Below are 144,179 nucleotides of genomic sequence, written 5' to 3' on the forward strand. Positions count from 1 at the left end.
TTTCCTTTTTTTCCCCTTTATTTTCTATTATTTTACCTTATTTTCCCCATTTTCTCTTATCTTCCCCTTCCCTATTTTTCTCATTTTCCCTCACTTCCCCTATTTTCTTCCCTTTTCACTTATTTTCCCCCTTTTCCCCTAGTTTTCCCTCATTTTCACTTTTAACCCCTTTTCTCTTATTTTCCCCTTTTACTTTATTTTTCTTAACATTTTTCCCTTGTATATTTTTTCTTATTTTCTTCTTTCTTTCTTTTTAGATTTTTTTTCTTTTTGCTTTTGTTGTTTTTGATGGTTGTTTTTTTTCCCCCTCCTTCTCTCATTTATTTCTCAGTCCCTAAAGCAGCACCTTGCAAGGCCATTAACCCTTGCAGCACGTGCACACAAGGACCAGCCAGAAGAACATCCTTCACTCATTACCAGCCCAGTTTTTAACCTCTGTGCAAGTATCTGCTGTTGGACATAAGTGGGCACACATATGAGCATCTAAGCAAAGGATATAAAAGTGGGGAAGGGTCTGGAGGGCCCTTCCAACTTGTGATGTCCTGTGATTTGATGCAAGAGAGCAGCCTTCTGACCCCACGTTTAGAAACATCAACTCCCAGTTCAGTGTTTCAGTGTTCCTGAGCTCTCCCTCATGCACACAGCTCTTTGCTCCAGTCTTCCCTAATGAATTTGTATCCTCTTATCTGGCTGAGGCCCAAACCAGCCGCACCAATTAGTCAAAATTCCTGAGCTCTCTCTGCTCAGGTTTCTCCTACGCAAATTATGTGGCTCCTCGTGCCTTCCTCCAGCTCTGTTAATCACACAGATGTGTTTACCCTTGCCAGACTCACTGATGCTCCTGGGGAGGAGCAAATCCAGCGAGCAGCATTCACCTGCCCTGTTCCCAAGGGCAGGGTCCTGCACACCAGGCACAGCTCTTTCCTTGCATTTGTGACACTGAACTCCTCTCATCTTAGCTTGATGTCGAGATATTCTGAAGAAATCTCTGAAGGTGGAAGATGGCAGGAATCACTTGAAGGCCACAGGAGGCTTCAAAGACCAATGGAAACGTGAGAGTGACTGGGAGGCTTGGAAATGAGAGAAAATGAAGCAGGATCCAGATGTATGACTGATGCAATGCTGACACTGCAGCACAGTCATATCACATCTTGTGGTCCCAAAGGCCAACTCCCAGCTCCCACTGTGTCTGAAAGCCTCTGCCTCCAGGCAGAAAGCATGGAAGCTCTGTTCTGCTGGGCTGACAGCAGGTTTTCCACTGCAAACTTTACAGCATCCAGCTTGAAGGTGTGTTTCAGTGGGTCAATTAGTCTCAATAAAGCTGGGAAAAAAATAACTATTTCTTTTATTTAAGAGCACCAGGAGTTCCTTGTGCTGCTCCACTCCTCCTGCAGGCCAAGAAACAGCTCTGTGCCTTCTTCTTAAATAAACCAGGCACCCCTCCTAGTGCCATGATGTCATCTCAGGACAGCAGGATAACAACTGTGAAATAAATTGGGCCTCATCAAGATGCTCACTTTCAGAGCAACCTTTGTTAGAGCTCCACTAATGACTGCATGGCAAACTCCAACTGATGAGGCTGCTCTGGGGGTAGGCAGAGGATAATGATCCCGCAGGCAGGAATGCATCCATCATTGCTCAGTGCAAAGGGATGGAAAACCAGTTCTATGCATCTCACAGTAATCAGGTGTCACACAAACCTGTGTCAAAAACTCATGGGTCAGTGGTGACAGGTGATCACATTCCCTCCCACATAAGCCAGAGCACGAAATGATGTCTTTCCTCATCTGACCACTCCAGTCATTAACCTTCCTGCTTTTCCAAACAACCAAGGGCACACATTAGGAGAGGTTTGAATTCCTATGCCAAAAGGGGCCAATGAGAGGAAGCAAGCATTGCAGCACTTGGCAAGGAGCAGCAAGAAGCAGGTGTGCAATTTCTGTCAGTAGCAGAATGGTGCCTGTGGGAATTAGGGCTCCCTGAAGGACAAGGAGAGCAGGAGCATGCAAGGATTAAAGTACAATAAAATAAAACATGCAGAGGAGATGAATTTGGGCATTGCAAAAGATGAACGAATTAAATTAAACTTGTGGTTACATGCAATGTCATAGAAGCAGCAGGAAAATGGTTGGGCATTGGGAAGTCTTTTGTTGGTTTTCTAGTTGGAGAGAGAAGGCATACAATGGGAAGTCAGATACAGTGCTGCACACAGCTCAGTGACGTGCACAGCTCGGATGTTTGTCCAGGCTGCCCAGGAAACTGCAGTGTGCAAATTAGCTCTGCATCTGTGCCCACAAATTTACAAACATGTCTGTAAGGGTAATAGTTCTGCCCTCCCTTCCCTCTCCCCCCCCCATGGAACTGTCAAGTTTCACATCAGCAAGAGAGACCAAATACCTTCCAAAATTCTTCTTCACCAAAGAAAGTGAGAAGTAATACCAAAGCTGGCACATTGACCACTTTTCACCCAGAAAAGATATTTGTTTTTCACTTCATGCTCTGCAGGGAGCTGCCTGCAAGCCCACACAAGGGAGACGTAAGCAGCCTAATAAGAGTGGGACATTGTGGGGAAGCCCCTGTGCCTGCCATCAGCTACTCAGTCACTACTGGGTGACATTTCAGCAACGGTGCTGGAAGGACTTTGGTGGGGGCTGAAATCAGTGAAAGTCTCACATGGCACCAAGCTTGCTATATTCTCCTCTGAACAACTGCTAGAAATCACCTTTTGATTTTCACTTTCCTCATCCTTTGCTGGTTAAAAAAAAAAAAAAGCTAATCTGGTGCTATCATTTCTGCCAGCCTTGATTCCCAAGGTCAAGATGCAAGGGACACATACATCCTCAAATCTCTTATTTCAAGCCTTGATTTTATATACACAAGTTTACATCCAGAAAGCATTGGTATGTACTCAACAAAACAGATTTTGCATGTGCAGGAGCTAGTGCAGTCTCAGCAGCCCTACATAAAGATGACAAGCGAGGTAGGAAGACATGCTCTCAGAAATGCAAGAGCTATGGTCACCTATGCAAATTTCCTCAAAATAAACCAGATATATTTACCATCTCAGACTTTCCGGGGTAACTCATATCAATAACATTTCCCAAAGAACAGGTAGTAGTTCTTATTAAGTCAAATGATGTGAACTGAGAGGAGGGAGAGGGAGAAAAAGGAATGACAGCATGAACGTTGGTACTGCTGGCAGACAGGTTTGAAACCACCCAGCCTTGTTTATGACCACGATGCCCAAAGAAATACATGTAGAAGCTGCATTCAATTTAGACTCACTGACAATTGCTGATTGAAGTAGAAAGTAATGTGCAAAATTCAGAAACACGAATGAGCACTCATTCCCATACAGCAATTTTTGGCCACAAGAAAGGATCCTTGCAAAAGTCCTTGATACAGGTAGGATTCAGCATCCTCAGCCCAGCACCTGCAATGAAATAGATGATCAGAGGCAATTCATTCCTCCTCAGTCACACCAGGAGCTGCCAAGCCCACGTCAGTCCCTACAGCAGCCTGTGAGTTTGCTGTTTGGTGGCTGCAGTATATTCTAGAGGACACAGTGCCTCACAAACAGCTGCCCAGAATGTGCCAGGGCTTTCTGAGGACAACTCGGGATACGCTTGCTCTGCAGAGACACAGAACCTGCAGCACAGCTGCCTTGGTGGTTTCCCCAGGGTTGCCATGTACTGATTTATCATCTCAGTTACCGCACCCACAAGTGGCTGTTCTCTAGTATCCCATAGCTGACAGAGGGGACTAAGCCCTAGAAAGCCAGCTCCTGCTCCGAACCACTCTAAATCTTCCTCCTGTGGCCAAGGATGACTAGCTTCTTGTAAAGGCACCCCACAGCATCATTCACTTGGCACTCTGTGTCCTTGCTGAGTTCTGAGGCGCTGCTCATACATCATCCAGGATGGCCTGCAGAAGGTAGATCAGATCAGAGAAGGATCAAGCTTAGGGTAAATCTGGTGCTATAACCAGGTCATCCCAAATCATGCTACTTCAGCATGCTGTCCTGGCTCAGCCAAATAACCACCTGTCAGGAGGGATCTGGTTTGGAGAAGGTATTCCAGCTCAGGATTAAGAAGCAGAGGTGCAAATGGCATGATTCCCCCATTCCCTGCTTTTCTCCCAAGTTTTTGCATTCCTGCACTGCTTTTTCACCCCTCACTCCAGGAGAACACTTTGGAGCTAGCTTGTCCTCTAAGAAGCCAAATCATCTCCTGACAGCCCTCCGAATGGATGTGAAAGCCAGACAGGCAGGAAGCCCAGCTGCACTCTGTATTCTTCTCTGCCTTAACCACGAGGTGCTGCTTCTCTTTAGTGTGATTCCCACCTGATAAGAGCTAATGATGCTTCCATCTGTACCCTGCCTCTCCTGGCTGCAGGGAGGTGACAAGTGAAGCCATTTTACGCCCTGCTTGGGACCTTTCCCTCCTCCTTCACTACGCAAGGAGACAGTTAAACTACAGCATCTAATTTTATGGCAGTAACAGGCCAAGCAACAGCTGAGTCCCAAAGACAGGCACGTAGAAGGGGGAACAAATTGCATGAGTCAGACTAAAAGCTTCATAAATATTGACTGGTTTTAACAGTCCCCTGAGGAACAGAGAATCTCATTTTATAACTACATCTCCCTCCCCGTTATGTACTCCCTCCTCTCAGGGAGCTGCACATTATTTTAATTCCTTTCTGCAGTGAAGCTGTGCTGTTCTGTTGGGGACTTTGCATCAGTCCACAGCAGAATAGCCGAGCGCCTTCCAGTGGTGCTTTATATAACAGGACCAGAGCAGGTTTTGTTTTCTGGCTCACTCCAGGGTAGAAATGACATAGGCAGAGGAGAATTCAGAGAACAAATATGTGAAGGACACAGAGGACAGGGTAGTTTTCAGTGCTTTGTACTTCAATTCCTACCAGGTGAAACACCTGGAGAGACAGAAGGACAGACAGAACTGGAACACAGAGAAGACACACCAATGCTGTCAGGCCTACAGTGGTTGTGCAGGGAAGAACAGATGCTACAGGACAGCAGGGACTGGACTACCAAGGAGGAAAATTGTTTTGTGGTCAGAGGGAATAGGGTTCTGTGAGCCACTGCTTGGGATGGGGAGCAAAGTGACTCCTGCCTTTCTGAAATTGTGTACAAAACTCACCTCACCCCTGCTGAGAGAGCAGCTCTCCCTCCTCATGCTGAAAGGCTCCTAGCTCCTCCCTGCTTTTCATGGTCTCTTTAGCATCCTGCCTGCTTTCCTCTCTACAGTTTGTCCCCTCCTCTTTCCCATGCCTGTCATAGCCTTAGAAACACTCTAAGCAAGGAAGCAGTCAGACAAGTCTCCTCCTACATATGGGGCAGGATAAAAAAAAAATCCCATCTCCACCAGCTGAGAGCACATGGTTTCAGCCAAGTCCCCTTCTTGGTGCACAGACTGCAGGACAGTTAATACACCCTTCCTCCCAACCTTAAGTAAGGGCTCTTTTCTCCCGGGTCCTGCCACAGCAGGCTGGTTGCCTTGTGACCAAGCAAACAAAGTTTAAGCAGAGACAGAAAGACCACAGCAAATGAATGCTGCTGAGGCTTACCTGAAATACACAGTGCACGTGAAGTTTTCATATGCTCTCAAGAAGTGCTGGAAAAGACAAGAAATCGTCCCCCTATTCAAATGCTAAATGTGCAGCACACAAAGTGTCCTGGAAACATGCCACTCCAAGCAAGGTTCAAGTTCTGCTTTCAGTAGCTCTACGCTACCTCCTGCATCTTGCAAGTGGCCCAAGAAACCCGTTCAACTCCTATTGTCTGACAATTACTTTGAAATAAGACATATTACTGCTTTGGGGTTAAACTAGGCTATTTGGAGACTCCATCTGTTCTAGAGAGACCAATTAAAGTTAGCAACAAAGCTGAAAGTGACTTTACAGAAATTGGAATTTCATACAGAATACCTGAAGGCTGCTCCAAGTCAGGCTGACCTGCATAGCAGAGAAAAGAACGCGCACAGCAGAAGGCTCAGTATATTGAGGAAAACAGTGGGTGAGTGAGCATTCAGATCAACCAAGAGTCTGGATCACTAAAGAAGACTGTGAGGGTGAGGAAGGTTCAAAGTCAAGCTAGAATTCAATCCACCAGTCAGAATCAGGCCCAGTGATGACAACGAGGGTCAAACACAACCCAGTGAGCAACAAACACATCCATACTGACAGAACAGGTCTGAGGTTAAGCTAGTAATTCAGCTTCTAGTTCAACAACCAGATCAATAGGAGCCATGGCCAAGGATATAACTAACCAGCATTCCTCACCCAGGAAAACAGAGTTCCTCAGCCTGTGGGAAGAGAGGGCAGGTGAAGGCCACAGCTGGTGCTAATCAAGCCCACTAAAGTCTATTAATGCCTCATCTCTAGCATACAGAGCTGGTACAGCTGAGCTTATCAGCATCCAATCTGCTTGGGCAAGGTCTTTCCATCCCTATCCTCTGGGCTGGTTGTTTTGGTCAGTTTTCCAAATTGGTTGTATTAAATTACCTGACAATTGCATAGCTTTCTGTAAAGAGAAGCTTCTATATGAAGAGATTCAGGTAGATGGAAGTTAGGGACAGAGCTCCCATCTTTGGGCTGTTGATGTGTTTTAGCTGTAGACACATGCTCAGTGGATGTAGTAGATGTTACTGCTGAGTGAAGTAATTGAGAGAATATGGAGACTGTGTTGTTTTTCTACTGGGAATAAAATATATAAGAACAATTAAATGCAGTAATACTTTCAGTACTCAGACAAATGGGCTAAAAGCAAAGATATTAACTAGGTGAGAGTGTTAATTAAACCTAATGCCTCAAGTCAATCCTCCCACAACTGCAACAAATGCAAAACGTCACTAGCGTCTGGCAGTGGCTGTCAGGCATCTTTCTACCCACTCATTGAGAGCATCCACCTCTCACCCCTCTTACTGTGTAAATGGAGAATGACAGTCCACTACTTTCACCACAGCACTCTCTTGGAAGGACTGGCACACTGCATTTGCAAGTTGATTTGGGATCTGAACAGTTGCAGTGACCCAGAACTGCATTTTCTCTACAGTGAAAGGGAAAATCCCAGAGCTCTTCCAACTCCAACTTCCTGAAAGATCCTGTCAATAAACAATGATGTAGGAAAGTAGGAAAAAAAACAGCCAGAGATATGTGGATTCTGCAAAGGCTTAGGTGTGATGGAGAAATCCATCAGTACATCAAGGCAAAATCAATGTCACAGCCAGTCTCAACACAGACTGGTAGAAATGTGGACACCATTTAGTATCAAGCAAAACGACACTTAACTTTCCTTAAGAATATGGTTTTGAGTCAGAACTACTACAGCCCACCTTGCACTCCCATGCAAGATGGACCTCACCAGGTTATGGCCTCTGCTTCTTGGGGGCTGCCCACCGCCAACCAGTTTGCCATGGATAGCTTAGGGAGAGCGGTGTCTGGAAATGTGCTCCCTGTAGGAGGTGGGCATCCTTCGGTGCAAAGAGAACTTTATGAAGAAAGAAGAGTAGTACTTCAAGATACAGTGTTGGTTCACAAGACTGAGAGGAAAGACAGGATGGTTTTACTTGTCTCTATAGAAGAAAAAATGGGACCGTTTCTTCAGTAGAAAAGCATTTTTTAATGGAAGGATCACATTCAGCTTCATAGGCACTTGCAAAAAATCTAAGCTTCGACTCCCCATTTTTTAGTAAAAAATAAATATTAAAAGGAATATTAAAGGGCAAGTCATCCTATAACCATCTAAGCTGCACAACAAGTTTAAAGGAAAGTTAGGGATCAGAAGCCAAAAGCCCAAACAAGGAAAAGACATTATTTTTTACTTAAGATGAAGTGTAGGTACCATCAGATGAAGCTGTATTGGGTGATCTGGCATGATGTGGAGTCCAAAAAGCACAAGAGGTGAGTCACTGGGAGTGCATGTACAAGTCAGAGCTTGGCCAAAGTATAGTACAAATGATTCAGTGCTGCAGATGATGATTGGCAGAAGGAGCAGAAGTGCAGAAGAAAGGCTAGCGCTGTTACTGTGATAGCATTTTTCTTGTCAAGGTTGTAATATAAAACTTGTAGCAGGTCCCTGCTCAATTGTGATGGACAAGCAGCAAAGAGAAGCCAAGCCAAGACATGGTGATGTCCTGAGAAAATATGGGATGCGTGCAATGTGCCTCACGACTCTGCTCTAAACTAATAAAACATAGCTGTGTGGACAGAACTGGCATCTGGCCTTCCGCTTCTTTTCCCCAGAAAAAAGAAGACAGTTGCCCATCCTTGATGTATTCCATGTCTGCTGCCAAATTTGCACTCCCCCACTCAGACACAATCCCAAAATAGGATGTGATGCCTTTCCCGTTGACAAAGCCATAAGTCACTGTGAGCGAGACACACTCAATATCTTCCAATCACTTAAATGGAAAGAGCTCTCCCCCTCTGTTTCCCAGCATTTCAGCACTCATTATACCTCACATTAATTAATACAGGCAGTAAAAAGTGTGATGATAAATTACAAAAACCCATTAACCTGATTCTGTCCAAACTGGTGACATATGGCAACTTGTATGTTAGACAGATCTTCCCTGCTAATGTGGAAGTCCTCATGCCTGAACTCCATTAAAGCTACAGCCATGAAAGAATATTCTTAATGTATGTACGTATGGATGTACATACGGAATGTACATCAATGTGCATGGACAGGGCATGCCTGTGGGAACATCAAAATTCATTAGATCAATCTGATATGAGATATATTGAACAGGTTCCATCTGACGTCTGTTACTGGGTTGTTCTGTCCACTCCCAAAGGAGTGAATCATATTGACAGGTTGAATTATATCTCAAGAGATATTTTTCTCCCCTCCTCCAAAGGCCATTTGCAATCGCGGCACATCCACTGCCTCTTAAAAGTGAGCTCATCTGGCACTGGGTTGCATTGAAGTCCTCCACCGCGCTTGAAGAAAGAATGCTTTTGGGTGGTGGGTACGTGGAGAAGATGCGGTCCATCCAGCTGTCCCTCGGAATGCTAGCCATCTTGGCCATGACTGTGTATGTCCCATCTACACATGGAGTGCCTTTTTTCCTACTAGGTAAGCTGGAATACAGGCTAGATGACACAGGTAGGTCGTTATCTTTTTGCTTTGCTTTGCTGCTTGTCATGGCCATGCAACACTTGCTTATCCGTGCAAGAAAATTAAAGCAACCATGAGCTATACTAAATAATCAGTCAACATGGCTAGTACCCAGGGACTTGATCATATCAGCACATACTTCTGGTCTGCGGCTGGTCGCATATTCATATATCACACTGCTAAACAATGAAAATAGCAGATCTGGTGAAATCTGGTAGTGGTATTTTCTTCTTTCTTCCTGAGAGAAAATTTCCAAGGATATTACATTAAAATACCAGAGAGCAGCAATCCAAATATGTAGCATATGAGATGTGACAGCTCCTAAATGTCAGGAGTAGGGTGCTGCTGAACTTTTTTTAATCACAAAACTTCTGTTTATATGTTCTTCTCCCATAATTTAAATTAATCTTAGCTTGAACTTATTCCACAGGAAAATGTCAATCATTAATCTTCTTTCTTAGAGAGACTTGGCAGCAGGAAAAAAATTAAAGCGGCTAAATATAGGCTAGGAAACAACATTGCTTTTCAAATGATTTTTCCTCTTATATCACCTATTTATTTTTGTAATGACAACCAAAACATTCCTGAGGCCACCTTCTCTAAATACAGCTTCTGTTTAGTTTTTACTAGAGTGTTTATATACATATATGTATTTTTTTTTTCTGTATCCAATCCCTCAGATGACTAAAAGCGGCTCTTTGAACACTGTAACTGTCTTTCAGGCTTAGGTTTATAGCACACAAACTGCAGGTCTTTCAGAGTGCATAGCCCTGCTCAGCTCCTCGGGTTTGTTTCCTGAAATCACACTCGGTTTCAGCTGCACCATTAGGTGGGGGCAAACCTAGCCACACATATACTGGAGGCATCACCTTGGGGTGCATTCTCACACACTCTTGAGCATCTCAGGGACTCATCTGTCACATTGCTTTGTTTTGTCTGTATCAAAATTATTTGCATTCATCTCATCACAGCTATGTAGGTCTGATGGCTGTCCGAGACCCATTGCTCCCTTCTAATCTCCTTGAAGGGGTTGAGGTGAAGTCCTGAAGATCCCAGGAGAAGAGAAAAAATGTCTTTCTGCATCATTTCTTTGCATTTTATGTGGATTTTGTGGGCATATTCTAGGGTTTGGCAAGGTCTGGGTGTGGGAGTTAGACAAAAGATTTGGGGGAATGGTCACTCTGCGATTTTATGCTCCTTCCAAAAATGAATGCACCACACAAGTTCCAGATGCCCCTCGAAAGAGGCAGAGCTAGAGGCATCCCAGAGCCTTGTCCAGTCTGCTCATTCGATCCTTGTGTCCATCAGATGCTGCTGAAGCCCTGACCTTCACAACCACTCATTTGAGGGTATAGCCACAACCACTAGAGAAAAACCACTGAGAAAGCTCCCGAAATGGGCCTCATACAGAAGCCCAAATTGCTACAGGAAAGCAGTTTGGGGAGGATTTTTCCTGGAAAACAGGGAAGGAAATTAGGCATGGCTGACAGCAACCGTTAAGAGGATTCCTTGGAGAAAAAGAGGCTCGCTTTAAACTCCTCCACACTTTGCCTATGAGCAAAATGAATCGTTTAATACCACAGGCAGCCAGGGAGCCCAGCCCCAGCGCTGGGTGAGCACAGGGCTAGATGGAATGCTGCACGGCTCTTCAGCTACATGCACACATAAGGAATATCTCCCACCTCCACCAGCCCTGGGGAGATGGACGGGGTGATGGGGCAATAAGGGGAGTGCTTGCAGAAGAGGTCTTAGCCTTAATTTTTGTCTTAATGTTGGGGGATGGAGGGTGCATCCGTTTTGGCACTAGAGACTGAGAATGACATGTTTTATGTGCTGCAGATAACCGAGTGCTTCCGGAGAGAGAAGATACAAATCACAAGGACACACTGCTTCCTCTGCTTAATAAGAAGTTTGCATGGAGGACACCAGGAAATTTTGGTAAGCAAAGGGGATGGGAGATCAAGCTTCATTCCTGTATGAATGCTTTGGATGTAAGGAATCAACTCAGATTTTTTGCAGAGAGGAGGTCAAGATTTTTCTCTGTGTTACATGTACAGACACCAAATTTAAGCCCATCCTGTGTGTTGGGACAGGCTCCAAACTCAGGCTCTCTAAAGAGAAACTTGGGCATTCCACGACACTGCACACAGCAATTGCAAACACCAAATGGATTAACGAGGTCAGAACTTCCCACGGCTACTGCAGTGTGGGAAGGGGCTGGGCCATGGGTGGTGGTCTGAGGGCAGGAAGCTGATTTTCCCTGCAAAAACAACAGAGAATGAAGCTCAGAAAATTTTTTACCATGGAAATCCATTAATCAAAATCACTCAGTGCTCCTCCCCAGCCCCTTGTTAATGCAGTGAGGCAGTAGTTAAACAATCCAGGGACAAATAGATAAATACAAATAAATCAAGTCCTTACACTAACAAAGGCATTCTTCTTGCAAAGGGGACGCATTCAAAAAATAACATTTTTATGATTGCTTTATGGATTATTGCACTTATTACTCCTGGAGGAAAGGCTGCGTTTTATGCCAGACAATTGAATATAATGAATCTCCGAGCAGAGCACAGACAGAGGATTTACAGCAGGCAGTTTCTCAAAGCATCCTCCATAAATTAACTTCCTTCCCTCTGCTTGAGATAATCCGTTCCAAATTTCGACCGCTGCTCATTTTCTATTCATAGCAGCCATTGGCCAAGCTTACTCTTTGTGGGAAGTTGAGCCAAAATCAGCACTTGAAATTCTGAAAGAGGCAAAAATGTGTAGAATAATAATAATAAAATCAATTATAACGATAAGCTCTTAAGGAGCACTTTTTACTTATGGATGCATAAAGACACATTTAAGAGGAATCTGCCTGTGGATGTTGCTGGCAAAGCAAGGGAAGGAGCTGAGCCCCCCTACCTGCCCATAGCCCCAACACTCTGGTGTGATGGGTTTACTTAAGAACTGCTGATTTTTCTGTTTTATATCTATCAGAAAATATTCAGTAGTTTTCAAGTAAACTGTTCCTTTCTTGGAGGAGAAACTGAGAACGGAGGCAGTTCTTTTTTTGGCACCTTTCTCCTTAGTTTCAAACGTTAAAAAAAAGCCTGAGTCTGGCAATGTGTGCTGAAGCCTTATCTGAGGTCAGGGGAATGAGCTTCTAAATCCCCCAGGAGATGCAGACCAACACCCACTGCCCTGCCAGGAGCAGACAGCACGGACAGCCCAGGGCTGGTGTTCAGTTCCTGGGCTGAACAGAGACATTCTTGAGCAATTTCCTGTCTCTTCTGCTTATTTTAGTGCATATTTTCACAAACTGGCACTGCAAAGTAGCTGACGGCTTTGTGTTCTCCTTTCAAAACTGTTTCAGCTATCTTATTCAAAATCATTAACTGCTTTTAACCTCAGCTTGGCCCTGGAATAGCGTCCCTCACCCTTCAAGAGGAGTGAGATGGGAAACCCACAATCTCTCCTGCAGCTTTCCTATTGCTAACCCATTTCAGCTGGAGCCTCAGATTCTGTCCACAGAACCTGACTCTCTCCCTGACATCTCATGGCATCTCACTTTGCCCATCTGTGTGCACGGGCTTTAGACAGCCTGGTGCAGAACTCAGCCTGATGATCCGTGAAGATGGTGCCTGGCATCCAGATGCTGAGCAGAGAAGGGCACAGCAGAGGCTGGGCAGGAATTAAAGGGTAAATGGGTCTTTCCTTGTCAACCTATAGACAGGAGATATCATAGAATCAATAAGGCTGGAAAAGACTGCTCAGATCATCTGGTCCAACCATCAACTCATCACCACCATACATGAAGAAGCTACATCAGATCTGAGCTTTAGGAATTACCAGTGTGACTCTCTTCCTTTGCAGACTGGGAGCTGGCAAAGAAATTTGACGACTTTGAACAGGTGAGAGAAGCAAATGCACAGACACATACACGTCTACTGTTGCATAAATAATACCCTAGCTAAGTTGGAAAAAAAAGAAAGCAAGAAAAACCAGATGCTAAAAGAAATCCCCGTGGAAGACAGAAGGAGAAGGGCAAGTCTTGGTGTCTGCCTGTGCATTGCATCAGCTTCCTCTATCCATGCTGGGCTCCAGCACCCATGGCCCCTGCATGCCTTCCCCCGCCTGGCACTTCTCTGTGTTCCCTACCAGCGAGGCAGATGCAGCCCATGCCCTGAGCCTCCCCAGTTTGCTAGAAAAGAGAAGCTGCAGGTGGAGGCAAAACACTTTGGGCTTTCACATAGTAAGCAAGTCAGCAAAAGCTGTGGATAGGAGGACACAAGGAGGTGCTCCAAGAGCAGATCCTCCTGAAACAGTCCTGCTCCTGTGGGTGCTGCCTGCAGGGCTGCCTACAGCCTGCCTCTACCACATTGTGTTGATGTGTTGAGTCCCGTCCTCCTGACAGAGCAGTTGCTCACTGCTGCATTTGTTTCTCAACAGCTGTTGAAGTTTAAGGATCAGCTCTCAGCTGAGGAAGGGTCAGAGGTGGCCGATGCCTTGGAAAGTCTCTCAGCATCCCAGCCCAAAAAACGTGGTAAGTGTTGGGTTAGAGGCCTGCCTATGGGTCTGGCTGGCAGCAATCATCCCATCCAGTTCCCTGTTCCAGCATTTCCTATCTGTAGCAGAACAGTGACAATAAGCATGCCCCCAGCACGCTCTGAATAGAGTATATTGGCACTCAGGACCTCACCAGAAGCAGTTAGAGCAGCAGCCTGAGAATAACTATGGAGCTATTCAGAGGGCAGTTTAGTAGGAACATATCCCCACAGGGCACCCCTCACTCTCCTGCAGGGCACAAAGCTTGTGCTGGAGGCATAATGAGGCATGTGGCCTGCATGCGTCCACATCCACCAAGGTCACTGCTTCCCTGCAGAGAAAAAAGCAGCAATTGTTTGAGCTGCTGAAAAGAAGCAAAGAAAAGGATGAGGAAATCAAGCAGGAATGCAGGGAGCTAAGAGCTACTGTGTCCCCAGTCAGCCCCTCTGTTCTCTGCAGCACATCCTGGGAGCTTTGCACTCCTGCAGGGCTGCCCAAGAGCACAAGGACATGCTGCTCACGTTGGCAGCAGAGGACTCCTTCACAAAGCAGGGACAGTGTAGAACAGTAGTCATTAGTTGCAAATCTGGCCTCACCCCAAAAGAGCTCCTTCTGCCCTTACCCCACATGCTCTGTGCTCATGCAGGCTGACAATCTGCCAGACAGGCAAGGGAACATCCCCCTCCGTGCAAGGCTGGCTTATGTGCTTAGGTGATGCTTAGACAATCTGTAATTTGTAAGCAACCTTGGAGACTGTCATTAATTTGGCTTATCTCATTCGTGCTCCCACCAGTCTGGGAGAATCAACTATACATAAAACTGCTTCTCCCAGTCAGGTTTAAATCAGATTCTGCCAGAAAACAGAGCAGAGAGCCTTTGTCTTGTCTATCCATTTTGGGAGGAGCCTGTGTCTCAGCCTGAGCACTGCTGATTTAGTAGAAGTTTTCTCCTACAAAAAAACAAGTTGAAATTCTTTCTCACACTTGATACCTGTACAAAGTTCAAAGAACCAGGCAGACTGGCGATACACTTACTTTTTTCCAACACCAAAATCCACATAATTCCCTAATTTTTCTTCTTGTAAGATCCCACAGTGGTAAGTGCTCTTTGGAAGACAGCTGGAAGCAGAATGCTATAGTGATTGAGCTTTTAAAAGTAATTGTAGGGTCCACATCAGGTGTTTCCAGGTCAGTATCCTGCTTTTCCCATCAGCCATGGGTGAGAAGCCCTGCCCACAAGTCAGAGGCTGCAGAACTGATGTGTAGTACCAGTACACAAGAAAGAAAAAGCTGATTCCTGACATTAGTGAAATAGAGCAAAAGGAACAGCAAACCATTATAAATCATGACCCCTTCTTTACACTTTAAGAAACTGAAAGGATCACCTTCTAGAAGTGTTATACGAACTCTTAACACTCCAACTCTCTCAGGATACTGGGCTTTTGAAACCAACTCCAGGAAGCTATGGGAAGTTGGAAAAAAAAGTCTCTCGGATGCTAAAACTCTTCTCTTGTATTCCTCTCCAGCCTGCTTTTGGAAATACTGCATCTGAAGGCCTGCTAGGACTTGAAGAAGAAGATGGGTCCTTCCCCAAACTGCGTGCTGGGTGTTAATGTGTTAAGAGTTTGTTCTGTTCTCTCATCTCGTTGCTAACTTAGATGCCACCCTCTGTGACTGCACCACAGCCAAGTCTAAGAGGCACCACAATAGGTGCAGGAAGCTCCCTGCCACCTCTGCTGCTCCTTCCTTCCAGGCCTCACCATCCAAGGTCTTCTGCTTGGAAGATGTTCCCCAACTTCACGTGCTGTACCATTCAGACTGCTGCCACCATACATTCTTGCCCTTCTCACCAGGTCTCCAAAGGCACCAAACACCAACCCAGCCCCCTGAGCTCGGCCCTCTGTCCACTTGCAGACGTTGCTCACGGTGGGGCCTGGGTTTTCTGTTGTGTCCCATGAGCAGGTCTCAGAAGCCCCAGCACCCTCTGACAGGAAAGGAAGGCAGTTTGGGTGCAATGGGAGGGCTCAGGGCTGCCTGCCTTGGCTTGCTGAGCCAGAGCTGTTGTTCCTTGTCATGTCCCACCAACATATGCAGTAGGTTTGGGGGAGGACGGGCACAGAAGTCTGGATCTTTTGGATGTCACTCCAATAAAGATTTTCTGTTGCACAGAAGCACACGCTGTTTTCTTTCTCATTCCCGCCAGTGGCCTAAAGGGGGAGTACACTTCCATGGATGTGGGCTCTGGTTACATCATGGATCATAAAGCTCCCATTAAACACCTTGTTAGAGCAAGGCAGGTTTGTTTTAATATGCCTCAGGAGCATGTCCTTTCTTTAGCCACAACATGGGCATGTGTGAGGACTGCTTACTCATGGGACTGGACCATCCCTACTCACTTCTACCTGCTTTACCCCAAAAAGATCTAGACGGTTTTTCCTACTGCAGAATTGACTGAATCATAAGGTTTGAAACAGACCATTAAGAACATCTGATCTGATCCAACTGTCAAACTGTCAGTTCTCTGCACCTGTCCTATAGGAAGTGATCACAATCCACCAATCACAATCACATTATCTAAGTTCACTTGCAAAGCAGAAGGATCATGTTCCCACAGGTCTAAGTTCAGAATAAATCTTGAAGCCACTGATGTTTGCTTTGAGATTTCCAGTAGTATAGATGACAGCAGAATTCAGTAGGCACTGTGAAAGCATGGACTGATTTTCACTAGAATTGAACTGACTCTCCAGTCCTATGTAGTCATGTCATTTAACTGCAGCTTGCATGCTACGTATTATCCAGAACTTTACTTTTCCCAAAGTACCAATTACCACGTTACACTAAAAAAAAAAAAAGCAGTGATTCAGAAGAAATTTCCCCTTTTGGGTTGCATTTGTGAACCTGAAAAAGCTAAGTGGAAACACACTTTCACATACCCTCACAACAGCAACAAATGCAGGAAAAAGTATGGCCTATTGCTAAGAGAAGGGCATGTCTTCCCTTTAAGCTCACAGTACCCAGACTACTCGAATGTTCCCTACATGCTGCTATGTTGGCTGCTTCTGCTGGAGTGCTGAACATCAATGCTGAAAGCAATTCATTTGCAAGTTCAGAGAGTCTGTAGGGACGTCTTCACTAGACTCACCATCAGCAAGGACTCCTGTCTTTCCTTCTAAATGCAGAACAGAACTTCTCCTCAGGTGCCACCTCTACATTATGGCTGTTTGCACCTCACCCATGCTTGGGCAGTCAAACTTACTGAAGTTAATGACCCACAGGCAATAATTAAAGGATTTTCCTCAGGCATTCTACTTGAGCATGTTGAATTGTTAACAAAAAATCATCACAATGAATTTGCAAGCAGGCAATACGGGGCTGCAGTATATCCTCATGTTGACCTCCATACTACACATGATAACTGAATCTACCTTGTATTATTTGAAAGCAAATCATGGTACCCAACCCTTCAGACATCACCATACTCTAAACAGCACCTGTCAATTTATGGATGTTAAAGGAGACTGCAGTGTGTTTGGATGGGCAGATGAACGGGAAGGCCATAGCTTTCTCCCCATGCAGTGATTTGAAGCTTCCAGGTCCCAGTTTCAGGCAGCACCACCACAGAGACCTCTGTCCTGACTTGCTTTCATGTTTTCCTTCAGATGGAGAACATTTCTGCATCCAACTACAAGCTTTAAAAACCTTCTTTATTTAAAGCCCACACTAATACCAGCTGACTGCTGAAATACTTTAATTATCCAACAGTATCTTTGCAGATCAGATGTGTCACCATTGGATCCCTCTGATGCAAGCCTTCCAAAATATGCCCTACAATAAGTCTGTCCATGCTGCTTTTGAAAGACAACTATATGAGAGGTCAGGAGTACATGACTTACATAATCTGCCCCTAGCCCATACATATGGCTGCTTGGCAATCAGATTATCTGCAGACTGTCTGGGTGAGCTCAGTGCAATAAGACAACTGTTTACTGAACTACAGGGCAGGCTCAGGATAGGTGGCTTCAGTAGACTCCAGAGGACAGGGAGCTGAGCTTGTGCTGGAGTCCATTTGTGGATTTGCTTCTAGCATAGACAGAAAATCCTCATCTCAGATCAGCACTCAGTCCCAAATCCTTTATCTGCAAACTTAAAGGTAAAGTGAACAGTGGGACTCAGGGATATGCACTGGATTCTGCCTGCCCTTCTGAATGGGAGCCTCATTGCCCACTATAGCCTAAGCAGAGGCAATTGCCCAAGTTCCAAACCATAGAACAGCTTTAATCTCAAGGACTCATTCAGTTAGCTGACAGACAGGTGCCTCACATTAGATCAGGAAATTAACACTTATTTCTCTCTCGCCTTATTGCAATTCTCTGCCTAACACAGGGTAAGTATGTCGTAAGATAGAGAAGCAAACTGTATTCCTAAATAATCCTTTTTCTGTGGATCATCTTTTGCAATTCTAAGGATTATTTATACCCAGGAATAGCAATCCAAGGCATTTAGCTGATGTAGACTATAGTCTAACAAGGAGGTTTAGAAGAGATCAGTTTGGAATCTGAGCACTGAGATGTCAGCCAACAGCTCTTTTCAGCTGTATTTCATGATCTGGAAAGAAGTGAAAAGCAATGAAGCAGAATTCAAGATAACCTGTTTTACTCTGAATTGAAAGAGAGAGAACAGGCACATGTTTACACGTTATCAGACTAAGAAATGCTTGAACTTTTACAGTTGCATATGAGATTATGCCCTATGCACACATCAAGAGACTAAAATAAGGCATACAATGCAGATGGCCTAGGAAGTAGATGACTTCATATTTGGACACTATCCTATGTTATGCATAGGGAGGACTGAAATGCATTTGTTAGCTTACAGGAGGAAGCTGACAGTCTCGCCACATGTCAGGATATGCTGTACAATGAAAACATTTCTAAATTTGGTGCAAGGAAGACTGTTAAAAGCATCAGAGCAAATCCTAAGATTTTTTTCTTTCTTCTTATTCAGATCAACTCCTAATGATATCAGTAAATGTCTTCTCCCAAACAGCAGTTCAAATACAATATGGATTTGTCCCATAGCTATTAAATCCTCCCTTCATCTAACAGAAAAACACCTTCTTGAAATACATGCACAAAGCAAACTGCCTGCATTTCATGGACTGCTGTTGGCTTTTCAGAGAGTTTTATTTTAAATCCAAAAATTCGAACAGTCTTTGCTAGGAGAAGGGATTTCTGCAGGTTTAAGACATAAATGCCATATGATTAAACCATGCATTTTTTTCTGTCTCCTCCTATCAGTGGCACTGTGCTCAGCTGTGAGAGCATTCTGATCTGATGAACTGAATTAGTTACTATTTGTAAATGCAATGTTTGTAAAACACAACGTGAAGAAGGTTTTGCAGGAGGTCAATTCCTTGAGTGTTGAATCATTAGTCAATGACAAGATGTGCTCTGATGCATCTTCCGCATTTCTGTGATGTTTCCTGTATGGCATCAATCATTCAGAACAGAAGAACCTATAGGCAGAAAAGCAGTAAACATTATGCCTTCTCAAATCAGAACTGCAAGGATTAGACAAAGACAACATAAGGAGAAGAAAAAGCTAATAAATACTTCTTGAACGGGAGCAGTACTGATTTAGAGGATTCAAACTAAACTGTGTCACAATCCATGTTATAGAAGAAGCCCTCCTTCCTCAAGGCTCCCTTTTCAAACCTACTGGCATGACCTGAGCATTTCCACGTGATTAAGAGCAGGGGGGGCTCTCCAACCTGCCCACACCCGGACACTTTGGCTTACTTGCAGGAACTGCTAACCCTTGGTGTTGCCAAGACGACTCACTCCGATCCGATCAAGAGGAACTCCAAACCGTCTCTTAGGCAGCTCAACTACTTTCCTGCAAGGGGAAAATGGGAAAGAAGGAGGGAAAGAATTATGGAAAGACATCATAGGAATAACCAAAATCGTTACTACATCTTTGATTCCTCCATTCATCCCACTCACAATTTTACCATTCAGACAGAACAGCTGTGCAGCAGCAGCTGAAGATGTGAGAGCTTAAAAATAAAACACTTCTCTTAAAAATTAATGGATAAGAGTGGCACCTGCTTTACAGACTAGCACTGAAGCACTACCCCGTTTTAATCCTGCAGAACCCTTTCCCCAAAATCCTATCTATCAAACACTTTTACACAGTTCATCACCCCGCAGGCAGTACTCTTTCCAACACAGATTAGGCATAAGGTGATGCAAGTGGGACCGAAGCTGCTGAAGTCATACTGAGCCTGATCTGATAAAAAGAGGCATTGAACCACTTGAGTTGGAAGGGACCCCTCAAAAGACATCTGGTTCAACTCCCTCCACTGAACAGGGACACCCACAGCTCCATCCCCAGTTCAGAACCCCACCCAACCTGACCTTGAGTGTCTCCAGGGATGGGGTACCATCACCTCTCCGGGCAACCTGTGCCAGTGTCTCCCCACCCTCAGTGTAAAACAAACCAACCCCTTTTTCCTTACATCCAATCTAAATCTCCCCTCTTAGCAGGAAACCATTCCCCGTTGTTCTATCTCAACAGATCCTGCTAAAGAGTTTGTCCCCTTCCTTCTTACAGCCCCCCTGTAACAACACAGGCTGGTTTACAAGAGATGCATTCTGCATATGCATTGGTTGCAGTATTGCTGTGGTCTGTAGTTAAACAGTAAAATTGTAAAATCACATCAACAAGAAAGGCTGAGCAGCCTGAGAGAGGTTCTGTGGCTGAGCTTCCCCTCTGGTGGCCATCTGTAGCCATAGCAGGACAATCCACTTACACTGTCTTGTCTGCTGCTCCCTTTCTGCCTTCCAAATGAGACTGTACCAACTTCAGCACTTACGAAGGGTAAAGTGATGTATTCCATTTCAAGTGCCCTCTCTTAACAATAATATATACATAAATTAAAAATTCCAGGGTATCTTTCCACATGCCAGCCACGTGCCAAAAAGTAATCAAAACTGATTTTGTTGTCTCAAAGTGATACACAGATAAATAGTTCTACTTAAGGACTTCAAAATTTTATACTTTACCATTTTTAGTTATATTCAAAAAAATTCTACTAGCAGGCTGGATGAATAAGTAGAAAAATAACAAGAAACACAAGAGAAGAAAAAAGCACAACAAAAAAATAACTGATACGTTGACTGGCTTTTGGGAGTACTTCCCATTTCCAGATTAAGCTTTAAGCATGTTATTAAATACATTACAGATGGGGGGATTTCATCCAGCAGCAGAAGGAGGGAATAAGACAATTCAGCTCTTTCAGGCATAGTGAACATCACCGCCTGCTTTACCTCAGACTTTCACCACCTGTACCAAGTTGTTCTTCAGCCCTCAGTTAAAAGCATACTCATCTCTTAACTTGTACTGTAGAGGTAATGGTGTACTGCTGTATTGATTAAAGCCTGGCTTGTCATAAGTTGACAAAGATCTTGAAGCTTTTCTCCTTGGAAGACCATTCTGTATCCTGACTATCCATTTTTACAATATGTTCTTCATCTCAATATTCCAGATGTGCACCACCAAACCTTCTCTTCACCTCTGCCTCATTTGCTTTTGAACTTCAGGCATACATTGGCTTTAAATAATTTCAGGACCAAGAAACTAGCTTTAAACTGCTTTTTTTTTTTTTTTGGTACATTTCTTTCTGTTGCTGTGAGCAAATACTCATGTCTTTGAATGTTCTTTGTTATCCAGATGACACTTTAAGGATAAATGAACTACTGTGTATACTATCCATCACAGCTGAAGAACTATATGTCATGCAGCCAGAATGATCTCTGAAGAGTTTCTGATACCCTGATCAGACGTATCTCACAACTGCAATAAAATTGTTAGTGGCTAAAGCTACATTATTTGCATCCAGGATGACATATCAACAGCTTTCTCCCACCTTTATCACTGGTAGGGCCCAGTTCTTTACCTCTGTTTGCCTTTAGCGTCCACAGATGTCGCAGAAATTCTGTCGATTGGGGAACCAAATCCTGGAAAACTCCTTTTCTTCTTTGTCTCAGTCACATCGTTCTCCAGAGACACCAGTTCATCAAGAAGGAGCAGTTTGGCTGCCAGGCTGGAGGCTGACTTCTCCTCACTGGCAGTAGGATGCACTGCCATGTCCAGAGCAGCAGAAGGGTCCAAAGACTGCAGAAGAAAACAGCAATTTAGTTTGTTGCTGAAGAAAAATGATTTCAGGCACATTCTAATCAAAGGAGTAATATGATGTAATATGCTTGTGGACAGTAGTAGTGGTCCATGCCATGGTTGTGGTGGTGGCACTTCCTACTGCTGATGAGTATAACCAGGGATAGATCATATAAAACTCTGACTTTATATGAGGAGGAGCAATGATGCAACAATACTTTCATGAAGGTTCTCAAACTGCCCTCTGATTTTCCCTTCTTTCAATTGCAAGGGCTACTAAACGGTTATTTCTGTTCCTTTTCAGGGTTATAAAACTTTTATAAAGGTCTGAAACAGAACTGTACCTTCAAAAAAAACCAACAACAAAAAAACCCTCACCCTTACAATTAGGGGCAATAAATATCTACAATAATGCAATAATGCTTGAAAGTGGATGGCAAAATACATCCTCTGCTCTTGAGTACTAAGTGTGCTTCTACTCATTTAATCTTTGAAAGGGTATTATGAAATTGCAAAAAGTAAAGAGACTGTTAAATGGTAATCAGAAGTAGACAAAGGTTTTCTTATGGTGAGTCACTGGACAAAGCACAACTTCATAGACGAGCAAAGAAATGAGTGTTGGGGTGAGGGTAAAACAGAGGGTTGAAAAACTGAAGAACAGCAAAGAGTCAAGTAAGGACTAGCAAAATTAGCAATTTCTTAAAACAAAAAACAAAAAACCCACCAACAGTTCCCCCTTTCTTTAGCTGAATTCACTAGATTTAAAATAAATGAGTTACTTTTTTAAAACATAAAATGAAGTAGAATGCATTGTCTAAGGATGTCACAGATAGCAAGATTTTAAACCACTTTAAAGACATTCCGGCTCCATCAGCAGCTAAAAGAACACCCTGATCCAATGCAGAATCTGGATCAAGAAGCCTCTGAAGATATTGTGCTCTTACACTCACTTCACAAACATTTGTCATCGACAGAGACAAGATATCAGGTCTCTGTGGCATCAGAATAGCAGCTGGTACAAGGAATGGATCCCTCCAAGCCCTATTTTCTATAACCAGTATTATTTTGTATAATCAAAGCATACTCACTTGAAGACAGTGTGCAAGGCAGAAGAGAAGTATTTGTCAGTATGCATCTAACTCCTAAACTGAACCATAAAACACCACACAAACAGTGCTACTCCATTTAAACTTTTAGACCTTTGATTTTTATGACATGCAACCATTACACAAACATCTTTGCTGCCACATCTGTTTTAGGGCAAGGTGACTTAAAAGAGAGTGGACTAGAAGCATTTTCAGATGCAATCCCTGCACATCCTACCAGATGAAGCTAGAGACAGGAGCTCTCCCACTGTTTTCCTTTGCCAAATTAGGCAAGTTTCTCTGGCCCTTCTCTTTTCTGGCTCTTGTACTTCCTTTAACTGTGAAGTTTTATGCAGGCAGTGTTCTATCAGAGCTCTCCTTGTGGCTCCAATTCACATTATTATTTGTCTTTAGGGAAACTTTCAGTCTTAGCTTATTACCCCCCTCCCAGCATCCCATTTCCCCCTGCTAAGAGTTCTCTCTCTAAAGTCATCAGAAAGTGTTTTAACACATGGAAATCCTGTGTTTCAGGAGAGTCTGCATGAACCAGAGTGAGGCTTCATTTGGTCTGTCCTCTGAGAGCCATGCAATTTACATTGCTCTTTTCACTGGGGAAGCCATCTTGCTCCCGATTTGTCCCTTGCAGAATCAATACACATTATTTCCCTTTCAGTACTGTTTGGATATCACAGTATCTTGCACACATAGCAGCCAGGAGCAACCTACAAGGAGCAGCGTTATGTGACAATGACCAGAAATGACCTACCTCTGGAGCTGCCTCTGCAAGGAGCACTGAGTTAGAATGCCACTGCAGCAGGGTGATGACAAGGGCCAGATGGACCACAACAAGCTGGAACTGCAGCATCTGCAACAGAGAACAGTTAATGGCTGTATAATCAATGAATGCACAGATGCTATAATTATGAAATATACCAGAGAGTTTGGCTAAGCAGGTTGTTATATCAAAAGAGAATAGATAGAATGCTTACCCGTGTCCTGGGCTTGCTGTAAAACTCCAAAGGAGGGATCTCCAGAAGAGATCCTTCTCCACTGGTAGTCGGCTCTTAAATGGGTCTAGGAGAGGCACAGCCAGGCTCCACTCCTTCCAGCAGCACAGGTGAATTGCCTTCACCTGTGCTCCTGTGGCTGATTCACTGCTCACCTCAGGTGATCAATCAGAGGTTCAGGCTGTGATTCAGCAGTTCCCTTACAACGGCTCCATAGCCACATCCCCAGAGAGAGACAGCAGGTAGCAAACAGTCGTGAAAATTTATACAGATTGACGGTGAAAAGACAAGAAGAGAACACCTTCCTCAAAAGACCCTTAAGAAGTGAAAGGAAAAATCTGTGCCATAGTTGTTAATATATTACACCTTACAAGGCCACGGTGTAAAAAACAGTAACCAGATAGCACTGAGCGTCCTTCATTGATGGGTACAAAATCAGATTTCTGCTCTGTTAGGACCCTGAAAAGCTTTTAATTTCTTTCTGCACAATCGTGCCATCCTTGCAGTGGAGGGAGTAATGAATGCAAACTTGTGTTAAAACCAGGTGAGTTGGAAAGCAGAGGTGGCCATGAGCCACTCCAAACTCAGGACAGCTTCCTAAAGCTGTTACAGAAATCACAGATCTCCCCAGCAGCATTTTGATGCCTGCAGAGCATCAAAGTAAGGTGAAAAGGTTCAAATTTTGGCAGAATCAGGAAGATGCAGGCATTTCTTCAGCTGTGGATTTAGGCTAATGTTGTTTCAGTCCTTGACTGGATCTAGCATTTAAAACTTGACATGCCTCCAACGTGACCAGGTGGGAATCTTTCAGCTGATGTTAGTAAGAGCTAGGCTAAGGCCTCTAGAGCCAAGATACCTGCTAATTTGCTGATTTGTTACCAGGTTCAGCCCCAGAGAAGAATTCAAGTCTGCTTCTACTGCTCTTTGCTGATCTTTCTCTTGGCAAAAGCAAGAAAAGAAAGGATGTATGAATGCATTTCTATGATATACAGTGTTTGTTTTATCATTTGCTTAGCAAATCTCTCATAAGCTCATTTAGAGAACACATGGTAAAAAGTATTTGGCTTTCTACTTTTTTCCCACACTACAAAAGAGAGAAGCTACAAAAGTGCTTGGAATCCAGTTTTAACAAGATATAACATTTATGCTTTTTCTCAAAGCTCTGTTTCTTGCTTGTTTTTCTTTCTAGTAAGTTTTTGTGTGTGCTTCTGTTATCTGGTTAGCCCATTACACGTATCTTCTTTATACTGTTCATGAGGGGCTGTTGTAGCCAGGAAGAAAGCAGCTGATTCATCTGTATGGAGCAAATCTCTCCAGTGAGCAGACTAAGCTTACTGGAATCAAAGGACAAAGCCAAAGCAGCAAACCAGGTGGTAACACCATCCTTCAGTTTGATATGAAAAGCCATTAAAGCCAGACAAGGGTTTGGCTAGGTGTTTTTAAAGCTCTGGCCCTCTACAATGTATATTTTTGTACGTGGGCGTGCATTGAAATTCTAAGTAGTAGTCTACTACCTTCACAGGTAACCACATCCTGATTATTTGGATACAGAGACATAAAAATAAATGGCAAGGTTAAAAACACATGTTTATCATGGTTTAAAGTCTGTGCTGGTATTCATTCATCCCTAGGACCAAAGAGCTAAAAATAGCAGCTAGTACACTAATCAAAATAAACATTAAGGCACCTGCAACACAAAAGACATTTGATTAACTGGTCAGAACTCGACGCCAGTGAAATTAGAAGCAGAGGAAATTGTAAGGACTTGAAACTTGGCTTTAGCTCCAATGGAAATCAGTAGCTGAGAAGCAATATCACTGGTTTAAAAGGGAGCAAAACTAAGTCCAATAAAGTCCAGTTGTGCTGGATTGCCGTGTAGCAGTGTGACCATAGTAGGAAAAAGGAGCAATTCAGCCTCATTCTCTTCCATCATTTTTCCACTGGTTTTGCACAGATACATCATGGGATTGGGGTGTTGTTCTGTGTCTTCAGTATTTCAGGGTCTGGCCTGGTGTTATCTGACATAAAATAGGGTTTAACCTTCACTAAATGTAATTGCAAGTCTGAAATTCAGACATATTTATGTGCTTTAGTGATAACGATGCTTTAGCTTGAAATGTGTCAAAACTCAAATTCCTTATACAAATAAGTATCTTTGTTGCAGGTCCAATTAAAATACAATTAAAGATAAAAGAGACAATGTTATTTTACCTTATCAAAGCAGGATAAACCTTCAAACCTTTTTTTTTTTTAAGGAATCTGTGTAGAACCTTTTTCCAAGATCACAAAAAAGCAAAATTCTTTACCAAACAGAAACTTTATGTCTCCAACCTCAAAACAAAGGACTTAACAAAAAAAAAAAAAAGACAACACCCCCTTCAAAAATAAAAAATAAAAAAATATGACATCCTGAAGATAAGTGGGTTGAACAAAGCCCAGACAGCGTGCAATTTGTCACCAAGCTCCAAGCCCATTGCCTGTCAAAAACAATAACAGCTGTCATTGTTCTTACCCATTTGAACTATCATATTTCACATTACTACAGAGATTATCCTGCAAGAATAAATCACAAGAGCTTTATGTTTCTTGCTGGCTTGTTAGCAAGAGAGCCGAGGCAAGACATCATGCCTTGCACTGTAATCTTTCACTTCAGCTGCCACCATATATTGATGACTATGCTCTGCTTGCTGTCACAACACCAACATGGGACACATCCAAGCTCACCTGCAAATGAGGACCTTGCTCTTGCAAGGAGCATGATGTGGCTGAGCCCAGGAGACGTGAGGCTTTGTGCTGTACATACGCACAGAGCCAAGCCCCAACTGTCCCCTGGGCACAGGAGAACTCCTGGCAGTAGCACTCATTAGAACTGCAGTCATTCTCCTGTGTGAGCACTGGAATGGTGTTGGGAAACCTTCACCACCCAATAGCTGGGAAGGTCTGTGATGCTATGCAGGTTCCATCATCATCAAGTCTTAAGACCGGTCTCCTCAGCCTCAGACCGGACCCCTCATGGCAATCTCCCTTATAAATAAAATCACGATGGTGAGTATTTTGCCATAAGAACAATTTATTAATAGCCTCTGTGAAACTCTGAGAATAAGCCTGTTCCTGCTGAAACCAATTTGCCCTACTTTTAAAAGCTGTACGATGGATCCTCTGAGCATTTTCATTACCACAAAGCCAAAAATATGTGCATAGCAGCAATCCTAGCGCTTCCAGAAACTCCTAAGGGACAGTGTTTATCTCAAGCATAATTTTCTAGTCACGTGAATATCAAAGAAAAGTGAGAAAAATCAAAATATATCCCACCCTCAGAAAAACAGCAGAGTCCAAAGATAGGTTAGAGTGTTGTTTTTGTTCTCATCCCACAGATGAGATACAGAGCACTTCTTACATACTGCTTTCTAAAAAGATACTGAAGCAAGACACTGAGGCAAGGGACATGGGACTTTGTCACATAATGAAATGCAGGCAGTCAGTCAGGCTCGTCATGTTATTAGTAATGTGTTTCCTGGAGTAGGTTTAGATTTTTAAGCAATTCTATACAATTTATTAGATATATAGCACAGACACTTGCCAACTTCTACAATGTCAATCCCCCTCTATTCTCAGTTTCCCAACTACGTAGATAAATAGTTGCAGGCAGATTTCATCTGATGCAAACACAGAGAATTTAAAATTCCTGAACTTGTGCAAGAGGTTTAAGACTAGTGATTCTTAGAAGCTATTTGGGTATAACCTGTGCCCCAAACAAAACATTTGGTCTGACAATATTTTGGGGACAAGAATGCTCCACTTTCTGAAAATGAAATTCTATAAAGATTTCTCAAGAAGGCATTTGGGATCAGCCATTATTTTTCAAAACCTTCATTTTAACAATTATTTCCATCTTAATGATACAATTTTCAGTGTTGGGCCCAAACTACCAGAGTTTTCATACCAACACAAATTATCCCAGCCTTCATTCTACTGAAGTTTCCATCAAAAATGCAGATGCACTTACTGACAGTTGTTCTTCTGGGAGAAGCAGATGCTGTTGGTGGATGCTCACATAAACAGCTGTTTCTGTCACCTTTACAGTTTCTGAGGTGGTTGGGTCCCTGCCCACAGCAGGCTCAGTGTATCGGACAGCACATGAATCACACCACTCAGAAGAAGAAAGGCTGAAGATGTGGCACCTTGGTTTCCACACAGAGTATGGAAAGTGAACAAATGCTTGTGCCGCAAAATGAATACTGCCCTGTCAGGAGAAATTTAACTGACACAGGTGGAAAAACACTAGTGGAAAAAGTCAGTTGTGATCCTCACCTCCTTGTTTGCAGAAAGAGAATGAAATCCAATGCAACAAGCAGGGACAAATTTCCTTGGAATGGGTGGGAAGGAGACAAGTTGGACATCTTACAAAACTGACTACATTTCCATTTCTAGCAGCATTATAGCAATTAAAAACCTCCCAGCTCATTTCAAGTCCATAAAAGTAGGAGACCAGGAAGCAGTAGGCACAATTAGAGTGACAGAACACATCTAGGAGCCCAGAGACTATCAGATAAGAAGGACACTTGAATTATAAGAAAACATCTGTTAATGAGAAGAGTCTATTTCCACCTTTCCTAAGTGAGATGGTTGAGTGAGTATTCTTGGTATGCACAATGGAAAACAAAACATTGTTAGATTATTCTTCATTGCCAACAAACTCTCAGCCCTAAATCATTTATATATTTACTGACTGAACTCACCAACTTCTCCTAATGTTTCCAGTAACTTCACATTTAGTTTTCTTCCTTCATCTTTAGCATGAGAACTAAAAACTTTGTTGTTGGAGTGCCATTATCAGCAATTAAAATAAAAATAAGTACTGTATCAATAAAAATTGAGAGAAATATATTGTTGTTTTTCTACTTTTGGAAAAAGCATTTTTTTTCCCTAACGGCATTGGAGTCATAAACGGATCTTTATACCTGGTATGAAGAGCATATTATCAGAATATATTATCAATACAAAGACATAGGCCACTTCAAGGCCAGTAAAAATAACCTTCAAGATGTGCCTTTGAGATAATGTCTTAAGAGACAAGAACGGCATTGGAATTTGCTAACAAGAGAATCAAACCCTGACACTGATTTACTGGATAAAAGCTTTTAAATGTTCTGATCAAGGGTATTCACGTAAGAAGAAAATTCAATTACTTGATGAAGATGAATTGCAAAGGGAAATTAGAGATTAATCTGTTTCTTTGGGTTGACCAACAAGAAAAGGGAAGCTGCAACCACTTGCAATTTTGGCAGGGTCCATCAAGAGAGTTCTTACAACTCTCATCTGGTTCAAATTTTTAAATGTACACCTTAAAAAGCCCAGAGAGGTACTCCTGTCATTCATTTGAAAAGTGAAAACCAAGCCCCAGCCTGCTGAAAGCAGCATGGTAGGTATTCATAAATACTAAAGAATACCTGGTTTTGAAGCTTTCCAATCATTACACTGTTTTGTTTGTTTGCTTGCCTTCTACTCCTCAGGATGCTTGAAGTGTTTTACAAGGAAAGTAAGCCAAGCTGCAATTTGGATACAGGTGAGCAGAGACAGGTAAGCATAATCATCTGTCCCTGGCTTCCTAAGTGAATCAATGGGCAGGGGCACAAAATGTCCTCACAGTTTCTCAGCTTTCAGCTCTGCACTCCCCATGAGGACAGTCACTCCAGACTGAAAAGCCAAGTAAGGAAAGCTGAAGGCAGCGTGTGTTTGTGCTTCAAAAATTAGTGGGATCTGAACTTCACAGTAGCCTCTGGACATCTAAACCAAAGATTATGCACATGTATTTACTTGCATGACTCCAGTCTGGGAGGCAAAAAGAAGTGGTGAAATAGTTTTGAACCCAGAATGGAGAAATTACAATGACTATCACTGAATCAGAGTCTGACTTCACTTACAGTGGTACGAAGCTGAAGTAATCAGATCACTGGATAATGATAACTACTCTGTCAGTGTAGGAATGTTTTTGCAGGATTATTCTGTTACTGCAGAAATGTGGCAGAATCTGGCTCGTTTATCTCATAGGGGACATAACAAAAACCTTTTGGCAGATTCATAAATTAAAGAAAAAATATTTCCCTAAATCAATGGTATACATTGTATTTTGCAACATACTGCACACTGCTAACTTATCTACTGTGTATGACATACACTAATGCAAAGGAATTATTCTGTCATAGCTTTTCAGTATATTTTAAGAAGTAATATGTATTTGACAATAACATACACAAGCAAATCCATAACAATAAAACCAGACAGCAGTTTGCTGCAGAAGCACTGCAAAAGGCATGAAAGCAACTAGTCGGTGTTGTAAAACGCAGACACATCTTGTTTAAATATTGGCTGATTAACTGAAAGAAATAAGTTTCCACAGGATATTATTAGTTCAGTTCTAGTACCAAAAATACTAGGTGATAGGCATCTTGTTACCCTAATCTCAAACTGGAAAAAGAAGCTGCACTTCTCCCATCTGACATGGGCATGTGTGTACTTTGTGCATGCCTGTTAGTATGAAAAAATAGGAGAAAAAGTAAAAAGAAGAAAGCATAGAAAGCAAGAAAGTAGAGAAGTAAACAGAGCACAGAGACACAGAAAATATCCCAAACCTCTCTGTCCTCACTCATCTTACCTTGCATTGGATACAAGCAATCCCAACCTTAATGGTCCTGCTATGTTCTTCTCCCTAACTTATCCCTAATGTTCAGCTTTCTTTCAGAGTTTTTATAGTCTCTGCTGTAGGCTACAAACTCCAATCCCTGCCTTTGCTTTCTCTTACATCATTTCTAAAGATTTTCCACTGATCCTTGCCCTAAACCTTTCTCTGTCTTGCACTCTCACACACATACTTGCCTCACATTTGTTATATTTATTGCTCTGATTAAGATGATTAGGTTATAATTAAAGGTCTCAACTTTTGTTGTGTGTAGTTTTGTGTGTTTTTTCTTTCTTTCAGAGTATGAGACAGCCATGAAAGTGGCAATATTTTCCGCAGCATCACCATTCCTCTAACCCCTCCTTTCTACAAACTGCAGTAGAGAAACCTAATGACTTTAAATATACATATATTTTAACTGTACTCCCTGGGCACAACAGAAATAACTTTACAGAAAGAATACCTAGTTCAGGAAGAAATTAAGTAGCATGAGATAAGCAGTAGAAAAGGAGTGTGCTTTTGTAAAGCAGCTTACTAGAACTGAAGTCTTTCAGACACATTATTTCAGCTATTGAAATCACTGTTGTGTGAGCTACGGAAGAATCTTCCCTAGGCAGCAGCAGAGGACCTTTTATTTTCTTCTTTGCCTGTACACTAGGAATGAGTTTATCTCATTTCTTAACTAATGCACATGGAAATTATGGACTAATGTGGGGGACTACAATTCCAAGCTGTGCGGACTCCTTATTAGTTTGTTCACAATGACTTTATTCTCTCAACAGGTAGGCGCAGTACTTTTAAAGTAGTTTGACTTTCCAAAAGCACTTGCTATAACCAACAGAGAGTAAAAGGAAATTTCAAACGTTGCTTTGCATTACATGGCAAAAAAATACCAGCCAGGGAGCTACACCTTTGATTTCATCATCTGTCTTGATTGGAGTGATTAGAAAAAAATAAAAGGTTTGGTTTTGGGGGTTTTTTTGTTTGTTTGGTTGGTTGGTTGGTTTTTTTCAATACAGCTCATTTTTCCAGACAAAGATGGCAGCAGAATTTTGCAGAGCTGCCATAAAGTGCCAAATCAGGATTCTTCACTGCAGAGAATGTTTCCACCACACCCCGACTGAGGAATCAAGGGGAAAAAAAAAAAAAAAAAAAAAAGGAAAAAGTAAACACAGAAAGAGAGCCTTGTTTAGATCATGAAGACAATACAAATTGCAGCCCCAGAAGACAAAGGAATTATTTTTACAGCATTTCTCAGAACAGGCAGATCTTTGAGTATGAGTGAGTCAAGTGCTACAAAATATGCACAGCCATAGGAGCATCCACACCATGCTGGAGCATGTAGGCTGGGACTGTTTTCCATTGTGGGGTATAACAAAATAATAATAGCCACCACAGAAGTCTAAATGGGTCCCTGTGGTTACTAGAACTGCAGCAGAATGGTAAGCACAGAGCAAAACACCAAAGTGATGAAACAGCCCAAAACGCTGCCATTGGGAAAGAACTGGACCTGTCTCAGTTTTATACAGCTACCTACATTGAGATGCTGGAGCCTAAAAACATGGCAGTACTTGATTGATCTGCATAAAACACATGGGCAGGATCTCAGAAAAAAAGGTAACCATGGTGTAATAACAAGTTATTATTAGATCAATGGGGTAATTTTGCTATATATGATTGTGAGGTTTTGCCAAGCAGCAACTGCAGTCCTATGCACTCAGCTTCTTTCTTCTCTTTCTCATGTTGGACAAACACAAGGCAGCACTTGCCAGCATTTACTTCTGAGGGAGATTTTACAGGTTCCATCTCAAGTTAGGTCTCTGCAGGGCTCCGTTCTGCTTAGTATGGGTAGGGCTGATAAGAGACACAGGCTGTGCCAACATGAGTAAACTGAGAACAGACCATTGAATGCCTGCAACTTATGCATTTCAGTATTTCACAACAAATCACAGAATTGTAGAATGGCTTGGGTGCGAAGCGACCCCAAGGATCATCAAGTTCCAAACCCCCTACCACAGGCAGAGCCACCAACCTCCAGATCTGATTTAAATCAGGTTGCTCGGGGGAAACCTGGAGAATGGCTGAGGCTCAGTGCCTCACAAGACAGGAGGATGCTGGGCTCAGGAAAGAGCAGGAGAAATGCAGCCACGTTGCCAGTTGCTTTGACTCCAAGAGCATGAGAAGTCCAAGATCAGGTATTAAGATTTTCTTTCAGGCTCTCTGCTAATTGATAATCTGGTAATAAAGCTTCAATTACTTTTTTACTACTTGGAACTACCACGAGGTTGTGGGTCTTCCTTTTTGGTAAGTGATATACACTTCCTCTAATTCAACATGAATTGATCGCTCTTCTCTTCCTACAAAAGCACACAGTCTAAAAGATTTCTGAAATGGATGCTGATACACATAACTATCACCAGCTCTGACCAGGAGGTGAAAGAGACTCAGATGTGAGTAATCAGCCATCTTCATGGGCTGCTGATGACCTCAGAATAGGACACGTTACCTGCACTCACCATTTGTGGTTTTTTTTCTAGGGGGAAAAAGAAAGTATAGAGCGTTAACAGTCATGAAATAGCAAGTGACTTCAATTTAGCAACAACTTACAGATATCTTTTTGACACCTTCTGGAGAAAGCTGATAAAGAAGCTTCCCAGATAATGAAAAATGTGTATGGTGGTTACTTAGCTGGCAGAGTGCCCAAGGAACAGATGTCCTCAACTTTGCTGAGGTTTAATTATACTTCCAACACACTTAGCTAAGTTAGGGCAACCAGGAGTTTGGTAGGAATTTTATGATCTTAAATTCAAGTGAACAAATGAAATTAGATTTTCTCTATGAAGAAAATAAAAATAAATTGGAGGAGGGAAGGCAAATCAACTGAAAAGACTCAAAAATTCCCTAATTTCTTCAGTAGACAAGGTCTTATTTAACTCAAGAACTGGCGTTAGTAAGGGTTCACTTATATAAGCGTTGCGCAATCTTGCCCTTGCTTTCATCAGCCTTGCCAATGGAAACTATATTTGGGTTTGTCAGTCCTTGTCTTTAAAGCTTTAGGAATGATATGCAAATGTGGTGACATATGCTTGCTGGTTTTGCTGTATTGCATCTTTAAACTTCTCCTTCTCCCACTAAAACATGCACCAGTAATGTCAGACCATGCTGGTCCAAGTTGCAGAAGTGCTCTTAGTGTCTCATGGGCACCCTACCCGCCAGCCTCTCCAAGTCATGTCATCCTCTCATTGGTCACAGGTTACTCTCATAAGGTCACATATCTGTCATTTATAGATCAACACAAATAGTGCTGGATCTAGAAGGTGTTATGGCCAAAGCGACAGATTTGTCCTTACTGATTTTTTACTGAATTTCCATGAAGCAAAAGCATGGGACTCACTACGTGGATTGTTGAGACTATTTCAGGGAATGATGCATCTGTTATTAGAAGTACAGTCTTGTATTAGAAATATAATTCTGGTTTTTGTCTGGGAAATAAGAACAACACGAAAGTTAGAAAAATGGATTTTTTATCCAGTTTTGACAGGTTTGTCCCAAAAACCTAAGAAATAATCAAATATTCCTTTTCTTTTCAAATGAAAACTACAAGTGCTTTTCCTTAGAACTGATCTTTGCAAGCTAGGTATTCGCCAGTACTGATTCATGTGGTTCCATTTAAACAACTGAGATATTCCTATTTTTGATGTCTTCAGCCTATTTTTATTTTCTGAAACAAACAATTCTGATAAAATTGGCTGAATTCTGACCAGTCTTAAAGTTGAATAACATTCAACTATGGGATTAACCAAACACCCAGCATTTCTGGTTTGGGAAAAATATCCAAGATCATTTTTGTTGTTCATAGCTTGATGAGAGAAGGAGAAACATTCTAAAATACCTGTGACGTATTCTCAGTGAATACATAAGAGGAATTTTCAAAAAGCAAGGTGATTCCCACCTGCTTTCATGTAGATATACAGAGCCTGAGAGCAGATGATTCATCAAAATAGAACTATGGGAAAGGGAATCTACATTAACAATGTACATGCATGCTTTTCAATTAAAGGTATGTTTCTTCAGAAGGAAAAACTATCTTAAAACAGCTATTCTGAAATCTGTAAGCTACCCAAGTAGCTCTTGTTGTGTCACTTCCTTTTAAGCTGAATCCTTGCAGCTAATGAAGTAAAACCCACAAGGTGAAGGTAGTGCATAAAAATCAAGCCAGTCACATTTTCAGGAACACTAGGCTTCCTACAAGCAGTCTCTGCATATACTTTTAAGCCCTTGGTGCTTGTGACAGACTCTGTGTCATGACAACTATGCATCCATAAAAAGTACTGGCAAAATGAAGCAAAAATCCCAAAGACAGCTAATTGGAATGCATGCTTCTTTTGTAACAGTCATGGTATGATGCAGAAGGATGCATTTGGAAATGAAAAATACATTTTATTTTTCATGCATATGCCACTGACTCATGGCCCAAGATGGTTAGGAAGAGCGATGAGGCCTTTTTTGCTATGGAAGAAGTGGTCCACAGGACAAAAAGCCATGCAAAGAGGCCTCAAACTACTACACAAATGATAAACTCTGAGCCATCACCAACCTGGTACTAATTCAAACTGGCAAGATAGAAATGAAAGTCAGTAGATTGAGTTGCCACCCCCTGTAGCCATGGTGTGTGGAGTCAATGCTAAATATAAAGATGACACATAGAGAGCAGCCCATCTTTCTGCACTAAGGAAGAGGGAAAAGGAGTGGTTCTGATGATGTGCATGCTGATGTCACTTGTCACTGAAATAAACCATTTGACCCATGAATCCCTGTGGTATGGTGCACTGGAAGTGTGCATCCTGGCTCCAGGGCACGTACTTCAGCTCAGAGCTAATTACAAACCTGGCAATGTACAGCAGCAGGCTAAATTCAAAGACATGCTCACAAGAAGAAAAAATACATCTGTCTTGAATTCTGTCCCAACTTCACACTTTCTTTTACACAACTCTTAACAATTTTCTGACCAGAGCTGAGAAATAAGATGGAGGAGAAAGGATACAGAAGAATTAAAGAAAGTAGTTAAGTAGCAAAATGACAATGGTCTTCGTTGGAAAAGAGTGGTTGTGAGTGGTTGGTGAGTGATGTTCTTCAAACATAAAGAGCGGTCTGGAACTGGGCAAGGCCACAGGAGGACTGCATACAACAGGATGCTGCAGGAAACATGAACAGTCATTTCTTACCTGGCAAGCAGGTAGAAGAAGATGCAGCCATGCAAAGCTGGGGCTGGGCACCTGCTTCTCCCGAGAAGCAACGGTGCCAAATGATGTTAATAAGGTACTGTGCTCTCATTGCTGGTACGTCTCACACAGTGGGACCATTCTGTGCTGGAGGCTAACCAGAACAAGCTATTAACATGATCCTAGAAGTTCAGAGCAATTGAGGACTGATTTTATTTCCTTCCCTATTTTGCTCTTAAATGTCCTTATGGTTTGGTTCCTGCAAGGAACCTCACAAGCAAATGCTGTTCTAGTAATGAAAGCTTCTGGTACTACTGATAATTAAAGATCTCACAACAGTTTGTAAATCCATCCTAATGTTCTGGCCAAACTCTGCTATGCTTCTTGGCTGCATTTCCTCTATCATTTCAACTGGACAGAGATACTTTTTTGTTAGACTCACTGCAGCTTTCTGCGGTGAAGCTGTAATTTGCTAAATGGCTGCAAGATCGCAACTGGATTAATCCAGGATAAGCCAGTAATCATTTTCAATCACAGCACAAACATTAATCAGTCAATCATCGCCCTCTAGAGGTAGCTGCAGTTCTGGTTACCGATATTTGGGTTTGCTGCGAGCAATGGACCAAGCACTTCTGTATAGAGGAAGATACTTGCTGATTAGGGTAGACCCACGTACCATTACAGGAACAAATTACTGAGTGCTGATCATCAGCTCCTCGATTATTCCTGCCCTTCTCTTGCCTGGGAGGTCACCCAACTTGCAGCATATTGCATTAAAGTATTTGTCATGGCTCTGTGGATAGCAGTGAAACACATAGACAGCTATATGCCATAGATGTCATAAAAAGCAGTGAACATAAATCCCATACCAGATTCTCATTACAGCTTATTTTTCTCGAGCAATGTGCACAAAGTAAACCAGTGGCACAACTGAACCAACTTCACAAAAGCAGCAAATCTTTATACATAAACAGAACTATGCACTCTCCTTTCTTTCCCTTGTCTGAAATTGTCCAAGAGTTTTAAAGGGAAAAATACAAAGAGCAATAAGTAACAAGCAACCCAGCACTGTAACTGAGTGATGAATATACTGTTTCTGGGGTGTGAAGATGTTGTTTGACAGGCTGAGTATTTATTCAAGGAGACACTGCTCCGTGCAGAGACTCAGCAAAAGATCCTGGAGGCACAAATAGCTCATGTCCAGGTTTTCCCAGACACATCCTCTCTCTTTTTTTTCTTTCTTTTTTTTTTTTTTTTCCCAGCTGGAAATTCTGTCTAGGTGGAATTCAGCAACTTTTTACATCTATGTTTTTTTTTTCTGGCAGGCTGGCCAGAAGCTCTGGCTCGCCTCCCTGTGTAGGGATTCTCCAGGTATCCACACATGCACAGACCATCTGTGCACGTGTAGTCCCATACCTGAACACATATTTCTGTTGGCAATGTTTAACCAAAAAAGAACAGATGTCCAGGACCACAGTAACCATTTCATTGTAATCATTACTCTGGCATTCAGGAGAGTTTATTCTATTAAGTTTATTCAGGAGAGGATTCACTGTTCAATCAACATCACAAAAAAGAAAACAAAAAAAAAACACTTATTTTTCAGTGTAATTTCCCTATATTCATCCAGTTCATGCCTGTTGTCTTTTGTATGTTTGCTGAGCACCACTGAAAAGAGTCTGGCACTGTCTTCTATGCTCCCCCATCAGGTGTTTATATGCATTGATAAGATCACCCCTGCTATACAGTCCCAGCTCTCTTACCCTCTTCCTCATCTACCAGATCATCCAAGCCCATAATTATCTCTGTGGTCCTTCCAGCATGCTCACATCCCCCTCATATGGGGGAACACAACACTTCAGACCTGTGCATGCACTAGCATTTTGGGTTCCTTTGCTGCAGGACTACTGCTGGCTCACAGTCAACTTCTTCACCACAACCCTCAGATCCTTTTTAAAAGCTGCTTTCCAGAAAGTCAGTCCTCAGACCCTGTTGGTGCACAGGACTGTTCTCTCTTTCACTTCTGCCTTGATTAGATGTCCTTAGATTAAGCTTTCTGACACTCGCTGTCCACAGGTGTAAGACAGTGTTGATGATACTTTGCCTTTTTTTTCCCAAACTCTTGTTGCCTAAAGCAGCTCCCACTTCTCTTTGATCTTCGTAGGTAACTATCTTACCATGTTCTGTAAATGTATGGCTTTTCATCTTGACAGCATTCATTTCTACATGGGGCCTTATAGCAGTCATTATCCTGCCTAGGTGCTTTGCATACTTTAATTATTTTCTTTACTGTTATGTCCTTTCTTTAGGAGCTTACACACACACTCACACACACACATATTATTCTGCTATGTACACTTAATGTCTACAAACTGAGACAGAATACTGAGCAATGTATTTTGGAGGCCAGGGCCTCCAAAGCCCTCTTTAGAACATAATGATGAAGAAAATGCCCTTGGATCTTATCATGCTTTTTCTTCTGCTGCTGCTATACTCTAGCCTAGCCAAGAAGAAGAACTTATTTTATTCTCATACAGAGTACAGGACAGCAAACATCCAGTCCCTTCTGCATGGAACTGAACAATTTGTGCCTGATTAAAGCAGAGGGATTGCCAACTTCAGAAAATCAGGGTCCTAAAACTGCCTGCTTATTCTTGCTGTGTGCTTCTCCATCCTTCCCTGCACTGTATCAGCCACACAGCCAGATCCTTCCCCTCTGCAGGCCTACATTTGTCTTCCACGAGAATTTTCATGAGTATCTCAGCTCTGAAGCAAACTAAATCCCTTTGTGAGTTATTCTCTCCCATGTAAAGTTCTGGTGTCCAAGATCTTTGGGAATAAACAGTGATTCATATATTTTCACTACACCTTCAGGGGCAAAAAAATACAATTATCCCATGCCAAATTTCAAAGCCTAGCTCTAAAAGCACAGGTTTGTCACAGCTCCTCAACATAATTCTTCCCCTAGGCATACACAGCTGAAAGTAGGCTTGTAGCCTGCACAGCATTAAGCCACTACTACTACAGGTATTGCTGCTGGGATACTAACGAAGCTATATAAATCATTATTGATGCACTGGTGCTTTGGTTACTCACATCAAGCTGGTCTATGCCCCAAAACCACACAGTGCTCCCTTTGAAAAGCAGTGTTTCCCTGGAGCACTGAGCTCAGTGCCTCTCTTTACCTGTCCTCTTCATGTCCATCCCACAGAGACCCTCCAGCTCTCACACGCAGTTCTTAGCAGAAGGGACAAAACCGCCTCCCCACCACCCGGCCAGTCGCTCCATCCCAGGTGTGAAACGACTGGCTTGCAGGCGGGAGGGGATTGGCCCTTTGGCTCCGTAAGTGCAAGCACACTGAAGTCGTGCTTACTTTACAATTAGACTTGGAACCCAAGAGCAAGAACGTAACATAGTTTCTTATGTAACCATATATTTATTTTGGTTACGTGCGGCTTCAAGACGAATCTCAAATGGTGCTGGACCGTGCTGCTGCCCTCAAAAGAAGTTTGTCAGCAGAGTAACAATAATGTTCTGCTTCTGAAAATGATGTGCTGGGCTTTATGGTCAGCTTTTAGGTTTGAATGCTTTTTTTCCACTTTGATATTTGAGCCCTCTGCTCAAAGCAAATCCTTCGAGTGTGTACATGACTCTCCAAGCACTGGTCACGGGAGGACATGGACAAGCACTGAAAAAGCTGCTGACAGCATCTGAAAGTGATTTGCAATCTCTTAGCCACATGAGCTCAGCTGCATTAACATAGTGATTTAAATACTGTGGATGGCTTTTCTGATGTTCTTTTAGAAATTTCTTATTGGAATTATTAGGCATCCAAAATATATTTAAAACCAACCAACCAGAGGAATGAAACTGAGCAGATAATACTGACTAAGCACTCTGAGCCCAATCTTGCAGTCCCAAATCAAACACGTTGCCACCAAGCACACGACTAGATACTGTGACTAGATTCTACTGACTGCATCATATCACATGCATCACTGTCAAAGTAATTTGGGTGCTGAGTCACAAGCAGATCTTTCATAGGCCTGAAGCATCTGTACTGCCTGTTGCACAGCCTTGCTGCAGCAAAGCCCAGTTGTCACTGGGGAAAAAAAAATGATATAGTGAGGTTTTCAGGGCCTTGCATACTGTAAATAACACAAGGAGAATTCTAAGCACAAAGAATAGGTGGGCTGCTAAGGTTGCCACTGAAAAAGAACAGAGTATACACTCTCAGCTCTACTCATCCAACAGGGAAAAACCCATGCCCCTGGGTGTGATGCCATGGCTCCGCAGCTCCATGGGAATGCCTGGCTGCTGAGCTGTATGGCACTGCTTGCACACAGACGTTGCTGAATGCATAGTAATACTATTGATGTAAGCCCCACTCCTTCAAAATGTTTGGAGACACCCAATGCTGTCAGGAGCAGGGAGTGACCACTTCACTGAGAGATAAATTTGGTTGTCAGTGGATCAAGCAGAGAGTCAATAAGTGGAAAATACAGCCAGCTGCCAGCCAGACCCTGTCTTCCCATCCCATACACAGGATTAGTTTCTATGCAGTCAGGTTACAAACAGAGTAACCACTCTGGAGTCAAAAGCCCTGATAACAGAGTGCTGGCATTATGCTGCAGTCAGTGGAGCTATCTGTGCTCACAAGTATGACCAAATCAAAGCCTGGCTTCCTTGAGTGAATGGAGTGAAAAATCAGACCCTCCTGAGGCACTTATCACACAAAACCATGAAGTGAAGCATCTTATCCCTGTCCTTCTTTCATCCCTTCTTCTACCCAGTGTTGTAAGTTTTGCAAAGCAATGGCTGTCTTCTTATTCAGTTGTTTTTTTTTCCACTCCCCTCCATCTCTAGCAGGTCCCTTGTTCTACAGCTATACAAATAATGCAATGTAACAAGCATTGCCCTGGGGCACAGCCAGGTTTAATGAACAGTGTGATATTTGCACAGGTTCTGGGGCTTCAGACAGCTGAGCACACCAACCAGATACATCCTGGGTTGTTTCTGGGGGGCTCTGTCGAATCCTCAGTGCTAGAAAAGGAGTTCAGGCTCAGCGTACTTAGTTAGAAAGCAGAGAAACCTCAGCCTGGAGCTGACTGTGACTGATGACTGGAGGTGCGGTGAGTGTTCACCACTCCTCATGTTACCAAAATGCCAGGGTTTTAAAGTGATGTTATTAAAGCACCACAGGAGTGCAAAGATCTGTGTAAACTGAGAGCATAATCACCATGCAAGCGGAGCACGAACTGTTTGACTGTGTTGAAATTATGTTATTTGGTATCCCTCTAGTTTGTCACATGACTTGATACACTGAAAAAAAAAATAAAAAACATATAGAGCTTTTATATTCTGAGTCTATGACAATTCCCATTCCTATAGCAGACAACGACTTGTAAAGTGACTTTTCTTACACCCAAATAATCCAAATATATACAAAATGGTTTCCATGAATTAAAAGTGTTTTGCATACAACCTTGGCTCAGGGACTAACTCTGCTATGTGGTTTTCATTGCCACGACAGCTAGTTGAGGAAAGACAGTCACTTCTAAATTACTCTATTTTACATTAACATCTCTTCTAGGTGTTAATGTAAAAAAACAGCAGTATCAGCAGTATTATCTCCATGGCTTGCTCTGAAACAGGACTGCTTCCTAGGACCCACAACTGTATATCATCCTATCACAGGCGTCCGTGGTCACAGCATAGGAAAGTTTATCCTCTACCTCCCCAGTCTCAAGCCCTGGGCTCAGTGTGGGTGTGCAGGGAACACTTTCTCTCCACTCCACTAGCAGCTGCCAGCAGCAAGACATTACACTTTATGTCAGACAGCCCTGCATGAACAGAACTCAGCAGGCCAATCTCCCAGAAACCAACATGGCCTTTTTCACTATATTAACAGTGGTTCATAACAAGGTAAGGTGAAGATTTCTCATTTCCCAGGAACCCATCAGTAGGCTGTAAATCAGTGACAATTTCTGTTCTCCGTAGTTTGGGGCTGGTTTGAATCCACACTGCAGGACTTCAAATTAATATACTTGACTCACGTAAGCCAGGAGCACTGATATTCAAAACCACAGACGTTCAAGCCCAGAGAGGTTCAAGAGCATCCTTGTGTAAAACTCTACAATCCAGGTTAATCCAGAGATCTCCTGTCCTCTTCTGTTTGAGCCCCATTCTGTTTAGAAGAGTACAGAAAACCTCAACAGCAAACACTGTCTTCTCCATCAGTATCATGGTCCCTTTGCTCTTGGATCAAGAAGGATCAGATCTGACATTTTCAAATCTTTTCTTCTAGGACCCAGATGTGGTGAATCTCTGGGATGTGTCTTGCTCTTGGTCATTTCCCTGGGCTCTTCATGTGTCAGGAGATCAAATGTGCAATTCTAATGTTTTCAAAGAAATTGTAAAAATGACTTAATGCCTTGCTTCATTTTAAAATATTTATCATTACAAGGGGAATCCAGCAACTTACTGTGGGGAGCAGGAAGAGGGGAGGGGAAAAGGTAAACAAATCAAGAGAGGCACAATACCAAGCTGTATTCCAAGCACATACAATGGAAAATGCAGGCTGGTGCCAGCAGCCTGATAATCCAAATTCTCTTTCTATGCACCAACCTCTTCTGAGAAAAGGAAAGAATTTAAAGGAGCATAAATGATAACTGTACACATTCTGGAAGCAAAGCTAAAAGTGCTGCCAGGAAAAGTCCCCCTTCTACATACAGACCATTAACACATTCCCTTCCCCTTCCAATGCAGTAGAAGAGCACACACCTCCCAGAGGAAGGGCAGGGGGAGCACTTCTTGCCCAGCAATGTACAGCCTCAGTGCAGCAGAAGGATGGACATTAACTCTCTAAGTGACTGACATGGGTTACAGCACTGGCAAGATAGATGCATGTTCCTGGGAAAAGCCACCTGGTGTGGTGGCACCCAGGCGGTGACAGCAGCTTTCTGGAGCACACAAAAAGCATTCCGCCAATGGGAGTTCCCAGGAGAGAAGGTACAGATCACTTGCTCCTTCCCTTCCCACATCAGATGACAAGAACTGCTTTAGGTACTGACCTCCATAGAGCTGGGAATGAAGGGAATTGTCCCAACTGCTTTTTTGGAAACCACGAGCTGTGATTCATCCTTTTTGCATTCTACAGATGGCTGTAGTAGCAACAACTGATTCACCAGAACACTGCCAGCAAGATCCACAGATAACATTAATCTTTGTAGGATTGTGTTCTTTGTTGTGTTCTTTTCCTTTTTTTTTTCTTTTTCCCCTCAAACAGCTATATCCTTACACCCGTACTCTGCATTATCCTTCTTTCTTCTTGCCATGCCATACTTCCCCTTAGCCCCAGTGAAATGGAATTCATATTCATTTTGCATACTATTTTACGACACATTTCCTGGATGGCTTACATCCTGCACAGATAATAATCAGGACTTCAAAATCTGTCCCCAAAGTTACCAATAGAGGATATTCTTGCGGACCTCAACTTTGTATTTGGCCCATTTGCCACAGTCCTTACAGGGATGAGGCTAAGGCAGCATCAGCATTACAAGCAACAAACTAAATGTTCTTCAGTGCTGGTGAAAATCCAGAGAAACTCACTGAAATCAATGGAGATATTCCAGATGAGGGAGGTGTATGGCTTAATGAGAATAATGGAACAGAAAACACCCACAGATACAGAAGATGTTGTCCAGATGGTTAACCTCGCCTAGTGTCTGTCAAGAACACATCCCTTAACACCCAGGCAAAAACCTTTTGCACTGTGGCTTTAGCCCATGACACTCATCTCCCTGTCACTGACCCAGAACTGCTGACTTTGTTGGCTCATGCTGACTTTCACTAGATGAAAGCTTTACCACCGATATTAGATCAAAAATACAACCAGGGGGATGGTCTGCAGGGGTATCCTGGGCACCACTGCCAGTCCTAATGGCACTCAGAATGACTTCAGAGGAAGATGTGCGTCAGGAAATATTAGACAGTCCCACTGTGCTGAGGCAGGGTAAAGGATACACAAGGAAACAGCACAGGAGGGTGGATAAACTAGAAAGATAAGAAAATATCTCACAGTGTTAAAATGTTGAGATAGCTTCTCTGTCCTTAGTGGCATTTAGTTTGGTGCAACCTAAACGAAGTTGTGGTCCAGGAGAACTGGAGCGCTCTGAGACCAGCTGAGATCAAAGGAAACACCTCTGTACTCCATTAGCTTAAGCAAGTTTCCAGCGGGGCAAGTGAGCACAAATAATGTGACACCAAGTGGAAATAAATCACTGCACAGAGCCGTGCGGATTTTCACAATGACTTTGAATCAACTCAGCTTTCCAGCAGCTGAGAATTTGGCCAATAACCCGGACTGGAGCTGAACCACATCCTGCCTTACAATGAGTCCTCTGCGAATTCCAAACCTGGTGCAAGACCTACCTACACCATGTGTGGCAGGTGAGCTGCTGGTAGGATGGACGCTGAATTCAAGCCAGTATCCCCAAACAGAAAACAGAGCCACAAAAAGAAGCACACACAGGGTCGTTTAACTACACACCTGCTTCGGACAAATGAACCTGGACCAAAGAGTGGACCGGTGGAATTCCACACTTCCTTGGAGAACAAATGTCTGCACTTACTGTGCTTGTTCTACCCAGGTTTTGTCTATCAGAATGCTAATCTAGTACAACAAAAGTATGCAGTCACCACCTGTGGGGCTGCTGAAACCAAGCACTCCTGCTACTTCTGGGAGCTTACTAGGTATGTATAAATAAACTTGGAAGATTCCAATATTGGAGCAGTTTAACAAAGTGCTAGAATCCCTTCTGAAATGTTTATGAGGTGAAAATAAATAAACAACCTCTCATTTGCCTCTGCAAAACCAACTGACATTTTTCAATTTACGAGGCTTCCCATCTTGCAGCATCTATTATTTTACATGAAGATTTTAATTTAAAAACTGCCCTTCTGAGTTGCACTGGGATGGGAAGCTGCTGGGATTCTGGGCTGACATCCCAGGAACCGCAGTAGATTGCCTGGTATTCACAGTCAAGTTTTCTAATAAGGCGGTGCACATTTCCAAAATGTCACTGCACAAATGGCCATTGGTGGAGTTATTTTAAGGCACTGGTTCAGGAAGGCACTTAGACTTGTTGTGCCTGTTTCTGAATCTACAGACACGCATTCCTTGAACTTTCTTAAGACCCTGCTGTGAAGAGAGACTTTAATGGCAAAGACAGATCCAGGATTACTTACTGGAAGAGATTTTTATCACTTGATGTTCTCCTCTTTATACTAGTGTCAATTAGAAAAAAAAAAAAGCCAACACTGAAACCCAGGGAGCTAGTTCTGGTTAAAAGCAGGCTGAAGCCTGAATTCAGCCATATAAAGCAGCTTCTGTCTTACGGCAGTGGTATTTTCCACTGCTAATCCACACTAGGATAGAGAGCTAGAAAGAAACAACCAGGTGGACTGCTATCTGTGAAAGCTCCTTCCTCTGCCTGTAAAACATCCAGTACTCAGAGATGGCTTTGAGGCAGACCAATTCCAAGCACACACAGCCAGCTTGGTGAGAGGCATGAATATAATTTATCCTGCCAGGTAGCCATCTGAAAGGTCTTCCTGATAATCTCTTCCTTTCACTGAGGCTCTGAAAGGCACATACCTTCATTCCAGCCCTCATCAGCTCCTCTCTGCAAGAATTTGGCTCATTTTCTTGTTTGTTTGTTTTGGTTTTGCCTTCTTTTCTCTTTCCTGTTAAGTTGCTCATGGAAATTTATGCTGTGGGGGACTGATTCCCTTTTCTTACTGGAAAGATCCTTCATCCACTGCTGCAAAGAGGATGAAGGATCTGACAAAGCTCTTTGACCCTTTATGAAGGTCAAAATGTTTATTTTCCTTTAGTTTCCCTAAGGAACCTCCTTTTATCCTCACACCTTTGGCTTGGGAATTGTCACACTGCTGGTGCCTGCTCTTCTTTAATGCCCAACAGGGCCACTGATTCTGAGCAGAAAGGAGAATAACATCTGGATTAGCACCTTGGTCACACAATTTGACTGGGGGACTGAAGTGCCAGTTGTAATGAGAATATATCACCCAGGTCCTGGAGTCTGCAAGCAGGAGTCACATGCACTGAGGCAGGACTAAAGAGCAAAATTCCCCAATGGTCTTCTGAGACTCTTGTTATTGAGCAACTCAAGGGATCTTAGAACGATATTGCCCAACGAAGATCCTGTGCATGTTGGTACATCGTTAGAAACCACCTATGCAAAAATGAGGAATTTCTTTTTTTCTTCTAACTAAATCTTCCCCAGTTATTTCTGCTACCTATTCATTGCATCACCTTATTACTCCAGAGCCTTGTCCCTGAAATGAGACCCCTCTGAGATTAGTCACAGTTTTCCCCAGTCACGAATAACCCAGATAAAATAAAGCTACACCTGCAAAGTTTCCTATTTTTCCAGTTTTTCAATAAATTAGTTTACATTTTAATACTAAACCTTGTAGTACCTGCAGTTGTCCCTTCAGACATACTGAAACTAATTTGATTTCTTTTTTTTTTTGGTCCATTGCTCAGTATTTTATCTTTCCTTCTTGTCTACTCAACTTCTGCAAGAACATTTTAAGGCTGATTTTGTCAGAGGATTAGGACTGCTGTAAACAAGTGAGTTATGTCTCCTTTAACTACCGCTTTCCAACAAAGAAAGGGCAATTTACTGTCATTTGTGGAACAAAGTGCTTAAAAATGTGCTCTAATGCCTTTCTTATTTGTGTAAGTGTAAGCCTCGACTGTCCTCTATGATAGAAAATAAAAAGCAGTGAAACAAAATCAGTGAAACTGTCCCCATAGTGGTGGAAATGACTACTGGAGGTGCACTCATCGGAAAACAAAGACCTAAGTCAATCCTGTACTCAAAAACTAAGCATGAGTGGCTACAACTGGCACTGAAAGGATGCAGCAGAAGAGGAGCAGAACTCCTTTAAGATCACTCTCGCCCCTCTGTGCTCTGCTATCCTGCACATTTCTTTTGGAATGATTAATCTTCTCCTAATTTATCCCATATAAGCTGAACTTCCTGTCCCCGCTTACCCCCTGCTTTTACTGTAAGTCAGTGAAATTTGTTACTGCTCTGCTCTCCCAAAAAATGTAACAGAAAGAGTCTGGAGTTTCATGGTTGGACTCGATGATCTTTAAGGTCTTTTCCAACCTGAGTGATTCTATGATTCTACAGAGAGTGGACCGTTTCACACTGCAAAAATGACACAGTGAAGGAGGAAACACTAACTTCAGACTGGGTAAAGGGAGATATTGGGAATATTTTCATTCCTTTCCTACCAGACTCTTCCCTACTTCCATTATTTTTTCTCCTTTTATGTTGGGGAAAAAGTGTCATGTAAAGGAATAATGGTAGTTGGCACAACTCAAAATTCCCCTTTAGCAGCAGGCTTAGGTCGAAACGTCCCACTGAAATGTACTGAGAGCTGACAGCCGACTCCCTTAGGAACTTCCAAGAATCCCATTTCTAGCGAAGATATCCACTACCTTTCCAGATGGAAACGTTAAACTGACTCAGCAAAGGAGCTATTACTCTGGAACAGATGTAACAAAGGAACAAAGTGGAGGCACAAGAAATCCCAGCTACCACTTCTAAGGCAGAGGGGTGCCTTACCTCATGGTAAGGTGATAGATGTGATGCTGTACAGCCACATCCTCCTCCATACAGCTGTTGTACCTGCCTGACAGTCTTATACAGGCAATCCAAGTGCCACAAGAATCACTGGCACCCTTTCATGTAGAAATATCTGGAAAAAGGAATTTCTGATCTCCGAGAAATTCCAACATTTTGAAATTTGTTTTTCTTCCAGATATAAACGAGAAGCCAGAATTCCACAAGCCGTGTGGAACAGACCTCTCGGAGAGAAAGGAGGGGAAGAAATGGAGATTAAGAAAATTTATTACGGGGGGGGGGATAAAAATCCTTTTGATATTTTATTGATAAGCTTCAGCAGGGGCCAAAACAGAACCACGATGTGTAGGTTGTGATTTTGGGAGGAATGCATGAAAAAGAAGAAAACAACTGATGATCTGTGAAGGTCAATAGACAGAAGCACTACGATTGATAGGTTATTTTCAAACTACCCCTGGCCATGTACTGCAAACAATTCACATATTTTCACAGAATCACAGAACTGTAGGGGTTGGAAGGGACCTTCAGAGATCATCGAGTCCAACCCCCCCGGCCAAAGCAGGTTCCCTACACCAGGTCGCACTGGTAGGCATCCAGGCATTTTCAACATTTATAGACAACTATGGCATTCACTAAGGGTCCAGCAAGGCATTTAAATACGGTTTTCAATTTCAGCACATGTAACCCCACTCAAACATGTACAGCCATCCATTCACTCAGTTGATTTCTTAGACTAGTTCTCATTTATTCTTAATCCAGGAACGTTATTTTTATACCTCACACAACAGTCTACTGATTTCTAAGCAAGTCTCACTCTCAGTTTCAGTCACTGTTGGGTCTGCTATTTCATTCTTTAGCTAAAAACTGCTGATCCTTGGTATCTAAAGTCAGCCCTTTGAAGTCACACCAGTAAAATGGAGTAATATTTCAGTGAAGCTGAACATCCATAGTTTCTTTCAGTACTGGTGAGCATCTGCTTTATTCTCTTTAACATGACCCATGACACCTTGAGATGCTCACAGGAGCAGCAATATGCATGTTTGTGACAACACTGTCTCCCATTTAAAGTCTCTTTTCTAGCACGTGAATATGTTTGAGCTGCTCAAAGGAAACTTAAAATTCCTAAAGTGAGAAAAGTATGCTTTATGCAATGACCTAGAAAAGCAAGACAACAGCGAGAAGACAGTTTGCCACTGATAATATGCATTCTATGTGTTTAGTGATGATTATGACAAATTTTGGATGAAGATGACAGAATGGAGTGCCTGGCCAGAAAAGGGGCAGATTACATTAAGTATCAGTAAATGTGAAACGGCTCATGGAGGAACAATCTTAAATATTTCTATTCATCTACATGGTAAAGGGTTCTGAGCTGACTGTTACAACTCTGAAATGAGGACTGAGATGGGGTTTGGCAGACACTCATCTTCTAAATGATTGCTTCCAATGTAACAGCTCAGGACCTTCAATTGAAAATGACAGGAAATAGGCTCAGAAAACAGAAAGGAGCTCTCTTCAACCACTGGGTATTTAAACAGTGGAACTCCTCACCATACTCCAAGCCAAAAGCTTACACAGATTCAAAAACAAAGTCACCGAAGGAAAATCCCTCAAAGACTATTAAGTACAAAATATTGTGTCTGGTTCTAAAATCCCTCAGCCACAAACTGTTGGAGGCTGCAAGACTATATGAAGGAAGTGTCAAAAATGCTTGCATACTGGCCACTGTCAGAATGACTACCCTGAGCTAGACAGACAGCTGGTCTGACCTGGTATGACTGCTCTTGAATTTTCATATTGCATTTTTCTGTTTTCTTGTTTTCAGAAATAGCTTAAACATATTAACTGAAATGATTGTAACATTTACATTTACCATATTATGTCTGATGCATGGAAAATTTGGCACAGAAAATTTCAGCCCAAAGCCTTCAAACTCAGTAAATTTATGAGCAGTCAGACAAAGGTAAATGCTAAATGTTTTCAACTTCAATAAAAGAGATATTTATCAAAGCCTACCTTTAATTCAAAAAAATATACTTGGTACATCTCAGCAATGTAGGGCAACATGCAATACAGCAACAATATAATTACCCTAAAGTGAGCTTTGTATACTCAAGAAATTCACAGTTAATCTTAAAGTTCAAAGAAACCCAAATATGCTGAGATACAAAAACACATACATATTATGCATCCAGACATAGTGTGGTAACATTTGCAATGTTTCCCACAGTCTAAAAGACTCTAGTGGTTTCAGAGATATTCTTTGCAGTTAAAATACAGAATACTAGTAAACCTGATAATATTCATCAGTTTGGATGGAATTTCTTGTGTGCACATATACGCTACGTCTTTGAGAGGCCGATGTCTATTAAATTTAACTACTTCCCTCGTGGACTTAAGTTGAGGGTGGATACTAAACTAATATATTACTATATATAGTCTGTTTGTAAGTCATTCTTGCTTAGCAGTTGCATCTTTTCCACATAATTCAGAATAGAAGCCGCCCTTGTTCTCTAGCACAACCTTTACCATAAAAGCATCAGAAGAAAGTAATTAGATTTAACAGGCACTACCCTTTTTAATGGTTTACAAATATCCTGGTGCCAGTCCTATGCTTGGCACACAAGGAAAGGTTAAACACATTAAACATTTGAAGCTCAACAGAGAGAAATGCTGGAGGGTAGATGATAACTATAGACAAGCCCAGAAGAAATGGAAACACTAATGATGGAACGGGATTGTTTAGGATAACACTTGCAGAATTATACTTTGAAAGCATGGGGAAAACGATGTCGGAAACGTTTCTTAATGGGGAGACCTAATAAGCTGTGGAATAATCACCCAAGGGAGATGGAGGAAGCCCTTTTGACTGAGTCATTTCTTTCTGGACTCAGCAATGTGCTAAGAACAGTACAGGGAAAAAATGTACCAGCAGATGGGAAGGCTACCAGGTCTACTGCTCAGAATCCCAATGCATTTTTGTTCTCAGCAGTAGCAGTTGTGCTTAAAACAAAACTAAATTAATCAAAAACCTTCTCAATTGTGAATGCTGATGAACTTGCATAGCATCTTGCATCTCTTTTTTGATTTTAATATATTTATGGCTCTTTCCTAAATTGCATTTCTAGAACAGATGTTTCCTCTTTTGTATTCCTAGATCTGCAGTCACTGCCTTTGTTCATCCAATGCTGGGTGGTGAGAATGGCTGCAGCTTTATTGAAAACCTGTCCTGCCCAGGGTTTTGCCAAGCGTGACTAGTTTAATGTGACAGATTATAAAAGAAGAGTGAAAAAAGAGGAATAACGAGTGCCAGGGAAATACGAGATTCTCTGCACATTTCTGCATTTATTGACCTTTTCTCCTTCGATATACCATTACTTACACAGATTTATAGCTCAAGATGGCAGGCAAGCTGTCAGGTGTACTATTTAGGTCATTGATGATGTTATGAACTATACTGGAAACTGATTTCATTAAATGGAAGTATGTGATTTGACATTTGATACAGCAAACATCTGACATTTTAATTGGTACTTCTACAATTCCTTGGTAATTATTGAAATCTTGCTAATAGCTTTGTAGGGACTTAAAAATTAAAATAGCTCTGAGAAAATTGCATATTGGGCACCAACAGCATATAGCATCCATACTGGAAAGTCATTGCATGCAAGCACACTTTGGTGTCAGTGTATATAAATCTATAGATCAGTCTGCAGAGAAGCAATGTTTTATCCTGAATTTCCTGAAGCTTCTTTTGGATGGTTTCCTTTCAGCAATCTCCACATCACGTCTTCAGTCATAAATCAGACTGAAGTTGCATTTTATTCTTTAATAAAATACCACCTCTTGGACTTGACCCAAGGAGGAAGCAGCTGGCCAGCAGAACCATGGCTTAACGTGCAGGACACCACTCAGAGCAAAGCTCTACCTGACCAGCTCATAAGCAGTATGATCTGATGCAACTGTCTATAACAACAGAAGCAAGACTCCAGGCTTACATTTCAGAAGCAAAAGCAATACTTCAATGAAAGCAATGAAGCAGCAGAAGCCTGTACCTGGGTTCTCACTGCATCCACTTTACTTGTTACATTAATAAAAGCAACGTAATTCCAACCTTACACAAGATCTCCACTACAGGAACTTGTTCAATCATAACATTCAAGATGCTCACTTTCTCTAAATACTTTCAGGTTACAGCAGCTGCCTTTTAAGAAACTCCTCATCGCCTGGTAATGTTTTATTAACACAAGGACTTGGAGGAAAATGATTTTCATGCCTGATCATGACACAAATCCAGCATTCAGTGTCCTGATCTCAACGCAAACAGGGAATAACATCATGAGAAACTATACAGCAAGTTCCACTGATGTTTAGGTAACATAAGTGAGGTCAGGCTGCCCAGTTTATCTCTGTTCTGTCAGCTAGATACAAAGACTTTGGAGGATGCAAGTCATTTACAGTCTTCAAAGAGTTAAAAGCAATGACTGGCACTAGCTCTGCACTGAAGTTTGTGGAACTTTAATCTCCACAGCCTTGAAATGTGTCCTGTTGCCTGAGTTAAGGACGGCCAGAAAAGCCAAATCTAAATTCTAGGACTCCTGTTGCTGATGACAGTTCCATGCAGCTCTTGTTTTCCTCACGCTGCAAGACCTGGCTGGTTTTGGCACATCCTGTCTCACTGCTGCTGAGTGATAAGGAAATATTTCCCTTGAGCCGGAGCACTAAACACCTCCTCTGTGGTTAGAAGAGATGTGGCTTTCCCCACAGCGGGCTGGTGATTAGATTGCACCGTTACCTCCATTTTCCACCTTTGCTGCATTAATTGCTTTCCCTTGTGCCCCTCGCTGAACAAATGAGCTAAGGAAATATTCTGAGAACAGCAAGGATTTTTGAACACAGTGTAACGTGAGCATGCTGACTTTTGGAAAAGGGGTTGGCTCTGCAGAAGCGTGAGAGGAGGAAGTCAGCTATTTGACCCTCAAGCAAGAAATTAATTGCTGTGACTCTGGTTCCTCTTTGCTGTGAATACACTTGGCAAACCACGGCTCATTCCCATCACATGGGGGTCAGTATTTTATTCCAGATTTATTGTCCTATACTTCACACCAGCTTTGCTGAACTTCATAGAAAAACTATCTGCAGAGCAGAATATGTCCCTCTGCCCTTGCTAAAGGGTCAGAGTTTCAAGGGGCAGCAGAAGCTTAACTCCTCTGTGCAGAAAACTGAAGGTGACAAATCAATCTTGCCTGCATGACAGTTGTAAAAGAGCATCACTTCCACCTATGTGGCAGGGGAATAAAGATGGTTTGTTGTATCATACCTATCTGTCAGTCTATGCTTATATATGGCCACAGGTACCTTGGGAAAGATTTAACACCTGAAGTGATGTGCCAGCAAGTACATCATCCTGCCAACACTCCTGTAACAACCAACCTTCGTTAACAGCGTATCAGGAGATTCTGATCACCTCCAGAGGTCAGGACCAAGCTCTCCTGCATATCCTCTAGGCCAAAGGCAGTCCTCCAGCTGCTCCTACACTTCTGTGAAACAAGGTCCAGGTAGAACATTACACACCCTCCATTTTTCTCTGTGCCATCAAAGGAGAAGAGTTTCCAAAAATGCATTTGCTGCAGTTTTAAGCAAAACGCAAGATTGGACTGTCACTCATTGTCCCAAATACAGTCCCAGCCCTGCCAGGTCAAAATGGGAAGAACCTCTCCTGTCCCACAGCCTCACAGTCAATGTGAAGTAAGCCTTACACAGTACAGTGAAGTTACCACAGCTTACTACAGTTAGCTAATGTACAGTTATTTCTTGTTTGTGCACCCTTAATTTATAACAGGATGACTTGATTCAGTTTAACCTTCTTTCATTGCAGACTAAGCTAAATTGTTATGTCCCTGCAGCCCCAGGCTCAGGGCACTGGGCAGACAGCATGTGGTGACGTGTTGAATTCTGGAACACAATTGCATGTCTGAACACCTACAGACAGACAATAATACATACAGGATGTGAGTGTTACATTAGAGACGTCGCCCATGTAGCAGAAAGCAAACAGAAAGCCAGGGAAATGTCTGAAACTGGCATTCTGGCTGCCACCTCGTTCATAAGCAGCAAAGGCATGAGTTATGCTTCCTGGTTTACCAGAGCCTGAGCTCCAGAAGTTCCAGGACTGACTCCAGGATGAAAAGGTGATGTGGTGACTTGCCTTTTCTGCCTGGCAAAGGGACAGTACGTTCTCACTGATGACGAAGGAGACAAGGCCCCTAAAGAAAGGAAGGAAACACTGCATTCCCTTTCTTTAGGGTAGAAGCAGCCAGTCTGCATGCGTCACTGGGATTCAGAAGAAATAGCACTGCATTCAAGATAGGCAGCAGTTCTGCTAACTATGGCACCCACAAAACAGAAGAACTGAGCTGCACTTATCTTTTTACGATACCACACGTGCCTTCCCATGGATAACCCTTCTGCCATACCCACATGTTAGAAATGCAAAAGACCTCTGATTTAAGGTTCCGGCTCCAACTCCAAATGCCACATGACTTTGAATTTGCTCAGATCTTCAGCCAATATGAATCAGCATAGCTCTACTGAAGTTTGACTCATCAGCACTGGGTTTGTTACCTTCAAAGAAAGCCAGTGACAGAAAAAAATACATACTTTTAAAGTCTTTAACAAATATAAATAAATTATTTGGAAGTGGGTTGCTACATATCTTAGCTGGTGCAAATCCAAACAAATCCATCAGTTTTAACTGATGCTATACAAAGTGGTGCCGTTTTGGGATAAACTGTAATGGTTCCCACTGATCCTTTTATGACACTGTACAGAACAAAAGAAGAATGTTCTGAGATGTAATGATGCTGGGGCTAATACAAAGAGAGAATGAGTCCAAGAATGAATGAATGCTAAAAGCAGTTGAAGGGAAAAGTAAATTGAAAGTTAAAGTTGGAATCTGCTACGATATGCAAGAAAATTATCCCCATGATTGAAAAAGCTGACAGATTTTCAGTAGCCTAACAATTGTTATAACTTTCTCAAAGTGCAGTTCTGATGGAAAATGACTGTAAGTCCAAATTCTGAAAATGCAAAGTTTTCTGGAATTATTTCAAATACCCTTTTCCTTCCTTTGCCCAGACTTATTTTACATAAAACAGCTTTAAGAATGGAGAAATTTAACCCAGCTCTCACTGTACTTCATTTTCGTACAGCTCTCAAAGAAGTAACCAAACAAAACCCAACAAATTATACCTGTGGAAACCTCACAAAAACTATCTGCTTGGATAACAGTAAGAACTTGCTTGCACATTATGTAAGGTGAAAAGAAACTGCTGAAGAATTAATAGTCCCTTAAAAATGAAATCATCCATTAAAACTAACATGAAGAAGCTCCAAATGTAGGTAACATCAGGATAATTTTCTAGGCAGAGTTAAGGCTTCTTTAAGATGGTTTTTGTCTGGATATCATTGAATATTCTAGAAATCTGCCAGAGCCATAAAGAGAAAATATAACTTACAATATCAGAGAATTATCATTCTCTATGTCGCCTTCCAGCAGTCAAAGGGCTGTGATTTTATTAGAACACTGCTGTTGTCAGACCACAGAGTAATATGCTGACATTTTGAGCTCCACTTAAACCCAATATATATTTTTAAAACTGCATTTACATTCCATCATAAACTGACAATGGACAAAACTACTGCCACCATGACTGCAACTGAACTTAAAATGGAAAAGACTCTACTGAGAGTAGCATCAACAATGGGGGGGCTTTGCAACAGTGCCAGACTCTTGATTCTGAGCATAACTCTCTCAAACTGCAAAGCAAGTTGCCATTAGGGCTTGTGGAAGATTCAGCTTTTTAACCATTCTCCATTTGCAGGGACTAATGAATTTTCTAATTACAGAAAGAGGATAGACAACATCAGGGATTGTAGTGGAGTTCAGCCCTTGTTCAGATTCTTTGTCAAAAAAAGGAAGCTCATGCTGCACATAGTAAGGATAGTCAGACAATCTGTTGGCTGTGTACAGCAGTTGTCCTGCTCTGGCAGCCTATTTTTTGTTTTTAATGATCTAGCTCATCTGCCACGTCTACAGCTACCAGGGCAATTTGGTGGCATGGACCCAAAAGGAGCTCAGATAGTGAGAATAAGAAAAAAAAAAAGAAAAGAAAAAAAAAAAAAAAGGGCAAAAATGGTAGAAATGAGGTTGTGCAAGACTGAGGTGACTTTGTATTTCCAGTACTGAGCAACCACGGAGATATTTTTCTTCACCACATATTTCAGGGTGCCCTCTGCATTCTCCCTCACCCATGGATTTCAAGGTATAAACTCTTGATGATATTATTTATTCAACCTGTATTAAAGTATGAAAACTAAGCCAGTAATCACACTCATTTTCCTACATTCTCTACAGGTACATACAAAAAGAATTGTTTGACGCCCAAAGCAGTCTGAGCAGTTACACACACTCATTTGGGGGAACCCTGCAGTTCAGTCCAATACAAGTCCTCTCTCCCTACTTTTGCATGAATTCAAACATACGTGAACTCCTGGGACAAAAACTGTCTTCAGGTTGTATAACTGTGCAACAAGATCTTGACTGAAAAGCAGAGTAATGGGACAACACAGCAACTCCAGTCAAACAGTGAATGCTTGCTTAGATGCTCAAGCCAGGGTAACAATTGTGAATACAATAATAGAGAGCTAATCATCTCTAATGCTCCCAAGTGCCTTCTTGCTTAGTCATTCATCCTTAATGTTTCTAATATGTTCCAAACGTTCCTAGTGTGTACACGTTCCACATAGAGACATAAAAATAATAAAAATGTGGTCAGTTTTATCATATGCAGAAAGAAACATCACCACAAACTCAGAAGAGGGCTGAAAACCAGATCCGAGTACTATTTCTAAGGAATTCTGAGGTGCTCTCAGGATTACTGTCACTCCTATGGATATTTTTGATATCCATATTTCAGTAGCCCCAACAATTTAATTCAGGGAACAGGATTGCTTTAGACAATGTGTACACACTCTTTACAAAGCAAGATAGTCCCTGGACATCAATCTTATCCTCTTGGCAGAGTATTTACTGTTACTAATTGCTTTAGTGCTTTACCTGCCAAATGAGACAATCATGCTGCCCATCATAAGGCCAGACAGATGAGAAGAACAATGCTTTAAAAAAATATATATATCTTACAGCAGAAGCCCAGAAAAGGAAGCAACTCCAAGAGGGACAAAAGAGCTATACATCAAATTCATGACTTAACAGAATAACAAATAGGACACAGGAATAAATGTAATGCATTCCAAAAAAACCAATCTAATACTTCAAAAAAAGAGCAATATCCTCTTCACGGCTCACTGGTACTCCCTGGAATTTTGGAAAACATTCTATGAAGACATACTTTGGCTGATAATATCATAAGGCTGCTGGGATTTGATGTTTTCATTCTTTTTTTTTTTTTTTTTTCTCTGGTTTCTTGATGTTTTGATTTGTGAGAATGAACACTTGTCTCAAAAACAGGAACTTGGTCACTGAGGAATCTGTTTATTTCAGGCTCTTTTTCCTAACTTGGTATCAGTTGGAATTGCTCGCTGCTCTTGGTATTTTAGGGGCCTAATTTTAGACCCCGGTTTTTCAGATGTTGGACAGAGGCCCCACTCAGCATCTCTATATAGAAAAAGCATATTGGGAGATTTGCTTCTATCTCTGGTGAGGATTCAAAGCTTTTGAAGACATTTTTTTCCTCTAAGTTCAAATAGCTCTCGATCTGCCATCCCACTTGTGACACCAGCTAACTTCTGAAATGACAGTTACGCGACGGATCTACAAGACTTGAGTACCTGCAAAGATCATGAGATGGAATTTGGCCCTGACCTCACTTCACTTCAGGCACTTTTAAGTGAAGGAGTGCCTCTGGTTAGCTGCAGTAACCTGGCATCTACAAGCACAGAAGGTGGGATATTCCATCACAGTCAGGACACAGCATCCTAGCATCCACCTGACAGAAAGAAGAAAGAGCCAGCAAAACAAAGAAAAGACAGGAGATCAATTACCTTCTTACAGGCTTGACACCAAGTCCACAGGAATTCTCTGCATCCTGACTTATCCCCATGCCACCCTGATCTGAGCATAACAAGGAGTTTCCCAAGGATGAGCTTGACAGAAAGCAGTCTGCTTTTGACAGGAAGAAAACTCTTCCATTATAAGCAGATATCATCCCAGGTATTAAAGGCAAGTGTCAGGAAAAAGACACTGGGGCTGGCTGGTTTCTTGTCCAAAAGGCAGTTCTTTAAAGAACTGTATCTCCCCAGGGTTCTGATATTCTGCAAAAGGGATGTCTCTACTGCTTCATCCTTCCCACTTTGACAAGCTACAAAGCTGGCCACTGCCCCAGAGCACGGCTATGATTTCTCCACTCATCCAAACACAAGTTTTAAGTCCTCTTGAGGCAGTTTCTGACTCTTCAGACATTCTTCATGCCCCACCAGCAATCCTTGTTGGGAACTGGGTTTGGTTTGTGTCTGCCACACAAAAGCTGAGAGCTGCTGATAAGCATATAATTTCTTCACACAGGCAAAGAAAAAAGAGATTTGGAGTACCACTGTGCTTTATCTGATTACCTACTGCATGTGCTTTGTATTGTTGCTACATCCATTATGTCTCTTAGATACCAGATATCAGTTGTTTATATACCATAGTTACCTTTTTCTCCCCAAAAGCAAGTGACACGTGGACCACTGGTAACTAACAAGTGCTGGGAAGGAAAACAGTGAAGGCCCCGCTTACAACCAGAGGAGAAGGGGTGGTAGAGAGAATTATTTGCACAGAATTCAGGTTGGGTTTTCAAACCAGTATTTATGGGTTTGGAAAGAGCCAAGAACAGAAACTTTGAAATGGTTATTAGGGGTTTTATGGAAACTAGATGAATGGATGGTTTCAATGGGAAACCAAATAAATATTAAAAAAAGATAATTTAGGACTGGCAGCGAACCTTAGGATCTTGCAATAATAAAGATAGGGGGAAAAAAAAAAAAAGAAAATAGAGCTTCTGAAAAACAACACAAAGCCTATGGAGCCCAGAACTAACCCATGTGTCTTAACAGTAAACATGCTATATTTGGATCAAGGGATAACAATTGTTACAGTTACTGCCTTTTTATTAATGATTATTATTAACACAAATTATGCTGTACTGGGCATTGCACTCTAACCACAGCAACACAGTCAGATTAACCATCCAGTAAGCACAAAGAGGGCATTTCAGAGAAGAGCCAGAATCACCCAAAAATAACACAAAGTTATATCCACTGAGTAGCTTCTCTCACTTTATCTAGTAAGCCATGCACATGCTTTTGAGTCCTTAGATGGTCACAGCAGTGCCTGAACTAACCACAGCAGTATCCCCACAACACAGCAATGTCCCTACAATGGTGACCCCAAGTTAGTGGGAGCTATATCTGTGGAATTTCTTCAGCTGGGCACCTCAAAACCAACCTGCAGTCCATGGGGGAAATTGAAAATTCTTTGCCCACCTTCCTTTTCTGAAAAAAAAAATCAGGACACATTCAAAGTAGCGACTGTGGCTCCTTTGTACCCGAACACCTATCGTATAAATGATTCAGTGTTCTTTTACAAACACAACTGCTGGGAATGAGCACAGCAAGCCAAGGATACAGGCAGAAGCTGATATAGTTTTTTGCTAGCAAAATTGCACCTGTAGTTGAGTTTCAAAAGCCCTTTACAAAACCAGCACAGCAGGTTTAAGGTAAGCTGTACTAAGTAATTTAGTTACTTTTTATTTAATAGCCCTAAGGTGAGAGTAATGATCTACTGCACACTGCAACAAATAAGGGAAACTGAGGCAAAAAGCAGTGAAGAAATCAGCCAAAGATTGGAAAATGCAAGACTCAATCCAGAACTTCTGACTCAGGTATCTGTGGTCATTTGACCAACACTCCCTTCCAGTGAGCCAATCCTGATTCTGGTCCCATTGCAGCTAATGGTAAAACTTCCATATATGAGAATGAAGATTTGAGACTTCAGGCTGTCATCTGCACTTTACAGTCTTTTAACTTTTTACATAGGGCAAGTATTTTATTCTGTTCTGTGGTTCAGCCATCTGGATATTACTGTGTATATGTAAAGTACAGTTAGAAAAATAAATGGACGAATCCTGACCATTTGGTAGGATGCTAACTGACAAGCACTCTGTATGCCAGGGTTCCTGGTATGCATTTTCACCTTACCTACTCTGAGGCTGATCCAAACACCTACAGCAATGCTGTGTGTTGAGGGTGATTTACCTTACTGGAAAAGAGCATGTAGCTCCTCTGCAGGAAGGGCTACAGCTATTTGCTGAGCAGTGTTTCCAGAGAACATGACTGCAGCTTTGGCTCTCCCTGAAGCAGGGAGCTGGTAAGTTGAGAACTCAGACTACAGTTGTGTCCCCCAAGTCCCAGCATCACTCGGGACTTTGTCAGACATTATAATCCATTACGCTTTTCTAAACTCTCAACACGTGACTAACATTGCTACATTGAACATCATTGAAAACAAAGGAGCATAAAAGTAAAAGACAAAAGAACTGAAGGTCTAGTGTAGTTCCTACATCACCTGCAACGAGGAAAAGAAAAAGGGACTGCATATTTGCTAAGATTTGCCTCTTCTCCAGTCTCCTACACTGCTAGCACAGAAACACCGATGGTTCAGCCAGGGGTTAGCTGAAAAAATACTCAACTCTGCTTTATTCCAGCATATACAACAGTGAGCACCACCACCCGGCCATGGAACATGAAGACAATAAGTTTATTGCATATCCTGTCAAGGGTGAGGACCAGCATCCATTGTAATAAACCTGCAAATAACCTGAAGCTCACTACTGAAGCTTTCCTTCTGGTAGTACAAACTTTCATTACCTTTTCCTCCATTCCTTTAAGAAGGCTGTGAAAATTCTCCTTAATTTTGAACTATGGAAGGATGAATAAGGTATAAGACTTCATCTAGTGATAAGGAAGCAGTATTTTTGGAAGCCTGTTTGGCAGTCCTGCACCTCCCAGACAAAAAGGGATGTATCTGCTACTTGCTTGGACAGCCTATCCTGGGCACCTTTTAGAAAACCCAAAGGTGAGGGCAAATTGAACAAATCTGGAAAGGAACACAAGGCAGAGGCAAGACTGATTTGACTGTAAAGCATGCCAACAACACTGAAAAAGGATCAGCTCTCTACTGCAACCAAAACTTAAACAGTGACGGCTTCAGAAACTGAACAGTTCAGACTTGAACAAAACAGGGCGCATATGCGCAAACACACTCACACAACACTAACCTCCAAATACTCCCAAACCCAAATGACATCAAGATTTTATTTAATTATTGTATTTTAAAACCCTTGATTTTCTTGTGGTGGGGGCCTCAGAACCATTGGAGACCTTGGGGGGTGGAGGGGTGCCAAAGGCAGTTGAGGCCTAGGAATATTTGCCAGCTGGACTATGAGATTTATTTTTGGTTCTCAATTTTTTTTCCTGTTCTTGCAGATTCTGTGTTCTGGCTCACTGGGACCTGTAAATGCTCAGCTTCACAAACTGCAGACCTGGACAGTGCTGGGGTGTCATTCCCTAAAGCTGAGAGGGCTACTCATGCAAAAGGGAGTAGCAGTTTTAATATATCAGGAAGCCTGCCTTTTCACAAACTGCACTCAATAGCCATAATTCTTATTGAACTTTGAAGACCCAATTTTGCTCTTATTTACACTTCTTCAGCTTTAACAGCTACTGCAAACTTATACCAGGGATACAGAGCTTGGAATCTGGGATTCATTTCCTATTATAAAGAAAGAGAAAAAACACACTGTGAATCCAGCCATCTTGCAGACTGAAATTTTGTTCTGCATTTTTCCTTTCAATGCCACAGTCTCCTCTGCTCTTTCTGCCTACTTCCAATTTTCAGACGAACTGCTGAGATGCTGAAATTCAAACTACGTGAATGCATACCATATAAGACAATCAGAAGGACTATTGGTTCAATATCTTTCTATCTATCCTTCATGCATCAAAGCAAGATCCTCTGGTTGCCTGACACAGCAAGGATGACTGGAATTCTGCCAAGAAGTGGTAAGTGCCACAGAAGCCTGTCCCTGAGGTTTCTGCCCTCCATGAAGATGTATGAGAGTGTCCTGAAGTCAATCCTCAGCTAAAGAGAAGCACAGAGCATGGAGAAGCCTCCATCACAAACAGCCGAAAATTCAGTTTGATGTAAAAGACTCTGATCTTTTTCACCTGCGAAGAGGCAACCATGTCTACCAGCTGCATAAAGGAAAAGGAGTTAGGAAAGTATTTTGGATCACACAAGCCTTCACCATGAGGAAAGGCAGAGTAGAAGATCCTTTTAAATAATAATTATGAGGCACTGTCAGAGGCTTGAAAGGAATGCCAAGAGCAGGAATAGGACACTAAGGATGCTAATAGACAGTAGTCACAGATAAGTCTGGGAGAAATTGAGACTGAAGGTGAGGAACTACTAAAGGGAAAAAATACATAATCTCATTAGCATGAGTCATTTCACAAGGGACTGAAAGCAAACTCATAGCTCTTGCCACTCTCAGAACAAGGCACTACATACTATATGTGGACAGCCTGAAAATTCCTCCCTTCAGCAGCTCTTGCAGAAGACTACATGAACCCGCTTTGTAATTTATTACCTACCACATTTCTTAACTCTGTTATCTTTTCCTCATGAGTCAGCTCCTGCGATACCTGAAGCAAAACAGATCCACAGCTCTGATACAAGAGAACTTGTTCCTTTTTATCAGTTTTATCTTCAGTAGCTCAAAACCAGATAGGTTTTTCACAATCCTGCTAGAGAGCAAACAGGTAAAGACTTACGGGAAAGTAAATTCTAGATGAGAACTACACAAAGTATTTACATCTTTATCCCCTTTGTCCTCACTGCATTTTCAGATCTATTTAACTGGACACAGTAAGCAAAACACCACTTGGAATCCATGATCGTCTCTTGAGACTTTATCTTTTTCTTCAGCCTAGTGAAAATGTTCTTCCTTACAGCTTACTGACAGCACCCTTGCTACCACTTCAGTCACTCCTTCCAGAAAGAACAAAACCTATCATCTGGAGGCACCACAAACATCAAATGAGGAACAGCTTGCACAAAAGCAGAAGCACGCTACGAATGTGCTGTCCAAATTATTTGGCAAGTAATAAGTATACTAGAAAAGAACAGATAAATGAGGGGAAAAAAATAGAGAAGTTATTTCCTTACAAACGTTATTCTTAACAAGTATCTTGAGTCATTTTCCTGAGAATAATTTGTCTGGAACATAGTACTGAGATTCTTTAGAACTTTTCCTTTGAACTGCTCTTCATGTACAACTTTTGTCAGAATTTAATTTGTTTTACTGGAACAGAGGACAGGAATTGCACTCACCCACTGTGCAAGCAAGCAGCAAACTTCTTGTTTGCTCACTGTTCATCTTTTGTGCTCCCCCTCTGTTTTAGACTTCTTCACTGTAACATACTTCTGTCCACATAAAAATCCTAAACAGCAACCACAGGGTAAGACCCAAAATGCCCAAAACAAGGATAATTAGGGCACATAAAAAACACATAGCAGAAGTTGCTCTCTTACCACTGAATACAAGAAAAACTCCAAACAAGGCCCTTCCCCTCCTCTTATACTCTAATTCATCCCACTATACATTCTTTCTGTACACAGTTTGATTTTCAGAAGTTTTTAGCTTATCTGTCTGGGTCACACATCTGTGGATGACACCCATAATCTGCACTGTATGCCTTCTCACAGCAAAGCTCCTAATGGCAAAGTTAGTTAAGCACACGAGCTGCATTTGGATATGCAGGCTCAACCAGTAGCCAATACACCCCATGTGCTGCCATTGCTTAGAAAGAAGATTTCCCTACCATCTTCTGAGTCTCTTTCTTTTCCTCCCCTGAGATCTGATGTCAGACAAAGGGAGATTAGAGCTTTTCTCTCTACTGCTGGGTCAGTTTCATTCCGTCACATTAATGGGAATTGCAGGTGCACTTCAGCCCAAACGTTAATTTCTTCAAACAGCAGAGAAAAGGCTACATGCACTTGGGGAGGAAGAATATACGTCTGTCTGTACAGTCTCAGCTTTCGAGGGGAAATGTGCAGCGGAAAAAAAGAAGGAATGATAGGGGAAATTAAATTAAAATGCAAGAAAAAGAATATTAGTAACAGAAGGGAACTTCTACCTGTGGTGATGGCCAAAATGCTTTCAAGATGCTCAGAGAGAATTCACGTGGTTGCAGGAAGCCCAACAGACTATCCAAATATGATGATGATTCGGAGGGTTCTGGAGAAATTGCTCTATTTCTACAGCCTCAGAGAACCTAGCTGCTGAGTCCAGCTCTCACCTTAGTAACTCTCTTGTCCCTTGCTTCTCTAGGTTAGCAGGAGCTCACCACAGAGCCAGGCAGGACAGCCCTACAGGCATTCCTGCAGTATCTCAGCTCCCTGCCAAATGGTCTGATACGTGTTCAAAGGCACAGCGAATGAAGCAGAGCAGCACTCTGAACAACACAACTTCTTGATACGCAATGCACTGTCACAACTGTATTCAGGTACGATTTTCCTAGATATTGCATAACGAGAACATAGGACGTTGTTTCCGCTTACAGCTCAAGATGTTTGCTTGGATCCACAGAACTGACCTCCTCAAGCCCAGTCAAACCTGCAATAGCCTCTCAGAGGATGGTTACTGTGTAAAGGCTGCCATCTCCAGAGCAGGCTGCCTGGGAACTGCACATTTCCCATTTCTGTCCTCCTCTTCTCATCCTTTCCTTGCCTCATCCTGGCTGTCTGACTTCCCTCTTTGGCCACAGCAGTGTTATTTATCATAGCACTACAGAGAACACAAAACAGCAAGACCTGACTTGTTAGCCACCTTTTGGCACTAAGAGAATTATTAATCATCAATGACTTACACCACAGGGATCTCAAAAATGCTTACCCCTGGAATGATGCTGTTCTATGCCTTCTCAGAGTCTTACCTTTACCTGGTTTCTGACCCAACCCTTCTTCCTCAACCTCTTCATCACAGGGTCAATCTTGTCACGCAGCCTGCTCTGTTCTTTGCCTATTTTGTCTCTCAAAAACCTTTACTAGATCACATAGAAAGAGCTAATCACCGCTGCTTAGCGTAAGCAGTGCACCCAATCAAGATCACTTCTCCCTCTGCTCCTAGACTCCCCTTTTGAGATGTCTTCCTTCACTGTCCTTTCCTTTTTCACTGATTCCTTGTCCCAAAGAGTTCCAGTCTGCAGTCAGATCACTTTAAAAATGGGAAACTGCTTTAAAAATAAATAAATAACAGCCACATATAAATGACAGAATAAAACTTCCTGCCCCATTTCTTCCTTTAAGTTCATGGAGGTTGCAGGGTTTCTGATATGAACAACAGTCCTTTGAGTAAAACTTGGCAGGTTTCACACCACTCATTTCTCTTAGGCCAGTGCAGGGCTGTGTGACATTAACAGCTTCCAGCCACACTATCGACAGGAGGAAAATAATTCCTCTGTTAGCAATGACCTTCTAGCTAGCATGCTTGCAAAGCATACTAAGTACTAACAGTCCTTCTTTACAACATTGATTTTCCCAAATCATTGTCAGGATTTCTGGTAATAGGTTCATTAGTCTCACAACAAAAAGATGATATAGGTATCTGCTCAGAAGTAACCATCAGGAACTGTAAAGATCTCAAGGACATGAGAATGGTGGGATTTAAACAGTAGAAGACTGACTTGGTGCATGAGTTGTACTGCACGGCATTGCTCTCCTCTCTGTGCTGTTATAAGCTGGGTCACAGTCAGGCTCATTCCAATCAGATATAACTGACCAGATCCCAGACTAATCATGGACACTTCCCATCTTTGGGCTGTGTCCAAAGATCTTGAAGTTTCATCACTTAGCTGTGCACAGTTCATTTCACTCCATTCTGCTTACCTTCACTCAGTGCACCCATTGAAGCTCAGTTAATTTTATTTACTTACTTATTTACTATTTACTTACTTATTTATTATTTACTTATTTATTTATTTATATACTTTTTATTCTCCACACTCATCTCTATTGATCAGTACTGTCTTTAGCAATACTTATCTAGTATGTTGAGAGAACATCCACATGAGGTTACATTGTCCCACAGTAGATGACCCTGAACCTGGAATAACATATTAGTGCTCTGTTCCACTTGGTGCTGAAAGACACAGAAAATGAGCTCACTGTGTAACTAGGCTCATGCAGCAGAGCTACAGGCTCCATTCAATATAGTGCTGTGCAATACAGCTACAGCAGTTTGTTCAGAACTAGCTCTAACTACTGTTACTGTACTCTGTGTAATGCATATTTCCCCGCAAAGAAGTTTGGTAGTTTTCTGCAGTACTCTGAGTAATTACCATAAAACAGACAAAGATGACTGAAAACTCGCCAGTCTTTGCATTACCTACAGCTACTATTTGACCATGTTTGTAAACTTTGTCATTCACATAACTGAGTGTCATTCGTCCAACTGAGTTCTCAACAGCACAGAGTACAGGGGTAGGATTACCTCCCTCACCCTGCTGATCATGCTTTTATCATGCAGCCCAGGATCCAAGTACATTGCTGGCTCAGCCTGTCGTCCACCAGTACCCCAAGACCTTTTCAAGAAGGCTGCGCTCTATCATTACATCCTCCAACCTGTACAGATAATGGAAGGTTGGCACAACCCACATGCAAGACCTTACACTTGGATATGTTGAACCTCATGATGTTTTCCAGACCCACTGCTCAAGCCTGTCCAGGTCTCTCAGAATGGCACCCCAACCCTCAGTTGCGTGGCTGCACCACACAGCAAACTTGCTGATCCCACTGTCAATGGCATTGATGAAGATGTTAAAGAACACTGGCCCCAGGACAGACCCCTGAAGGACACCACCTGTCACTGATCCCCATCCAGACATTGAGGCATTGACAACCACTCTCTGGGTATGGCCTCACAACTAGTTCCTCCTCCAAACAGTCCACCCACCAAATCCACATATTTCCAATTTGGACAAAACAATATCATGGGAACGATGTCAAAGGCCTTACTGAAGTCCAAATAGATGACATCAGGGGCTCTTTCCTTGTTCATTGTCATGGTTATGCCATAATAAAAAGCAACAAAGTTGGTCAGGCAGGACCTACCCTTGGTGAAACCATACTAGTTATCCCATTGCCTAATTTTCTAATACTTGGAACCTGTATGGCACCAACCACATCTAGACATGCTTTATTTCTTGCATATCAATGTTTCGTTCCCCTGTATCTATGTCCTTCTGGAATGTGAGGTTTCAGAAGTATTGGTTCCCGCTCCCCCACTCCCCCCACCCCCCATTTCTCTTACATGATAGCATAAAACAGAAATCACAACAAACTGCATGGTTTATCTCAAAATCCACAAAAGCTAGGAGTACATCTAAAGTAAAAGATCCCAAGTTCAAGAGATTCAGTAATAGTGAGACCATTTGTGCTGTTCTCTTCTCACGGTCATCTTTAATATTTTGCTGATACTACACCTGCAGGCTGAAGTGATGGACCTCATGATCAGAGAGAAGCCGTTTTAACATTCTTGTGCAATCTTTTCTGGCTTGGTATTTCTGTTTATAGTATCACTAAGGAAACTAAACTTGAGATTGGTGATCTTTATTCAACATGTGCCTTCCACAGATGTGATCTCAGCTAACGCATATCACTTCACTCTGGGCTATTCTTTCCTATTCAAATACTCACATAACCAGGTTAAATTGGAAGTAAACAGCTATCACTGTCACTCTGATTAGCTTTTTATTCCCAGTATATAATAAGCTATAGTTACCTCTAAAGGCAGGCTGCCAAGCTTTGGAACTATAGTACATGTGATGCTAAGAAGTACATGTTGTGTGTTTTCTCTCAAGATAACAAGTCACACTTAGCTCTCACTGCAACATCTCCCAGCACTTTATAACAGTGGGATGTAACCACCTGTGGGAAACAAAGGCAGAGGAACATGATGCAACTCACCTACAGTCATGCACCTGGTCTGGAACAGTCATCAATGATACAGGTCAGAGCTTCTGAGTCTCAATCCAATGCTTTCTTCAGGTGAAACTGCAAGTGAACCATAACAGGTAAGACAGAATTCATCACAGATTCTGCTTTAAACCCTTCTTCCCCTCCTTCACTTGGTAATGAAAAACAACATTCAGGTGTATTCCTTTATCAGAACATCAGTATTTCTCTAATTGCTGCTTTAATTGCTTAAAAGTACAGTAGTTTTCGAAAGTATCATTCACTTAAACAGCTGACAGCATCCGACTTGTTTCTGCTGAGGACAACACCAGATTTTTCTTCTTCAGCAGGTCTGGCTGACGCTTGCATCACTTATCACGTACTGCAGCCAAACAAGTACATCAAATCTGTGTCCTTCCATGGTTCTCAGGAGGCATACGACCATTTTCGCAACACTGATGTTGACTATATCCTCTCAGTTACTTCTGGTTTTCTTGTGAGTTGACAGCACTCTGACTCTTTCAGGCAGGATTAAATACCTCCCAGAATTGGGCCAGTAGTCAGGGCACAGATTCAGCATGTGATAAATATTAAGTGCAGTATCTCTTTGTTACCAGAGCAACTTGAAAAACACAGTGAAAACAGTCCATACCCCTGCAGAATTCCTGAGGATAAACAGACAAATGCTTTTGAAATATTGAAACAAATATAATGATGCTCCTGAATTGCAAATAAATTCCACTTTGTGCAGACATGACTGTCAGAAAGCCAGGTGTTGTCTATTGATATTGAAACTTCCTATAATCCCCCTAATATCCATTGATTAACATACAGGGAACTGATTGTACCAAAGCTTAAAGGAAGAACGGTTTGGGGAACTACTGATTTTATTTTACAAAATATTCTTTATAAAGCTTTTGCTTTTTTTAAAAATAGGTATATCTATTTACTTCTTTGGATTGTGTAGTAGAGACCTTACCCTACCATCTTTGTGTACTGGATTCAATAAACATAAAAGAAAGAACTCCGTTTGTTGAGCTTTGGCTCAAGGGTCCAGATAAGACCACAGCTACTCCAAAGGAGTCAGTTAATCAGTTCCAAGCAATATCAAAGGAGGATCAAAGAGGGCAGTCTGATACCTCTTCAGCTGCACTCTCCCTGATCTAGACTTAAGGGGCAGTGCTCACAGTGGAAGATAGGAATCTAGCAGTCCCTGCATTCAGATGAGCTATTACAGACTTGCATAACATCTAGAGGCTTTCTGGTATTGATATCTGTTTTCTCTGTTATTACAATATACTCCAGGAATACTTGCCTGTGGTCAGAATCAAAGTGACCACACACAATACTCTCCTTGGAGCAATACCCTCATTGGCCTAGCTGCACTGCAGGCTTCTCTTGCTGTCTACACCCAGTTACCAGTCCAGGTTATTGTAACACAATGGAAAACACAGCAATGATAGCATAGTAGCAAAGTCATAGACTGCAACAAGTAAAGATACGCTCAAAAGCAACAGCTGTTGACACAGAAATGGAGAAAAGAATCTGCCTACCCTTAGAAGGCCTCAGGTACACAGGGATCTCCAATGAGATCCCCTTATCTCCATTGCCAACCCTAAAATGAGGGCTGGGAAGGGATGGATTCTGGCTCTGCCCCTTCCAATCACTCAGGTACATTGCATGCACCTGAGCTCCCCTGGGCTGGCCTTGCCTTCCCACCTGGTGCTCAATCACTGCTTCAAGCCATGACTTACATTTCTGCTACAGTTATTTTCTGGATCCATTTATAGCAATAATGAATACAGTCTCCAGAGACTATGTCACTTTTTTGTCATCACTGAGGTGGGAGCACATTCAATTAGAAACAAAATTGAGCTGAACCATCATCCAAAACTTGAGTCAAAGCTTTGGGAGTTTGTAAACTGTTCATTAAAATTTTCTTCCCCAATGGCTAAAATTGCTGTTTGCATTTCACTGACTTCAGCTATTGTTGTTATTAAAGGTAGAGAATACTACTCCAAATCCAGGATACAACAATATCAAACTTTTGAAGTTCATAGTAGCACAGAGTACTTCAGTCTGTGACTGTGCCCATAGATTAAAAGGAGAAGTCTCAAATAAACATGAAAAGGTAAATATGGTAAATATTTAGGGATGGTAAATACCTGTGACTGGTTCTGCTGACAAGAATAAAACTCAGTATTTCAAGTCAGTCTGCTTATGAACCATTCTATGGCAATGGTAAGTGAACCTCGTTGAGGGCATGGCATCATCACGTTCTTCACTACTTGTCCCCCCTTCACAGAATTCATGATGAGAAAGGGACAGAACATAACCCAGGACATCAGCCCCATCCAAACAAACACATCCCATGCTGCAGTTCCCACACTTTTCTTGATAAATCCATACTTGAACTTTGCTGACTTTCTGTTAGAAATCTTTTCTAGGAACAGAGCAGCTAGAAACAAAACAGATATGTGCACGTGCTCTCTGCTGTTTCACATTAGCCTGTTTTGCTTTGACTTGGGTTTCCCTGGGGCTTCTCTCCAACCTTCCTAGATCCTTCCCAAAGGCAACAAAAGAGGACAGACACCCCTGCTTTGTTGGAACTGGATTACTGTGAGATCAAGTGAGGTAGCTATAAGTGCACTCAGTCTGCAGCACAGCCAGATAAAAACTCACTGAAACAAAATGTTGTCAGGTGCATACTGAAAAACTGCAGTTGTGTTTCCCACTAGAGAGCTTCTGATCATAAACCAAAGATGTAAGAGGAACATAAATGCCACAGACTGTTAACAAGGTCTGCTCCCATCACAAAGATACCTTTATCTAAACACCCTTGCTCTAAATCCAGAGCTGGATTTTTTCACTGTAAGTCACATACATGTCACAACAATTACCTGAATTGATGCCAGTGAAAATGTTGGTTGTGATTGCTTTGAATAGCTCTGCCCTAGTATTCTTCTTGTTGTTTAAACTATCCTTTACCTGCAAGCTTTTGCCTTTGAGTTCGCAGCTCAGTAAGAAAATACATTAAGAAATCAAAGCAGTTTTTTTCTAGGAAATTAAGTGGAAGTATTTCTTAATTTAAATATAGTGATGCTTTAAGCTAAATAGCTGACACCACCATAGGAAGAAGGCTGGGAGGGGGTTTCACTGTGCACTTCCAACAAGACTCTTCCTTTGGTGTCAGAGAAGGTTGCAGACCTCCAACATGCTGTGCTGGCTGTATCCAAGGATCTTCAGAGCACAGTGCTACCCCCACCCAGTTCATCAGTGCCTTCGCACCAGCAAGTTTCTGCTGGAAAAAGCTCAGTTGTGAGATAATCAGAGAGTGTAACATACAAGAAATTCTCACTGCATCAGTATTTCTTACAACCAAAGATAAAGCAGATTTAGAGTAAGAAGATATTACTGTGACCAGCAGAAGAAGTTCAAGCTGGCACAACAGGCACACAGAGCAGCTCTTTGCAATGAAGAAAAATGGAGTTTTCCAAACCAGAGATAAGTGAGCAGTCTCTGGAATCAGGAGCAGACAAGGCTAAGTCTAAAGGTGAGACTCCCCAAAACCCTCACTCAGAAAGAGGACTTCTAAGTTTGGGCTGAACAGCACAGAGATGAGACCAGCTCATGCCAGCACCAAGTCCTGAGCTCCACACACCAAACAGAAATGTGCAAACTCAAAGCGACTAGGCGAATGCAGAAAAGGAGATCAGAGCCAAGGAGTGAATCCTACGGAGGTGCAGGCAGGAGGACCCAGAGGAAATCACACAGCACATTACAGCCGTGGATCTCAGAACGTTTTACAAACGTTCATTAACCCTTCGTGCTACAGGACTCACAAGTGTTCATTCCCTGTGAAGTGCAGGAGGAGCCTGCCAAGGGTCCTGCACCACAAATCACTACCAGTGCCCAGCAGACAAAGCAGCAGTTCAGTTCTGTGTGCTGACCAGGCACACTCACACCTTACCTTTCATCTTAAGATCACACAGTAGAATTAAGCTTATGGTCATCCTGGAAAAGAAGCAAACATGGTTTCCGAGCGCATCTGCTATCTTGAGACAAAGATGGAGATGGGCCTGAGTATATTCCTTCCTTAGAATAGGCAACAACTGCCTTCCAGCACTTCAGGAATACTTAATAGAATTTCTGTTTCCATTTGCTTATTTTTCTTTTTTTCCAGCTTATCTCTTTTTCAGACTGTAACCTCGTGAGGCAAAGACCAAATTAAGTCTGAAGAATTCTGTTTGTCAGGGGAAAAATGAAGATAGCCCCACAAAACAGTTCATTTATATTTTGGACAAAACAATACTATCACCCAAGTAATCACTACCCAGAAATGTATAATAAAATACATCACAGAGATGTGGTACTGATCATCTGACCATGTGACAAGACAACAGAAAAAAAAGGGTTCAGTAGCAATTCAACTGAAAAGTACTCCTAACACATGGAAAGCTGGAACTGTGTTGTTAGTGGAAGATGTCCCCAAATACACCTTTGGTCCCACATGAAATTAAATTGACTTCAAGAGTTTTTGTTTTTCCTGGTGCTGTCATTGAAAAGATGAGTCGAAGGGGAACAAAACTGTGCTGAGGCAAATAGACCACAGAGACGGCAAAGAGTCACTGGGGCTTAAAGAAAAAAAAAAAAAGCCATAAGAGTTTATTTTAGTAACACAGGTTAGGAATGTTAATACAGACATCTATCTCCACACAAATACATATAATGATTTTTCACGTTGACAGCATCTGTTTAAAGATTATTTCTATGGATGTTCGCCAAAGGTTTGGAGAAGTGTTGTTTGGCCCTGCAAGTCACTATTATGGAGACAGACCACACTCTTTTGGGTTATTTGGTGTATATGACAACACAGAAGTGATTTTTGCAAGGCTGGCTCTGGCTTTCTAATTAACTCTACTCTCCCCAAGGCAAAGCTGACATCTGCCAGTGCCAGTCCTTCATTTGGTCAAATCTTTTCCAGATCTAATGTTGGCAAGCAGCAAACTCTCATCTTGCTGCTTTCCTCTTAAAGCGTTTCTTTCCTCTGCCTTTCACCTATGAACAAAGGGGAAACCTAAACCACTCAGCTACTTTAATGCTGCTGATCTGCTGAAGTGTTCCATCACTCTCAAGAACAAGTAAATCTAATAAGCAAAGCAATGCCAGCCATCTGGTGTGATAGTAACCCTTTCCAAATAAACATTTTCCAAGACTGATTTTTCCATTAGGTTCTTGATCTCTTTGGCATGAACTGCTCTGACTTTAGTGAACTGAAATATGAAGCACACTACCTCTTAAGGAAGAAAAAGTCTTTGCATACAACACAAAGTTATTGCTGAAAAGCATTGATGGCTTTCCACGTGTGTATGTGTAATGCATACACAGGCAACCTCTGCCAGATGCAGGAGCATCCAGAAAGGAGCTGTGCATCACAAATCGACAAGTGCAAGGAGCAATGAGAAATATCCAAGCTACTGAGACACATTCTGTGGCTGAAGTAGCTGGATTTGACTCTTTCTATCCCTCTGAAATTTTAGATGTCATATCTGCATGCACAAGCTGGCAGAAGCAAAGGAACCTTTTGGAACCTGAGCATCAGCTTTGAGAGGAAGACCATGAAGGACTGCCCCTCTTTTCTTTTGGGACTCACAGTGGTGATGTGCAATACTCAGAAGAGTATTTCTGCTACCTTGATAAGGTGGGATAGGGCCACAGCTAGAATTTTGAGCACAGTGGCAAATAATTACTCTGTGTTGACATTTGTTTGGTAAGATAATGAGAGTGGGAATTACCAGGTCTGATCAGTTCAATGGCTAACGTCAAGCAAAAGTAGCAGGCTGGGTCAGGGCCCTTCATTGTGGACAATGAATCACTAACCAGCCTAGAGATATTTCCTTGCATTAGTCAGAAGCAAGCCTGAAGAAAAAGAGTTTATTTCCCCTCTGTTTTTCATTTTCTATTTGTGGTTAGCCTTGAAAAACTAATAAACATGTAGTGTGTCTACCGCATAATTCTATGTTTGCTTGCACGTATAGTAGCTGTAGGGAGCAAACACCATCACTCATAACAACAGACCTTAAATCAAACAGACAGCCCTCTGTCTGCACTGAAGTAATCATTTTTTCTCCTGTGACAATTTTCAGCCCCTAATAAATTAGAAATCAATCATAAAGACGAAAACAGAACAGAAAAATATGTGTTGGCTAAAATACGTGTGTGCTTATATACACAGATTTAATACAGGGTGAAAATCTTTCCACAATTCATTCATTCTAGATGCTTTCCAACTGTGAAGTCACACCCCAAATCCTCTCCCACTGCAGTGAGTCCATTCACACTGCAGAACGCTCCTGGAATTACACCAGTGTATTTCTGAACACATATATCGATACTCAAACTCTCTTTAATGATTAAAAAACTGCTGGTTTTAAATTGCCCGTGGGTCCAATGCCAGTCTAACAGCCTGCCATTCAAATGACTTTTACTTAAACTTAAACCAAAAGCCCATAACAAGGCTATCCTTGTCTAAATACCCTTTCTCATTTCCAGAACTTCTCTCCCTCCATCACTCATGAGCCCAAATAACACGCGACAGGTCACATTAAGCCCCTGTGTGACAGCCCTGAGACAATTTGTCACACAGCCGCAATTCCTCTGTTCAATGAGTTCTTAATGACTATTAGGAAAGGCCTCTCGAAATCAATCTGAAGCCTTATAAACACTCCTCAATAAACTGCTTTTCAAATAAATGCTTTTGCTTTCGTGGCCAGGGAGATGCAGGGCTGTGTTGGTTATCTAAGCAGCTGTCACAAACAGCAAGGAGCAGATACAAACATCCCCAAAGACAGGTCCAGCACCTGTGCTGAATCACCAGCTAAACCTGCATGGTACAGCAGGCTGTGCAGGATACAGAAACATGAACAAAAGCAGACCCAGTGCCTGAGCTCATGGAGGGATGTGATTCAGCCAAGATGCTGCTGTTGTTATCTTCAGTTTGCAGATTAAAAGTGCTGCATACTTATGCACACTGTCCCGAAGTTCTACAACGTGTTATGAGGTGGACTGGCTGGTGCGAGAGCCTAAAGATGAGATACAGAACAATTTGTTCCAGAGTCCTGGTTTGTGTCCATCGCATCTCTTAGGGGCATTGGGTGAAATTACTGCTAGCTGACATCAACAGCACTCCCTCCCAAGATGTTTCTGATGTACAAAAGTGACTCGATAACCACACACATTGGTCTCAGTGCAGATTAGCAGCAAGCAGCTGAGAGAGGACTCCGTTGTACCTGGTGTGACATACTCCTTGTTAACCGCCCCATGCGTTGGAGGCTGAACTACATGATGAATGCATCAGAGGGGAAAAAACTCACACTCAAAAATTAAACTGTTTGTGCTGTTGTGGGGGTAGCATTCTCTAGAGACAGTTAGAGGAGAAATCTAAACAAAAATACAACCTGCTGAGAGAAAAAAGGGACCAAAGGCAGCTGGTTTGATGGGTGAAGATACTACCCTGGGTGTTTCTGTTCTGTGTGATGTAATACAGCATACACATGCTCCTAATAAGACCAATAACTAAAATCTCTCAGTTCTGAAAATAGCTCTGTTGTGCCTCAGTTTCCCCTACAATAACATTAACATTTGTCCACAGCTCCGATGTGTTTTGAAATTTAATGTGTAGATCAGAAAAGCAACATTAACTCAATTGTCCATTTGCAACACTTGTCAAGGCCTATAGTAACACTCACTGAAACAAAATAAATATAACTATAGCAATAGAAGACAGTGGTTGCAAATACTGCTGTACATTTATTTAAGCAGACAACAAAGCATCAGCACGCAGTTCCAGTACTTCTACCCCTTCACTCAATAGAGCTGGAAGGAGGCAAAGCCTTAATCACCCTGTTAGAAGGAGAAGGTCTGCAGGTGCCTAATTTAGCAAGAAAGGATTACATTCTGTGCTCATGACACTGATACAAGTAACACAGATTACAAGGGACTGCTGCCACACAAAGAAAATGCCAAGTTGCTCACAGCTGCTACTACTATCGGAATTTGGTGTAGGCTGTCTAGCAAGGAAGGGGGAAAACAAAGAGCAAAGCTGGATGTTTAACCAGTCCCCAGCTGAACGTATTCATCAAGCGAAATACCTGAAATGTCTGCAGTGTTAAAGACAGCATCCTGACCTTGGCTTTAATGCTGACTGCCTTAAGACACAATGTATGCCCCTGACTCGTGCAAGAGGGCTAACAACAATGAAGCTTGTTATACACAAAAAAAAACAAACACCTATAATAAAGTCATTGGTTGAGTTTTATGCAGTATTTAACACTGTCTATGCATAAAGGCTGCATCTGAAATCAGTGCTCATATCTTACACAATTTAACCTGCCCTTCTCCTAGACTGCTCTCAGTGGAGAGCTGAGCAGTAAGAACAGCATAGGATTTTCTCTCTCTACCTCTTCCAGGCACATACACTCTTTGCCAGAGAAGTGTATAGCAATTTTCACCCCCTGGATTTCTGCTTTCAGAGTTATAATCTGAGATTGCTTTAGAAAAACATACAGAGGAATTAAACCGTAGACTTAGTGGGCTGTTCCAGGAATATTTCGTTCCTGACAGCTTCCTGTGAAGTAATTGAAAACCCAGGATAGCTGTGTCTTGTATTGTCACGCTAGGATGTGCTGGATTTAAGTGTTACTGCACATGGTCCCATCAGCGGGGGGGGTGGGGAACTCTGATGGCCATAGCGCTGCTCTGCCGCCAGGAGGCGCTATCGGGGCGCCCCGCCCGGACCCGCATGGACGCAGGGGAGACGGAGCGCGAGGCTGGGGGAGCGAAGGCAGCTGCTTTCTGCACTGCGGTCTAAGCTTCAGCTGGGGGACAAAACCTCCCTGCTGGCTCCACTTAGGCAGGAGACAGAACCCGAAGCGGGGTCAGCCCCGACGGCGGGATGGGGCTCGGGAGCTTGGCCAAGGGAACACAGTCCTACCTGCAAGCTGCTTTTTGCATAAAGGAACGGGCAGGATATGCAGTGCTTTTTTATTTCTCACCAGGGCCTGTGATAGCTGGAAGGATGTGTGAGGAGGAAAAATAAAATGCTGGGAAGTGCAGATGGCTGCAGGTATGCTGAGCTATGTGAGTAAAATGAGCGTCACAAAGGAGGTGAAGCTGGGGGTGACCTCTGCTGTCTCTTAAACACGCTCCTGAACAGCTCCTGTGGAAGAGGCAGACTACAAGCAGCCCTCCTGGAAAGCAGTCCCTCTGAAGGCTGCTGCATGCACCTTGGGGAGCAGGCTTAAATAAGACAGTGAGGGCAGGGCTGGAACAAAAGGAGGGAGAAACCAAAGTGCCTCATAAGAAGCAGGACCGTAAAAGAGGATTCAGTAGAAGAGAGATGGTACTTTCTCTCGCCCCAAGGTTGAGCCAGTAGGTGCCTCCCCAGGAGAGAGGGAAGGACTGTTCACAGGGTGCTCCTTTTCCCTTGGCAAAACAGCAAGTGCATCTGCTAATGAATAGAACCCTTAGAAAAAGCAAGGAATTTTTTCCTTGCTGCAAATATTCAGAGAAGCAGAGACGTTTTTGTTGTTTTCTTTTTCTTCTCCCCCTGTTTGGGATTCTTTCATTTGTGATTTCTAATCATCATTCCACTCTTCTTTCCCCGCTTTTCTTCAGCCCACATTTGTGAGCCGCCCCCTGGGCTTGGCACCCCTCCAGACCCAATGAACTCTAGGAAGGCTTTTTCTCTCCCTTCCCCACCACCACCACCTTCTCCTCTCTATTCAAACTGAACTTGTGGACAAAATAAACGCTGGCACTGGGTTATTGTCCTTCCCCTCCCCATCACAGGCTTCTGAGAGAGGATTAAACTAATCTCACACATTGACTTGCTCGCGGGTGCTGGCCTGGACTCCTGCCATGCAACAAAATGGCATAAAGTGTAATGTCCCAGCAGCAAGCTTCTGCAGTAACTTCCTATGCAAAGGCAGCAAAACACCCGATAGAGGAGTGGGTGGCTCTATACCGTGCAACGTCAACACATGCACCATATTTGAGACACTACCTTGATTTAAAAGAAAAAAAGCAAAAAAATACAAGAACTTAGAAGCTTCGTGGAATGGACAGTCCACCCAAGCTAGTGCTTCTGTATTGGCTCATTTGCTAATTATTACAGAAGCAAAGAATACCAGAAGTTGTGTGCGATGGGAGGGAGGCTGCAGGAAGCAGGACAGCCTGGGATTTGTTTGGACTCTCTTCCCATCTCTTCTGTACACAGATGATCAGCATCCACAGCAACCTCCTGCAGACTAACAGCACCCACTTGCAAGGAGTCTAGCATCAGCTGGTTTCTGAGTGTTTCACAAAGGAATACAATCATCACTGCTGCTGTTTGGCAGGAGAAACTGAGGTACCAACAAATACAGAGACTCCTGCAAGCTCACACTGGTAAACAAATGGGTTTGTTTTACTTCAGTGCTTTAGTTGCTTGAAAATGCCAATTCACTGCTAACACCTCAGAAAGGATACTGATAAGACTCATCTACTTGGATAGTTCTAATGAAATAAAGCTGTGAGCTGCATGTATAACTCCATCACACTTCTCTGACCTGCACAAAGCTACTCCTGTACAAGGTACCAAAATGTTCAACAGACATCAAGGCCCCAGCTCACTAATGTGTTGAAATATGCCTTTGAGGCCTATAACTTGAGAGTATGACTTGGTTTTTATGAAGGTTAAGCAGCTTTTAAAGTGTTGGTGTTTTAAATTGGTAGAATTAACTCAACCTTGAGACTTTCCAGTGAGACAGGTAAGAATGAAATACAGAAATGCAGAGAGAACTCCAGGCTGTGCTGTGTCTGTGCTGCAGCAAAGGCTTAGCTAGCCTAAAGCCCATCTGTGTGCTAAATCACCCTGGTGGCACTGAGTCAGGAACTGTGTTTACTTCTCGTTCTGTCAAAGATTATCTCTATATCCTTCAACAGGACATTTAACCTCTCTCTGTGCTACAATTTCTCATTCCTATGTCAAGATAATACAGTTAATTACATCTTCATATCCCGTTCACCACTAACCTCTGTGAGCAAGCTGGCAGTAGGGGAAAGATTGCTGGGATGAAATAACAGTAGAAAAATGGAAGACGCAAGATGTAACCAAGGGGTGAAGTCCCTTCTGGCCCATCTCAATCAGCAAGTACTACAGGTACGCATTCACATTCCTGCCTCAGATTCTCAGTTGGTGACTGAACAGCTCTGCAAGAAAAAGGAGCAAGTGTACAGAAACAATGCACAGACAGCAAACAATTCCAGTCACAAACATGCTGGCACAAACGTCTAGGTGGTTTGTCAGCGAGCAATTAAATCCTGTGCTGAATGAAAACGTTCAAAATGCATCACATTGTGACTCTAAATAGCCTCTTGTTGGGAAGGTTGGTATCACTGCCAAATTGTGCTTGGGTAAACTCTGTCTTTACTACTGTTGGGATTTGCTGAATGTCCATCAGGCAGTTGCATCACACACTGAATTGTTTGGCATTACCTCATGCCTTAGGGGGAAGACAGAAGAAAATAAACTAGCAGCTTGTTTTCTCCAGTTACTTATTTATTTATTTTGGGTATATTTTAATTGCTTTTGTTGAGTAAGGGCTATATATATATATATATTTTTTTTTTTTTATTTTTTTTTTTTTTTGTCATTTTTACTCCCAAGCAAAGAGTAACTTGAGTATATATGGGAATTAAAAAAAGAAAAAAAAAAAGGAGGTAAGGAAAGTACTTTGGGAAGCATAAGTGGGTTTGTGGAAGGCAGAAGAGAAAAGGAAAAACGTGAGTCAAAGGATTAAACCCAAATTCCAGTCTGGGAGTTTTTAATGAAGATGGAATACTGACTAGTTGAGCAAATTAAGCTTTTTCAAGGGGGTCTGGGGAAGCGATTGGTTTCCATCCAAGCAGAAAATGTCATTCTTCCCCATCAGTACTAGTGAAAATAAGAAAAGAGAGACAAAAACACCCCCAGCTCTACTCTGAGAAATGTGAAAAGATGGGAGAGCAGACAAGGACAAACAAGCAATTAAAAAGAAATTGCTTCTCCCTCCCTTCACAACTTCTTCTTTCTTCCCAAAAGAAAGTGGAAAAAATTGATTAGGGGGACAAAAAGAGGAAGGACCAAAGAACTGCATCACGTGCAATGCCATGTGAAACAGACACTGCTGGGTGTATGCAGGGTGTGTGCAAAAGTGTGCAGGGGCAGCAATGGGGCCATTCAGAGACCTTCAGGAATAGACCAAGCTCTACTTCTCTGCCTGTTTTGCTTGAACCTTCTTCCTGCCTCTGAAGCTTACTTTGATGATTACAGTTTCTCTGCCTAAATCAACCCTGGGAATTCACTGACAACCTGACATATTTTCATGTTCTTATTGTCTAATCAAGCCACCAGGCCAGAATTTATTTTTTTTTTTCCCTCCTCTAACATCTTTCTCTCTGTGGTTTCTCAGGACAACTGTTCCAGCAAAGCAAGCACACACTGACCAGCAGATACTCAGATCCTCTGCTGAAAGTCACTGCCTGCATATTAGGTCAGAAAGGGAGAAATGCGTCTTCATCTCTGTCACTGTACTAGGTAGTCAGACAGTCTATCAAATTTAGATTAATCAGTGGATTAATTAATATTATGCTGGTACACTGGCTAAAAAGTGCTTACATTTGTACACAATGTCCTATTAGCGTACAGAGTGCAGACTAGCTTTCTAAACTGTTGCTCTGGGATTCACATTGGAACTTCCCTTGGAGCCCAAAGCATAGCAGACACACAGAAAAGCACAGCGAGCACAAACACGATTTTTTTTTGCACTGGTACAGCGTGGTTTTGGTCCAAATAAAGAAGTAAAAATTTTGCATCAAATCTAGACTCACTTATGTGCCCAACAGTCCGCAATTTGCAGGGATTCATTCAGCTCTGGATGCAAATATGTCAAGCCACACCCAATCACCTGATATTTCAGTATTTAATAAAACTAGAGTATAATGTTATGAGAAAAATAGGTTAAGAGATTTTTTTTTTTAATATAGAAACCATAAGAACGCTCGCTATATTGGATGAGATTGAATATTGACCTAACCAAGTAGACTGGCCTCAGCAGTGACCACAGCAGCTGCTAGACAGACCACACGACACGTCTGATACTTCTACACTCAACCCATCTCCAACTATTTTCAGCTCAGACGCTTCCTGAGCCAGAGTGGTGCTTTCTATGTTTAGTAACCCTGACGGGATTTCTCTTTCCTGAACTTCTCCAGTCTTTTCTTGAACACGTGTAAAAATTAGCTGCTACAGCATCTTTTGGCAAGGAGACCCTCAGTTTCCAGTATATGAGCTTTTCTCCATGCTATTCATAATACTGGGTGGTGTTATATATCCTTGTCTGGCAGTTTGTAGGGTCAGCAAAATGCACATCCCCTCTATTTCAAAAACCATCCTAACTCTTCACATGTGGGGAAATCAGGACCAGCTCTTCTCCATATCCATATGATAAATGCCAACAATATAAACACAATACTGGAACTCACAGAACTCATTTTGCTGGAGGAGCTTGAAACTCTCTCCAGACATTCATTAATCCCACCATACATTAAAATTACATACATACCTGTGCAGCATTTGGACAATACAACCTACAACCAAGACAATTGTGAAATTTTCAGCAAAACACTATCAGAAACTGTATCAAAACCAACCAGGCTTTGTGAGAACCTTGAAAGTCATGTTTGTAAGCATTTGTTAGAGGTCGGCATGCTTCCAAGGAAACCTGAGAGAAAGTATTGCTGGTTTGAAGTACAGCCACTCAGAACTTTGATGAAAGTGAGAAATTTAAGACGTTTAGTCAAGCTCCACTTCAATATTTCAAACTCATGTGTGAATCCAAAAATGAAGTGACAGATTCTTTGCTAGAAACACATGGGCAATGTAAAAGAAAAAGCCAGATGAATTTCTACAAAGCATGATGGATGTTTTCAACATCACTCCTGTTTGACACATGCAACCAAGATACAAACCAGAAATAACTTTCTATAGTAATTTAACCAGAGCCAGAAGACTTCAGACAGCAACAGGGCTCCATCCTTCTCCCCCTCAGTCCTTTCATTTCACCACATTCTCTTTACACTGGGAGTTTTACGCTGGGAAATTCCTCAGACATAAGACATTACTGACACCAAATGTTTAGATGAGTCCTTGCACACAGCAATAAGAGAATATATTTTTACATCAGGCAAAATGCACAACCAAAACCACATTACAACCTATTTATCAGAGAACAGGCTGAACATTCATTACCACCAACTGAAACTTCCTGGATGATGTTTGAATCTTTATTATTTTTTCATGCATTCTTAAACGAAGCATTCATTACTGATTTTTGCTGGAGGAAACTCATATACCCACTTGAGATATTCACTTAATATATTATTGATTTACATAATTAAGTGATGTCCTTTTGCATACGTGCCTTCAGAATCCACTTGCAACTGACAGGCAGGCATTCCTGCACAGGTTTAAGGAGAGGTAGGGCAGTCAGCCTGCACTCGTCTTTCATTTTGCCTTTGAGTCTTCCACTCAGAAGGGCCAGCTTCAGTAACCCAAAGGCCCTGGGTAACCCAGAACAACGATGCTTCACCCGCATGTCCCAGGCTTTGGCTGGTACTACGGCAACAGCTGAGCCTGGCTGGGACATTTTCATTATACTCTCAGTGCTTGAAAACAAACAAATTTGTACAACGCACACAAACAGCCTTTTCTAATCTCTTTTAATGGCACTCCAAAGACCAGACTATCAATTGTCCACTGTGTTTTCAACAATTTACTAATGATAATTAAGGATGTCCAAAGTTTGCCAACTGTTTCAGCGCTCTATTCAACCAAGGAAGATAAGGGTTCGAGAGAAAAGCAAAAGAAATGAACTCGATCCAAAAGAAGGTGAGGAAACCACAAAGGCATAAAGATAGCAAAGGCAGAGTAAAATGTTTTCCTAACTGCACAGCGGATACACAGGGAGAGGTGATGCCAAAACCCTGGAAAGAAACTACAAAAGCAAGAAAGTGATTCTTTTTTCATTCTCTCTAAAGGATTCCATCCCAAAGAAGTTGCTTAGACAACAGCAATCCCCTACTATGCAATCTGTGCACGAGGAAAAACAAATTCATGCTGTAGTAAAACTGAGAGATCAAGAGCTGTTTTTCTCTAGAGAAATGAAATACTCCTTGAGTACCATTTCAGCAGGAAAGGACCATATTTCCTCTCCATATTGTAAGATACAAGGCATGCTGTTAGCACACGGGAAATGAAGAGTAATTGGAAGAACAGTTTCTGCTCAATTACAGTCCTGCGTAAAGCCCTGATTCACGGAATCACAGATTTGTTTGAGTCAGAAGGGACCTTTAAAGGTCATCTAGTCCAACTCCCCTGCAAAGAACAGGAATATCTACAGCTTCATCAGGTGCTCAGAGCCTGGTCCAAACAGAAAATGATTCCACAATTCTAGAGAATCATACAAGATAATTCAGTTTGACCACAAAAGCTATGATTTGCACAATTATTCTTAATGCATTCTACTGTGGCAATCTGAAAAAGCTGACAGACACCAATCTGTGGTACTTTTTTCCATATGTCAACAAATTTAGCAGGTAACCAAGAACACATCCGCTCCACTGCAAGACTGAACTCACTGTCTTTAAGGAAACACATCTGTATTTTCTGAAGGTAACTAGCTCTTGCAGCAGTTCCTCAGCATGATTCATTTTGATCACTTGATTTTTTAATAAACATTAAGACCTTAGCTGTGACCTCTTGGTATCCTTCAGTACGAGGATCTTAATATTTCTATTATTTTGTTGCATTTCTTTCAAACTTATCATTTGAGTGTGTGTCAATTTAGAGCAGCATGCCAATTTCCCTTACAGAGTGCAAATGAGGAAAACAAAGTATTTTGCACATAGAATCATACACAAAATACTTCAATTGTATTCCTTATTTCCTTAATCTTGCTTATTTTCCCCACAAAATGATTGAGATTTAAAAAAAATAAATCAGAGACCCTTTCAAAATGTTAATTTCAAACCTGACCATATTCTTGCTCTGCTTGCTCCTAATGCTTGAACTACTTCAAAAAAAAAACATATCCCTGTTTAATTTCAGATCGCAGCCATATTTTCTAAAAAAATCCACATTTGTGTGAAACACCAAACAAATAGCAGAAATACAGAAGTGTATGTAATGAAAACTTCTGTCCATAAATGCACATTTCCGATGCAACTCACTTTTACTGTCACTTATTTTACAGTACTTACGTTCATTTCGTAGATTTTATAATCAGTGCAACATAACCCAAAATTTATTTTGCATTTATAAAGTTTGCCTCGTTTACTAATAACCCAGGAAGAATTTCATGTGAATATTCACTGTTTTGATGTTAGACCTCTGAGGCTAATCTGTACTTGGTTCTGCAGTTCAGGCAACGCAGAAGCCAAACCATTACCAACACACTAAGCATTCCACATCCATCTCATATCCATTCTGACCAAGTGGAAATAACTCCACAAACCAGGGGAAACATAGTCCAAAACAGTCCTTGCTGAAAATACATCCGACTTGAAACATCAGGCTCGGCAGTGACAAATCAGGACATAAGGTGGCATTATTTCCCTTCCTTAACTATCTGCAGGGCCAGAGTCTAGATCTGCATGTCAACAGTGACACAGCCGTGCTATAAACAAGCTATTTAGTATGCTAGAAACAAAACAACAGGAGAAAAAGAAAACAACTAGGAGAAAATGAAGTCTGTTCTGAGTTGCATCCAGAATACTACACAAAGCCAAATCCTGACTCCTCCCCAGCTTAAAATTTTCCCCAAATTCCATGTGTCTGAAGTGTTCTGACCAAAAGCATTGTTGATGGTGCATTAACTATAGATGACTTCTTAAGGAACGCTTTGAAAAACTGGACTTCTCTGGCATCCTTGATTCAGCCAGCTGCGATCGCCTACACCATGAACTCATATCAGATTTGTATAGATATTTAGAAAAAGAAGTGAGAAAACAGTTGTAAAGGATGCAGAAGCTTGGGCTGCCATGAACATTCAGTTCATGCTGTTCAGCCCACCAAATAAAGACAGCTAGGATGTAGACCAAAAGCAGCATGTGAATACTCTTCCCATTCCAGGTATACACAGGGTCTTTCAACAGCTGGAAGCTGCTGCTCACAATGGAAAAAAAAAAAGGAAACTATAAAACACACCACTGATTAAAAACTGGAATTGACTTCAGACCCCCTCCCCGAGCAACTCAATCAAGGCAGATGCCTTTTGGGAAAGGACACTTTATTCATATACAGAACCTCACCCAGTACAAAGAGAACTAAGAAGAAAACTGCCAGAGCTGCATTGTGAGAAGCAAGATGGTTCTTTTTGGATTTAAAGATCTCTAGATACGTTACTTAAAAGAATAAAAAAGCTGTCTTTCTATCCCCAAAACAATATTTGTTGAAATATTGCTAAATATCGAGACGCTATCGATTCATTCACTTATCCTGATACTCTAATGTCTTTATTATGCATTTCATGTTAAATTCACAATTTAAGACCCAGGATTACATTCACTCAGGCCTACAGAGGAAACACCCATCACCTGTTAACACAAATAATTCAGTATTCTCTTCTGCAAATCTTGCATTACTTGAACACTGAGCCACTGGGTCCAGAAAAAGGCAAAAGTGGGAAGCACACACTGACCAACATCACTTAACTGAAACAAGGCACAGTCCAAGAGATGCCAAGTACAAAGTCAAATAAACACCTATCACCTATCATCCATTATTCATTCATTCTTGACAACTTTTGGATCTTCCTTTCCTCTTACCCCATGTTGCTGTAGCTCTGAAGGGTCTCTTTTATCAGGTTGGTTCCTGTCCTTCAGCAAGGGTATTATCTCCATGAAAATGCTTGGAGTGGGAATGGTTTGCTGTAAGACATAGCTTGATTTCATTTCATTCCATCACTAAGAGTCCCCTGACACAGTTATTAATCATGTCCTCTCAGTGCACTGAACTGTCTGCAGATGAAACTCCACATTCCCTACCAGGGTTCCCCAAGTACAACACGGAATTTGTTTCATCTTTGTGTAATGAAGAAGTGGAACACATTAGGGGAATGAATTAACCCCAACTCCAGGTTTATAAAGGTGTCCCTGCTCTGTTTAATTAAATGTGTCTTAAAATCTCCTAATCCCAAACTAAAGACTTAATAATGTGCAGGAACCTCCTTTTCCTTACAGTATATTGCTTTAATCTGCTGACAGCTTAATATTGAAATAAACTTACTGCTCCTCTACCTGACCTGGCCAGTACAAAGACAAAAACCCACATGACTGAGACCAGCTTCCCTTAGGAAAGCAAGAGCACAGTGCATAAAGGATGCTATGTGACACTACTCTAAAAACATCTTAATGTCACAAAGTAAGTGCCAAGGATTGTTCATAACCTTAAAAAAGCGAAAAGAAAAAAAAAAAAATCAGGAGTAAAGGTAAAACCAGGGTGAACAGAGTATGAAGATTCATTTTCTTCTTCTGGAGATACAGAGATCTGTCTTTTTAGTCTGAAGATGGCAAGCTCTGATTCATGGGTCTGTGGCATTACACATTCCTTTCAGAGCACCCTGAGGCACCAGACTATCCCAGGTTTCTGTGTTTCATAGCTCTGTTCAGGCTCTTTAAATTTAGTGGGAGAACTGATCTTGTGGCTCTTTAAAAACAACAAAAACAGACGCCCAAAAAAAACAAACCAAAACAAAAAAACCCTGCAGATTTGTTTCAGATTATTATCAGCAATAATCAGACCTAGACCAGAGCTTCCTTCCCTTCATAAAACACAGGTGTTTCAATTCAGGACTTTGGTGCCAGAACAGAAGGGTCCTGGAAGATTGATCTCAGCATCTGTTTTGTCCCAAAGGTATCAAACCATCAGCAGAACTTCAGAAGAAAGCTGATGGATCATGGAATGTCTCTATATAAGATCTTTAGGAGGCAATCATATCAAGAGAGCAGCAGTGTGATCCAGTGATGGAGAAGAAATGAGGAGGGTCCCTTCCAATCCAAGCCATTCTATGATTCTATGTATGGGAAGAAAGTCAGGCTATAAAGGCTGCCAGCCCACATGCAAAGTGATTCATGGGAAACAGACCAACTTCTATTGCTTTCTTTTCCATATCCATGATTATATCCATGTTCAAATGGAAATCACAACTTCAAGTGTTTCTCCCTTCCTAGAATCTCCTGTCACACTTTAGAGTGGGAAGGCAGGGAGAAATGTACAAGAATCAGACACAGCAAATGCTGCAGCCAAAGAATACATGCAACAGATGGACATGCTTTCTACTCTTTCTTTCCTTAAGAGGATTATTTCAACAGTGCCTGGCTGGCGTCAGCACCAGAGCTAAGCACCAGCAACAACGCCAGCCAGCCTTACTCTCCTGTCAAGGGGTTTCATTAAGAGTTTGGTTCCCTGTTGCTCTCATGGCAGCTTGCACGTGCTCACTAAATATCCCATGTTCACTCCCAAGGTATTTGCTGATACAGAAAACTCTTCCAGCCTCCTCCCAAGGACCCGAGGCCACACCACAAGTCATTGTCCTGCTGGGAAATATTCATTACACAAGGATCGGACAGAGGACTCAAGCTGAATGTGTATTATCTGAGAGGAAAAACCCTTACAAATGGACATCGTGCCCACTTCTTGGACAATGCCATCAGTCAGCAAGGAGTCCATGTAGGCCGAGTAGGTGAAGAAAACAGCAGTGAGCCCCTTCTCCTCACACACAGCCTGGTCTAGCCATGGCTCCTGGCCAGCTCTGGGCACTACGTAGGTTGACAATTTGGGCCCACCATCTTCAATTCTCTCCTTGAGGAGGAGGGATTTCAAACCTTAGAATTAAACAAACATTCCCATGTTCCAAAGAGTAAAGAAAGACCATTGTATTCCTTCCTTCCCAACTGTCCTGGTTTCAGCCAACCTGTGCTAATAGCACTGCTGCATCGCTGAGTGATGGGAGCACGATGGAGGCTGGGCTGCGTAGCACTGAGCTGCTTTCCAGGTTAAACCACAACACCAACACATCTAGCCCTCAGGCCTGCCTCTGCACTACTCTTTCAGAAGGCCACAACAGCCATGCAAACTTAAGGGAATGAAATACATTTGATTTAAAACAGAGAAGTTAAGAGACAGTCCCATCCATCTTAAATACAAACGTAAATGTTCACTACAGTTTTGAGGTGAAAATGAGGGCTTTTTTTGTCACTAAGCTTAGGGGTAGAAAATTCAGTCATACAAATAAATCCATCTAACCATAGAGAATGACATAGAGGGTCACAGTCAGCAATTGTGAGGATGGATGTCCTCAGATGTTTAGTTCCCTAGGATCCCAAGAATGATGGATAGCTCTACATTTTTTCTATATGGTGAGACTCAGCATCAAAATTTCTAGCAGAAACAAATCTACCTGAGAACCAGCTCTGTCCTTTAATCTCATTTTTCTATTGTCAGCTTTAGTAAAAACACAAGATTTGTCTCTGTGTGGACATCTTAAAAGCATTCATATGACTAAATGTATTAAATAAGAACAGATACAACTTTTTCAGACATCACTTTCAAAAATCATTTACAGCTTCCTTTCAGTTAAAACTGAAGTCAGAATCTGTGCCTTCACATAACTAATTTGTTTAGTAACAGCTCTTCAGTCTTCTGAAGCATCAGACTCCAGTATCACCTAAGCTGAGCACACCAACTGATATGAAACTCAAACAGTTTTTCAGTATTTCCTACTATCAATGCCTGACTCTTCTATGGATATTCAGTAACTCAGCTGAAAAAGTAACAAGCTGTGATATTTCTGGATACACCAGAAATTGTTTGTTGAAAATCACTCATCATTTGGAAAGTAAAAACTATCTATATAATTGCCTCTCCCTTTTCCTTTATCCTACACCAAACTGCATTCTGTCACTGGTGGAGCTACAGAACATTGACTTTTATTTCTAAGATATTTTTTCTTTTCCTGAAGACTGAAAAAAAAAAAAAATCAGAAAACCCAAAAATGGCAGCCAAAAAGCTAATTTTGCAGAAAAGTGAGGAAAAGGGGGAACCTGCAAAGGACTGGATGAATTCCAATAAGATAGCTTTGAATTTCTGTGGTGCAATATAGGAGAAAGCAGGAGGGATTTTGAAAATATAAATATTTCCCATTTAAAGATCTGAGAATATTGGACAGAATTATTTTAAACAGTTTAAATCATACTTTCATTTTTCACTTGATTCTTCCCAAAGCTTCTTATTCACCAAAACGTTCAAAGAATAAACCATTCCAGTAGAACTTCAGAAAACGTACACTCATTAACTCACTACTGCTTTGACTATCACAGTGGCTATTACTTATTATATCTTATTATATTAGAATCATAGAATCAACAGAGTTGGACAGGACTCATAAGGACCATCTGGTCCAACTCCACTGTAATGAACAGAGACACCTACAGCTTGATCCTCCAGGCCCTTCATAATGTAGCGTATCAGTTGCCTAACATCAGTTCTTCTCATTTTCATAACCATTTAGACTTTTTGAAAAGAAGCATAAAGAGTATATAGACCAATGTTTTCAAGTTGGGATGCAACATATGAAGTCTGGATTTAAGGACACAACTTTTAGCAAAAAAAAAAAAAAAAAAGTGTGCATATATACATCAATATGTATCAATATATATATATATCAATCTGCATATAATTCTGTATCAGCTTGTACAGGAATTCAGATGTTACAAACTGCAGAGCAAAACTGAGATTAACTTTCACAAATTACTGGAGGTGGCATGCTTGAAATCTAAGTCTTAAATACAAGAGTGCCTAAGTGACAGAAATATAAATGTTTTACGGCTAGTGATTACCTGAACTGGCTTAACACACATTTCACTTGGGTCTTAAAACGTGTCACGTTTTTGCAGGCACAGACTGAAAGCAACTGCTAATACTACCCATCTCCTTTGGACATCTCCATCTGCCCTAGACAACACGAAGAATTACAAGTAGAGTGCTCAGGATGTACTTGTACATGCAGAGAGCCCACGTGGTGTTCCCACACTTAATGCTGGGCATGTAAAGAGTTCAGTTTTCTGATAAAATCTTGAGATGCAACACTAGTAATATATCATAGACCTTCTTCTAGCCCTCTCCTAATTTATCTGATGTCACATCATCTTAACCTACTGAAAAATCTCTTTTTCAGGCATAACATCCACGCTCCTGTACGTACGGATCTTGTATGCCTTCATAATTCTCTATGAAAATCACCTTGAAATTTGATCTGCCAATCTTATAACACTTAAAGTGATGTAGGTTTCAAGGACCAGAGCTCAGGCCAGAAACCTTAGCAGAAAAAGCAACTAATGACAACACAAGTGTTAACACTGATTGAAGTCCAGTCTCTCAGTGGGGACTATTTTAGGAATAAAAAGTCATATATGTTTGTACATGTGCAATATATGCATACTGCCTTTATCCAATTACATTCCATTCTGAACGAGTACATATGCCATAAGGGAAAGCCACCACCATGAACCCACCATGCACACAGCACCGTATTCTGCTTTACATGCACAAATCCCAGTGTAAAAGCAGATGGAGGGGCCAGTTCTGTTAAGCCCAGGTGATTATGTCACAGGTTTGGGGTTTTGTTTTGTGTTTTCTTTATCAGCAAACTGTCCATTAACTTTTCAGAAAACTGAAAGCAAAAGGAGAGGAATTTGTGAAGTCGGTAGTCCATATGGCTGGCAGTGAGTTAATCTGCATCTAAGCAGCAGGTAGCATGAGCCAGGCTGTCTGTTGGGGTTGTTAGTAACCTAGGGGCAGATCATGGAACAGCAGGGAAGAGGATAAACTCAGCCTACAAATACAGTCAGGAATGCGGCAGGAAATTATTTCTGAAAACATATTCTGAAGCATAATAGCAACAATCAGACAGTCAGACTTTGTGTATGAAACCTATCTGGACTTGGGGCATACAACAGGAGTGCATACAACAGTGGGATAAAACAGATTAGGTATATGTATGTGTGTGTGTCCATATATATAAAAATAGAAATATACATTACTCATGTAAAAATGAGAAGTATGTGCACACCAACAGAGAATATCGAGACAAACATAGCTTCACCTTACAATTTTATTACAGCAACACCAAAGAACAAAAGCTAGAATGGCAGAAACTGAAAGGTTCAGTTAGTAAGGGAAATTTAAAAAAGGAAAAAACAGTGAAAAAACTTGCCACAGATTATAAGAAATGCAGAGGAGAAAGCCTTTGCAAGCCCACTACAGATTGGGTAGAAAGTAACACATCTCAGTTAGCCAAGAATCAGAGAGCACAGAGGGACACACAGCCAAAGATAACCTACAGCACATTTGTGGGACAGACTAAAATGAGAAGTAAATCTAATAACGTTTTCTAATTTAACATTATTTTCAAAATGTCACTCAATAATTTTGTTATTTTAAGTTTTGTCACCATTCGCGATGAAGGTGAGGCAGGAAATTATCATCCAGGTTGGAACATCCTATTTTATTCAGCTTTGTAACTCATCACAGGCAAAATCCCAGATAACATTAGCCCTCCAGCTATCAGCACCTTTTGGATGAGAAGTGGCAAACACTGATGAAATTAAGCAACGTGACACAGGAGAGCTTTACAACCATTCCTTATTTTGAAGAGAGGAGAAAGTTAGTCAATTAGACTTTATGAATAATACATAAAGGTTCTAAGGGGCCATACAGCTTCATAATCTCTCCTCTTCCACAGCCAGAAGTGGATGCCCAGGTAAGAATGAAAGAGCAAGGCAATACTTCCCCACAACTCGCTAATTACAAGGCATCTGCAGCTCAGGAACTTGTAGAAGTGTTGCCTTTGTATTTAGTACTAGTGATTAGTGCATAGGTAGGGCTTCTATTTCAGCTTCAGCAAACAACAGCCCTCTTATCTGACCCTAACAAATTACGAGACTGTTTAACACACATGGAGATACTCAAAACTTCCCATCACAAGCGAGATCTATTCCTCCCTGAACTTAAGCACCAGAACAAATCAAACATGACAGATGTCATTTGTATTACATATTAGCGCACTACAGGAAAGCCACAGCCGCTAGCAAAATGTGCTTTATAAAAATCTCCAGCACAGGCTGTGTAGTTAATAGGAAAAAAAGGAAGCAATAACAATTACTGTATCCAATAATTCTGACATCCTCTGCATCCACTCAAAAATGTACAAGGTTTTCCTCAAGTGGAAAATTTTTGAAACTCAGGAACAGAAAAAAAAAACAAAAAAAAAAAAACAAAAAAAAAAAAACACATGCTCTTCCAAATAGTAAAGGTAATATCATAAAAGTTCTTACAAAACCTGAAAGCCATGCAGTAAGGATGTTTTGAAAGACACAATGTTCCTTGGGAATTAATATCTGTCCCCAGAATTGGAAGACGACAGCAGAAGAGAAGAGCTTCGTGGAGATGATAAATGGGCTTTGAAGGGGCATAAGCCAGATCTTAAGAAAGAAAAGCATATCAACACAAGTGTGAAACCAACTCAAAAGAGTGTATGACAAAGAGCCCCACAGCAGACCTACAGTTAGGAACTGACTGTATTTGTGGCAAACAGAAGGAAAAAAGGATTCAGTGGCTGGCCAGAAGAGCTGCACACTACTGCTCTCTGGATGATCTCTGATCTCTACCAAGTTTTAAGGGTGCTTGTCCTGGCATAGAAAGGCCCCATCAGAAATTCCACCATAACTCAGTCATCTCTCCTTTTTTCAGAAGTTCTGCTTAGTGAGAAAAAAAAACTTATTACACATATCCTCATGAAATGCAAGACGAGGCAGTCTGTAGCAGATGACAGCTGGAGCAAAGGGAGTAGATTGATGTCTTTGTACTTTCAGTCCTATCAACTACAGGGCAGTGCCACATCCTTCACTGCCACAGGTCTGTACTTGCTGCCAGCCCTGCCACAGATATCAGTGGCCCAGTAGCTAATTGGCACAAGTGCACACTGTCTGGTCTGCAGGTGAACACAACCTTTTTTCTTTCACCTCCTCCTCAGTCCCACAGATAACGAGTCCCCAGAAGACTACATGTAAGTACCATCTAAATTTTAAGCTGCATCCGGGATTCAGAGCAAATAAACTGCTGTCAAACACTTTGCCTCCAAAGGGTTTTCAGTCCTCCATTAGCTGTTTTTCTTCACCTCTTCAGGTTTGGAGGTTCTACACAAATCTGTTCTGTCACATAACCTTCACACCTTGCTACCTTTTATTTGTGCAATTTGTTCAATCCTCCTCCAATTTTGTCCCAGGTCTGAAAAGTGATCTCAATGATGCCGGCTCTCACAGATCACAAATACTGCCATGTTGGTGTTAAATTCAATGCACGACTTCTTCTTCTTAGGCTCATGCATGAGAAAATCCCTTCCTCGCTCTCTGCATTCACTTCTTGCCTCTCAGGTCCTCCAACAGAGCAAAATACTTTTCTGCACTGAGATCTACTTGTCTCAGAAGTAAGAAGGAGAAAAAGGAGAAGAGGTTCCTTGGAGGGCTGGCAGTGACTCTTTGTGTGCCAGTCCCGATGTCACTCAGGCACACACAAGCAGCATGTGGGCAGAGTCTGACCTTGTAGCTAAGTGACTTTGTCAGGTATCTCTACTGACCAGCTGGCACTGCCCAAGTTGCCCAAACAGTGACAACACACTTCCACACCGAGAGCCCAGCTCCCATCTCTGATGGTCCAACAGTGCTTTACATTGCTCAATTCTTTAAAGAACAAATGAAAAACTGTCAAGGTAATAGGAAGTTTTTGTGTGTGCTAATTATAGCACACAAAAACACATTGTTTGTGTCCAACCGTGGGTCACACTGTTGTTACAAAGCTTTTGTAACTCTACTAATGCCTTTAATATAAGCTCCTATTAATTGTATACTCAATTCCTAAGCTCAGTGCTACTGGATTGCACTGCCCAGCAGCTAACTGTAATTGCAGCATGCTTATGGTGTGCTTAACCTGCATTTATAAAGAGCATTAATTCTCTGATTCTGTTTTAATTTGGTGTGGGATTGACAGACAGGCTTTTGACTCTTTTCCACAGAACTAGCACTAGCAGCAGCCAGGTAAATACATCATGCTATCCAGCTAATATTACTCAATACTGCTCTGAAAGAAGGTGACACAGTACTTCACCCTCCTTAGGATAGCTGGAACTACACCATCCTTCCAGTGCCCTGCAAGCTGTCTTTCTTGTTATAAATACCAGTTCATTATAAATCTTTATTTCCAGAACAGCTACCTGTTAAAAGGCATGGCTAGAAGCCCAGGGAAGAAAGGAGCAGAAAGGAGCTCATATGATTACTACAGCTGCTGAAGACTTCAAAATAGAGTGTTTCCCTAATCAAGAAGTCCCACAGTCCCAGGCCACTAATATTTCAGCAATTCTAGAAACTAGAGGGAGAAAAATATTTCCTTGACTGCTTCAGAACAGTTGTGGACATATTCAGCTGTATCAGACTGTAGATCAAATGAAAACATCACTTTGCATATTTGCTTTCCAAGCCTGTATTGAAAAAAAAAAAACAAACAAACTCATAGAAGCACTGTTAAAATCCAGCATGTTGCATAAATCTGGAGAGGAGCCAACATCACGCTTCTTCAGTTGGCTCTCAGCCCATACAAATTGCCATTTTTGACTGACTCAAAAGCACTGACACATACCGATCTTCCTGGTGCTATCGCTATGAATTATAACAGGATCAGAGCACATATTACTTGTGTGTCATAAAGGACAAGATGAGGGTGGGCCACACAGGACCAAGAACTGTTGAAGCCTTAGGATGCCATCTGTGGATTAGCTGCATCCACCACCATCTTCACAACCCCAGCACACCCCAAATAGCCAGTAGCTCCTGTCTACAAAGTTCTCCCAACTAACAAGTTGTCTTTGCAGTATGTCTTCTTTTAGCTTTTTTTTTCTTTCTCTCTTCTTTCTTGTCCCCTTCTGGTTGTTCAGGAAAGTGATAAATAATGACTATAGAAAATCCTTTGGAGACACCAGAAAGATTAATGGACAGGATACTAGGAAAGAGGAAAAAGCAACATAATGTTTGCCATGAAGAAGATAAGAAGATTTGAGGAAATAATTCAATATGGCAAAGGTTGCTGAAAGAGGATTGATTTTATTCCCAAGAAATACTCAACATGAAGGAATGGACTTCAAATGCTACAAGGATGGTTTAAGTTAAGCATCTGGAAGAAGATCTGCCACAGACGTATAGTGAGGTACTGAAACTGGTTAGCTAAGGAACTTCCATTCTCCTGCATTTTAGGAACTGGCTAGATGAATACCTGTCAGGCAGTGCTTAAGTAGAAATAGCCTATTTTAGGGCATCTACAGGGGTCTAATGACTTCCCAGGATCTCTTACAGATATCTCTTCTAAGACTCTTTTAAGCTTTGTATTATCTTCTTTGTATGTCTGCCTATTTCTCTGTTATTAGCCCTTGCTTTGACAAAAAAATAAAATGGCAACATATGCCCTTATTATAAAACTTAAACCAAAATCCAGTGTTTCTCTCTTTCATCCTCTGAAAAGAATGCACATAAAAAGACTTCCAATCTTTTTCATGTAACTACACTGATATATATTTATGCACAGAATGCTGAATTCTAAAAAAAAAAATAAAAATAAAAATACATTTTGCAAAATGTTAGGTTCTCAACAAAGACCTCATCCCTTTAGAACACATTTTTTCAGCAGGCTTTTTTGACTGTTTGTTTGATTTCACTTTTCACAAGAAGAAAAAGTAACTTTCCAGCTTGATATAATGATTGCTGTTTTCCTTTCGTGACTCCTTTTGGTTACTTCCTGCAGTAAACTCCCCATTAGAAAGCCATTTCCATTTCTGAACTTCACGAAGATGAAAGAAAACATAAAGGCAACAAAAATATGAGGTCTAAAAATGTTTATATTGCATACAGAGCAACTGCTCATGCATCCATGCTCACGCGTAATACACACCAGCAATATCTCACCTCTATACATTCATAACCTGCTTAATCTCTATTCAACTAAAACCAAACTGGGAAGCCCCCTGTCCCCAAATGCTGCCCTGCCTTTATCCCAACAAGCGAGCTGCGGGCTTCTCTGTGTATGTGATTATTGCTGTGCAATTCTTTGCCTTTCTCTCTGGGCCGTTTTCTTTATGCAGGATGACTCATTAGCCTTTATCCCCGGCAGGGAGCTGACATCCAATTAACTAGCTGACAGTCCTCTAGTGGCTCCCACTAGCCCTGTAAGACTCTGTTTACAAACACAGGCTGTTGCCCCCATAAGGGAGGGGAAGCTGAAAGTCCCCCTGCCAGGCCAGTTTGTTCAAAATCTTTAGAGCCCTTTAAACAATACTTTTGTACGTTAAAGATCGGACATATTGCTTGCAGCAGGATGCAAGTCATCCTAATGACTACATCTGTGTTAAGTGGGAAAGGGAGCAGCAATCGGTGTCAAAACAGGAGTGTTGTGACATGGCAGCCGCTCAGATCAGGGTTTCAGCTGGGAAGCCAAAGAAAGCTAGGAGATAGGGAAAGTGAATTCTGTTAGAGAGTGCACCTAAGGATTCCTCCTGTAGTGATGTAAAGCTCTCTCAGGAAAAGAAATGGGTAAGAAGCTACAGCTGTAGCAACATTTGCTCAACATCTGGACAAGGAGAGAAGTCATTTTATTAACTCATGTAGTACAGAAGCTTTGAGTCTGACTTTTGAATAGGAACTCTTTACTACTTGCATCGAACGCAGGCTTTGTCTTTGCAAGGACTGACAACATAGTTTTCCTACCTTTCATCTGTTGCTGGCACTAGTCTTGCTTACATTTTCCTTTTCAGCCAACTTCAGAGACTATAAGGTGCCTATAAAACTATGATAGCTGATTCCCAATTTCTGTCTGATGCCAGCTAAACTGTATAGAGTTCCTACTCAGATACAATTTGTCCGTCACAGTAACTTCAAAACAAAGTCAGAAAAGCTTCTCCTAAAACAGCAGATATTTCCCTGGCAGCAAGTTTGAAATTGGACTTTATATTCAAACGTTTCTAAGTATCATACAGGATTTTTGGATCATTATTTAAATCCTAATCTTTATCCCCAGCTCCTTTTCTGAGTTAGGTAAAAAATCTCTTACTGATCCAAACCCTTTCAAACCTGAGCTCAATTCCTTTCAATATTCATGAACATTGCCTGATCTCTTGAAATAATCTGTACTTGTTACAAATCAAAGCAGTGGCTGTTTTTCTACAGTGAGCAATGCTAAAACCACCTTGAAAAGTTCTCTACTGTCCCCCCCTCTCCTTCACTGGGTAAAGAATCAAAAGGAAATGGATTCTGAGAGAAACAGACAAGCATCAAGTCCCAGTTTTGATTTCCTCCAAAGCTGTTTTGCACCATGCATACACACTAATAAGGTGTTACACCAGGCTTAAGTGCTATTTCACGTGGATCTCTCCTGCACACTATTGGAACAATAATGAGAATTATTGAGAATACAAGGTTGAACATTTAGTCTCAGTTCTTTGTCTAATATACATCACAACAGACATGTTGATACAGCAATCTTCATGAGTAGTAACTGTTGCTGTTTGATTACAATTGAACGTAAAGCTTTCTGTCAGGGGAACTCCCTATAAGCAAATAAAAAGCAAGGCTTCGGTCAGAAATCCACTGTAAGAACAGCTTTAATAGCTTGAGAATTTATTCCTCCATTTCCTCTAGATGACTTAAGAAGAGATTAACATCACAGCATCCTGAATCCATAGTGCAAACCACATTAGAGCTTCCAGCCTGCAGCAGTGCTGTCAGCCAGGTGAGCTCTAACTACCTTCAGAAGCCACACAGGTTTAGTCAGGGGCTTCTCACATTCTGGTCCTCAACTTATTGGCAGCATCCTCTTGAAGTCAATGATAAGAAATTGTTGAGGGACAGGGGCTTATTTAGCCCCATAACCGTTTCTGCCTTAACAATGCCATGTCACTGTCCCAGACCTCAGGCTGGGCTCCAGCTGCCATCTGTTCTGAGCAAGAATCCTCTCTGGTCCTGTGAAGAACAGAACTAGATTCATTACTTCAGATGCAGCTTCACCAGTGTGTAGCAGAGGTGACTAGGCCACCAGACCTTGCTAATGTACTCCAGTCTACAGATAGCCTCCACTGCCTGCCTGCTTCTGTTCTGTCTAGTCACATACAACCTGTTTGTTGGCTGTGTGAAATCATTCGTCCTGGGAGTTCTTTCTGCTGCCAAACAGCAAAATTGCTATCTTCCTACCCTCAGCATTTCCAATCAGGAAACCTACATCAATCCTTAAACTGTTTTAACCTCAGTATGATCCAGTCAGCAACAAGCCTGCATTTTCTGGAGACCATGCACACCCATGGAAAAAAAAAAAAAAAGAGAAAAAAAAAGATTCTAACTACATTGATCTGAATCCTGTGGCACAGCCCAATTCACTTGTAAAAGACCAACAGATGGACAGGAAGAAACACCCTCTTCCCTTCTTTGCTGATAATGTTCCCACTAAATACTGTCCTGTGTCCAAGTTATGCACGCTGATCACTCAATGAAGACACTGAAATTCACCTTGATAAAATTCCTAAGTTCTGTGCATCTCCCTCCTTCTTCCTCTACCAGTCACCCTCTCTAAATTTCCCTCTAGTCAATTTCATACTGAGCACTGAAAATCTGCAAGATTCTCTCAGACATCCTTTGTCACTTTTTGTAGGAACGCTCTGATTTCCCAGTGGTAAGTCCATGAGTAAAAAGCTGACATCTGTGCAGCAGCTCACAGGCTGCAATTTCAGGTATAGCATGTGTTGCACCTTGAACTACCGTCTCATTTCAGCCCCCACCATTGAGACCAATTAAGCACAGAGCATGCAAGCAGCCGACCGAGTGTCGCGTGCTGACTATAACCACAAGGACTTAGAGGCCAGAAATCTGTTATTACCAAGCTGTTCCTGAGAGCAGCATGCTGCCTCCTAACAAAAAAGCCAGATTAGGATCAATCAAGTCTCCCTCTGGCTTGCCAGTGGGACTTTGGACCACAACTTCCACCCAAAACTTTCCTCTTCTGCTTCCGAGCACCTAGCTAGCCCCAGGCTAACAAGGTGTCTGCTGAGTCAAGCATGAGCTGAACCATATGCTCATAATTAGTTAACTTCTTGCTTTGTTGCTTAGAGGCGCTACCAATAAATCAGCGACAGCCCGTAGTGGCCTTAGGAGATCCAATGAGCTACCCCCAGCCAGCAGGCACTCCTCCCTGCCACATGGGTGACCAGCCATATTTCAATCCAGCTGTGGCATTGTGCAGTGAATTAACTTTACCCTCAATTTAGAAAGCCAGCATGAAATCAAGAGACTTGAGAAAAAGAAGAGAGAGGAAAGGCTGAGAGGAAAGGCTGAGAGGAAAGGCTGAGAGGAAAGGCTGAGAGGAAAGGCTGAGAGGAAAGGCTGAGAGGAAAGGCTGAGAGGAAAGGCTGAGAGGAAAGGCTGAGAGGAAAGGCTGAGAGGAAAGGCTGAGAGGAAAGGGAAAATCTTAGCATGTCAACTCAACAAAAGGCTAGTGAGGGACTAGCTAGAGTGAGCAGAGATGGCCCTGCTGGAAGGCTGCCTGTTAGTAGCACCCTGACTTTCAAAGCCATTCTGTCTTACTGCCCAGTGCTGCAATTGAAGATTTATTGTTAAACACTGAGGGGGGCACTCTGTGATATCATTGTTTCTAAACCAGTTTAACACATTGTTAAGCAGCAGCTCAGACAGTAGGTAAAGTGGAACAAGAGCCAACAGCACCAGGGTGAGACAGACTGGATGGAAACATCACCAGGAGGTGAGTGTGCTGTGCATAACATTGCGTTCAACTTGGTTCTTGAGTACACAGTCACACGATTAGGGTATATCTTACAAACAACTGAATTTCTAGCAGCCTAGACAGCAGCTCAATGCTCCAGTCTGAACCTCAGGAGATCATTAGTGAAATCATCTTCCTGTACTGAATGTGTAACTGAAAGTAAGTTCCTGTTTGCATTGCTTCCATTAGCAACTTGTATTTGGTAAGAGATGCACTTGATGCTGAAGGACAGAGGAAGTGCTATCATCCTCAAAACCACCCTTTCTTTTTTGCCCATTTTAGAAAGTCTTTGAGAGACAGTACTCCTCAGCTGCCTGTGCACACCTAGAAACACTCTCCACAGCACAGAACTCCTGCCCTATTCAAATTCAGGAACTGGCACTCTCTCAGCCAGGCTCAGAACCTGACACATCCAAGCCAGAGTGGCTTCTTATTGACATATAATTCTGCTGTTTTCTGCCTTTTGAATATCAGAGGGGAGCATCAATTTAAACCCTAGCTCCACGACCCTGCTACTAAAACCTCACTTCCAAAGACTGCAACAGGACCAACTGATCTGAAATGCACTTACCAGGTGAGAAGTGGTTGTGGTCTTGCTACCTCCTGATCTTCCTCCAATTTATCATCTCAAGAAGCCACATGGCTGGTTACCTGGGTTCATCTCTTCTATGCTGACAAATCCAGGAGTGCTTCTGGCCACAAAGCCACAGGCATGCATCAAATCTCCTCCATCACTGACACACCTGAATTAAAGCCAAGCAGAACTATGTTGTTCCAAAAAAGGTTGTATTTTAAAAATTTGCAATAGTTAAAAGCAAAAAGATCCCATAAAAGTCACAAAGATCCCATAAAACACAAGCAGATAAAGAGGTCTCCTGGTCTTTTTGTTTCACTTTAAGTACCTGCATGAAATACACACTTCAGAACATAACCTTAGAAATCCAGTCTGCAGAATCTGAATACACATCCCCATGCTACACCCAAGCTTTCTTGTTTTCCACACTAGGGATGTTTCATTATATGAAATAATTGTATTTACACAATCACCTAAGAATGCCTGCTTTAAAGGTCTTACAGCTGCAAAAACAAAAAAGTAAATAAACAAAACCACCACACTTTTAATATTTGAACCTGGGAAAATCCAATAATAATAGACAAAACCAAACCAAACCAAACAACCCAAAACTTTGTGGTTTGCCTCAAGACTGAGGCAGTGTGACTTAGGCTATTTCACTCTTTACACAGACAGTAGTCATTCAGTATCAAAAAAAATCTTTTTTTCCTTTTGTTTAAAAAATGGGCTGACAGCTCCATTGCTCCATTAATGTCATTAGACAAAATTAACCAATTCTTTTGAATTTGGAAAATGCTGTTAAACAACGTGACTGTTTGAGACATATATACACACATATCCAGAGTCAGACTTATTAATGGATATACTCTGTTGGAAAATTGTGTTCAGTGAATAAATGAAAGGTAACTGCACAGTGCTCCAACCCTGTCCCAAGAATAAAGTCACTTTTCTCCTTGCTTTAGTATTTGGGACTATCAGCACTCTCTTACACAGCCCCATCTGAAGCATTGGGTGAGCAGAACCTTAAGTTTTTGTAGTCCTCAGTTTCCCTCTCAAGACTTAAATTCACTTGCAAGAACCTGAGCAAAGATTCCCTCATGGACCCCACTGAACGAGCTCCACCTGCACATACAGGACCAGAGAAGGGATTCTAGCAAGCCCCCTAGTGTCCACATACTGCACAGTTCTTCTAAACATCACCATGCAGAGGTGCATGATGATCAAAACATTTTCAGCATTACTCTCCTCATTCACAGTATATATTCAATATGACTCTTGAAAATTAAAATACCTGCACTTGCAGAGGGCTATTCATCAGTAGAATATCTAAAATAGCATCTTCTTCATCACATATTTTGTTCTAAATTGGTATACAAAAAAATACAGTGGCTATCAAAAAGTCCCCAGAACCAAGAGTGATGAGGCTCCACAAACAAGGACTCACTTTCTGAAAGCTGTGCCTCAGAGAAACCACTGTGTTTTCTACACAAGCCCTACATTTGCAGTTCTTACTGCAAGCCACAGCCTTTCAGACACTACACCCCTCTGCAGAGAGAAGCAGCAATAGACTTGGAGGGTGACATGCTGACACTGAAAAGTACCACATCTGACAAACTTGCTGTTTTTCAAATAACAATACTCCTTTCCAACCAAAAGAGGGAAAGTTAGCTAAAGCTGATCTGACAAACAAGGATCCTAGTGTGCACATATGGAAACTGCTGAGCTTCGATGTTACCTGTGAATGGCAGACCAGTCACCAGTGTTGTATGGCTGGCAAGGGGTCTCATTTCTGACTGACAGGAAGAAATAGAAAAGCAAGGTGAAAAAGAGCCCACTAGAGCCTCCAGGTAACTCTAATAGCTGCCATTTAAGCTTCCTTCCCTTCTAGTCCTATCAAGAGACTGTGGCATAAGAACTCAGAGCCAGATGTCCCTTCTCCAAAGCCTACTCTGTAGCACCTTACTAACCTTGTTTCTTTCTCTTCTGTACTATTACAGTTTGCAATAGAATTGTGCAAGAGTAAAATTACAGTAAGGCATCGATCAATCCTGCTCACTCATCCAGGGGCAGTTAAAACCAAAGATTTGTCTTGTTTCTTATGCACTCTGAGGTCTTTTTACATTGCTTTGGCACTGTAAAAGGCTGCCAAGTGGACGCAAGCCTCCCCCCTGCCCCTTTCAACTCCGGGACAGCATAAAGTATAACTGTATGAAAAATCCTGTTAGCAGAAATTCTGCTGCACATCATTGCTGCAAGGGAGCTCACACTGCCACCGAAGTGTGTAAACTTTTCCTTAAAATGAAATTTCAGCAAAAATTCAGAGGAGAAAACAGCTCTGATGTGTTTGGAATGGAATTCTTCTTTTAAAAAGCTTTGGTATTTGGAAGACATTTACTCTTTTAATCCATTATATCAAAATCATTGACAAAATCACAATGAAACATTTTGTTCCTTCCTAAAAACAAAAACCAGCGAGGAAAAAAAAAAAATCTTTCACAGAGAATTAAAAAGCATTCAGGTTTCATTCCAACGAGCTGGGCGTCAGGACCCCAGCATTCTTTGAGAAAAGAGATTATTGTCTCCAGCCAGCTCTGGTGTAAGCCTATAAAATCCTCTGCCAATCTTTTAGATGAATTACCAGCCAGCTAATTCCTTTTCATCACCAGTTCATCGAACGCTACCTGCACGGACCAGGAGCTGGAGGGTTTATGTATACGGACAGAGCTGCTTTACTAGAACGTCTCCCTAGTGACTTACTGTTTTAACTCAGCCTTTGAATAGCACGCACAAAAACCCTGACATCTTTCTCAGCTTGTGACAACAACATCCTTCACCTTCTGACCCCCAACACATTTCCACACATCCTAAGACCTTTCATCCATTATTGATTAGGACAGGCAATGCTATACAGCTCGGCAGTGAAGAGATGCCCTCACATATATTTACTCAGATCAGAGACCTCTGCCAAACCTCCCAGCCGTCAGCCAAGAATGGAAAGTGCCCAGCACTGCACCCAAAGAGAGATGGAGGGGAGCCAGACTGCCAACTCCCGAGCACCAGCCGAGAAGAAAAGCAGTTCTAAATAGGTGAAGCCCAGGACGCAGGTACTGGAAGCACAGTGCACACTAGATAGCTCACAGACCAGGTCATGAAGCAGGCAGATGCACGCACCCGCAGCTGATTACACACAACTCCATTCAACTCTGCTTTTGGTCCCATGAAAATTCATTCCATTGCATGAAACCCATGAGCTAAGCTCTTCTGGCAGATCTCCCTGCAAAAATAGTTTGACTTCAATACAAAACACCATGGAGAAAAACACGGCTTTCAGCACACCGTTGTTTCACTCATAACGCTCAGCAGATTCACCAAAATGGTGATGGTCAATCCTCATAATGCAGTCATAGGAAACTGCCATTGTGATCTTCTTTTAATCATGGGTCTACCTCAGTGCACTTGTTTACACTGCAGACTCACCACTCTGTGATGAAGAGGTTACTTAGCTGCAGCATGGCAACTCTGTTCAGGGCAATCTCTGGCCAGAAAAATAAATATGGTAGTAGTATGCTGCTGATGCCGTGCCAGGAGGCTTCAGTTCAAAAACCACACCAAGGTTGATGCTAAAACTCCCATATAGACCCAAAAATTCATGAAAAAAGTTTGCTGTTTAAAATTAGCATTGATTTAGGGAGCCCTTGGTAATAGCCAAGAACAAAGGGATTCATTTGGCCAGGGGCTACGCGAGCATATTTTTGATTACACTAATATAACATCTAAGCAGACGCTCTATTCCTGATTGACAGATGAGGAACTGAAACACAAAGATGCAGAGAATGACTTGAGTTAACATGCCCACAGAAAACTACATCACTGCAGTGTCCTTCTGAGACACAATATCCACAAGAAAATTACAGAATGAAAAGTGTTTCTTTTTATTATCATGATGCTCTGACATTCAACAACAATATATAGTAGTGAATTACACAGATACATCTCACGCTGCCTAAAAACAGCCCTTTTTTTCATTTCATCTTTCCATTTCAAGGGATAATTCTTCATTCCTGTATCTGGAGATAAGATGGACTGAAATCTAGAGGGCTGTGGAAAAATATGGTCACTCACACTGAGGAAAGATGAGATCTAAATGCAAGAAGTATGCTGCTTCTCAGATGATCAGGAAAGCAGAAAAATGATTACAGAGAATCAGACAAAATCAACATAGATTACTGTTTAGAAGCACATCAAGATGGCAAACACACAGGATGAGAAAGAACCACATAACACATAATCCAAAAATGGCAGAGGAGACCTAAACCTTTTGAATAAACTTAGATGGGAAGTCAGAGTAGTATTTTGAACTGCCAAGGAGTAAGACGTAGTACCAGTGTTGTAAGAGAAAACTTGTGAGGGCTTTTTTATGAACTGACTGTGTAAGGAAAGCAGGAAAAGGGACAAGATGACTCATAAGTCCCTCCCAGTTCTGGATCACCATAGGTTGATACCCATGGTTTAAATAATTGAACTTCTATCTCTTTTAAAAACAACAGTTACAACCATAAGAGAGAATCAAGATGAACAGAAGATGGTGGAACACTTGTGCACACAACACAGGGCACACAAATATCACTCAATTATTCAAACACACCGATTACGTACTTCATCTGCAAAGATATTGTTATGCCTAAGAAGCATGTTACCTTGCATTAAAGTTTCATGTTTTGGGGGTAAATCTGAAGTATGGCTACAAATCCATGGAAGTCTATTTTTACAAGACAGCGTGACACAGTGGTAATGTGATTTTCCACTTCAAAATTAAGTGTGTTCAATAAAGAACATCCCTTCAAAATCCTAGTGTCTGCATTGGGTGATAATGAGTTCCTTGCATTGCTGCTGTTCAGAGAATAATGGGGAAGGTGACTGCAAATTTGGAGGCATATAAGCTCCTCAGCACCTTCAACACTGTAAGACACTTTCTAAAAGACCACAAATACCACAACAACCATTCAAGATGAAATGAAAGTGACAGATATGCATCTGTTTTTTCATTATTTAAATGCAATCCATCAAATAATATCCATTCTTCAAATTAAGATTCCATATCATTATAATGTTACCCTTTTTCCATGTTGCTCCTAAAACAGATCTTATTTAATTAGAAGAGTAAAAAAAAAAAGTCCTTTTCAGAACACAGCAAACTAAACACTGGTAATGCCAAATTCACTTCTGGAGATGTTTCAGGAATAAATCTCATCCAGAATGCATCAGAAACCCAGTCATAAATACCTAAATATACTGTGTGCCTTCATTTCCAACAACGTTTCGAAGCCACCACAAGAATGACAACCGGATGGCACACATTTATCCATCAACTCATTACCCTCACTGTAAGAAAATCCAGGATTAACTACAGGTAAACTGTTATGGTTTTTAGAGCCCTGAAGTTACCTTTTGAATTTGATTGCTTCCAAGTACATGTGAAATGCCACAGTACTAGATAGTATCAAAGGAGAAGAGCTGGGTCCAGTAGCACTGAGGGCTCAGTCTGACAAACTGCATTTGCAACAAATGAAGACCACAGATGGATATGCTGCCAGTTGACAGTAATTTCCAACAGGTCACTCATGGGAGACAGTAATGGAAAACAAAGTTCAGCCTAAAATGTATCAGCAAAAAATAAAAGATTTACCAATGCTTTTTTCGAAAATTAAACAGCAGACAGATTAATTTTGGTTACTCATCTGAAAAACAGGTTAACGTCAGCTGGAACACCCTTTGAGATGGTCCCTGTGTTGTATATACACAATGAGAAAACTATAAAAGAACCTGCCTTATTTGACCTAAAAAACATAGGAAAAGACAGTATGGGTAGCACTTTGCAAAGACATCAAGGGCAAACACTACAGAGGACTGCCTAAACTGAAGCAAGATGTTGGCACAAGGACAAAAGGGATTATATCTGCTATGAATACGTTCAGATTGGAGACTAGAAAGCATCTAGCTGTTAGAGCTCAGAAAGTATGGTGTAGCCTCACAGTGGGAACAACATAAGGAAACAAACCTAATTAGTTTTAAGAGCAGGACTGGAAAGTTTACGAAAGTAAACAGTGGGGGATTGGATTTGGGAAGTGCCTTTCAGGCTTGTGCTCCTGGAGGAAGACTGAGCAGAAAATAATCAGGACCTTTATCTGAATAAATTTCCATTAAAAAGCATTCTCGCAAATTAGTCTCAACAGGCTTAATTAATCACACCTTTACTTCAAAACAGGAAAGATTCGTGCAAATGCCAGATAACTCAAGTACCTGATTATCTGATCAATACCTGGGCATATTATGTCAGTCCTTATTTTGCTGCTGATAGACCAATCATTCCTAAGAGTGATGAGAAGCACTGCAGCAGCAACTTGACAGAATAAATGAAGACGATTTGGAGTGAGTCTGCACACCTGTGCAGGTGTTAGCATGAAAAGTAACACACAGAGAGGTAAGTCTGGTATAAAAGCTGACTTCAACTACATGCAAATATACTGTTTCTTCTCTTTACCATCTTTTCACAAAGATCCAAATGTAATTTTGTAGCCATTTCTACATAAAAATGAGTCACATAATAAAGATCCCAGGAGGATTACTTTCATCATTATAATAAGAAAAATCATATTTAAAGAACATACTAGATATTAAAACACCAATAAACATATCTCTACTGAATCCAACAGTAATACTGAAGTCTTCATAAACATTTCATCCTTGAATGTTATTTGCAACTGAAGTGCAAGATTAACTACAACAAGCAGTAAGAGCCCTGAAAGCAAGCAGCTGTCTCAAACAGTAGAATTAGCAAGTGATTGTTATTGGGTCTTGTTTTACACAATATATTTATGTGTAACTGCTGCCATGACTTGAAGCTTTTCTATCATCACTCGTGACATCCACACACCAGTTTGCAAAATTAGCTTTTTACCTCTTAGACCAACTGCATTTGCCTTTCCTGGACAGGAAGTCAGTCATCAAACCTATGGGAACTTGGACTCTGTTTCGGTGTCTTTTACCCACATACCATCCTTAATTCTCGGGCATGGAAACCACAGTGCAGGGACTCAAAAAGAATTACCTGAGCAGCGAAAGAAAAGCCAACAGTAAAAACCAATATGATGCCAGCTCTACAGATGCAACAATAGGGTGAACACAGGTTTACTTCATACCTCATTTTCAATCAAAGAGAGCGTCCATACTCGTCACTCCGCTTCTCAGAAGCAAACAGCATGCCTGAGCATAAAGTTCTGCTGAGAGGAAGCAGAGACAGAGCCACCAGCACCGTGCCAGGAAAACGGCCATCTAGCAGCAGCTGTGGACCAGCAGCACCTGTCCCCACACCCACAAAGCAGGAAGGAAACTCTGTGTCTGTTGGTCTGCTTTGGGACAGTCTGTGACTAAAAGGATCACCGGGGAGCCTACAGGGGACAAGCCTTATGCAGGGACACCCGCTCCACCATATTCCCCACTGCAGACTCCTCTCCACCTGCCTCTCAGGGCCGGACATTGCCCCCAGGCCGCGTGCAGACGCCAAGAGAGGCCCACGTGGAGGCACGAAGATCCGCGCCCAAGCAGGACGCTCAGAAACACCCCGCGCAGCCACCACTTCCTCCCCCCGCTGTGCTGGCGCATAGTGATGACGTCACTAGGACCGATCGCCTCCCCCAATGGCCGGGGCCGGCGCTCGAGTGCCTCTAGAGCTGCCGCAAGATGGCCGCTCTCTCGGGCGGCCTGAGGCCGGGGCTGCGGTGTCCAAAGGGGCTGCTGGGGCCAAGGAGGCCCCGTGGGGCCTTAGTGCCTCAAGAAGCACTTCTGAGGAGCTTGCTGTCTGCCCTCAAGGCTGCCTGGATCAGGCCCGCTCTTGTTGGGTGCCCACAGCCTTGAGCTCTAGTCTCTCTTGGCTTTGCCTGCTGCCTACAGGCCCTTCCTGGCCTGGGGATCACCATCTTTGCCTGAGGTGGGGAAGCCTGTGCTTCCGCAGTGCTCTAGGAGGCCTCCAAGTCATCCGACTAGGGAGAAAAGGGAATAAAACACACTAAGAACAGTAGTGCAGAACTTTGATGCCCTTTGAAAGCATTTTATAGAGATTGTGCTCCTTGCTAGAGTCCTTCCAGCCAAGCAGAAGAGGCATTGGCACCCAAAGAGTGTGGGATATTGTAGTAGTTACTGAGTGTATTGAATGCAGAGCTGGAGTTTGGAAAGCTGCTGTAGCCAGGTGACCAGAGGCCGGGTGTGGTGTGGCTCTGGAGCATGAGCCCTTTATAAAATATCTGAGTTGGAAGAAAACATAATCAAGGGAGGTGATGGCAGTGATTTAATTTGGCATTGCTGCCAGTTTACCTTGGGCAGCAACCTAGGAAAGTATGCCAGTAAGAAAAGAATGGTTGACAAGCAGCCCTCTTGGTTTTTATTGTCCCTGAGCCTTGCTCATACGGTAACAGCACCAAGCATCCTCTGGGGGGGGGAATGAAAAGCCATCCCATACGTCAGCCTGGCCTGCTTTTGGCTCAGCCTCACCCTTGACTGGTTGCAGATTGTATCCTCAAGCAGGTTGGGTTACCTCCCTTCAACAGCTCTAGCCATGACAGGAGCAGGATTTCGACTGACCAACTGCTCTGCTGGTAGCTTTATTCACACCAACCCCTGTGCAGACTATCCTCAGATTTTGTCTTGTCTTTTTTGTTGTTGTTGTTGTTTCCCCTGGGACAATTTCAAGCCTACTTATGGATTTTGATTGTCATGGAATTGATTTGAGTCAGTTCTAAACAGACTGTGTATGCAGACAATCTTTCATACAGCCGCATGTGACTTTTGCTATATTACAGTTGTGATAGTAAATTTTACACCATTTAAACTGCATTTTTATCCTCAGGTTTCCTCCAGGAAGCCTGAGGCTTAACAGCAAACTGATTCTCTATAAAGTGAGACTGATTCAGTGTCATTGCAGACTGTGTTGTTCTGAAATCTGCACCTTCTTCCTCATCAAAACTGCTCACAGAGCTGCTTGGATCACGTTTGCTTCTACACATCCCTGGGAAGCCATGGAAAACCCACTCCGTTAGCCAGACATGCTGGTCAAACTTGCTTTTTCCTGCTGGATTTTACAGCTGCAAGCAAAGCTTTAAAATCAAGCAAATAAATCAAAATTAAAAACAAACAAACAAAACAAAACAAACAAACAGAAAACCTCAAACACAACAACAGCAAACACCAGCAGCCTTGCTCTGAATATGTGGGATGCTTCCCAGGATCCCTCCTCATTTCCCAGAGTGAAACTCAGACACACCAGCTCAGTGCTGTCCTGAAGTGTGTGGAGGCTTTTTTCCTTCTCTCCTTCTTTTCTTTTCCCTCCTTCCTTGTGTTGATTTGTGAGACCAGAATGACTTTGATTTCAGCAAGTTTGCTGTTTATTCACGTCACAAGTTTGACAGCTTTGCACCAAATCAGATTGCTGGGTTTCAGGAGAGCTCTGAGGCGTCACTGGGAGCTCCTTTAGATTAAACTCGCCTCCTCGGTCTCCCCCCTCTCCCCCTCCTTCAGAGCCATTTAAACCTCGCTGGGGCTTTAAACGTACTCCCAAGACCTGCATTTCATTCTACCACTAACATGGTAAGTGCTCTTTGCATTTCTCTCGACCTGGAGGCAGAAAAGGAGCAGCTGGTCTCTTTGCCTTGGGGGCTTGCAGGAGGTTTTGTGCCCTCTGAGATGGAGAAGGAAGACGGCTCTCCACCACCTGCAAGAGCAATCTCTGCTGCTGTGCCTCCCCTTGGCTGAGCAGTTTCCCCTCTCGAGGCTCCAGGCTCCGCCGTCGTGCTTGTTTGGAGGAGGGAAGGGGGGTGACTCAAGAAACAACCCCAGGCTCTGCTACTGTGCAGTCTGGGACTCTGTAGAACCGCGGGGGCAGAGTAGAGCAAGCAGCCTGGAGGTGACTGCTAACATTGTGCAGCTTTAGAGCCGAATCGATCCCACGAGGTGGGAGGAAAGGACTGGCCAAGAACAGCCTAGCTCCCCTCCTCCTCTAAAACTCGTTCGGGACAGTAATATTTCCCAAGGGATCACAGGAAACTCAGCCCTCTTCTCGGCACACCTCTGCCTGGAGCCCCTCTGCCGCGGGGGCGGCACCGCACGGTGCCCAGCGGCGGTAGCGGGGGGCTGCGGAGCGCTGCCAGCCGGGAGGGGGGCGAGCAAGCGGCCGGCTCCCGGAGCGGCACACGGGGCTCCCTGCGCCGGGCACCTGAGCGAACCACAGCTGGCACGGGGGGGAGCGCCGGGGCAGGGCTGACACCGCCTCCCGCCCCCCCGGTACGCGCAGAGGATGGGGTCTCAGCCGCCGGCCGCCCCTTCGCTACGACCCTTTGCTTCCGCAGAGCAGCAGCCGGCCGTGCCCGGAGCCGGGCTTCCTCGGGGGCCAGGGCTGCGCTCGCCCCTGGCCCGTCCCCGCCGGGGTTTCCAAGGAGACGTGGGCCGCCGTCTGCGCCGCGGAGCCGCCCGAGCACGACCAGGGCCGGCGGGAAGCGCGGCCGCCGGGTAAGTGCGCGCTGGCGGGGGGCGAGGGGTCCAGCCCCGGCCGGCCGGAGCGGACTGACCCCGCTGTGCTGTCGCACAGGCCGGCTCTTCGTCCCCGAGCTCGTTGGCCAGGAGGAGGCGTGGCGGGGAGACCAGCTGTCCTCCCAGCTCTACAGGAACAAGCAGGTAACGGCCCCGCTCCCCGAAGGGCAGTGGCAGACTCGACTCGCCTTTCTCTGCTTTCGGGCGTTTTTTGGTCTTTTCTTGACGTGAGCGTCCCCCGTCCCCCCCGCCCCCCCCGTGTCATTCCACGAATGAGGTTCCCTGTACGTCTCTCCCTTCGTACAGCACCTTGGTGCCACAGAAGCCCAGGGACACGGCTGGGGAATCCCTTAGGCTCTGATGTTGCAGAACCTCATGCTGTTAATTAGAAATATATTATCTATGTCTTCCTGAACCCACGACGATTACTGTCATGGGACTTTGTTCCCCAGAATCACCTACTTATGTGAAGGATCAATCATTTTAACCAACAAGCATTTCCTTGATATTTTCCCTCTTTTCTTTGCAAATCACATCAAGCAGCAGAATGATACTGACCAGTTCCAGATGAAGAATCCCAGAAAGATCATTCTGATGAGATACTTGGGATGGTATTTTGATATAATGAAGATGATAGAAACTTTTATACTATCTTTAAGGTCCCTGTAATCGAACCCTTGTTAGGGTGCTTTCTTTGATTCTACCTCAATCTACCTCTGATTCTACCTCAATTATTTAAATTATCATCCTGTGGTCAGCAGGTCTCTGGGATCCATCACTGGAGCTCCTTAGTCCTCTTAACAGAGTTTCCAGAGCAGAGGTCAGGAAGCAGAAGTCTCTGCAAAGACCCATTCTCTGTTAGGGCTCTGCAAATAAAACATACTTGTTCAGTTGCTGGGACCAGGTCTTAGGTACATGAACTTCACTTGGCATGGTGGTGTCCAGGATTGAAGGAGTACCTGAGTAGCACTTTACTGTAAAGAATGGCAGTTGCATCTTCTTTCTGCATACAAGCACCATCAATTGTTTGCCTGCAGCTCCATCTCCTTTCCCCCACCAACCAACTACAGAGTGGAATGAAAGGGATGTAAAGGGATGCTTGCTGCATCTCAGGAGGAGATCTGGTAACTGCTGTTTTGACCGTGACGGTTTCTGGCTGTTCACCCGTAATTCTTTTCTGCTGTTATTCTGCACTTAGTCTTTTTTTTTAAATAAATTCCTTCCCCAGAGTAATCTTTTCAAACACTTGATAAAGAATAAAAGAAGTCAAAAGTGAAAACTGAACAGTCACTGAGACTGAACAACTGAACATGCCACTTAGATTAACAGAGGCAGGAGGCTTAAGGGGATGGGTTGAGTTCACAAAGCAAACACCCTGTTCATCAAATCCAAGCAGCCTGTACCATAGGGCAATTGCTATTAAGTTACAGAGTCAACACCTATTCATCAGTATCTCTGTTCCACAGCTTCAAGACACTTTGCTTCAGAAGGAAGAGGAACTTGCTAGGTTACATGAAGAAAATAATAACCTCCGACAGTACCTGAATTCTGCCCTGGTTAAATGTTTAGAAGAAAAAGCTAAGGTATTGTGTTCAGACCTGTTGTATAGTCGTGTGCAAGAGAAACAAATTGAATAGATACATGCCATTCAAATACATGGAAGGTCTAGGAGTGCAGATAACCGGCATGGTGAGATCCTATTAGGTTCAAACTGTGTAGACAATATAGCCCATAGCATGGTTAAGTGTAGGTTCTAAGTAGAGGAAAGTAATAGTGTTATGTCCCAAATCTGTTTCTTCGGTGAAAAGTTCAAATTAGAATATATCAAAATATTCCTTGAATTTGCCTGCTTTGTCATTTACCCCTTCTGAAAAGCTTTTTCTTTTTTTTTTTTAACATTTTAGATGATTTATGTTCTATGATTCATTTCTGTCACCTTCCAGTGGCACATTTTATTTGCGTGAGAACACCGATCTTCTTAAAAAACAAAGAACACCTATTCCAGACTTTCCTGTGAAAAGAAACTTAAAGTCATGGCAGCTGCAGCTCCATGAGCTCCCTGGCCAAGATCACACCTGCCCCAGCATGACTTACCTCAGCATCCTCCCTCTTTGTCATGCTGCCATGTTCCCCCCCCAGCACTCACCTGCCAAATGCAGCACACAGAAGCACAGCACAGCCAGGCAGGAGCTCTCGTTTCACGCCTTACTGAGTGAGAATGCAATCAAAGTACAGGCCTTATTGACATTGTCAAATTCTTCTCTTATAGAGACTATGTTGTTGCAGAGGCTGTAGGGTCAAAATAATTAGTCGTATCCATACGTCTAAGGAGGAAGGGTGGAAGAAAGTGTCTTTTATAGAGACAGTGGTAACTGTCTTATCTATCTAACGTTAAAGGTCAGAAATATGTTGTTTACTGCTAATTAGAAAAATGAGCTTTTAACCTCTCTCCATTTTTCAATTTATTTTTAATAGAAAGTGCTATCCTGCCACAGCCAAAAAACCTCTACTATTCTCAAAAACACCAAAAAGAGATTAAAAGAGGACTACTGCTTTGCTCTTCAAGAAACTCCTCATGCTTCTAAAGCTAGAAGGAACCTCTTTAATGAATTCTCTGCCTGTGAAGAGCAAGCCAGCCCTGCTGTGGACAGCTGGGTCTTGGAGACTTTAGGATTAAAAGATGTCAACACCATTGATGAATCTTCAGCTAACTACAGTGCCTTGACTTCAGACCTTGGAAAAGACACATACTGCCTTAGCCCTGGTGAAGCCATTGACTATGACCACAGTGAAGCAGTGGCAGCAGCATACAGCTGTAGCCACATGCCTCCAGCTGACAGTACCCATCCATACAGTGAGGACTCTTCCTTCCTTTCTCAGTTTCCTTCAGCACCACACACCTCCTCACCGGAGCCAAGCATTTCCTCCCTTCCAGCCTATGAGTTGCCATATTTGACTAACAATTTGTCACCTAACAAAACAGAAGTGGCCTTCACAACATTTCTAAGTCCTCACCGCAATGTGAGAACACACACCTTCCAACAAGGACAAGCTTTTGTGCGCAGAGAAGATGATGGAGGATGGAGATTCACCTGGGTGCCTAAACAGGCTGAATAAGGCACCTGTGTCAAGGGTCAGCCATGAGGGATGTAGGAAACAGACACTTCATCTTGTGATCAAGACAAGTTCAGCCTTGTCTCTCAGAAAGAAGTCCTTCTGGGCTCTGTTAAATGCTGCTTTTACACACATGCTCATGATTCCCTCCCAGATTTTCACAGATGTGGCTCCAGATCACAGTGGGATATACATCTGCCCTAGGCCCAATGTACAGACAGGACATACTTCTCTTGTGCCTGTGTTGAGAAGCATGCTTTTTTCTTGCATTGTGTTTTTTCTATCATCAGTTATTCCTTGTTAACTGATGACTTCAGCCTCGACTACTTTCAGCACTGATGATTGCTCCCACATTCATCAAGGCGGAAGAGAATACACTCTGGGAACAGCATCTCTCTGACATTCACAGATGACAAAAATGACATCAATCTCTGGCTGAGGATCAGCAGTGTCTGAGTGATTTAGGTCTCTCTTAGCTACATAGATTGCCTTGGATTAAGGCAACCCATGCATTTTTGTTTGTATGTTACATTAGCTTGATCTACTCACAGTCACATGGTGCTGTCATTTCTGAGGGCTCTTCAAAAAAAGATAAGACTTGCTTCTATTGCCTGGAGGCTACATAACTGCAAGTGATTCATCAAATTTAGGAGATTTTCCTCTGCTATGATTAAAAGTGTTCTCTCTGTTATGTTTTGTATGTAAAAGACCTGTGTAAAGGTCTTTTACCTGCCAGATAAAAGGAGTTTAAGAAGTTAGAGCCCTGTTTCTCACCAACTTAAGCTACAGAACAAGAACTAGATGTGGAGATGCAGTTGGAATAGTGACATTGCCACCACCAGCCAATGCCCTGGCCCATTGTGTTTGTGGCAGACATTTTCTCATCTGTGGTTAATGCACACTCAGAGCACTTTTTCTGCAAAGGATGCATTCCCCTGAGCTGCACCATCCCACTAGTCTTTTCACTAATTTTCTTCCCTCCTTCACCAGCTGAAGACTGGATGCTTTCATAGAAGGAAGCCACTCCTGGCTTCAAAAGTGCTTTGTACAGCTTCATTTCATCTATTTTGCACTTGTGAAACCAGAGGTTTTGTTTCTAGGGAGCAACTTGTTTACTTTTTTGTCCTGATTTATGAGATCATACAGAGATTTACCTGAAGTCAACCTCAGCCCAGAGTAAGGTCTGCTTCCTCTTTCCATTGTATCTTTCATGCTTCCTGTGGGAAATGTTTACATTTCTCCTAGCCTGGGGAGGCAGTATCACATAGTGGTTAGTGTTTGGAAACTACAACCTTCAGCACCATCTCTTACCTCTCCATGTCTTTATCAGGCAGCAGTGACAGGCAGGCATAGCCAAGACTATGACTGCCTTAAGGATGCTTTAAGAACCTCTGACAAGAAGGTGCTCCAGCACTGTGCAGGACTTTTTTTTTTCTAAATACTACTAATTATATGAAGTAAGTTCACTGGTAATGTTTCATATTACCTTTGTTTTCTGCTGTATAGTATTTTGATACTTAAGTATTGGAAATGAAGGGAGCAGTTTGATTATTCTGGCTTGCAGAATGGCCCCAGTAAGATAAGGAAGCACTTGGATAATTTAAAAATAACCACTTGTGGGCATTTCCTTCCAGTGGGCATATTTTTTTTTTTCTATAGACAACTAGGTATTTTATTTTTGAAGGATAAAACTATCTCTCGTGCCTTAGAATTGCAGTATTTGGGACTCTCCATGTAGTGGTTTCCCAAAAGACTTAAATAACTGTATTTCTCTGTAGTTACTTTGAAGTCGTAGGGCAGACTCCCACAATAGCTAATTTGAAAACATTGATTGTAGGCAGTATTGCACTGAAATAAAAATACCACCACCACACAGGGAATAAATACAGTAATTTGTTCTGGGCTTTTGTTGTAGTCAGTAAAAATGTGGCCAGCTGATAAATCAGACAAGACCACTGTGTTTCTATAGCACTTTTCTGTATTCAAATGGAAGCAGAAAAAAAAAAACCTGTCCTACAAACAGCTAATTTCTTTCTCAAGGCAGTTCTTTTCTGCTGATCTCCTCTTGCCTTACTTTATAAGGTAGCACTGAAGAAAACGCTTGTCACCAGAGCTTTTATTGGTGCGTGTGACTGTCTAGAAAATGCCTGACCTTGACTTGAATAAGTGATGAGAAACCCTGTTTTGTGTGGTGATGTGGAATGAACAGCATATAGCTAATAGAAGTGTGACCAGAGGATTACACTCGACATAGCTGTACATACCATGTCCACCAAGCAGCTGTAAAAGTTACGTGAGAGTTCTATATATTTTAATGCTACTGGATACTACTGCCGTCGTGTTCGAATGCTATCAGTGAACAGCAGTAGCAAATACATTATTTGTTTTGTCAGCAAACATTTAATCAGGTTTTGTTTTCTCTAAAGAGAGAAAATACTTCTCCACTTGACATTTCCTTCCCACATCTTTCAGATCACTTCATGTGAAAACTTCTGCGAAGAACCAGCACAAAGCTGTCAGATCTTTGATACAATCCCAAGTAGGGTTTCAGTGGAACCAAACAATTCTTGTACCTGTAGAGCATTTTGTACAAAGATGGCCGGTCCTCTTGTCATAGTAAATAATCTGTAGATGTAGGAACATAGTTCAGTGAATTATGCACCTGAGTGTATCCTCTTTGTTTGCTGTGAGCTCCTGAGTTTTGCTCAGCGTGAAGGCATAGATCTTGTGGTAGGGATTTCTGTCTGAGCTTGGTTTACTGGAGCTCGTCTGGGCAGAGAGTCCCACGGTGCTGCTCCTTGTTTGCACATACAAACTCAAAGTTCTGGTTTGGACACCTGGGTGAGAAAAGGTGTCTGTCATCTGCTCCATGGGAACAGTACTGCTGATTGCTATGGAAGGAGCACACTGGAAAGGAAACAAAAGACATACAAGCAAATAAAGGGTTATTTTTTCTTTTCCCATAACAGCATCATTTTTTGAGCAGTGCAGACAAGCTGTTCTAGCACCAATGTACAGTAAGCAAGTCGACCTCCAGATGAGTACTGAAATTCTTTTGCTTTTGTTATTACTCTATAAGCAGAGTGGGTTCTGGGTTCTGATATCAGCTCTGGTATACCTGTTTGTTTTTGTGCTTTGATTTCTACACCATGAACCAGTTCATAACAGTTTAACAAGAAAACATTATTCTTGCTGCTGCAAATGTGAGAAGTTCCTTCTTGCCTAGGAGCAGCCTCAGGCATGTAAGTGTCTAGGATGGGGAAGCCTGACTGGGAGGTTCTTTGGACAGTGGTGAACTTCGTTATCTGTAAATATCCATTTTGTATTAACATATTTGTTTTATTTTTTTATTTGAGGTTCATTTATTTTCTGAATGTAACGTGCAGCTGCACCGTTTAAAATGACCCACGTTTTTAAGAATGTATGCTAACAGTAACAACTTAATTTAACACTCCATGTTTTGATTTTTGTGATTGAAAAGCACTGTGATTATCTGTAAACATCAATTTTACCTGCGTCATTAAGTTATGCCTAATAAAACTCCAAATAACATCTAATTGGTGCATATCTGCCCACACCTTCACGCTTAAGCATCTAGTAAACAGAAGACCTGTTGCTCACACTGCACAAGGCAACAGCTACAGCTTACGTGGCTCTGTAGAGGACTGAGAGGAACCTTTACTTCCTGGTAACAAGTGCCCACAGAAAAAGGATCACAATACATTAGAGGTAAACATACAACAGCCATGCACATGCCAGGTTCAGTCTGGGCTTGCACAATGCATTTTGGTGATCCATCACTGTTTAGACTCAAATGGATTCCATGCTACAAAGCAACTAAGGCAGAGGGAAGTGCTGTGCTTTTCTTCTGTTGCTTTTGCAGCATCAGACTGTCACTTAATAGACCTGTACCTTCTTTCCTAGTCAGTTGAGCACTGTGATCAAGGGTGACCTGACTCATCATAGTACTCAGCGTACTCTTGATTTTGATTCTGTAGTGATGAATTATAAAGTAGTACCGAGGTGTGATGTAAAGAGACTGAAGATGAAAGAAAAGCACGAGTAAAGAAAATAAATCTCCATTTAGTCAGCTGTAGTCGACACCAAAAGTAAGACTACATTACTTATTAACTTTCTTCTCTGATTGTGGGCAGGTTTTTTAGTAACCGCACGCCAGTTGGGATCAGAGAGATCTATTTTTCATTGAAACGTGAGATTTTTTTATTGCTAATGAAGAGACACAAAGTGAACCCTAATCTTTAAACTCATTTGTCCTATAGAAAAGACAGTAAGTCTAGCAGTTGATTCATAAACATCCTGACTTATTGCCAGGTAGATAACATCCCGTAAGAGAGGGCAGTCTATAAATAATTTTTGGATGAGCCATGATTCACCTAAAATACAATCTTTCCTGTCATTCCTCTGGTCCATTATTTGTGCATCATTGAGTTATTTCAAGGCCAAATATTTACGTGCACTGCAGCCCAGGGAAATCAACACAAGAGTGGAGTGCAAGGAACAGACTATAAAAATCAACAGGGGCACAAGTATCTGGGCTGAGCCTTAACTTTTCCTCGGTTCATTCAAAATTCCCACTCATAGATTGCACCGGTGATACCGGCACGGTTAGTTGAAACTCCCAATACCCTCCTCAGAAACTTAGCAGTGAGAGAACACGCTCTAATAAACGAACATCTAAAAGTCCTGCTTACACATCCAACATCTTCCACCACCATCACCACATTATTCCCCGGTTTCTGTCGTTCTTAGCGGAAGCGTGAGCACTACACAACGTTTTCAAAGGCATGCAGCGTGCCAACGGATGGGTCGGAGCACAGAGCAGAAGCTGCACCTCCCAGCTGCGCACCGAACCCAGCAGCGCCGCATCCCGCCGTGCCCGCGGCGCACCTGGAGCGCAGCCGCTGCCCGTGGTGGGTGGCGCCGCTGTCCATGGTGCTGAAACGGGCCGCCCAGCGGCTCGGCGCTCCGAGCGTCTCCTGGGACAGATCCCGCAGCTGCACTCCCAACGTGCGCAACTCACGTGTGGCAAGGCAGGAGGAGCAGCACAGCTGCCGTTGCTCAAAGGACCCCGCGAGGTGAAATGCCTGGGGTTAAGGATCCAGAGAGAGATGCTATGTGCATGGGGCTGCATCTCGATAAAGCTGTCATGACTTACAGGTACAAACAGTATTGCATTCCACTGCCCGGGTTGCAAGCAAGCTGGCTAACAGCCACGCTCAGCCTAAAGGCTGCAACCCAAAGTATCCTACTACAAATCACTGCAGGTGTGGTTAAAATGCCATTTAGAAACCTTCCCTTACATAAGGGAGATTCTACTGCTCCCAGCTAGCATGATAAGACCAAGAAATCCCTGTGATCTCTAAGCAGCAGCATCTCCTTTAATCTTAAGCAATGTACGTTTCACTTACATACAAGTTAAACATCTGGACCTTAGAGAAACTTGTTCTGAAAGTCAAAATCAGCATTACTTTTTTTTTTTTTTTTTTTTTTTTTTTAAATCTAGGGTTAGATAGACTACCCAGGTATCAATAACATTTATTATATTGGAAATTATACTTAGTCTTAATTAGTCTGAACTGAATTCTGTTTCTACTTATTAGAACCCCAAATAGCCTTCCCTCTTCTATTATCTGAAGTCATACTATCACAAGTAGGACCTGAAATGTTTAGCATCTCTTCACTTCACAACATTCACTCTAGAATTACATTATAGATAAAATACATTATATTATTATAGACACCTGCTGTGAAGATTTTTGTAATCAAAAGAGAAAATAAGAACTCGCTTGCCAATCAATCTCTTTTTCTTCACCTTTCTAGTCCAATTTGAATCCCATCAATTCAAAAGTCTGACAATTCCAAGCAGTGATTAAAAGGAGAAGTCAATGTAAGTAGAAAGGTTCCATGCAGTTTTATTTTGTTTTTAAAAGTGTTGATATATTTCATTATAAAACTACACAGTTTGAAGTTACAACTCCTTTCTCTGTGAAATAGACACCACTGGCCAGCCCCAGACTAACAATGCATAACCCAGAGCAGCTCTACTTAGAAGCTCAGAATATTGCTGTAAAAGAAGTTAGAATTTAGTTTGGCAGTATTTGCAGTCATTTACAATTGTTGTACCTGCTTTCAATTCCAGTTTCCTCACCTGGATGTAGAATTAAACAGAACAAGTAGGAATTAAATGATCCCTTCTTGCTTCAGGAAACAGGGCTAATTTTCATTGCCTATGGGTCATGAAATATGTAATGATACCTTTCTGCAAGTGAATGGAAAAAGGTCCTGATTTAATACTGGTAGGTATTGTTTAAATCTGCTAGCTTCAGTTTCCCTCAAAGGCTGATACCAATCTGATGTTTATTCTTGCCTTCTTAGCTGAAGCATTCAACAATACTGTTGTGTGAAAACTGCTGTGTTCCTCCATAATTGTCTCATTTCAGCACAAGTGTTTTTTCTGAAATAAGTGGGGCTTTTTTTTTTTCAATCTGAAAATTGCAGCACCCACTGAAATCTGCATGAGTTAGTGCAATCCCTGAGAACAAAATGGAGCTGAAACAGCTTTAAGTTTCTTCTTAATAAAAGACCTTTTATCAGTATGAAATATCATTGCCTCAATGGCCCTGTGGCTATTTCAGAGGTGTATGAACACTTGCTGCCTATCTGTTAGCCATTCAATTACTAAGATCTTGATACCATGTAAATATTTAACTACAATAGAGGATATAAATCAGAGAAAGTGATTTTGTTTCATTCCACTGGTGGCAGTAAATCATGGGCTATTGAGACTACTGGGCTACACCCAAAGAGCTGAGCTGTGACACAGGTAGACATTATCTAAGATTTCCTGCAAAACAAGTCCTAATCTAATTCGGAATTCACAGGGGGAATACACACTATACCACAACTCCAGAAGCCAAGACCACTTCCAGAATATTTTTTTTAGGTCAACCAGAAAAGGAAAAGCTGTCAATACCCAACTATTTCTATTTTTTTTCTTTAAATCAGGTTTTCAAAGGATTTGCCCAGAGTACACAGGCTGTGAAAGCAGATGCAATAGAGCTTAGGCTGCTGGATATCAATATCAAAAGGGCAGCAGAGGGGAAAAAATAAAAAATAAAAGCAGTCAGTGAGTTCTGGTCTTTGTTTTCTACCATAGAGGTCAAAGGATTCAAGTACAGCCAGAGACCGTAGCACGATAGAGGACAAAGACTGGACAGCCTCCCAGCTGAAGTTTCTCTGCCATTACATATCCAGGAGCTGTTCTAGAAATCATTCTACTGCTGCTCCAGATATACAACACTGTGCTCCCTATTGCAGTGGGGATACGAGTTTAGTTACATCTCTGTCCCTAAATGCACAGCCTGTAAGGCCCTGCCCTTTTCTAGCCGTTCTTTTGACGGGCATTTCGTCTCACCAGTGCCACCTGGTGGGCCCGGCTCCACCGACCCTCCCATGGGGAGCAAGAGGAGGAAGCAGTCAGAAGAGCTGCAACCAAAAATCCCCAGCAAAGGGTCACGATTGCCAAGAGGACATATGAACACGCAGGCATAAGCACATCCGACACACTTTGCTCAAAAACGTTTCTAGGCTGTATGGCATCACCCACAGCTGCTGACAGTGGAAGTCATTCTGCTGCTGCAAGAGCAGCTTTCTTTCTCTTTTAGCTGTCCTCCTTTCCCACTTGGCCCACATGTGGGTACAAGCTCAGAAAGTGTCTGCAAGCCCCAGTGCATACAAACAAGCCTTGTGTTGCATTCTATTTTGATTTTCTCTACCCCCTTTGCGGCCTCCCCTGGCTAAAGTCAAAGAAATACTGAACCATCCAAGTAAATCAGTCCATTACATTTTCTCATTAGTTTTAAAACGCTCTCCTTGCTGCCAAAAAAATGGCAATTCTCTGCAGAACCAGGCTTACAGGATGGTTGTATTGAAGCTATTTCTTGTTGCTTTGCCTTCTTGAAAAGTGTGTTGGCAGAGGAACATGTCTCCAGATTCGTGTCCAGTGCCCCATACTGAGCACACAAACAGCTCTGACAGAGCGCAGAGGGTGTCCCGGCATGAATCTGCTCTGTGGGCACTTGCATCCTACCATGGTCATCCTAAGACAGACCAACTTAATTTCATCATAACTGAGAGATGCTAAGTAGAACTCCATGGGAAGATATGAGCCCAAATGTTCTTGTGTATTAGTCTGAGGGACGGAGCTGAACCATTCTTGAACAGAGGTACAGTAGGATGGAGTTAGCATGGTAAGAAGTTTCTGGGATGGCACAGGTGCTTGCTCCCACAAGTTGCGGGGGGATTATAAATGAGAAACAAACCCAGCATCCCCTACAGAAGTGCCCTGCAACACCACATAGTCCTGTCCTACATTTGATCTACTAAAGCCTTTACAACTACTTCTGCCACTAACTGTACCACTCCCTCTTGCTCCCCTCTTCAACAGGAGCAAATGCATAGAAAAAGAGGGAAGAAACTATACCTCAGTGTGAGAAGAGCAGGTTATACAGTGATAAAAAACACTGTGATTTGACCTTGTCAAACCTTTCTGCAGAAGGCAAAAAGCAGGATCAATATCAGCTTATTGGAAGGAACTAATTGGTAAATTGATAGGTAAGCCTATTGAGCTTTGAAACATCCATAAACAATTGCATTCTCACAGGATAGAAATGAATACAATCTACTCCTGTTGTTTCAGGAGTTCAGTTCAAGGGAGACAGCACATGCAAAGGGCAGCAAAGCTGGGCAAGGAAGCAATATTAGTACTCAGTCCTTATGCTGATTTTATTTTCTGCCCACTTTGGGGTTGGCTGTTCATTTCAGCATGGGTGCACTCAGCAGTTTCTGACACACTGTGCTGTTTTGCTCTGCTGGCTGTGTTGTGCCTGCCAACATTTGTTGAGGAATAACAGGAGGTCACACATGGTGTCAAAAAAATACCTCTGGCACAGCACATAGAAAAAGGCATTGTATTAGTGGCAATGAATTCAGACCTACTGATGGTGAAATTAATGAAATCCGTGACTGGCACTCTTCGCATCCCACTAGAGGCTACAATGAACAAAGCAAACATACTGGCCAGTAGCCCATAGGATCAGCAAACCACACTCTTCCAAGGCAGCTGAATGCCCATTTCCTTGCCTGGCAAGTCTTTAGTGGAAAGCAAATCGCATGACTTACTCAAGATCTCTCCTCTCTGACTCTAAGGCAACAGGACATCAAGAGACATGAAAGCAAAGTAATGCTTAGTGACATGGAGAAAATTACATTTGCTGATCATTTTGACTGTCATGGTTTCCTGGGCTCTTTTCCATCCAGCTACAGACGAGGAACATCCTTTCCTTCCGCTTTTATTTGCCATGAAACTGAAGCCTATTACCTGAGCAACAGGATTCAGTCGTCTTTCTTTAGTATAACGGTTGGCCTTCATCTATCATCTCTGTCAAGCATAAACCAGTACGGATGTCTGTACTTTCATATAAAATTCATGATGTTAAAAGCAGAAAACACTTCTGCAAGGCCACAGGGTGTTGGTGTACCACCTCCTGCTTGTAGACCAGAAGTTGTCTGGACAAGACCCTTAGTAACTTGATTCAACTATGAAGCTACTTCTGCTTGAGCTAGAAATTAAAGAAGAAATTCTATGTAAGTTCCTAACTCCAATTTATAACATTTCAGTGATTTTTTTTTCTGCACTTACACAATCAGCCACATCTCCACATGCCACATACATGCATATAGAGTCACTTAGCACTTAGCCATCTTAGACTAGCCATCTCTATACCCAGAGTGCAATCCATCAGTACTCCCTGTAATATAGAGTTACATATTTTCATTGTAACCCCATCCTCTTCTTTCTGTTCAAATGCCAGAAATCCCACCCAGCCACTCTCTTTCTCCAGGAATGTCAAAGGATGGTCATTTCAGGTGGTTTCTGTATTAACCCTGGCTAGATAGTAACGTGATTTCAAAAGAATAATTTATCCTTGTTGTTTAAAATATAACTGAGTGCATCAAGTCAGACACATGTCAGGGTCAAATCTTCTAAGAGAAGATTAAAAGATCAAAAAGACTCAATTCCTTTCTCCTATGGCATTTTAATGTGATTCTTTCATGTTTAATGTTTAATGTGAGCAGAGTAATTGTTTGTCTCTCAGATTCAAGCCACCAACTGCTCAGAATCCACTTAATACTTCCCAGCTGGTCCACACAATTGGTAGCCCGAACTGGAAAAAGCCTTTCCTCTTTCAGTTCCTAACATGCCAGTAGGTAAGCATGGGTGAACCCCCATCCCCTCTCCCCCCCCCCAGGACTCCATCATAGCTCTGAGTCCCAGGGCAGGATTTCACTCTGTTCTGGACAACACCCATCTCTGCAGAAAGTTCATATAAAGGCTATTTCAATTCTACAGCAGAGTGGGATTCTATTTGTGCCAGACCAAATTACTGGGGCTTTACTCTGAGGTAGAAGCTCCCTAAGATGCAATGTTCTTTCTTGTCTTCCACTGATTTGGCTAAGTTCGTCATGAACTTCTACTTTAGCATTTCAGAGGAAAGAACTTCCTTATCAAGGGATGAAGGACAGGATACAGATTCACAAATCACCTTTCATTACACTGATAGAATCAAGCTGTTGTTAACATTAACTGATAACTATTCAAGCATTATTCCCTTCATTCACTCCCACCCTCATACTCATTTAAGTATTGGAGCAAGAGCTGGGTGTCCAAACACAGCTCTCTAACACAGAAGTGGAGAGCTGTGGCCAGGCTGACTAAAAGCAGTTTTACATCTTAACACAAAGTCTGATTAAAAATCCACTGTAAGACTGCCGTGCAGTTCCACCGTAATTCATCCCTTACATCAACCTGAGAAGTCTGGTAATCTTTCCACTTACAGGTTGACTGATTTCTCCTAAAGCTATGATGAAAGTGGTTGACTGATTCTATTTTATGAAGGGCTTGACACAGCCTCTGCTTCATTTTGAAAAAATACCTAAAAAACCTAAAATTAAAATGCTACAACATGTTCAGGATGATTTTCTACCTGAAGTGGGAATCTCAAAATCAATAGCATTTCCTGAAGTATTTTGATTTTCATAGAAAACGCATTTTTCCAGTGCAAAAGAGTTCTGCTGAAATTGTTTAAGGAAAGCTATTCTCAGCTTTGAAGCAAAAAACAGGGCAGGGAAACAGAGCAATCAAGTGCAAGTGCTCACACATGGGAGATCCAGCTGCGTGGAATCAGCTGCCTGGTGGAATCTTTTTTGCACCAAAGCTAGACTTAAGCTGCATAAGTAGGTAGACAGATTGAAAATGACTTGTGGTCAATTGATGCTCAGCTGATCGTCCCTACTTAAAACCAGGGTGAAGCATAGAAATATTACTGATCAACTCCAAGCCAGCTGTGTATCTGGTAAATTAAGAGGGGTTTACCAGATAATGCTGTAGTAGATCTGGTGTTGGAGTTGCAACGTCTTTTTAAAGATGAAGTTGGCAACCATAACATGAATTGATGAAACCAACAGACTTGAGACCAAGGCCTTTTGTTTTCTTGCCTCTGATGTCAGAGAGGAGCATGCCTGGGTCTGCACAGTGTGTTCCCACCGAACAATGTCAGACACACGGCAATTTGGAGGCCTGCCAGTCCAGAGCCACCTTGGTGAACTCGTACTGTGAAGCAGAAGGAGCACACAAAGACCAGGCCTAGGTTATCACAGTCTTCTCAGAGAAGGCCAAAGCAGCCATTTGTCATCATTATGTTCATTGCCTATTCTTATTTCTGTACTCCCTAGAAAATAAAGTAATGCTTGCTGAGAAATAAAAGGAGAGAAAGAACAGCTTGAATACTTGAGACTGGCTAAACTGATGGAAATGATGAATAACCAGCGTGCTGGCATAACTCCTATTCTTCCTTTATGACTGTTGCACAACCTACTGCTTAAAATATCAGAGCCTTTATTTACTGCTTGCCATGGCGTAAAAGGTTTCGATTGCTTGGCACTTCCCTTCTGCTGAAAAATATGGGAGAGCATCCACCTGTTCTGCTTTTGTGTACATCTTGCAGGGCTGAATCCTCAGACACTCACTTTTGCAGACTCAGGATTTTAAAGCCCAGCACGTGCCCTGATGTACTAACACTAATGTCAGACTGGAGATCCCACACCTGTTGCCAGAATATATTTTATATATGAAAGAATGTAATACATGATAAGTTTCCTGTAATAAGCAGAAAACTAGAAAGTAGAGATGGGAAAGCAGAACTTTTTTTTCCCCCCATGTTTTTCTATGGTGTTTTCCTGTCAAAGAACATTAGAAGTGAAGACTGCAGAACCCATTCTCTGATTTTTCTCTTCAGCAGAGGAATTTCCCAATTAGATTTGTCTCCACTGTAGGCCCCTCACTTAAGCTTGGAAAGCTCAAACTGTAACAGGAAGTCAAAGATCAGGGATAACCCTTGTCTAAGCACAAGAATACAAGAACTCAAACGCACACATTAACACACAAGCCCCCAGTTTCACATTTTTATCCAACAGTTACCCCTTTTCTGCTGCAGAGCTCCATGCTGCCAGAGCACAGGCAGGGATGGTCTCAGGAAATCACAGCTGTGACTGCCATCCACAGAGGTGACAGATCCACAGAGGATGACAATTTAGTGTAAAACCAAGGAAAAACAAAGAGTGAACTGAGGGCACTTGTGGAGATATGTTAGTGATGTTGTCTTGGATCTGATTATTTATGCAACAGCCTTTGGTTAGCTGCTTCTTTGTTGAGCTGAATGGCAGAGGACACTGGAGTTTCTTCATTGTAACAGCAGAAATGAGTATGAACAAGGAAGTCAGAGTTAACCACTGGCAGATAGAATCATTGAGGTTGAAAAAGAACTTTAAGTTCATCTAATCCAACTACCACCAATATTGCCCTCCAAGCAGTATCCCTCAGTACTACATCTACCCTTTCCTTAAACACCTCCAGGAATGGTGACTCCACCACCACCTGAGCAGACTTGCCTATGCCTCACCGCTGTTTCTGAGACAAAAAAAAAATCTTCCTAATATCCAACCTGACACATTATACTATCACTATGCTCAGCACTTGCCATAGGCTTGCCTCAACAGAGAGAGCCCCGCAAATTATTCTCCCCCAGAATGCAGTTGCAGAGTAACAGGTTCACAAGCTAGCTAGTGCCAGCAGGACCTGAGCTCCAGATATGCTGGAAAAAGCATGAGTTACATAATAAGGCAAGCTCTCAGCCTGGCTCTAACTTCTTACTCCCTCCCCTTGGTGGCACTGCTCCTGCGCCACTGCCTGACCTCCCCAGCATTCATATTGTCTCCTGCTCTTTTCCTACTGGAAACAGATCTCACTTCCTAGGGATCAGCAAAGGTCATCTTGTGAAGACTCTGCACAAAGTGTATCTCCTGTTTGACAGTAAAAGTTTGAAGGAACTGATAATTCACGCAGGTCAGAGGGAGCACTCAGTTTTACACTACTCCCCTTTAGGAACTAGCCATGAAAAGTCACTTAAATGAAAAGTGGTCTTAAACCACCTCTTGTCCCTCAGATATTACCCTAATAGTTCATCAGTATAGAATTGAAGCTGTTATCTTGTAATTATTAAAAAAAAATCTGTTTGGAAGTCTTTGATGCAAGCTGTGGTAAGCTTCATGTATCACTACACGATGTTTGATAAAGAAATAGTTAAGAGTAAACTTTAATTTCTCATTGCCATCTTCTGGTCAGAGTGGTGTAGTGTATGTTCTTGCTCAAGCAAAATGCAAAATAGGACAGAAATGCAAGATAGGTCACAAGCACAGCCCTGGTTTGTAGTGATGTGCTGTGCAGGTAAGGAAGCAGCTCTTGGCTTCACTGCCCATCTGTAACTACTCTGCAGGAAAGAGATTCTATGAAAAATGATGCTTGTAACTTGAAGTTGGTCAAAACCAAAGTTCATTGTAACCTTTTTCTTAAATGATTTATCTTCCATTCTTTACCATACTTTAAGTTATATTAAAATAATTATCGACCAGTTCTCTCGGTCTTAATTATGCTTAGTGAAGGAAAACCCACTTTTAAAAAAGTACCTCCAGTTACAGTCTGATCTTCTCTAGGTCAGTATCTTCAAGAGAACTTGAATCCTTGTGGAAATATGAAAACACAAGTTACATTCAAAAATATTTGTGCTATGACCAGTAGTTCTGGTATAGATGCAAGTTCTCCTTGCGTACACACACCACAGCTGCAGTGATCTGATTGCGTACCTATGGATGTCCTGCAGATGCCAAAACACAGCCTGACACCAAACACTAAGAAGAAAATCACCTCTGTCCCAGCTGAAACCAGAGCAACTTGCTATATTCCAGAGAGCGTGTGTTTTTTGGCCATGAGTCACACAACAGGGAAGCAGTTAGATGTTTACACATGTCACACCTCAACTAGAAAATAATTAGGAAAATTTTTGGCTAATCCCCAAGCTCTGCTCCCTTTAGCCTTTAGTTAAACAAGCTGGAGAACTTAACTGTTCTGTGAATTTGAAGCAGAACAAGCAAGGAGCAATGAACATAAGTTTAAGCCAAGAGAGAGTAAAAATATAAGGAAGAACAAATATAGCGTGAGCTGTTTGCAATAGCAAAGTCCCCTGCACATTCCTGATTGAGACAAGGAGTGGGACAGCTACTGAGGGCTGCTCCTGGGGCACTGGAATGATGTCCATGTCCTTCCTAGAGCAGCACCATGTGCATTTTGCTCACGTTCTCCGACACTCTTTATACCACTCCACAGATTTCTCCTCACATCTCTTGTGTAATAGTTTCAGCACATAACTTGGTTCAAATCATGTTTACAAGGTCTTTTATCATTACATTACTGTTTTCAAAGACACATTTATCTTCTGAGCCCTGGAGGTAACATCCGACTGTATATTCCTGCTTCAAAAGCAATCTCTATGCACTTTGCTTCCCTTTAATCATTTGAATAGTTCAGTAGACAAATAAGAAGATGGTTTATTCAAACATCTAGTTATTGTATTTGTTTATAGATTTCATTTTCTCCACTCATCAGCTGTTTTAAATACTGTTAGGGTGCTGAAGCCAGCCTGCATTCACACTCAGATTATCTCTGTATTTGTTTATATAGAGATCAGCATTCAATATGCTATTTTTAAAGCCACTAGCAGCTTTGCTTTTATGGGCCAACATTGGCATCCACATCCCAGGAATCAAACACTTCTAAAGAGATCCAAGCAGTGAGACCAGCCCAGGAGTTAGTCTGCTTTGGTATACTTATTCCTTGAGTAATATACATGTTTTCTTGCTTAAATCTGCTTTAGTAAGCTAGTTCTAGGATCATTCACACTGAAAGCAATTACCAACAACTAAGGGGAAATGGCTTGCATAACAGCATACCCAGAAGAACATCTTGCCAGGAGAGCGTTTATGAAACACCACTTATTGGCACTCATTACAACTATCTGCTGCTTCTGTTGTATTTACAAGTTCAAGCTTCACTGCACAAATTCCATGCAAAGCTGCTGTAATTCCAAGGGGGTGGCATGAATGAGACTAAAAATGTTTGGATCTGCCCTATTAATAGCATTTTACACCATTAGGTACTACTGGATGTGCTAGGTCAAGAGCAGCCTGTATACCCCAAGAGCTGTGCCTTACCAACAGCCCTGGAAGCCAGCAGAATTGCAGCACAAAGCAGAGCAAATTGAGGTGGCTAAGGTTAATCCAGAAGAACAACTGAAACCTTGAGGAAGTCCAAGAGGATCCTCGACTCATGCAAATGAACAGAATTTACAGGAAGGGAGCCACATGTGAGCAATTTTAGCTTTTCACTGCATCTCTGCAGCAGCGTAACCCTCTCACATCTGCAACTTGTGTTTGCAGTGCAGGCTGCCAGGCTAAAATCCATGGACTGCATAGAGGATATCCAGTGCGTGCAGGTGGCTTGCATTAAGTACCCATATTCAATGCACTTCAGCTTTTGTGTCATTAAAAGATGTCTAGGAAAGGGTTAGGTGTGCAGTATAGAGGAAAAGGGAAAAAAAGAGGAAACGGGAAGAAATCAAGAAAGGAAGAGATGCAAGATACGTCAAAAGAGAGCTGCTTCCCTTACAAAGCAGCTTGATCAGACACTACTGATTACTCTCAAGCTGTCTGATTAAAAACTGAGGACTGGGATGCCCTAGGACACCTGCAGAAGTACCATCTGAAAAACTGCACTGAGCAGTGCTGTTATCCCCAAGTGGCAAAGGGTACTAAAAACCAACCGGCCACAGCAAACCCCAGGGCCCGTCCCTCTACCTTAGCACTACAATCCTCAGTCTGGGTTCCAATTCCAGCCCAGCAGTGTAAGGAACACATGGATTGCTGCAGCTGAACAAGGAAGATGCTGGCATTGCAGTCTTCATTTGCACAGCAAAGGCAAACAATAGAGGAATTTTGAGGAATTTTCCTTTGAAACAGCTGAGGCAAAAAATTTGAAACAATAACTAGTTTTTCATACACCACAACTCTTCCAAGATGACTGAGAGTTTTTGGCTAGCACATCCTGTAATCAGTAGGTTCTGCTTCTACCTCACCACTGTACTCTCCCACTGTAACTAATGCAAGTGCTAAATGCATCCTCAAACAAGACATGAAGTCCATTTGTGATTGCTTTTCTGGAAGGATGCTTGCCAGGCAAGGTTTCTTAGTGTCCCAAAGTAGTTTTTGGAGTTAGAAATACTTTTAACATGCATTAATCTAGCACGTGTCCTAATTCTGATAAGCTGCAATTAAAGCCATGAATTTCATTTTTCTTACCGTATGAATTGCTCTTATCAAAGGAGGTTCTTAATTCCTATATTTTTGATGGAGGTTTGTAGCAGAAGTTTGTACATGTGTACTTTCACATATATCTGTACATGTCACTCCAAAAGTAATTCCTCCTATTTTTTATAGGATTTCTTTCAGAGCTGCCCTTGTGCAGACACATAGAATTTGAACTGCAAACACTGATTTGAGCAGTGCTATTTATATTACTAGGAGAACATTTAAATGATAATAGGAATGTGCAGGGATATAACTACGCATGTATTATGGATATGTAGATGACTTATTAGGAAATCAAAAAGGTATTTGACAGCAGGTTTGTAAATAGAGCTGAAGTCCCTTCTGCATCGTAACACCTAACAAAACTGAAACAATACAGGTACTTGTACTGCTACAAAAGAAAAAAAATCTGCTTTCAAATCAAGCAGATCTGAGCAAAACCTCAGCAGGAGGAAAAGTAGTCAAAGAACAGATTTCTGCTTCAAAACACAAATAGCAGAGCTGCCCATTTCCAGCTGCACCACCAACACATTACTAACACTGAACAGCCGCAAGAGACTGTCTGCCACATTGATGGGCTGGAAAGAAATTGTACTAGGAAGAGGTAAGAAGCAAGACAACTTTCTTTAACACCATTTAAGTTTCTAGGCCTGAGGTGAGAAATGCAAGTTGCAAAGAAACTCATCTGGAGACTTTACTGCTTGTCTTAGATCTGCTGACAGAGAAGTGCCAGTTTGAAACAAACGCTGGCTACAGGCAGCTCCTGAATGGCTGTGCTAACATTGTCTATGATCAGGCATGGCGCTACAGTCCCTAGTTCTCTGAAAGCCCTTCATCAGTGATGGTGTCCCAGTGAGAGTGGAGTCATGACACCCAAGGCACAGCCAGTGACTCAAATCCTCTGTATCCAGCACATAAAACAGGGGGGCTGGAACCTGAGACTGGTCTGCAGGAACCACCATAGCATGGTAAGCTTCCCTACACAAAAGATATCACTGGAGTCCACTCGCTGTTCCTTGAGAGCCTTATGAACATAAAATCCCCACTGACTGCCTTGTCCACTATTACTTTTCTGCCTTTCACAGTCCTATAATGATTTTTTGGGCTGTGATTTGCTTCAGATTCACCAGTTCCCTTCATCCCTCTAGTACCACCCATGAAAACAGACTTTCAAAAACCACTAAGTAGATTAATCTGTCACCAGCATGAGTTAGCTTAACCTAGTCAAATAAGATGTAGGCTTAAAAGGTATTAGCAGTGGTGAAGAGAGCAAGTTCCTATGGTGAATAAGCCCAGTATTTTAAACAAGCAGAACAAGCCATCCTAATTATTTCACTCCAAGAGCAACCATTTCTACTACCTGTTAACTTAACCATCTTTACACATTGCTACTCTGTGCTAGAAACAGCATCACCTTCAGGACTGAATCTCTTCCTGGTAACTCCAAAATTCCAACTCTCTCTGGTATGTGAGCTTATGAAAAGCATAACAAAGTCATCCATAGCTGGGATATTACTTTAATACGTATTTACATTACAACAGTATCATGAAGCATGACCAAGACTACACAACAGTGGGTGTTCCATATGCACTAAAAAGATAGTCCTTGCCAAAACAAGCTTACAAGCTTAGCATGCTGTGGGGTCTTGGTTAAGCCTATTATTGTGCTACTGACATCTCCAGAGGTCACAGACCCAATCCACACTTTGCCAAGATTAGCTTCAGTGAATGTAGAGTTCTGGCAATGGCCAGAACACCTGCACTATGCTCAGCTGAAGAGCATATGAAGAAGAGAGAAGTGGAGAACAAACTGCTGTAGCTGTCCCTCCTCAAATGTAAGTCTGCAGGAGTGGTGGGCGGTAGGTTAAAGATCCCCTTCTTCTGTCACAACAGGAAGGAACCATTGAAATTAAACACATACCTTCAATGCAGTTTCCTACTCTGAAAATTGCGCAGTTCCATGGTTAAAAGGTAAGATCTTCAACTAACATGCAAAGACAGTCTCCATTCAAGGTACTGAAAACACCATCAAGAGCTCACAGCACAGAAACTTACCAGGAAGGATCCCATTCCACAGCATCCAAATAAAGCTGTCCAGCTAAAGCAACCACACTGAGGCAAGAAACCAGGCAAACAAAGGTATTAATGGTGATGAAGAGGGTTCAAAGCCAAATAAGGAAGACAAGCAGCAGGTCAGATCTAATGATGGCCAGGCATGCACATAGCAGCCAGAATCAGTAGTGCTCACTACTGAAAAAGAGAACAGCCCAGTAGGGTAGGATATGGCTCAAAAAAGTATGAAAGGCACCAGCCTAAGCTTAAATCAGATTGCTGAGCCAATGGGCAGGGGTTGTTGATAGAAGACTCAGGTGAGGCAGATCAGAGCAATTAAGGCCTATTAATGCCATCAGGGTCCTAACCCATATATAGAATTCCACCTTAAGGGCTGTGATTGGGTGTTTGCTGTTCCACTGGCTATTAGAAGAGAAAGTAGAAGTACTAAGGAGTCCTAAGAGTTATCGTAACCCCTGGCTATTGCTTATCCCTTAACATATTAATTTATTTCATAGAGAAGCCTATGCAGCTGTTTGAACAAGTAAGCCTCAGTATGACACATAAACATCTTAAAGAAATTAATAGAAAGCTTCTTTCCTGTTACTTGAATCATTAAATAATAGTATATAAGCTTCTCCTGTGCTGGAAACCAGAAACATTCAGCTGAAGAAATCATTCCCCTGGCTCATTTGCATGCTGGGGTAAAGGTTTATTTTGTCAGTACTTTCTTCTCCACAGCCCCTGCTTCAGAAGTTACACATGCACCACCCCTTAGCCCAATAATTAGCACTGTTTCAACTATCTCAGTTGGTGACATACAGAAAACAGCTCTGATTAGCTTTGTTTCCAAATCATTTATCTAAAGTGGTATATTGGGAGTTCATATTTTTCAACTCAAAGTGAGATTGGAGGTAAATATTCTGATTTATTGATGAAAAGCTGTGTGGGGATGCACACAGGATGGGTACAAAAATCACTCTAGGCTCCAGTCAGATATTGGCTGAGCAGTGAAAATTGTGTTTGGGTAAAAACAAGACAAGCTTGGTCTGAAACAAAATCTGGCTCACGGAAGGTGGTTTTGTAGAATCATGGAATCATAAAAATTGGAAAAACCATGGAGATCATTCAATCCAGCCATCAACTCATCCCCTCCATGCCCATTAACCCATGTCCCTCAGTGCCACATCTCCATGGTTCTCAAAAACCTCCAGGGATGGTGACTCCCCCACCTTTCCAGTCAGATTGTGCCAGTGCCCAGCCATTCTTTCTGAGAAGAAATTTTTCCGGATATCCAACCTGAACCCCCCCAGCACAATTTAAGGCTATTACCTCTTGTCCTATTGCTGTTATCTGGGAAAAGATGTTGACCTCTGCCTCATGATTTCCATTGTTTCATTTTCATGTTATGATAAAAAGATCACTGAGAACGTTTGATCAGGTGTTTCTGGTTTCCCCTTGGTAAAAGAGTTTCTCTGCTCCTCAAGTATATTTATGTCTCTGAATTTTTTGTGCCATAAAGCCCAGGATGACAAATTTCACTTGACCTTCCATTTCAGCAGTCAAAAAGCCAAGCCAGAGCTCTGTTGTATTTGATGCAGTATAAACAGCTAACGGACTCCAAAAATCTGCAAAGGCTAAAAGGCAAGACAACAGAAGTAACTACACAAATAAATTATAGGAGAGACTGGAAAGCACTGTATATTTCCTATGGGCAAATTTGAGTTCACTATCCAGCAGCCTGAGGACTGACAGTGGAGATGCTGGGACCACTGACTGACAGAGTGACCGACTGACCCTATTTTGTTATACTATGTACTTACTGATTTGTCTGTTTCCATCTATCCAAGGCTTTTCCAGTGTTTGTCTTTGTTATGTGTATGGAGAGCTCTTAACAGAGTGAAACTGCATTTCTCAGAGAGGCTTCAGTAACCACACCATGTTCATACTCATGGTCTCCATTCTTCACCTACAACAAGAGAAAAGGCAGAGGAGAAAAGCTATGATCAGCCTAGGTCAGAAATGGAAAACAATACCAGAAGCAGTTGGAGAATAAGGACCTGGAAAATAACCCTGAACAATTTCCAGAAATGTCCCAGGAGATTCTTGCTTTATTCAATGCCACTCATTTCTGCCAACCTATTTTTATCTCAGACTTGAATGTATCCATCTCAGTACATACAGCTAACTTGGTAATTTTTAACTCATGACTGATTTAATTGTTACTGAATTTGATTAATTATGACTAGAACAAGTCTTTGACAAAGAATTTATTGGATCCCTGTCTGTTCCCTCTGCTGACTCACTGGTTTCGGATGGACATGCTTACGTGACCCTTGGCAGGTCCCAGTTACCTAACTCCACAGGAACCTGTTGCTTTATAAATGGGATGCCAGCATGTCCAAACCATAGCTTTCCACCCAAATATGAACCACGAGGTTGGCCAGGTTTTTGCTTGCTCGTCTGCATCCCCAAGAGCACTGGCTCATTTGGAGCTGTGGTACTCAGTTTATATTAATTGAGCTGGACTAATGCACACACCACAGGTGGACAACAGAAGTTGGAAGCCAGCTCCTAGTTTCAATGTGAGCTTAGATCCTACCTACAGATCAGGAACTAAACACTTCCGTGGCACAAACACTGTGGCAGAAGACTGAATATTGCATGCAAATATGGTAGAATGTGTAATGATATCTCTGGTAATATGTGTGTGTGTGTATACACAGAAATGCATATGCTTGTTCATCTCAAATCCATAACATTTTATGCATCTTGTGGTATTCATAGCTACAATTAATTCAAATAATGCTGAGTTCTCAGCCTAACCATACCTGGAATATAAAAAATAATAATCATAAGTAACTTTAAATTAGTTTTGAACAGAGCTATCTCTTCCTCTTTTTATTTCTCAGGGATACAAGTAAGGTGCACATTCCCTAGGCAGGAAACCTGCTATGCTGTGAACAGAGCTGGGAGAGAGACTTTAGCATCACAAAATGACTTAGACTGGAATGGACCTAGAAGAATAGCCCGAAACAAGCTTCTCTATCACAACAAAATACTTTTTGAGCGCTTTTATTTTTTATTTCAAATTAGTCTTTCAGGATGAAATTATGTAATTGCTTTTAACATTTGTTTCAAGCAGAATCATATCTGTTTTCATTCTGGAATTCAAAATCCACTATAATTATGACTACTCCAGGAATGTTCAGTTTTGCTTTGGGACAGCTTCAGGCCACGACAGTCAAAAACTGGAGAACTTTCAGGCTTTTCTGGCTTAAAAGTCAGACAAGTCACAAGAAATTAGCATTACCATTGCACCAAAATAGCATTTTTTTAGATTTCAAGCACTAACAGAGGTACTTTTTATGCATGTATAAAGTTGAGTTTCTTTAAGGTGTTCATAAAAGTGAGGCTTCAAATAAGCTTACTTAGTTCTGGCTTAAGCAAAACCCCATGTAATAAGCTAACTCCAAAACATGCCTAGGTAGTTTCTAACTCACAGAGAGACAGTAGGAAAGAAATACATCAAAGCTTAGGACAACACAAGAACTAAGAGCCCAGGTTTTTCTCCTTAGTGGGGTACGTGCTGCTAGTGGTATCTTGAGATGCAGCCTGGCATCACCTCAGCTCGAAGTATTGTTTTAAAACATGAGGAATAGCACGTGTAGACAATTGGACTGAAACACAAACAGAAGTAGGTTGATAGCTATTTACACTAGATTTAGAGTTCCTTTTTATATGATGTCTCAACTTACTAAAAATACACGTATTTAATTCAAATTTTCCAGGGCCTCAGTATAATCATCATTATGGTAACGTGTTTGGCAGGCTTTGGCACCTGAGACCAAATGAAAAGAAATGAGGACAGAACAAATACATATTAAGAAAGTTCAGTCCTACCCACTTATTTGAGCTAATAGGTCTTATCTGCACAGTGCTCAGCAAACAAAAGGTGATCCAGATCAGCAGTCCTGCATGATTTGCTTGGGGAGTGTAGAGCAGGTAGATTGTGTCACCTGGGGGTGAGTTCAGCATTGGTTCCCCTGGTAGCTCACCAGAAGTCCTACTTGGGAAGTACTGAGCTGGAGAACCAAGAGAAAATAGTAATATCAATTTGCTTAGTTTGGAATAATAATAAAAATATCCTTCTCCTTCTTCACTGCTGACGGTTTGATTATTCAGTGCTCTGTCAAGAGCGCCACTCTTTTGTAAGGTCTCAAGATGCAACTCCTGTCCAGCATGGTCAAGGCCTGTCCTTACTTTCCATGCATTTTAATTGGGCAGTGGTGGAACATTTGATTACTAGCAGCTACTTAAATTCCTTTCTTCTTTCCACTCAACAAACATTTCTCCAAGCCAAACACAAAGAGTTATATTGTACACAGTCTTTGAAATGTACACTTAATTTTCAAGGAGGCCGTTTCAAGGAGGGCAGCATACTTGTAGTTATTTTGAGCTAGCAAATGAAAAAGATAATGCAATGGTAGGGAATTGAAGCATGACTTCTCTGATGTTTGTCTTTTTTCTCTGCTAGAAAAGATTCAATAGTGCAGAGGATTTATCTGCACAGTCACTCTCTGCCCTCCCCCCCTCCCACCCACTCTATTCCACCCTCCCCTGCCTGTAGAAGTTCTTTATCTTCATTGCAGTTTATGAAATGCCTCATTTGCAAAACATAGTATCACCAGCACCTGTTAAGTAAAGGAACTCATAGCCAGCATGGTACTGTAGCCTCCCCACAGCTGAAAAAATGGACTAATGAGGTGCTCAGGTTGGAAAACCCCTTTTGGAAAATACCAAGGCTGCAGAAACTGGTGGACGTTTGCAAGAGGTATGCCTGTTTTCAACCATTATAAACCAGGTTGTCTGTAAAAGCAATACATCACATGTAAGCGGCAAAGGATGGGCAAGAAGAGGGCAAGGCTGAGGATGTCTGGGAAGAAATAGAACTCCAAAGTTCTTTGCATGCATTGACAGAAATGAGAGAAGGTAGTCTACACTGAAAAGGTAGACTGTGTTTCCATGGTGCTGATGGTAAAGGTATCAGTGCATCAGGCCTCATAGATTTAAGAGCAAAACAAAACAGAGGAGCCCTGGTAGAATATTCTTTTTTCAGAGTTCTTAAAAATCCTTTACATTTTAACTGCCTGTAATTTCCTTAAACATCTCGCAGAAAGAATGCTTAAAACTTTCAGTTATTGAAGAAGCAATATATCTTAATTGAAAGCAAACTTTCAGCCAAAGCGCTTTTTGGCAAACAATCAGAATTGTTAAACTTTTCCAGAACATACTTAATATTTTTAGTGCTTTTAATTAAAAAATATTTTAACAAAAAATTGTATAGCAGAGCCAGACATCACAGTTCTGATTTGCAGCACCACTGTGAACTTCCTTTTAACCATCGATGGTGACTGGATCTGGGTAAAACACTGAGGGTAAAGCAATTCTCTTATTATTGAGATGGTGGTTGACATAAGGTGGGGTGTTAGCACCTGCATGTGTCTCGGAGAGAGGGAGAGAAAGACACTTGCATTCAGTTGTTTTACGGAAAGCCCCGAGCAATAAACTGAGAAACCTTTCACAATCTTGAAACACTTGAACAAAATGACCCCCAGCTCACTACTGGAGGATCTCTGGCTGCAGGGCCCCAAGGCTGCAGGACAAGACCACTCTTATTTTAAACAACTCCAATCTGTCACAACAGAAAATAGTTAGTTGTTCTTCACATGTCTTGTGGGCAGATGGATGACACACAAGATGAAGGGCCGCACGTCACCTTGCCTCTGGCACATTTAATTTCCTATTGTTATTTTGTGGTTTATTGGAATTGCTCAGCCATGAAGCCTTCAAATTAACTGAGGATCATCTATGCATTCTCTAAGACTGTATTCTGCGTTAGCAAGTAGTGTGGATTAACAGGAGCCATGGACCAGGATATTTTTTGTTGAGGACCTGACATTCACAGTAAATGTATTTCGTAGTCAGGTTCCATTAGTAGTAGTAGTATTTTTGGTTCATGCTATCCACAGTCTGGTCCCAGGAACTGATTGCCAAATAGTGACTAGAAGAGCACATCACATATGCCAGGTAAGCTTCCTGCAAAAGAACACTAATTCAAGCACTCGTAAGATGGCACCACAATGCAAAACAATCTACCTCTAAAATGAGCTCCTGATCTGAACACAAACACTAGTGTGGATCCACACTCAGGCCTTCACAGTGTTTTTAATTAACGGACCTATAATCTCAGCCTGTGTTTTGAAGAAAATCACAATCAGCAGACTAAAGACTCTTTTCCCTGAGTGTTTGTATTCTCTAGGATCATACCTGGTGAGGCATTATGGTTACTAAGGAGATTACTCTGTCTTGAACTTCAAGGTTACTGATTTATGAGCTTTATCAATCCTCCAGCCAAATATAAAACTAATGCAAGAACCTTCCCGTCTTGTTCCATAAGAGATGGGCCTATTTCTCTTTCTGTAAGTCTCACCTGACCTTGGGGGAATAGGTGGCAGGGGGGTTGGAGAGCAGAGCAAAGGAAAACGATCAAGAAATTAAGCAGAGGATAAGATCAACACTGCCATTTATTTGTCCTAAGTGTATGAGATAAATTAAAGAATAGAGATCTCTATCTCAGTAAAATGTGCATCCAGAACCCTTCTTCTCCTCCACTGAAGTAGGAAATATGTAGTTTATGACCAGCTGGGACAATTTCTAGTGAATGGCTTTGAGGCAATAAATCACAGAAGCTGGTTTGTCCACATTTCTTTCTTTTCTTCGAACTGTTTGGCTAAATCTCCCACAGAGAGTTACGCCATGCAGGGGATTCAGCAAAACGCATGAAAAATGTACTCAGGTCACCTACAAATTCCTCAATTCTGGCCAAGCTCCAGTTGTGGCTTTAATACAAGACAATGCCTTACTGCTCTCCTTCCCCAAATCCTGTGAGGGCAGCTGTTTAAACATTTATCATTTAATGTTTCAAAAAAAGAGAGCTCACTGTAGTACAATGATGCTATTTGAGACCTCAGTTTTGTTTCCGGGACCTATAGAACACATGTGGGTTTGGGTGGGGTCATCCCATCGTCCCACAGTTGGTTTGTTTGCTCACATTTGTGCTAAATACCTACTACTTTGTGCGTTTGTGTATTTTCCTAATTCTTCACAAATTATTTCAACACATCCAAAGAGCCAGAATGTTGGGAAAAGGCCTCTTTGTAATTGCATAAAGGAGAAATAGAGCCAGTAGAGAATCTTGCTTTCTCATGCTGCTTCCCACTGTTTCTTGTATCCATTATCTTCTATTCTCTCCTCAACTTCATTTAACCTGTCCCCATATAAGCATGCAGGGGATGCTACGAGTCTAAGTGAGATCGAGGATAGCAGAGTAACTTACAGAAAGAGGAAAACATTGAGAATTACTAATGACATAGAACCTCCTTTCAGATCTGGAATTTCCTGAGCATCAAATAGTTTAGAGTTGGGAGACTCTTATTTCCCTGTCTAGTCCTTACCTATTTTCCTATGTGCTGCTTTTGTCACTGCTGGAAACAGCATATCAGGATAAATGGACCTCTGGAGCCACTGTTTGAATGGCTTTCCATCCTGAACCAGGCTTGGGCTGATGACCTAAAAACATAAAACTGATTGCCATTTTCAGAGATCTGCCCATGGCATGAATCTCCTCTGTGTCCTGGAAACATGGTTTCAGAAAAGGTGTGATCCCCTAGAAGAGGCAGATGATTAAATACCACACATGCACGAAGGCTCCCGGGTTGCCTGCACTGTTGCAGTGCCATGTATGTTGTAGGAATGGTCAGCCTATCTGCACCCAGTGCAAATGCAAGCCTCTGTTTGCCTTTCAACAAAGTTCTTCAGCTTTGGCCAAAATGAGACTGCTGATGCTACATGTAATGACCTATTTAATGTCCCATTTTCCAGAAGCAACGAGAACTTGCAATTACCCCTATGCTCAGTGTGAGCTGGGGCTTCTTAGTCCAACTAGGCATTCAGATGTCTTATTTTAAATGGGCTAAAAAATATATAAAAAAATAAAATAAAATAAAAGCAAAAAAAGCAGCTTTAGATCTTTCTTTCCTGCAGTAATTTCACATGCAGATGCATCAGAGAGAAATACGTCGTCCTACTGGCTGTCATGGGAATCTGTCTTGCTTATGAAATCCCTTCAGAAAATAAAGGTCAGTCCCCCACATCTCATTGTTTTTGATTACTTCCTGCACTTGATGGTAACTACTTTGCCAGTTCGCAACCTCTAGCCCTCTAAAAGATCCTACACTACATTAAAGGTTAATGTAAGCCCTTCCCTCACCTCCTTACACTGTCACAAGGCCATATAGCGCTGATCTTTCCAAAGTTAGGGACAACCAGCCAGAATCAGTTCAGTGCGAGATGGGAAGAGTTCTTCTTTTCCAAAATCACCCACTGGAGAGTGCAAACCCATGATCCATTCACTGGAAGCCTTGGCTTTTCCAGGCTCCTTTGTGCTGCCATAGACTTTGCTGACCATTGCATGCACCCTGTTCATTTCAGGCATTTCAAGTTAATAGAAGATCTCAACTGAATGGCTCTACGTGGGGCATTTGCACAACTCCAAAAGTAATTATTTCACCAGAGCAAGGCCCACGCATAGGCTTTGTTGGTTTTGGCTCATGGTCAGGTGTACCAACTCACATGAGGTGCAATTTACAATCTGACTCCTATTTGGAGCAAAGCCCTGTGGACTGAAAAACCCTACCTGTGGAAGAGAAAAAAAAAAAAGTTCCAAGTTGCCCAGAGTGGTGGTGTATGTCCCATCCTTGGAGAAACTCAAGGTGAGGCTGGACAGGGCTCTGAGCATCTAATAGAGCTGTAGATGTCCCTGTTCACTGCATGGAGATGGACCAGATGAGCTTTAAAGGTCCCTTCCTACTGAAGCAAGGTTTCTTTGACACTGTTCATTATCCTGGCTTAGATTAATTTTCTCCATAAACTGAAGACATAGCCATGCTGCGAAAATACCCTGTTGTTCTGGAGTTACAATATCCAGGTTTCACTCTCCCATTGTCCTCCTCTGCTTTCCTGGTTAGCTTCACTGACTAAGGGAGTGACCTTCATTGACTTAAGGGAGTGATTCCAGATCTGCCTTTTGGTCTCATAGAGCATAAAAGAAAAACAAGATCAATGCTGTGCCCCAAACCCAGAAACACATGAGAATCACTGTCTCTGGGCAAACTTGACCATGTCTGAGTTAAACCTGGGTAACCCCAGTAATTTCCTGGCTACTGATGGTCTGCCAAAACTGCAGATGCTGAGCCAGGCATCTCCTTTTGGGCTGCCGGGTTACCTTGCAGAGACCTGCTTTGCCCTCTAGCGACTATAAAGCAGAAAACAGGGTTTCTGCACCATCTATTCTGATTTATTAAATCAGGTCCCTGCTATGTCTGCAGGGCAGTGGACAAGTGAAGGAGTTGTTCTGACTTTGTTTGGCTTCATTGAGAATATTACTCTTCCAGAGCAGTCTGAGCACTGCGTGTAGCACAGAGCAAGGGAAGCTATTCTGAAAAGTTGAGAACAGACACCCTAAATTGGGGAATGAATGTCTCAATGAGTGTTAAAGGAAAATCCTCCAGGGCTGATGTTATTTCTAGGCTGCACATGCACTGGAACTGAAAAGAGGCTATTTGCTGGGAAAAAGGAATGGATGAATAATGGAAGAAAAAATAGTGGCTCTACATTCCTTTCCAGAACTGTGTTGCTTACAAACCCCTTGGAAACAATTGACAATTCATCAGCACATGAGCTCATAATTTGTGATCTATGGGGCCATAGACTTTATGATCTATGCTCTGTGTATGTGAATGTTAAAAGAGCTTTTAGCTGGGAAAGTAATAACTGATCTTTGTTCAAGCAGTAGCAGGGAAGATAGGGATTATAGACCATATCTAGATAGCTGGCATAGCTGAGCTATATGGAAAGCAAGTTGTCTGAAAATACTGTACAGAGACAGTATTTATTCCTATAAAGGGAAATACTAAATATTTTAAATTTTTTAAATGTTAGTCCATCTTTGCTAAATTAGAAAAGCTTTTACTACAGATAATCCAAGAAAGCAAATGGAACTGTATTTCTTAGCACCACAGAAATTGGGAAAAAATAAAATAAAATTTCTCTTTGGCAATTCTCATACAGTCAATTCTTACAATCAGAATGCAAAGCAATCATGTGATGGAAAACATCCATTTTCATGTTTTTGTATATAAATAAAGAATTCTACAGAAGCTCAAACTGTATCTGCTTAGACCAATTGTAAATATTAGTATTTTCTCAAATACTCAAGCAAGAACATTAAAAATAAATGACACTGTATTCTAGTGTCACTAAGCCAAAAACCAACCAACCAACATCTGAGACTATAAATGAGTTTTGATGGAAAATCTGAGCCCAGAAAAAGTCCTGAGTATTTATGCAAATATCAATCAAAAAGAGTATTGCAGGCAAGCCGGAAGACATTGTCTCAAACCACTCATTGGACTCAGTAGAAATCAAAGTCTGCCTGGACTAACCAGTGAATAAGAGAGGAAAGGCTTTATGAGGTGAAACGCCCAGTTGTAAATTTCAACTGCATAAACAAAAAAAGTATGCTTTATCTTGTTATTACCTACAATTGCACACAGTCTTAATTGGGATTTGCTACAAATCACCACTGACAGCTGCGATACTGTTGGTAGGAGAGAAAAATTTTGGCTCCTGTTAAAGCATTTAGGCCTGCTGTAGGAGGATTTGGAAGAAACTGCAGTATACTTGCATGACGACTGTGGCAAAACACCTTTGGCACTGGCTCCATGTCCGTGCTGGAGACCCAGAGGTACACATTTGATTTTGTTTTGTTTTGTTTTTAAGAAGTTGTTCTTTTTTGTTTGTTTTGAAGGTCTTTTTGTTTGCTTGTTTTTTCTTCTTGTTAGTTTTAGTTCTCTCCTACTAAATAATTCACATTTACTCATTGTTTCTTACTGGGGCTTTTCTAGATGACAGCCATGCCAGTCCTGACATCTGTGTTGGGCTCTGCTATGGATCTAGTGGTATATTCATGCCAGAATACTATTGAGAGCAGCTTCATCTGATTTTATCTTTGCAGCACTGAGAACAACTATTGGTTGCTTTGCCACTTTCCGAAAAGATGAGATGTTCTCCAAAAGTTGTGCTCTTCTGAGAGCTCCCATCTCCCAGCTGCCACTAGATGGCATTAAGCAAGGTGAGTTCGGTGATGGCTCAGCTTTGGTGATGGCCCAGCTTTGGTAATGGCCCTTCTTTTCCTAAAGTTAATTTTAAAAATGGGTAAATACAACCGAAAGGATATGCCTATATGGGCTGCTTTTATATCTGCTTTTTTTTTTTTTGCCTGCATTCACTGTTGGTTACAGTGCATGCAAATG

At 42.0% G+C, this 144,179-nt stretch overlaps 3 protein-coding genes across 5 annotated transcripts; 2 read left to right on the forward strand and 1 right to left on the reverse strand.

The window, feature by feature from the left end:
• Positions 1–8,973: 8,973 nt before the first annotated feature.
• Positions 8,974–15,220, forward strand: UTS2B (urotensin 2B; the record flags this gene model as incomplete). 3 transcript variants are annotated; one of them, XM_079539522.1, is made up of 5 exons in its annotated part: positions 8,974–9,127; positions 10,979–11,077; positions 12,998–13,035; positions 13,574–13,667; positions 15,195–15,220. In XM_079539522.1, the coding sequence occupies 5 exons, from the start codon at positions 8,974–8,976 to the stop codon at positions 15,218–15,220; spliced, it is 411 nt and encodes a 136-aa protein (XP_079395648.1). The 3 variants fall into 3 exon arrangements, with proteins under 3 accessions (XP_079395648.1, XP_079395649.1, XP_079395650.1); XM_079539523.1 differs by having other exon boundaries at positions 8,974–9,097; XM_079539524.1 differs by having other exon boundaries at positions 8,974–9,097; positions 13,574–13,664.
• Positions 15,221–19,478: 4,258 nt separating this feature from the next.
• Positions 19,479–85,621, reverse strand: OSTN (osteocrin; the record flags this gene model as incomplete). Its single annotated transcript, XM_079539731.1, has 4 exons — positions 19,479–19,563; positions 21,626–21,843; positions 23,695–23,793; positions 85,496–85,621. 4 exons carry the CDS (start codon positions 85,619–85,621, stop codon positions 19,479–19,481), a joined length of 528 nt encoding a protein of 175 aa, XP_079395857.1.
• A 22,283-nt stretch (positions 85,622–107,904) lies between these two features.
• On the forward strand, positions 107,905–113,859 carry GMNC (geminin coiled-coil domain containing; the record flags this gene model as incomplete). Its single annotated transcript, XM_079539938.1, has 4 exons — positions 107,905–108,062; positions 110,256–110,886; positions 112,209–112,325; positions 113,218–113,859. The coding sequence occupies 4 exons, from the start codon at positions 107,905–107,907 to the stop codon at positions 113,857–113,859; spliced, it is 1,548 nt and encodes a 515-aa protein (XP_079396064.1).
• Positions 113,860–144,179: the final 30,320 nt, after the last annotated feature.

The sequence above is a fragment of the Tetrao urogallus genome, assembly GCF_951394365.1.
Source record: "Tetrao urogallus genome assembly, chromosome: 9".
NCBI classification, from domain to species: Eukaryota; Metazoa; Chordata; class Aves; order Galliformes; family Phasianidae; genus Tetrao; species Tetrao urogallus.